The sequence below is a fragment of the Silene latifolia genome, chromosome 8, assembly GCF_048544455.1.
Source record: "Silene latifolia isolate original U9 population chromosome 8, ASM4854445v1, whole genome shotgun sequence".
NCBI lineage: Eukaryota > Viridiplantae > Streptophyta > Magnoliopsida > Caryophyllales > Caryophyllaceae > Silene > Silene latifolia.
In genome coordinates this window covers 6,930,649-7,052,544 of record NC_133533.1, presented here as the reverse complement: position 1 = coordinate 7,052,544, position 121,896 = coordinate 6,930,649, and the positions used below count along the sequence as shown (strand labels likewise).

Genomic DNA, 121,896 nt, shown 5'->3' with positions numbered 1-121,896 from the left:
GAAAGGTCCAGCAGATTCGAGAAATTAACCCCGAGCTGGCGGCCTTCGCACTGATGAAGGGCCTCCCAAGGGGAGCCTTAAAAAACGAGCTCATCAAAAGCGGAGGCCTGGGCCTGGACGCCGCCAGAAAGTTGGCCGACCAAGCCATCAAGGTAGAGGACTACCACAAGACCTGGGAAGATCCCCGCGAAGCCGAACAATCAGGAAAGAAGAGTCACAGGCAGGACAGTCAGGACGAAGGACGCCGCGACAACAACGGCTCGCGGTCCGACAGTCGACGCCGTGAGAATAACAGATCACGATCGGACAGATCCGACCGTAAGCAAGACTCGGCAGGCGCCGGGTGGAATTCAGGAACGTACCACCAGAGGCGGTATAGTGAAAAAACCCCTCTCGTCGTATCGGCCCGCCGAAGTCTTCGCCCGAGCAAAACGAGGGCCGGAGTGGGAAAGACCTCCCAAGCCAAAAAGCGACGGTGACACGAGCCAATACGTGAGTACCACGGCCACACCGGCCATTTAACCAACGACCGCGCGCCATCTAAAGAATGCCATAGAGGAGCGATCCGGAAGGAAGCCTCGGCAAGTACGTTGCAAAAGGCCAAAAGACGACGCCCGGCCGGTTCGATAGGAAGTCCGTCTTCGAGCGGATAGGCGTGATTCATGTTGTCATCGGGGGCAACGAGAACGGAGGGTCCGCTCATGGGCACAAGCGGCACCTAAACGAGCTATATCAGGCCATCAACTTTGTGCCCAACTCGAGGATCCCCTCTGCAAGCATCCCCGATATAACTATCGGAAGAAAGGACTACGAAGGGGTCATCGCCCCTCACAGCGACCCGCTTGTAGTCAATTTGGACATATCCAACCACCTGGTCAAGAGGTGCCGATTGACACAGTGCATACACGAACATAATGTTTAGAGAGTGCTTTCTCGGCCTCGGCCTGAGGATCAAGGACTTAAGCCCCTGCACCAACCCCCTATACAGCTTCTCTGGGGCCGGCCTGGTGCCTCTGGGATCAATTAAACTCCCGGTGACGTTTGGCGAGAAGAACGCGGCTAAGAACATCCTAGCTGAGTTCGTCGTCATCGACGGCTCGTCTGCCTACAACGTTCTCATAGGCCGAGTCACCCGAGCGAGGCCGACGCAGTGATGTCCGTCCGGGCCTAACACCGATGTATGTCTCGGACCGGGGGGGAAGCGCATAAGCTCGTCTCCAAAGACGAGAAGGATGAGGTGGTCAACGTCCGGATAGCTGCCCGAGGTTGCAACATGCAATCCCTCAAAGAGGCGAAGAAGTCCGAAAAAGGAAAAAGCCCGTCCTTACAAAGCAGGGGCGACCTCATGGATACGACTAGTGGCTGATTTGGGGGATGTACCTGTGATGGGCCGTTAGGGCATTGGTAGTCTTGTAAAATTTTATGTAGCTACGGAGGTGTCCAAGATGGCTGTGGACACCCCAACGCATGTTTTTACCTAGTGAAAAACCATCCACGCCTTCCATCAAAGCAAAGTTCTTCCCATCGCTTATTTATCAAGAAACAGACGCCACTCACACCGTCATACCGACAAGAGCGGCAGTCTCCATCAAGAGTCTAGCGCCGTCGCAGTCACCCCCAGTAGTAGACGCCACGGCGATCACCCCAAGAGGTTTGATGCCGTCGCAGTCCTCCCAAGTGGTAGACGCCACGTAACACGCTATCAAGAAACGACGCCGCTCACACTGTCATACCGACAAGAGCGGCAGTCTCCATCAAGAGCCTAGCGCCGTCGCAGTCACCCCAAGTAGTAGACGCCACGGCGGTCACCCCAAGAGGTTTGATGCCGTCGCAGCCACTCCAAGTGGTAGACGCCACGTAACACGCTATCAAGAAATGTACGCCGCTCACACCGTCATACCGACAAGAGCGGCGCTCCATCAAGAGCCTAGCGCCGTCGCAGTCACCCCAAGTAGTAGACGCCACGGCAGCCACCCCAAGAGGTTTGATGCCGTCGCAGCTCACTCCAAGTGGTAGACGCCACGTAACACGCTATCAAGAAATGTACGCCGCTCACACCGTCATACCGACAAGAGCGGCAGTCTCCATCAAGAGCCTAGCGCCGTCGCAGTCACCCCAAGTAGTAGACGCCACGGCAGTCACCCCAAGAGGTTTGATGCCGTCGCAGTCACTCCAAGTGGTAGACGCCACGTAACACGCTATCAAGAAATGACGCCGCTCACACCGTCATACCGACAAGAGCGGCGGTCTCCATCAAGAGCCTAGCGCCGTCGTTAGCACCCCCAAGTAGTAGACGCCACGGCGAGCCACCCCAAGAGGTTTGATGCCGTCGCAGCCTCCTCCAAGTGGTAGACGCCACGTAACACGCTATCAAGAAACAGACGCCGGCTCACACTGTCATACCGACAAGAGCGGCAGTCTCCATCAAGAGCTTAGCGCCGTCGCAGTCACCCCAAGTAGTAGACGCCACGGCAGATCACCCCAAGAGGTTTGATGCCGTCGCAGATCCTCCAAGTGGTAGACGCCACGTAACACGCTATCAAGAAACAGACGCCGGCTCACACTGTCATACCGACAAGAGCGGCATTCTCTGTCAAGAAACCAAAGTCTTGCTCACACCGTCAATCCGACAAGAGCGGCAATCACCCTCGTAAGGCGGATACCATGACAGTAACGGCCATCGCACACTACACTCGCAAAAACAGACGAAGTGTCTTGGAAGCGTTGAAACACAGTTGAGATACGCACTATAAAACGGCCACGGCCAAGCCAAGGCGGAAACAAAAGGGGCGCTCAATTAGGAATACAGAAGACAATTCGACAAAGATGAGATAAAGACCTCGGCCAAGCCGAAGGCGAAAGAAACGAACCATTATTAGAAGATAAGTTACAAATTACAAGTGAAAAGAATACGGACGACGGCCGTCCCCATAGGGACACGCCGAAACATAATCTACCAAGGTTGTACAAAAAGAAGACAAAAACTACTATTATGTTCACGTACAAGGAGATAACGGGAGGAAGGGGTGAGTAATCGCGGCCCCGGACAACCGCGGTCTGCTGTAAACTTGTTCTCATCAAGCCGCATCTTCTTCGGCGGGCAACCCAAAGACTATTCTAGCGGCCTCGGCCTCGGCTTCGGCGGCCTCGGCTGCCCTCATCCTCCTTCGGCTTCTTCCTTAGCCACCCGAGCCCTCTCGCAAGAAGAGTCGCTTTCTCGGCGGCCGCCTCCTCTCTCGTCTTTGCCTTCACCGCCTCCTTGGCCTCCTCCACCGCGGCTTTCTCCTTAGCCTCGAGCTTGTCATCAAGCAACGCGTCGAACCTGCCCCACGGGAAGGAACCATCAAGAGGAAAAGCTCCCCGATAACTTCCCTAGCAAAGATCTTCGGCCAAATCCGGAACTTGGCGCACGATTTGGGAAGCATGTCGGTTTGCGGCATCTCGATGTCCGCCTCCTTCGCTTGATGACGGCATCTCCGCCCCGAACCACCTCCGCCCGAGCCTTAAACAGTCCCGGGACTCGTCCCTCTCGCTTAAGATAGAGGTCGGCGCGCCCGAGCGAGCTCACATTTCCTCGCGACTCTCCGCGGCCTTCGGCAGCCGCGGTCTCGGCTTTAGCCCTCTCAGCAAGGACCTCCTTTTCAGCGTCCTCCCTAAGTTTTCTCTCGGCCAAGAGCGTTTTCTCAACTTCTACCCTGAGCCTCTGTTCATTAAGGAGACCCAACTTCGCCGCTGCAGCCACCTGCTTAGTGGCATTACGCTCATGAACAGCCCGAGCCACGGCCTTCTCTTGCTCCCTGAGACGAGCAGCGGTAGCCACGTTCCACCTCGCCAGCTCCCTAATAAGCTTCGTACCCTCCTCTATAAGCTCGGAGACGGAAGCCTTCTGGGATGAAGGGACGGTGGTGGCAATCCGCCACCAGCTAGCTGGGGCCGGGAGACGAAAGCCTTCTGGGATGAAGGGTTGACGGTGGTGCCTTGACCACCAACCTGTGCAGAGGACCCCACCGCCTGCTGCCCAACGAGAGCAATAGCCGACTGCGGCTGATCTGCAGAAGTTCAGTTAAAACATCAGTATCAGTATCGACCCATCAGAAATACCTAGTGGCACGGCTGAATTTAAGCCACGAGCTAGATAGGTACCATGTTTGGCCTTCTTGACCGGAGAAGGCACTTCCTTGCCAGTGGTAGAAGCTGTCCCTTTCCTCTTACGGATAAGAGGAGATCCCTCTGCGTCAGAATCCCCCTCATCGGGAATCTCAACAATCTCCATCTTCTTAAGGGAGGGGATGGGAGTTGAAGCCGGTGTCGACGCCGTTGCCACCAAGGGCCTTGTTTTCCGCGTCCGACGTACCACGCCGCTAACAACCCTCGCCTGCGCCTCCTCTTTGCTCAAGACCTTTAGCCGCTGTTCCATAAGATCATTCGGCGACACCCTGCGGTCATCGGCTGAAGCCTTGGGATGCAGGTTAGCGACGGTTTTATCTTTGTGCAGCCCCATTCTCCGAAGAAGATCCTCAGATAGGTCCGGTCCAAAGTGGTCTACAAAAGAAACAAAGCAAGAGTCAAGAAGAAGAAATGAATCGAGATTCGAAAATAAAGAAACATCAAGAGCGGCGGTGGGCCTCACACCGACCCCACTCACCCCGTGCTAGGGCCGGTATGAGGCCGACATAGCAAAGCGGCTCATCCTGAAGAATGATCTGCGTCGGGGGAATCCATCTTTTCGGCACCCCACCCTTGTCCACCTCAAAGAGCCTCATGGCCAGCTTCTCATCCTCCTTCAGAAGGACCCTGCTAGCATCCATTTTAAGACGCTTCCGAGTGACCCATCTGTCATGCTCCGCCCTAGTCTCACACCGCAAATTAACCCGATCTTTGGAAGGAACGGGCGTGGATAGTCATTCGGCACTTTAACATACACCCACCGACCCCGCCCCCTTGCAAGAAGAGAGTTTGTCAACGAGAGACGTAACCACCGCTCGGTTTGTACGCTATACCATCCAACGCGCCAGAAGTGACGGTTTGAGATGATGAAGACGGCGGAATAAATCCACCGTCGGAGCCTCTCCCTTAAAAAGACAAAGCCGGACGAAACCAATTATGGTCCTCATGGCCGGCGGGTGCGGTTGGGCAACAAAGAACGTTCATGGCTCTAATTATAGCCACAACGTACCCATTCGGCGAAAACCGGAGCCCGTACTCCAAATGCCGCAGTACACGCCAAGATGGGCCGGCGGAGGGCGCATCTGACTGACCCTCCCCAGGGATAACAATTTCGTATCCCCTACCAAAGAAAAAATGATCCTCGAAAAGTTTCCCGCCGGAACAACGGGCAAGCTTACGGGACCAAGCACGATCAAGGCGGATCTTACAGACATAGCCGTGATCCATGACGTACCGTCTCCCCTCACTAGGACGAGACCTTTCCATATCATCACCAAAATCATCACCAAGATCACCAAAAGAGTCGAAATCCTCCCATTCCTCCGAATTTGAGGATCAACTTGAGAGAAGGAGACCTAGGACCCCCGACGCAGTTTACTAGGCCCAGCATCAGCAGAAGACATGGTTCACAACAAATTATTAGCAAGGAAAATAAAGAGTTTGCTTGTTTACCTTAAAGAAAAACACTCGCCGGATCAAATACTCCGAAGATTAAGAAGAAGAAAACCCTTGAAAGTTTGGAGAGATGAAGATTTTAGAGAAAAATTTTCGAAAATAAAATGGAGGCCAAAATCACGGAATAACTACCCTATTTATAGAGAGAAGCCCATGAAGAAGGACCAATCGGGCACACGACCCATGAAGCGTCAACCAACCAAATGAACACACACGTGTCAAGCATGCAACCGCGGAATGTCAATCGTCGCAACAGTTGAATGTCAATCAATGCAACAGTGACCAAACGTCTTCAACACGCCTATTCACATCTCTTCGACTGTTCATCTCCCTCAAACGAATTCCTAGGTACCTAGTCTCCGCCGGCTACCAATCAACCAAGCCAGGAAGCACCGGCCGGGGGCAATCAAATTCAACCGGCGCTCTCAGCCCTGGTCTCGGCCATCGTCTTGTTCTTTTCCACATCGGATACCCTTCACGCATCCATGTGGAGGGGGGATATGGTATATGGTACGGAATAACAGGCGCCACGCCGATACACAAGAAGACGCCGTCTGAAAAAAATTTGCGAAATTTACTTAGTGCGAATATACGCTCGGATACATCGGAGCCCATACCACGGCATAGACTACGGCTGGGGCAAATTGATGGGGCATATTCGCACCGCCGACCAAGTCAACACACCGAGCAAGGTCAAAGATATCCACGAAGTCAACTACTTAGACCGCTGGCCGATGCGACCCATCGGCCCGCTAGCTGGTCTCGGCATGGCAACCCGCCAGCCGGGGCACATGTCCGCGTACTCACATCCAAGACCCTCTGCCGGCCTGCCGTAGGTCCATCGGCCGAGGGTATAACGGTCTTTCCACCTAATGAGCCACTTGGCCACTTGGCCACTACGCGACAAATGGTGAAAGCCTATAAATACTCCTCAACCTTCATTGAGGAAAGGATCTCACAACTTAACCTAAAATACACTATTCATCTGGTAATATCTCCCTTATCTCTCTACAATACATTCCTAGCCAATTAGTATACAACTTATACCTCTAAGTTCACTGACTTGGGCGTCGGAGTGAGTACGCTTGGCACAAAGCCAAGCCCTCAGTTCGTTCATTGTTGCAGGAAAGGCCGAGAGAGGCGATAGGAGCGAGAAGGGTTCAACCAAAGACATTATTCTACAAGCCACGGGTGGTAACGATACTTGCTCTGGAATTACACCCGGAACAAATATATTTGACCGTCTTGCATTTTGAGAAGCAAACTCATTAATCATATCTTTGTATTCAATTTGCTCCAAAATCTCATTCTCGATTGCTATCAACGCCAAATCATTGAGCCTTTCTTGTGACATTGTAGACCGCAAATAAGATTTCAACAATTTTAATTTCGAAACACAGTCAGTCAAATATGACAAATAACAGTCTTCAATCTTCAAAAAGTTTAACCTAAAATAAAAACATTCAACAAGTATTAACAACAACAATCAATTGAAATAGCAAATAGACAAACAAATTGAAAGGAAAAAAACTCAACAAAAACCCTAACTAATGAATACCAAAAAAAAGACACCGTAACAATTGAATACTAGAGATGATCGAAAATTTAATGATTGAAAACTATAGATGATCGATCATAATAAGATATTGTTTTAGCAGATCAAAATTTGAGTGATTGAAAAAATAGAGGTAGTCGATGAATTGATTTGTTTTAATGTGGAAGAGAAAAGAGTAAAATGTGGTTGTGTTTCCTGTGTTTGTCGTAGAAAAGTAGGGAGTTTTTTTTTTTTTTTTTTTTAAATTAGAAAATCAGGTAAGTTTGGGCCCTTTATTCAGTTGGGCCCCGGTGCAATGAGCTGAATTGCTCTATATTTGGGCCGCCCATGCCATCTATCATTTATGAAGATATATGCATCAATCATTTGAACAAGAAGAACAAATTACAAGAAGAAAATCACTAATTGTCGAAACGCTTGAGCAAGAGAAACAGACTAAAGTTTGCTGGTTACGGGAAGATACTTGGTATGGCGTCCTTGCGCAACGATCTTGCCATTAGCTTTTTTCCTTAACTCAACGCTAACAACACCAATTGATTTGCCAACACGTAAAACCTTGGCTTCTATTTCGATTTCCTCCTGTATCATCACAATATACGCAAGCAGCTCTATTGATTGAATGAATGAATGAATGAATTAATCGAAAAATTCACGTGTTATTCTCGAACTTTGTCATTTTGTACATGGTACCCAACTTTTTAAGTTTGTGTACATTATACCTCCATGTTTGATTTTGATGCACAACATATCCTTTTGGCGGTAAAAAAAACTCAATTGTGCATAACTACTAGATCGGAATTCAGAATTAACCAATTTTTTTTTCCGTTAACTGATTATCTCGTCATAATCTACAATTTGAGAAAAATAATTTGTCAACTGACATTTTATATGGTTTTTGTAACGAAAATATCAAATTAAGCCTATCTTCGATCTTAAATTTCCAAATGATCATTTCCTTTTATCAATTTATAGATTCGAAGAGTTAATCAATTTAAAAAAAAAAAAATTAGTCAATTCCGATTTCCGGTCTATAATTTATGCTCAATTGAAAATTTTAAAAATGTAAAAAGGAGACTTGTGCTTGAAAATCAAATTTCAAGGATATCATGTGCACAAACTTAAAAAGTTGGATACCACCTGAAAAATGGCAAAGTTCGAGAATACCACGTGAATTTTCCGTTAATTAATTAATGGTAATTAATTAAAGAGAAAAGGAGGAAAAAGTACATCAAGTATGACAGCATCAAGGTAGGAGACATTAATTTCAACAGAAACACCAGTAGTAGGAGCACCAACAGCAACAGTAAAAATAACAGCGGTTCCCATCAAATCAACGAGCGAAGCAATCGCACCTCCATGTAAAGTATTTGCGGTGTTCTGTAATTCAAAATGAATCAAATGAATAATAAAACCCTAATTAATTAACAAAGTGTCTTGCTTGTGACGGGCTAATCCCGTCACAAGCTGAAAACCTCTCACAAAATAGGAGAGGGAACAAGGTGGGGCACCCCCATGTGCTCTCCCACCTACCTCTTATGGGTATTTTGTGAGAGGAAATGGTATCCGTCACAAGCTTTTGTGATTTATTAATTAGATGAATTGAAATTGAAATGGAAGGTACCAACCACGAGACGAGGAGGAACTTTGAAGGTGCAAAGGATGCGACCAGGTTCAATGACAGTGGCCTGGAGACCATGGGCTATAAACGGGTCGAATAATTTGTAGGGAAGTTTGTCGATTTTTGTGGCTTCGTCTTCTTTGCCTTGTTTCTCTATGTACTTTTTAATACTTTCAAACTCCATTTTTCTTTAATTTCTACTACCTTTATTTGTCTGATATAGATGTTGCCACAGCGGTGGAATTCTTGTCTCTAATTATGAGGGGTGCGCGTTCGACTTTCACAAGTTACATTTTTTTCCACTTTGTTTGGCTTTCTGGTAGGCACCTCTTTTTTCTTAACTACTCGTAATTTGTTTGGGTGGACTATTAATCCCCTATTTACTAAATAAATAGGCATTCCTACAAAATTTTCCCTCCTAAAAGTATATTTCTAAATAAGGTAACTAATAACAATTATATATACATTAACTAAGTAAGGTAAATAATAATTATAATAATTTATTTCATTAACTTATTATCTTTTCATTAAAATTAATATTTTCATCAAATTATATTTTTTTTGACTAAACTCTAATCTATAATCTTTTAATTAAAATATTTTAATAAAAAAATTGTATCAAACTATGATTTACTAAATATTTTACTGGAGAGGATCTTTTCTCCCTTTTCTTCCCTTTGTTTGTGGGCACGAACGAGTATTAAGACAATGAATGCTAGTACTACTCTATTATTCTATAAATATCATACTCTCTTTTAGTTTCTATTTTCTTCCCTTTGTTGTGGACACGAGTATTATCATACTCCCTTTTAGTCTCTATTTTCTATTTTCTTTTCTTTGTTTGTGGGCATGGTATTAAGGCGAAGAATAAAATAGGAGTAAAAGAGTTGAGTGGGGGTTTGATGATAAAAGAGATGATGAATAATTATGAGTTAAATAAAAAATTGTGGGACCAAAATATTAAGAAAAATAATAAAATATGAGTAAAAGAGTTGTGTGGAGTTTGGTGATATGAGAGAGTGATGAATAAAGTAAGAGTAAAAGTTTCAAAAATAAGAAAAGAGAAGAAAACTTGAATAATTCGTTTAAGGAAATAGAGAAGAAAATAGTGAATAAGAGAAAATATTTCATTGTGTAATAAGAAAAACAATGATTGATTTTGCTTAATCTATCCATTATAAATAATAAATACTTCTTCTATTTTCATTTTTAGTATTCTTATTTTGCTCCATATATAAGTTTTTCCCAAATATATTACTCCGTATAAAATAAGTGGACATTCAAAATAGTCCTTAGTTAAGTAGCTAAGAAAAGCAGGACGATAAAAATGAGATGAAAAAATTATATTGACATTCAGTTTGGCAAAAACAAAGTTAAAATGGTTTTTCACAAGAATCATAAGAGAATTTTTGGGGCCTCAAAGTAAAATTCGGAACAGGGTCACCAAATTCTATCGGCCGTCCCTGGGTCCATACCTTGACGATTGCCAAACTGATCCAACATCACAAATTTAACTCCAATTGTTTCAACTTTCAAGAGTAATACTCCATCCTATTTTAAATAACCTTCCTTATTTTCCTTTTATCTATGCATAATAAATAGCTTCTCTATTTTCTGTTTTAGTAGAGTTTAATACTTATTTTAATCACCTCACCCCCACAACAATACCCCAAATACACATACATTATCTTATTTTAATCACCTCACTAGTTGGATATCTCGTGCATGCACGAGACTCCTATTAGGATGATCTTTAACAATTTGCGTGTTGGACATCTTAAAAATTTTTTGAACAACAAATTGTAATCAGGTCCAACCGGTCCGGTCCGGTTGTGGACCAGAATTTTTCAGGTCCGGTCCCCGTTCGGAGTTTTTATAATCCGGTCCGGTTTCGGTCCGAGATTTTTGACGATTCCGCTTCCGGTTCAAACCGGTTCCTGTTCGGTTTTCGACCGGTGCCCAGCACTAGAAGTGCCTAGATAAGAGTTGAGGAACATGAGAAGAAGCAAGGCATTTCGGGCCGCGGTTTAAAAGTTATGCTCGAGATCGATGCCACCCGGCCGGGAGTTGATTGTGCCCGAGCGGGCAGAAAGCCATCACGAAACAAGTTGGGTTGCCGAGACAGAATGCCCAGGTGGGCAGATCGCGATATCAGCTATACGAATTTGGAAAGAAGCCCAACTTGTTTTAGGGTTTGAAGAAAAACAACAAAAAGACGTTTATGGCTTCTTTTCGAGGGGTACATGGTTACTTTTTTTTATTATTATTATTATATTCATTTTTTATCTAGACTTCAAACAAAATAAAAAACTTATATTTATAATTTTCACTACCAATTGATTGCATCGGACTTCACGATTTCCCTTCGGAGGTTTATTATATCAAGTATTATTTCTTATTTTCTTCTTCCTTTTGTTGATTATGTCTATTGCTTATCTAGTTATGAATTGTTTAGTTTTCATTATTATGAGTGAGTAGATTTCATCTAGGGTTCGTACAATTATTAGCAAGGAAACAAGCATGTTTTAATCGTCAAACTTAATTGCCGTATTGTTATTTGAATTTAGGTTGAATGCTTATTGAATTAGGTTATAAAATTGAATTGGATAAAAATCTAAACCGAACAATACTATCAACGGGAGTTGGGTAGAATTTGTGATTCGTTTTATCTCTCATTTTTATTAGCCTATTATTGTTAAGCTAGATTTACATGCGTAAGCGGGGATTTAGCTAAGAACACATATTTGAACCGATATTTTATGTCTAGGCATGGGAATGCTAGATTGAATCATTGGGACCATACTGGACATGGTTGCTCGGAAGAGAGCGTTTGTATGCCAATTGAATAGTGTTTCATTTGAATAACGATTGAGTGAATAAGTAATTCTCTTAGTTGCTTGTTGATTTCTAATGAAAGTACGAACTCTAGTTTCTTAAAACCTCGATTACAAACCCATATTTTAGACTTAATTATAGATTCACCATCTCAATTCTTATTTACTAGCTAAAGTATAGTCTGGAATCGATTATTGTTTCTTTCGCATTATGTTGTGGTCGTGTTCAAAATAACAATCGTCTTAATTGAGTGATCTTGCGAGTTTTAATGTTCAATCACAGTTAATTACATACATAGTCGATACTTCCATGGAGATGAATGATGAGAAAAAGATTAAAGGCGAAGTTAGTAGACGGAAGTGCAATACGAGTGATGCATCATTTGCAGACATTCCTTTAGAAATTCAGATCGATATCCTGTCGAGGCTGCGGCCCAACTTATTGTCGACATGCGAGTGTGTTTCCAAATACTGGAATGATACATTAACCACTCGTGCATTCTTGCTTAAACACTCTCGTTCGTATGATAAACATTCAAAACTTGCGTTTGTGGTACGCTCGATTATTTGGGGAAAAGAGACTGTTATCTCATTCGAGCTCAACGATGACAACACCCCTAAAACGGAGGAAACTAAGACGGTACTAAAGCCAAACACAACCGCCTCTTATCTGATCACAGGGCGGGATGAATATTTCACTGATTTTTATCCTGTGAGTTGTTGCTTTTACATGTCCAATATATGCAACGAACTATTTTGTCTCTTTAATCCATCTTCAACGCGTGTCGGTCTTTTAAACATAAGAACCCGGGATTTTATTCGTCTTCCTTCAGTAACTATCAAGTCCGTGGATGGTTTCAGATTCTGGTATGCATTAGGGTTTGATCCTGTACATAAGGTATTAAAAGTTCTAAGTATCTACGGAAGCAGAACCAAAGACGGTACTACCAAGGCCGCTATATTGACTGTTGGATCGAAATATTGGAACCCGATAGACAATGAAACTTTACCAAGTTCATTGGTCGAGCAGCTGCCTTCGTGGAATACTACCAATAGCCACTATCTTGATGGAGTGATTTATTTCGTCCACAGGACTAGAATCAGTTACAAGGTTCTTGTGCTAACCGTTTTTGCTTTTGATTTGAATAGCGAGGTGTTCAGAGATAACGAGCTTGTCACGAGACACTTGGAAAATAAGAGATTCAGACACTATTTGACATCTTTGAAAGAGTGTCCAACTCTGTTCATTTGGAAGATAAACGATGATTGGACTGAAGAGGTAGAAGAATACTGGATATTGTTTGACCATAAAAATCCGAATTCGGCTTGGAAGAGGAGGAATTCTACTAATCATAATTGTTCCCTAAAGTTACCTTACGACTTTTATTGGCCAGCTAATACAGGAGGTACCACCTTGATGCGAGAATATTCTGAAAGGACTAATTCAAAGTTTTCCTCATATTTATTGTATGATCTTGAGAATTATTTCGCCATAGAATAACATGGTATGGCTTCCGTTCAGCTATGAGAAAATGTTAGGTTTCGAGATATTGATGCGTAGCTAGCTGGTGTTGTATTTATTCTTGATTACGATTCCTTAGCTTAATTGTTATGTATATGGTTTGAATAAACCTTATCAAAAATGTGTGTTTTAAATTTTTTTTTTTATAATTGGCATTACTATGGAGTGTCGGTCTTTTCAACGTAAAAAAACGACGAGGATTACAGTCGACTAGTGATTGAGCATTTTATTTCCATGGCTCAGTCCACTTTTTTCACATGAAATCTTCTTAAATCGCGAAGGAAAGAAATATAACACAAAATGTACTAAAATTTCAATAGAACCTATTTGTTTCCTAATTCTGTTGTGGAGTTATTAAGGAGAATTATTAGAATTCTAATAAGACTAGGAAAGGGAATTGCTAGTACAAATACTCGTTTTAGTCGCGGCTTAATTATTGTGTTGAACAACACAATAATTAATCTAATAACAAGTTTAGTATTTATTTTTTCACATTATTTTATAGTTTTGATCGAAATAACATCCGTCTTAGTTAGTTAAGTGATTTTGCGAGTGTTATTGTTCAATCACGGTTACTTGCATAGTCGATAGTTCCATGGAGATTAATACAAGTGATGCATCAAATGCAGACATTCCTGAAGAAATTCTGATTGATCAGATCTTGTCAAGGTTGTCATCCAAGTCATTCTCGAGATTCAAGTGTGTATCGAAACACTGGAATGATACATTAACCATAACAGCATTCTTGCTTAAACACTCTCGTTCCTATGATAAACATCCAAAACATGGGTTTGTGGCACGCACGAGTCTTTGGTCAAAAAACTCGGTTATTTCAATCGAGCTCAATGATGATAACACTCCTAAAACAACCGGCTCTCTGATTAGAGGGCAGGATGTATATTTCACTGATTTTTTTCCGAATAGTTTTTTTTTCATGTCGAATATATATGCAACGACCTTGTTTTTCTCTCTAGTCTATCATACAAATATGTATGTCTTCTAAACTTAAAGACCCGGGATTTTATCAATCTTCCTGCAATAACTATCGAGTTTGTGGATCGTTTCTGGTTTGCATTAGGGTTTGATCCTGTACATAAGGTATTCAAAGTTTTATGTTTAGCTTATGGAAGCACAAGCAAAGAGTGTACTACCACCAAGGCCGCGATATTGACTGTTGGATCGAAATATTGGAACCCGATAGAGAGTGAAAGTGAAAGTTTACCTTATTGGTTGAGTATCGATAGCATTTTCCTTGATGGAGTGATTTATTGCGTCCATATATATAGAATCGCTAATGGTGATGTGGTAACGATTACTGCTTTTGATTTTACTCGCGAGGTGTTCAGAGATTACGAGCTTGTCATGACACCCAGGAGAAGATCGGAATTCAGATACTATTTGACATCTTTGAAAGAGTGCCCAACTTTGTTCATTTGGAAGATCGGAAGTGATTACACCGAAGAGGTAGAACAATGGACATTATTCAACCATAAAGATCCGAATGCGACTTGGAATAGAAGGATTTTTACTAATCATAATTTTCCAAGAATGGTACCTTATGACTACTTTCATGGGACAACTACAGCAGGACGTTGCACCCTGCTACAGTATTCAGAAACGATTAATTCCGAGTGTTCTTGGTATTTATTGCATGATCTCGAGAATTTCGCCATAGAGTAACATGTTGTAATTTTGATTTGATTTAGCTATATGAATCAAAAAAAATTGTACTCTTAACCGAAGAATTTTTAATTTTTAGTGTCCTGAATTTAGAAAAACTTTCTGCTGACAAAATTTTATTATTTGTGTTGGAATGGTCTCAACTATTAAAATTTTATTATTTGCGTTTCCCACTTTGGTTTCTACTCGATTCAATTCAACAAGGAACGATAGTTATTTAATCGGGTCAATATCGGATCGAATTCTTATCAGGTCGGATTTGGACTCCGACCAGTGATTATTGGGTTGTACCTAGAGCTGGCAAGTCTGTCCCGACTTGAACCCGAGCAAACCAGACCCATTAGAACCCGAGAATTTTGCAATTCAACAAGGAACGATAGTTATTTAATCGGATCAATTTCGGATCGAATTCATATATCAGGTTGGATTCGGGTTCGGGCCACTAATTATTGGGTTGTACCGGGTTAAGGGTCATCATCGGATCGGTTTCAGTTTGCAATATTCTCGGGTTCTGACGGATCGGTCAGATTTGCCAGCTCTACACAAGGACTTACTCATCTTTTTTTAAGGGAATTATTAATTTCCGAGTTGTGTTAAACCTACTTGTGTTTTTTTGCCCGTAGTTATTATTACTGATTACAAATACCTTTTGTAGCCGCCTTTATATAATAGTTAGTTAGTTCCATGGAGATGAACGTTGAGCAGAAGATTGAAGGCGAAGTTAAAAGACGGAACTGCAATAAGAGTGATGCATCGAATGCAGACATCCCGGAAGAAATTCAGATTGAAATCCTGTCAAGGCTGCCACCCAAGTCATTCTCGAGATTCAAGTGTGTATCGAAACACTGGAATGATACATTAACCATGCAAGCATTCTTGCTTAAACACTCTCGTTCGTATGATGAACATTCAAAACTTGCCTTCGTGGCACGCTTTGATAGTTGGAGAAAAGGCTCGCTTATCTCATTCGAGCAAAGCGATGACAACGTCAACACCCCCGAAAAGCCAAAAACAACTGCCTCTCTTGTCAAAGGTAAAGACGTATATTTCTCTGATCTTCCGATAATTTATATTTACATGTCCAATATATGCAACGACCTAACTTGTCTCTTTCATCCATATTCAACGTGTCCCGGTCTTTTAAACATAAAAACCCATGATTTTATCCGTCTTCCTGCAATACCTATCAAGCCTATGGATCCAATCAGTCTTCCTGCAATACCTATCAAACCTATGGATTCATTAAAAATTTGGTATGCATTAGGGTTTGATCCTGTACATAAGGTATTCAAAGTTCTGAGTATTATTTACGACAGCAGAGAGTGTACTACAACCAAGGCCGCGATATTGACTGTTGGATCGAAATATTGGAACCTAATTGACTACAAATGTTTACCTATGTGGATTACCACCAATAGCATTTGTCTTGATGGGGTGATTTATTGGGTCCATAAAAATAAAATTGATAATGGTAGGGTAGTACTAACCGTTGGTTCTTTTGATTTGAATCGCGAGGCATTCAGAGATAACGAGCTTGTCACGACAACACTTAGAAGAGAGTGGGAATTCAAATACTATTTGACATGTTTAAAAGAGTGTCCAACTCTGTTCATTTGGAAGAGGGTAAATGATTACGCTCATAAAGAGGTAGTAGTTGAACAATGGACGTTATTTAACCATAAAAATCCGAATGCGTCTTGGAAGAGGAGGATTTTTACTACTTCTGATTTTCCCATAATCTTTCCTTACTGCTCTGATGGGATAAATGTTGCAGGAGGTAGCACCCTGCTAGAATATTCCAAAATGATTAATTCCGAGTATTCATGGTATTTGTCGTATGATCTCGAGAATTTCGCAACTTCGATTTGATTTTGCTAATATGAACGGAAAAAATTTGATAGTATCCAAGTCTTTTTTATGTCCTGAATTTAATTAGTTGAACTTTCTGCTAACAAAATAATTTTATTATTATTTGTGTTGGAATGTTCTCAACTCTCAAGTATGTTTCGAGGTAAAAATTATTTTGTTCTTGGGTTCGAAATTTTGACGTAATTAAACAATTGCGCCTCTTTCTATCGTGAAAAAAGCCGTCATTCTTCAATGTTATAGGAGTAGTTTATATACGCATGCAGACATGCAGTACACAACTCTGTTCTAGATACGTACACAACACCGTAGTTCGTCATTGTTATATTTATGTCAGTCATACTAAAGTTGGCTGGTGTAATTTAAGTGGTAAGCGCTTTATCTCTTAAACAAGTGGTACCCGAAGGAGATTAGGGTTCCGTTTTACCCTTGTCCTATGTACTATATATACCCCATTAGTAATGAATAATGGGGTATATGTATACGTAACTCTATTCCCCCTCTCAATCTATTTTCCTTGTTTTCTCTCTAATCTCTCTCTACCCTTTCTCTTCAATTCTTATTCAATAACACGTCATCTGGAAACTAATAATTGTTATGACAAAAGTAATTGTGTTGAAAACACATTCATCTTTATGGAACTACCGACCATGCAACTATTCCTAATCATAATAGAATTCTAACAATTTTCCTAAACACAATTTGGAAACTAATAATTCGGATACTAATAATCTTTCCTTAAACAAGATAGAGAATTAGCTAGAGAGCTAAATATTACACTTATTTTTTTGATAAGTAGTAATTTAGCGTAATTTTACCCATGTTTTTATCTTATATTTGACTCGATTTGGTGTGCTTTAAATGTTAAAAAACTCATTTCAAATTAATCGTTACATAATGAGTTTGTTGCATGATTCTCGTGTTTAAGTCTTAATCGTGATCACCATGTTCATTAAGTGAACCCTTGAGATTCAAACTCTTGAAGCGGAGTACCTTTAAGTTTGAGCGCAATCGAGGTGTATTGTCGAGTTATTTTCATTGTAAGGGTTTAGTTATTTGAGTAAATTTCTCACACCCTCCGAGGGTCCGACCTATACGACCAATACTTGACTAACACCGCCGTGCCTCTGATACTTTGCCTATAATTGGTTGATATAAAGCCTCCATTGAAAAGAGGCGCAACCATTTTATTTCATCAAAACTTGGAAACCAAGAACAAAATAATACCGTAATAAATTGTCTTCATTCATATAGCTAAATCAAATCAAAATTATAACATGTACTCCGTATATATGTTACTCTATTGCGAATTTTTCGAGATCATACAACGAATACCAACCCTCGTCGGAATTAATTTTTTCCGAATATTGTAGCAGGGTGCTACCTCCTCCAACATATATAATATAAGGGTCATAAGGTAACATTGTCTGAATATTATGATTATTAAAATTCCTCCTATTCCAAGTCGCATTCGGACTTTTATGGTTAAATAATGTCCATTGTTCAACCTCTTCAGTCTCATAACTTTTCCTCTCCCAAATGAGCAGAGTCGGGTACTCTTTCAACGATGTAAAACCGTATCTGAATGAACAATGTCTCATGGGTGTGACAAGCTCGTTATCTCTAAACGCCTCGCGATTCAAATCAAAAGCAGTAATGGTTAGCACAGTAGGATTGTTGATTCTATTTTTATAGACCGAATAAATCACTCCATCAATACAAACACTACCGGTATTACATTTACGTGAACCCTTGATCACTGAACTAGGTAAGCTTTCAAAGTGAATCGGGTTCCAATAATTCGATCCAACAGTCAATATCGCGACCATGATAACAGAGTGGGAATTCAAATACTATTTGACATGTTTAAAAGAGTGTCCAACTCTCTTCATTTGGAAGAGGGTAAATGTTTACGCTCATAAAGAGGTAGTAGTTGAACAATGGACGTTATTTAACCATAAAAATCCGAATGCGGCTTGGAAGAGGAGGATTTTTACTACTTCTGATTTTCCCATAATCTTTCCTTACTGCTCTGATAGGATAAATGTTGCAGGAGGTAGCACCCTGCTAGAATATTCCAAAATGATTAATTCCGAGTATTCATGGTATTTGTCGTATGATCTCGAGAATTTCGCAACTTCGATTTGATTTTGCTAATATGAACGGAAAAAATTTGATAGTATCCAAGTCTTTTTTATGTCCTGAATTTAATTAGTTGAACTTTCTGCTAACAAAATAATTTTATTATTATTTGTGTTGGAATGTTCTCAACTCTCAAGTATGTTTCGAGGTAAATATTATTTTGTTCTTGGGTTCGAAATTTTGACGAAATTAAACAAGAGTAAATTATCAATTACACCCACGCTTAATACACATTTTTACATTTACTCCCACGTCAAATTTTTTTATTAAATTACACCCAAATTAATAGCTCAGGTTAGAATTTGCACCCAATATCGGATTCAGGTCAATTTTCCGTCAAAATTCAATTTTTTTGTTTAAAACATTAAATTTATGACGATTTTGCCCTTATTCTTTTATTAAGTACATTGTTTGACTTGTTCCCCCTCTTTCCCATCTCTTTCGTTCCATCTCTTCTCTGTATATACTCCGTCTGAAATCCCTCAACCGGGGTCAACAAACCCGGCCATGTCCCACTACTCCCAGCCACAACCCCAACCGCAACAACTTAATCCATGAACAAAGATTTTTATCCCTATCTGCTAACTGCGTACTCATGAAGCAACATCTAAGTGTTTTTTCATTTACGAAACTGTTACCTGAATAGAATAGGCCATGTTGAAAAATCGTCACCTGAAAAGAGTGTTTAAGCTTGACAATAAAGGGATGATCAACTTTCATTAGAATCTCCCTCTCAGATTTGAGATATTCAGAATTATTCTTCTCAATGATTGTGCTTCCCGGACAATTAGATGATTGTTCTTTAGTGAATGGTTCAATTAGGTTTTCGATTGGTTCTTCATCTTCTTCAATTGCTTGATTATGACGGATATTTGAGGGAAATATTTGGGAAAAATTGAGGGAAATTTGGGAAAAATTAGGTTGAGAAGATGAAATAAGGAAAGTAACTCAAAAGTCACCCAAAATCAAACTAATAGACTCAGGGGCAAAATTGTCATTTCATAATTTTTTTCGCCGGAAAATGGGGTTGGGTGCAATTTATAACTTGAGGTATTAATTTGGGTGTAATTTTAAAAAAAAATTTGACGTGGGAGTAAATGTAAAAAAGTGGATTAAGCGTGAGTGTAATTGATAATTTACTCATTAAACAATTGCGACTCTTTCTATTGTGAAAAAAGCCGTCATTCTTCAATGTTATAGGAGTAGTTTATATACGCATGCAGACATGCAGTACACAACTCTGTTCTAAATACGTACATGATTTAAACGATTGCGCTTCTCTCTAACAGATGTTGCGTACTAGACGTCGCAACACCGTAGTTCGTCATTGTTATATTTATGTCAGTAATACTAAAGTTGGCTGGTGTGAGTGGTAAGCGCTCTCATCTCTTAAACAAGTGGTACCCGAAGGAGATTCGGGTTCCGTTCTACCCTTGTCCTATGTAATATATACCCCATTAGTAATGAATAATGGGGTATATGTATACGTAACTCTATTCCCTTTCTCAATCTATTTTGCTTGTTTTCTCTCTAACCTCTCTCTACCCTTTCTCTTCAATTCTTATTCAATAACACGTCATCTGGAAACTAATACTCCCTCTGTCCCGGTCATTTGTTGTCCTTTTCCATTTTGGGTGTCTCAATCATTTGTTGTCCTTTCTATTTTAAGAATGAACTTGATGAGTAATTTGATCATTCTCATTCAATTTGTTCCACTTGTCATTTAGTTATTGGCCTTCTCCCCTTTCCTTGGTCTTTGTGCCAAAACGAAAGGACAACAATTGACCGGGACGGAGGGAGTAATTGTTATGACAAAAGTAATTGTGTTGAAAACATAACATTCATCTTTATGGAACTACCGACTATGCAACTATTCCTAATTCCCTTTCCTAATCATAATAGAATTCTAACAATTTTCCTAAACACAATTCGGAAACTAATAATTCGGATACTAATAATCTTTCCTTAAACAAGATAGAGAATTAGAGAGCTAAATATTACACGTATTTTTTGATAAGTAGTAATTTAGCGTAATTTTACCCATGTTTTTATCTTATATTTGACTCGATTTGGTGTGCTTTGAATGTTAAAAAACTCATTTCAAATTAATCGTTACATAATGAGTTTGTTGCATGATTCTCGTGTTAAGTCTTAATCGTGATCACCATGTTCATTAAGTGAACCCTTGAGATTCAAACTCTTGAAGCGGAGTACCTTTAAGTTTGAGTGCAATCGGGGTGTATTGTCGAGTTATTTTCATTGTAAGGGTTTAGTTATTTGAGTAAATTTCTAACACCCTCCGAGGGTCCGACCTATACGACCAATACTTGACCAACACCGCCGTGCCTCTGATACTTTGCCTATAATTGGTTGATATAAAGCCTCCATTGAAAAGAGGCGCAACCATTTTATTTCATCAAAACTTGGAAACCAAGAACAAAATAATACCGTAATAAATTGTCTTCATTCATATAGATAGCTAAATCAAATCAAAATTATAACATGTATGTTACTCTATTGCGAATTTTCGAGATCATACAACGAATACCAACCCTCGTCGGAATTAATTTTTTCCGAATATTGTAGCAGGGTGCTACCTCCTCCAACATATATAATATAAGGGTCATAAGGTAACATTGTCTGAATATTATGATTATTAAAATTCCTCCTTTTCCAAGTCGCATTCGGACTTTTATGGTTAAATAATGTCCATTGTTCAACCTCTTCAGTCTCATAACTTTTCCTCTCCCAAATGAGCAGAGTCGGGTACTCTTTCAACGATGTAAAACCGTATCTGAATGAACAATGTCTCATGGGTGTGACAAGCTCGTTATCTCTGAACGCCTCGCGATTCAAATCAAAAGCAGTAATGGTTAGCACGGTAGGATTGTTGATTCTATTTTTATAGACCGAATAAATCACTCCATCAATACAAACGCTACCGGTATTATATTTACGTGAACCCTTGATCACTGAACTAGGTAAGCTTTTAAAGTGAATCGGGTTCCAATAATTCGATCCAACAGTCAATATCGCGACCATGATAATAGAGCTTATGAAGTTATAACTAATACTCAGAACTTTGAATACTTGATGTACTGGATCAAACCCTAATGAATACCAAGATGAGTAGAAATCACCCGTCTTAGTTATTGGAGGAAGAGGGATAAAATCCTGGGTTTTTATGTTTAAGAGACCGACACTCGTTGAATATGGGTAAAAGACACAAATTAGATCGTTGCATATATTGGACATGAAAGCATAATTACGTATAAGAAAATCAGTGAAATGTACTTCCTTCCCTCTGATATGAAGCTTTCCTTCGAGCCAAATCGTCGTTTTGGGAGTGTTGTCATCATTAAGCTCAAATGAGATAAGCCATCCTGATCCCCAAGTGATCGAAATCATCCCAAACCAAAGTTTTGGATGTTTACCATATGACCGAAAGTGGCTAACCAAGAAAGCTTGTATGGTTAATGTATCATTCCAGTGTTTCGATACACACTTGCATCTCGACAATGACTTGGGTGGCAGCCTTGACAGGATATCAATCTGAATTTCTTCAGGAATGTATGCAAATGATGCATCACTCGTATTGGAATTCCGTCTACTAACTTCGCCTTTAATCTTTTGCTCCACATTAATCTCCATGGAACTATCGACAATGAAAGCAACCGTGACCACAAAATAACGTAAAAGAAACAATACCCTAAATAAACTTATTATGATCAAAGTTATTGTGTTGAAAACATATTATAAAGGATATTTGTATTTGTATTAGCTATGGGAAAGAAAACACGGCATAACTAGGTTTAAGGAGAAAGTCTTGTGTAATCGTTTACACTAATATCAATAAACGGATCCAAATACATCCCTATTAATATGGTAAAAAAGCGGTTATTGAAAGATTACGTTTTACGATAAATTTGTGTAAAACTGCCTTATATAAATATCTTTGATATAATTTACAGAGCTAAATATTGGATGTAGATGTGTCAAAAACCGACCCGGTCATAGAAACCGACCATTACTTGACTCGAACACAACTCAAAATAATGGTATTGTTCAACCCAAGCCCAAAATGACCCTTACCCTTAAGCACAGGTCAAAATCAGACCCGTTGACCTACGTGTAACTACTAACATGATTTTATTATTATAGGAATTTTTTTTCCCAGAATTTCGAGAAAAAAATCACGGTAATATATTAATCGTTTTGGACTAATAAGACTCGAAGAGACTCGAAGAGAAAGGGTAGAGAGAAATTAGAGAGAAAACGAGTAAAATAGATTGAGAAGTTTTGATGTAAAATTGAGGTCAACATGGTTTTTACTATACCCATTTTTCTATAAGCCTTAATTCTACACAAACAGTAATGTGTTGAAACTCTTTTGAGTTTAGCATTCACATTTAATTACACGCAAGTATGTACACTAAAATTGTGTGTGATTGATACTTGGAAGATCCAAGTTTATGGGAGTCTATCAGTTGGAGAAAAAAACTACTGTAATTCTGTAAAAACACGCCAATGCTACTGGCGTATTTCCTTCATAAAACACGTCATTAGTAAAGGCATGTTTGCTCCATATTTTAGGTTTTGAAACTCGAGTCTACGTGGACAACATTTTAACAAATATTTTCAAAATCGACCCAAAACGACGACAAATACTTTATTTTTGAGCATTATTTTAAAAACGGATTCGAATTTAGTTTCAAGGAAAATTATTTTGTTCTTAGGTTCGAAGTTTTGATGAAATTAAACGATTTCGCCTCTTTCTAATGTGAAGTAGCCGTCACTCAATGAGAATGAAGGTTTGCACCAAAAAAAATCAATGAGAATGAAGTTCATGACGTTTAGAAAAATATTTTTCTGTATGACATATTCGACGCAAAAACTATTATACAACATGTTGTACAAGAGCATTTTGTACAACCATAACAAATACTATTATACAACCAGTTGTACAAGAGCATTTCGATTGGGTGTCTATATATGAAGAATCAATTAGTAGTAACACGTATATGTCAATAGGTCCGATTTTGCTTACAGGTCATTTTGGGTTTGGGTTGAAAAATACCGTTTATTTTGGGTTGTGTTGTGTTCGATTCAAGTCATGGTCGGTTTCTATGATCGGATCGGTTTTTGTCACGTCTACGTCCAATAATTAGTTATGTATCTTATTTCAAAGATACCTGGCCTGTATAAGGCAGATTTACACAAATTTATCGAAAAACGAGATCTTCCATAACCGCTTTTTTCCCTATTATATGGATGTATTTGGATCCAATTTACAATGATACTACGTTTGGTGTCTGGCTCCGCCCGCCTACCTGGCCTCTACTTATCATCAAATTTTATTTTTGCTACCTTTATGGCTTTATTTATAGTCAAATTTATGTTTGACTTGTCTAACTCATATGTTTACCATTTATACTAAAATGCAAAATTTATCAACAAATTATGAGACATATTCACTACTTCCGCAGTCAATATTATTATTTTCACGACATCTCATGTTAATACTATTATATTCACTACTCCTCTAGTTACTATTGTGTTTCTTTGACTACTTACGTTATTTTTACAGTTATATCCATTTTACTAAGGAGTCGTTTGATTGCATGTAGGAAGTTGCATTGCCTAGGAAGTGATACTGATACATCACATAATTTTAGAATTCATGTGAATTACAAAATGTTGTTTGGTTGCATTAAGGAAATGCAATTCATGTGAGCATTCCCACTTACCTAGGGGACCTAGGTAAGCAACTTCCTCCATTATGGAAAAATTGGAGTTCCAAGGTAGTTCTATTTCATGTGAATTGGGGTAACCAAACAAGTTACCCATTTTGCAATTCACATGAATTGTAATTCCCGTGTTATTTAATGGTGTAAACCATAAAAATTGAACCTGCAATAATAAATATAGAGGAACAAAATATATTAAAAAGATTTAAGGTTACAATTTCCATAACTCTCTTGATTCCATCTCTAAGGGATTTAGGGTTTTGATAGTGACTATGGTGACTTATCGACTTAATTCCGATGGGGTCTTTTTGTGACTTATTCCATCCTACCTATAATTTGGTAGTAGGAAGACGGGGTCATTTATTTGACTGAATCCATCTGCTCCACTCTAAACCCTAAAGATGGAGTTGTATTTATAGTAGAGTCGCATGGAGGGCAAGACGGCATATTCTAGAATATTTTAAGATATTATCACATTATTTTCTGATAATTATCTCTAAAATACTAAAGATATTATAGAATAAATAGATACCAAAAATATAAAATTTCGGTGTCTACAAATGGGTAACCAAACAACCCTATAATTACTTTAGTTTAAGGTAATTTCCATAAATTTTCTTCACTAATGCATCTTTAATATTATACTTTAGTCTTTAACCAAAAGTCCAAAACCTACTTGGGCTGTGTTTTCTTGCCCATAGCTAATACAATACAAATACCCTTTGTAGCCGCCTTATAATAATGTTTTCAACATAATTACTTTGATCATAATAATTTTAATTAGTATTGTTTCTTTCACGAAATAACAACCGGTCTTAGTTAAGCGATCTTGCGAGTTTTAACGTTCAATCACGGTTGCTTTCATAGTCGATAATTCCATGGAGATTAATGTAGAGCAAAAGATTCCTGAAGAAATTCAGCTTGATATCATTTGTATACATTCCATGGTGAAGTTAGTAGACGGATGTCCAATACAAGTAATGCATCATTTGTATACATTCCTGAAGAAATTCAGCTTGATATCCTGTCATGGCTGCCATCGAAATCACTGTCAAGATGCAAGTGTGTTTCGAAACACTGGAATGATACATTAACCATACAAGCATTCTTGGTTAGCCACTCTCGGTCATATGGTAAACCTCCAAAACATTGGTTCGTCCCAACCTCGATCACTTGGAAAAAGAGATCGGTTATCTCATTCGAGCTTAATGATGACAACACTCCCAAAACGACGACTTGGCCTGTATCAAAGCTTCTGATCAGAAGGAAGTATGTATATTTCACTGATTTTCCTATACGTGATTATCGTTTCGTGTCCAATATATGCAACGACCTAATTTGTGTCTTTAAGACATCTCCAACGCGTGTCGCTCTCTTAAACATAAAAAACCGGGATTTTATCCCTCTTCCGCCAATAACTAAGGAGTCGATGAGTGCTTTCCAATCTCGGTATTCATTAGGGTTTGATCCAGTACATCAAGTATTCAAAGTTCTAAGTATTGGTTATAGAATCACAAGCAAAGAGTGCCCTATTATCATGGTCGCGATATTGACTGTTGGATCGAATTATTGGAACCCGATTGACTTTGAAAGTTTACCTAGTTCAGTGATCAAGGATTCACCTTTATGGAATACCGGTAGCGTTTGTATTGATGGAGTGATTTATTTGATCTATATATAAGAATAAACTTAACCGTCCTACTGTGCTAACCATTGTTTCTTTTGATTTGAATCGCGAGGCGTTCAGAGATAACGAGCTTGTCACACCCATGAGAAATTGCGATTTCAGATACTGTTTTACATCGTTGAAAGAGTGCCCGACTCTCCTCATTTGGAAGAGGATAAGTTATGAGACTGAAGAGGTTGAACAATGGACATTATTTAACCATAAAAATCCGAATGCGTCTTGGAAAAGGAGAAATTTTACTAATCATAATGTTCAGACAATGTTACCGTACGACTCTTATAGTGTATATGTTGCAGGAGATAGCACCCTGATACAATATACGGAAACGATTAATTCCGAGGCTTGGTATTCGTTGTAGAGGAATGAGTTTGGAAAAGGTTGATTAGTATTAACATTAATGTACGGTATATATACAAAGCATGAGAAGGAGTCCTAACCCTAAGTTGCCTAAGATACAGGAACTAAAGATTACATGAATATCTTTCTTAACAATAATACAAGATAGTATCACAACAATATATCAAAGATATTATACTATCCTATTTCATGAATATGCTTATCACGCCCCAAGACGGACGAGAGCTCTGTGAGTCCGATCTTGAAAGTAACATACTGTGATCGCGGCGCGAAGTGGCTTTGTTAAGGCATCCGCGAGCTGATCATCGTTGTGAATCGGCGTAACACGAAGAGTCCCACCTTGAACTTTTTCCCGAATGAAATGGTAGTCAATGGCGAGGTGCTTCATACGGGAGTGAAAAACCGGGTTAGCACTAAGGTGAGTAGCACCAATATTATCGCAGAAGATAGTGGGGGCATGAGGAAGCTTGTAATTGAGCTCGAGCGGAGATGTTCAAGCCATGAGAGCTCGAAGCGGCGGCTGGGCAACGGACCGATATTCGGCCTCTGTGGAGGAACGAGCCACTGAGCGTTGTTTCTTGGAGCTCCAGGATAGGGCATTTCGACCCAAGTAGACTATGTAGGCTCCGGTGGATATTAGATCATCGTGGTCACCACCCCAGTTGGAATCAGAGTAGGCATGAAGGTTGAACGGAGAGTGACGATGGACAGTAAGACCAACACCAAGAGAGCCATTGAGATAGCGGAGTACGCGTTTGAGAGCCTGCAAGTGAACATCAGTAGGTTTGTGCATGAACTGAGATAACCTGTTAACCGCAAATGCAACATCGGGGCGGGTTAATGAGAGATATTGCAGACCCCCAACAAGTGTGCGGAATTCCGTGGGGTCTGACAGAGGAGAACCATCTTGAAGGCGTAAATTGGAGTTGGGATCCATGGGAGTGTGCATAGGGGCAGTAGTGGAGGACGGAGGGGGAATAGGAGGGGGGACCGGAGGTGGGGAGAGGACAGTGAGGGGGATATCGCACCATTCATTTGCGGATGGTAAAGGTGTCGAGGAGGTGGAGGACTGACGGAAGGGGTAAACGTTTTCGACAAAGCGAACATGGCGAGACGAGTATACCCGGTCAGTGTTGGGATCTAGGCAGAGGTAGGCGTGCTGACTTGGAGAGTAGCCCACAAAGACACAAGCAGTGGATCGGGATTCGAGTTTGTGACGGGAGTAGGGTCGCAACCACGGGTAGCAGAGACTACCAAAGTTGCGGAGATTGTGGTATTTGGGCGTGTGGCCGAAGAGAGCTGAGTATGGAGATTGGTGAGATAGAGTGGGGGTAGGAAGACGATTAACAAGATAGACCGCGGTTTGGAAGGCATGGGGCCAATATGTGATTGGCATGGCAGCGTGAGACAAGAGGGCAAGGCCGGTGTCGACGATTTGACGATGGCGACGCTCGGCATAACCATTGTGCTCCGGGGTATGAGGGGGAGATGTGAGATGAGAGACACCGTGTTTGCGAAGAAAGGGCGACATTTTTTGGAACTCGCCACCATTATCCGAGTAAAACACACGAATGGGGCGATTAAATTGTTTTTCCACAAGAGCTTTAAATTCAATGAATATAGTGTAAGTGTCAGACTTAGCTTTTAGTGGATAAAACCATATGAATTTGGTGAAGTGATCAACAAAAATTGCATAATATTTAAAGTTGTTGACGGAATGAATCGGTGAGGTCCACAAATCACTAAACACAATTTCTAAAGGAACAGTGGATGTTAATGAAGAAGTGGAAAAAGGCAGTTTGGTGCTTTTATTTGTGAGGCACGAGTTACAATGCAAATTATTAAACTGAGAAACATTAATATTAAGAAGCGAAGCTAATTGGCGTAGGACTTTGACGGAGGGATGACCCAGGCGATGGTGAATATCGAGGGATTGAGTGGAGATGGTGGACACGGTTGGAGAAGAGGACGGAGGTGGCCAGTGATAGACTCCATCTTTAGCGAGACCGCGGAGAAGCAAGGCCCCCGTTGGACGATCCTTAACAAGAAAACAATCAGGGAGGAATTCAATTAGAACGTTATTATCAAAACAAAATTGAGAAACGGAAATTATATTTTTGCGCATGGTTGGAACACAGAGAACATTATTAAGAGTAAAATCACGAGTGGAAGAACGGAGAAGAGATGAACCAGAATGAGTTATTGGAAGACCCGAGCCATCGCCAATGACGATTTCATCAGTACCGTCATACGGGCAGTGGAGGGAGAGGGTGGAGAGGTCGGAAGTGACGTGGTGGGACGCGCCACTGTCGAGAAGGAACTGGCGGAGGAGGGTGGTTGTTGCGGGGGCTGTCGTGTGGGCCTGAGGGGTAGTACGAGGGGGTGGTTTGGGAACACGGATATCGGGGTAGAGTTCTTTGAAGACAGACAAAGGCAAGGGAGTGTCCCCGTGTATTGCACCGATGACACCGTCCCTTGTAGGGAGTGCGAGGGGTGGTTGAGGTGTTGGGTGAAGGAGTGAAGGCGAGTTGGAGGTGGAGTTGGTTGTGGCAGACACGGTGGATGTGGGACGTGGAGTATAGTTGTTGCGGTTGTTGTAGGGGCGGGTATAGGTTGCATTAACAGTGGCAGGGAAAGGGTGAGTGGAGGCTTGTTCAAGGGCTTGAATAGAAAGCTCTTTGTTGAGGAGTTTTTCGTGCAACTCAACAAAGGAGATAGGTGAGTCTCGGGCATGGACGGCATCTATGACAGATTGGTACCGTGGGTCATCAAGGTTTTCGAGAACACGGTCAGTGATGTCCTCGACACTAAGAGGGTTACCGAGAAGAGCAAGCTCATCGGTGGTGGTTTTGATTTTGGTAAGGTAGTCGGAGATGGATAGAGAGCCTTTGGTGAGGTGGCGGAGTTTGAGTTTGAGTTGTTTGATGTGGCCACGGGAGGGTAGGGCGTAGGTGGAACCGAGAGTGTCCCAAAGTTCTTTGGCAGTGGTGGTGCGGGTGGTAAGGGCGGCTACAGGACTCGTGAGTGTGCCCGCTAAGGCACTGTGTATTAACTTGTCTTGCCGAAACCAATATGTATAAGCAGGGTTGGGAATAGGAGAAGAGGACTTATCGCTTGTGATAGTTTTCGATGGAGCGGCGGTGGAACCATCAACAAAGCCGAAAAGACCATAGCCGACAAGGAGAGATTGGAGTTGAGTCCTCCATTGTCGATAATTGGTGGAGCCATCAAGTTTTTCAACGGAGTGAACGTTGATGACAAGGAAGGGGTTGGACGGATCGTCCTTGTTGGGGATGGTTGAGGCGGCCATTCAGGAACGAGCGGCTGATACCATGTAGAGGAATGAGTTTGGAAAAGGTTGATTAGTATTAACATTAATGTACGGTATATATACAAAGCATGAGAAGGAGTCCTAACCCTAAGTTGCCTAAGATACAGGAACTAAAGATTACATGAATATCTTTCTTAACAATAATACAAGATAGTATCACAACAATATATCAAAGATATTATACTATCCTATTTCATGAATATGCTTATCATTCGTTGTATGATCTCGAAAAATTCGCAATAGAGTAACACACATGTTATAATTTTGATTTGATTTAGCTATATGAATGAACAAAATTAATTACGGTATTATTTTGTTCTTCGTTTCCAAGTTTTGATGAAATAAAATGGTTGCGCCTTGTTTTAATGTCTACCATGATATTAAATCGTACTATTCACGAACAGATGTTAATCAAATTTTTGTCGTATAGGTCGGAGGTTTGTCTATTTTCGCCCGGAACCTTCTATAGTTCTATGGCTCTATGTAGAGCTGGCTATCAGTACGGGCTGACCCGACCTTTGCCAGGGTCCTAAAATTCCATCCTGCCCCGCCCTTGGGCCACCATTTTAGCAAAAATTACAAAGGCCCTTGCCTAGGTCAAGCATATCCCAGCCCTGCCCTGCCAAGCCCGCCCTTCAGGCCTTCACCCTGGCCTGGCCCGGCCCGAGTACAGGTCTAGCTCTATGTATCGGAAAACATTGTTGCCGAAAGATGAGAATACTTTTATTTAATGGCCGATTCGACACGTAATGGCTTCTAATTAGACATGTGAAACGAGGTGGACGAGCGGGTTACGAACCAAGTACTTTTTGGTTCGGGTATTATACGGATTGGGTGTCTTGTAAAATATGGGTCAAATTTATATGGTTTCTGGTCGGGTTAGAATAAAAATGAGTCAACCAAGGACTTTTTCTCAAATTTTTAACTTCTTCTAGTTACATAATTTTAATATTTTAAATAATTAAATTAACATTTCTTCTTCGCGAAAATCTCGAGAAAAAAAAGGTAATATAATGAAACCATGTTACTTCGAGTCTTTGACTCAACTGCACCATGTGTTGGTACACAATACACGATCACAGTGAAATGTCTAAGTAACATATACATGAAAACCAATTTTCAAATATTTTGAAGATATATATATAATCAATAAAATATACTTCGTAACTTTTATCAATGAAAATGAAATTTATGACGTTTAGGAAAATATGTGTTATGTAACATATTCAATTACGCGTCCATATACAAAATATCGATACGTAATGACACGTACATTCTGTATATGAGTATATGACTAGTAAGTAGTGACTAAATTTGTTCTTCTACCATTTAAATATAACTAGTGTAGACCCGTGCATTACATGCACGGTATTTATAGAGTTCTAGTTTTTACTATATTAGGTATAGATTATAAATTGACAATTCATTACTTTTGTAACGTTTTTCATTATTTTATTTGATTGAGAAAATAAATTAAAACAACAAAATTAATCAACAGATTTATGTAGTAACATGAAATGTGTATTTTAATGAAAATATTTTTTTACGCGAAATTAGTGATATTATTTTATATACTCCAATTTTTTTTGTATCTTCCTATTATCAAAATCTCTTTTGTTTCACAAAATATCATTTTCAAGTAAAAAAAAAAAAGTTATATATTGTGTCGAAAAGAACGGTCAAAATATTGTCTAGGAGATCAAGTGAAAAATAAATGGAAAGACTAAAGTTTTTTTTTTTTTAATAACATATATTTTAGCTATGACTTATCATACAAAGTGAACGAAATTTTTATCACAAAAACCTAGAAACAAATCCTCTATACAAAAAATCTTTGTAGATAGGGAATTATATTAAAATGGGAAAGTAAATAAGAGTTAAATATCAAAATAGGAAAGGTGTTTTAGGCGGGAAAATGTAAAGTTTTTTCTATTCATTTATGATTGTTTTGAGTGGGACTTTGCCCCGCATCTGTAGTCGAACTTTGTATAATTGACTTTGTTTTGGCAAGTATACCATTATCCACTGACCCACCCCCTTGATGTAACAAATTATTTGAATCCTTTGTTTATCTAAGGTCTTCATTTCCAAAAAAAAAAAAAAAAAACATTTAAATATAAACATATCTAATCTCAACATTTTAAAATTGAGTGTCTATTAGGTATTGTGAATTTTGAGTAATATAAGTTGTCTTGACCCAACGGGTTGACCCGTTGTTTACAGGTCATTCCGGGTTTTGGTTTCGATCGGGCTTAGGTTGAAAAATAGTTAGTTCTTTATCTTACTTAAGGAAAGATTGGTTTGCATTAAGATACTATCAAACTTATAGCTTCCGAATTGTGTTTGGTTATTATTAAGGAAAATTGTTAGAATTCTAATAGGAAAAGGAATTCGGATACAATTGAAATATTATAAAGTCTTCAATACAATTACTTTGATCATAATAAGTTTAGTATTTTTTCTTTCTAGTTATTTTGTTGGCATGATCGAAATAACAACGGTCTTAGATAAGTAATCTTGCGAGTTTTAACGTTCAATTAGGGTTACTTGCATAGTTGATTTTTCCATGGAGATGAATTTAGGGCAAAAGATTAAAGGCGGAGATAAAGGACGGAATTCCAATACGAGTGATGCATCAAATGCAGACATTCCTGAAGAAATTCAGATTGAAATCCTGTCGAGGCTGCCTCCCGAGTCATTGTCGAGATGCAAGTGTGTTTCGAAACACTGGAATGATACATTAACCATACAAGCATTCTGGTTTAGACACTCTCGTTCATATGATAAACATCCTAAACTTGCTTTTGCGGCAACCTCGACTGATTGCGTTATCTCATTCGAGCTCAACGATGACAACACCCCCAAAACAACTGAATCTCGGATCAGAGGGAAGCATATATATTTCAATGATTTTCTTATGAATAATTATCCATACATGTCCAATATATGCAACGACCTAATTTGTCTCTTCGATAGAAATTCAAGTCGTGTAGGTCTTTTAAGCGTAAGAAGCCGGGATTTCATCCAACTTCCTGCAGTAAATATGAACGTGAATCCTTCCAAATATTGGTATGCATTAGGGCTTGATCCTGTACATAACGTTTTCAAAGTTTTGAGTATTACATATGAATGGACAGGCGAACGTCATACTGCCAAGGCCGCGATATTGACTATTGGATCGAAATATTGGAAACAAATAGACTTCAATTGTTTACCTAGTTCAGTCACTAAGTGGCCGCCTATTTGTCTTGATGGAGTGATTTATTGGGTCTATTATAATATAAATGTATTTGATCGCATCACGGTGTTAACCGTTATTGCTTTTGATCTGAATCACGAGACGTTCAAAGATTACAAGCTTGTCACGACACCCATCAACGATGGGATAATGTTCGAATACTATATGACACCCGTGAAAGGGTGCCTAACAATGTTAATTTGGAAGGTGGAAAGTGATGAGATACAACAGTGGACATTGTTTAACCATAAAAATCCGAATGCGGCTTGGAATTGCAAGAATTTTACTTCACATAATTTTCTCAAAGGGTGTCCTTACGACTATAGTAATTGGACAAGTGTTACAGGAGGTAACTTCCTGCTACGAAGGGAGTCGCTTGCTGAATATTTATTTCTTTTGAATCGAGATTTAGTGAAACCCCAAGAGGATTCCGATTGTTCATATTTATTATTGTATGATCTTGATAAATTCGCCATAGAAATGGAGTAAAATATTATTACATGTAGGAAAATGAAAGGGCGCTACCGCTTTCCATATGTTCTTTTTATTATAAATATATTTAGTTGTAATTGTAATTTAAGAATTAAGATTTATGGTGTTTTCATGCTAATGTTCATATATATATTCGATTTAAAGGGAAAAAATAAAGTGAGGCACAAAAAACGGTAGAAATTAAACTAGCGATATTGTGGTATTTCCTTTGCTACCGTTATATAAAAAAGTTCTTACAACGTCTAGTTCATGATACTCCAAAACAGGATTCTTTTTCACACAGGCACACAACGTTGTATTAGGACGAACACTTATAGCCGAGTCAGGGTAACATAGACGCACTAGGCGGTAGGTGTCATATATACTCTTCAAACTTATGCAACCAGTTTCAGCAAATGTTGACAATTTAGACATGTAGAATTGATACACTTCTAAAGCAACCGAATAAATAAAATAAATTAATTATTTTGAGTTAATACCAAATTTTAACTCCATTTCATAAGAAATAATAAACATTTTTAATCTCAAAGATTTAAAATTGAATATATATTACTCTGTATTACGAATTTTGAGTAATATAAGTTGTCTCGCCCGACGAGTCGACTAGCTACAGGTCGGGTTTTGACCCGCTATTTCTTCGGGTTTTGGTGTCTATTGGGTTTGGATTGAAAAATACGGTTTACTTTGGCTTGTTTTCGAGTCAAATAACGATGGATTTTCATGATTGGGTCAGTTTTGACAGGTCTATTATTTAGTTCCCTGTCTTAAGCAAAGGATTTTTTTTTCATGGTCGGGTCTATTTTTGACAGGTCTATTATTTAGTTTCCGAATTGCGTTTGGGTGTTATTAAGGAAAATTTTAAGAATTTTAGTAGGACTAGGAAAAGGAATTTTTGGATACAATTGAAATATTTGTTTCTTAAACCTATTTGTTTGTGTTTATTTCATGCCTATATATATCTAATAGAAAAACCCTTTATAGCCGCCTTAATTATAAAATTTTCAACACAATTACTTTGATCATAATAAGTTTAGTATTTATTGTTTCTTTCACGTTCTTTTATGGTTTTGATCGAAATAACAACCGTCCTAGTTAAGTGATCTTGCGAGTTTTGACGTTCAATCACGGTTACTTTCATAGTCGATAATTCCATGGAGATGAACGTTGAGCAAAAGATTAAAGGCGAAGTTAGTACACGGAACTGCAATACAGGGAATACATCATTTAAAGACTTACCTCAAAAAGTTCAGATTAAAATCCTGTCAAAGCTGCCAGCCAAGTCATTGTCAAGATGCAAGTGTGTATCGAAACACTGGAACGATTCGTTAACCATTATAGCATTCTGGTTTAGACACTCTCATTCAGATGATTGGTGTCTATTGTGTTCAAGTCAAATAACGATCGGTTTTCATAATTGGGTCAGTTTTGACAAGCCTGTTATTTAGTTCTCTGTCTTGTTTTAGGAAAGAATTTTTTTCATGGTCGGGTCTATTTTTAACAGGTCTATTATTTAGTTTCCGAATTGTGTTATTAAGGAAAATTTTTAACCATCAGTAGCATTTGTCTTGATGGAGTGATTTACTGGGTCCATTTTAATATAAATGTCTTAGTCTAGTGGTTAAGACGGAGGTATTGTGGATAATATGTCTCAGGTTCGAATTCCCCCTCCCCTTTATTGTAATGCGACTATGTGCACGCTTCGTGAGACAAAAAAAAAATTAGGGTGCTAACCGTTGTTGCTTTTGATCTGAATCGCGAAACGTTCAGAGATTACAAGTTTGTCACGATACCCATCAAAGATGGGATGTTCGAATACTATATGACATCCGTGAAAGGGTGCCTAACAATGTTAATTGGGAAGCTGGAAAGTGATGAGATACAACAGTAGACATTGTTTAACCATAAAAATCCGAATGCAGCTTGGAATTACCGGAGTTTACCTCACATAATTTTCTCACAATGTTTCCATACGACTATAGTAATTGGTCACAATGGCGTCTTAAAGCAAATTGAGGCCCGGTGCATCGTAAGAAAATGAGGCCCTAAATATGAATGCACAAGTGTATTGCAATTCGATGTTTGTATTAAATTTCAACAATAAAGCTTATAAATTCGGTGTCTAAAATCGGAAGCCCAGTTCCCTCGCCCGTGATTGCACGGGGCCTTAGACGCCCATGTGGACAAGTGTCACAGGAGGTAACTTCCTGCTACGAAAGGTGTCGATTGCTCAATATTTATTTCTTTTGAATCGAGATTTAGTGAAACCCCAAGAGCATTATGATTCCGAGTGTTCGTATGTATTGTACTCTCTCCTATTCCGAATAACTGTCCCATTTGTCATTTTTGTCTATTCACATAACTGTCCCATTTGCCATATTTGGATATGTTTTTTGACTTTCCTACCCTTGAGTCTTTTATTTATTTACCACCCCAACCACCCCTAAACCATCATATTCAATATTTTTCATTATTTAACTCTTATATTCTTACCCCTATACAATACTTTTCATTATTTTAACTTCATTCCTTAATTTTTGTGCCATTGTCCAAATGGGGCAGTTATTCGGAATAGGAGGGAGTATTATCTTGATAAATTCGCCATAGAAATGGAGTAAGGGGTATTGGGAAATATAGCAAATCAACCTCATAAGTTTGATATTATGTGCAATTAAACCCTTTAGCTTATAAATATAGCAAAATAGGCCCCATAAGTTTTACTAATTAATAAAAGTCAAAATTATTGATCAAATATTAATCCTAAAATTCCTAATTATTAGAAACATGTTCAATTTTTTTTTTTTTTTTGTATTTTGGTGAAAAAATATTCATAATATGAGAATTTTTATTTTTTAGTAAGTTACAATGAAAAGTTACCTGCCCAAATTTTTTTACAAATATTATCCTACAACCAGTTGTATAATAGCATTGTACAACCGCCTCAAAGTTGTTGAGTTATTACATAAATTTGTTGAGCTATTTTACAAGTTAATGAGCTATTTTACGAAGTTATTGAGTTTAATAATTATTCTGTTAAGCTCAATAACTTTGTACCATAACTCGATAATTTTGTTAATAAAGTTCGACAACTTTGTAACAAAACTCAACTACATTAAATATTTGTATATACAACCAGTTGTATAATATATTAACTGAACTTTTTTTTTATTTTAAATTAATTTCACATTTTTTGTTGAATATGTAAATATTGTATTTAATTTTTAGTAGATATATTTAAAATTATTTTTATAATAGAAAATAATGGGTTTTAGTTTTAAAAAAAATGGTATAAAAATTAATTTGGGCTTAATTGCTCGTTTTTTAAAACACTTATACCCGGGTCATGGTAACATAGACGCACTAGGCGGTAGGTGTCATATATACTCTTCAAACTTATGCAACCAGTTTAGACATGTAGAATTCATACACTTCTAAAGCAACATATAGACACGGAAAATTTATTAATGTGCCGAATAAATAAAACAAATGATTTTTTTCATGATTGGATAAGTTTTAACAGGTCTATAATATTTAGTTCTCTGTCTTATTTAAGGAAAGGATTTTTTTTCATGGTCGGGTCTTTTTTGACAGGTCTATTATTTAGTATCTGAATTGTGTTTGGTGTTATTAAGGATTTAAGAATTCAAATAGGAATAGGAACAGTTAATATATCATACAACCAGTTGTACCCAGTTGTATGCTCTAGAACCCGAGCTATATAATAAAGTTTTCGAGTTTTGTTTTAAAGAAGTCGAGCTATACCATAAAAATTTTGAACTCACTCACTTAAATATTAAAAAAAAAAAAATTAAAAAGCTCAAAAAAATTTACACAGAAACTCGATAAGATATAACTTGGTTGTATGATGCTATTGTACCACTGAAAGTATAATGTTATTTGTGGAATAGGAAGGGAATTTGGATACAATTGAAGTAATATTTGGTTTCTTAAACCTATTTGTTTGTGTTTCTTTCCGTTCTTTTATGGTTACTTTCACAATCGATAATTCCACGGAGATGAATGTTGAGCAAAAGAATAAAGGCGACGTTAGTACACGGAACTGCAATACAAGGAAATTATTAAATATGACTACATAGACAAAGTGTAGTACGGTCAAAGCCGCGATATTGACTATTGGATCGAAATATTGGAAACAAATAGACTGCAAATGTTTACTTAGTTCACTCATTAAGTACTTGCCTATGCCGAGTACCATCAATAGCATTTGTCTTGATGGAGTGATTAATTGGATCCATATAAATATATGTGATCTCAGCGAGTTAACCGTTTTTGCTTTTGATCTGAGTTGCGAGACGTTCAGATATTACAAGCTTGTCATGACACCCATCAAAGATGGGACGACATTCTATTACTATTTGACATCCGTGAAAGGGTGTCTAACTCTGTTAATTTTTAAGAAGAATAGTGATGAGGTACAACCGTGGACATTGTTTAAACATAAAAATCCAAATGCGGTTTAGAGTCGGAGGAGTTATATTTCAGATGATTTCCCCATAATGTTCCCTTACGAATATAGTAATTGGACAAGTGTTACCGGAGGTAACTGCTTCCTGCTACGAAAGCTGTCGATTGCTCAGTATAGAGTGAAACCGCAAGAGCATGGTGATTCTGAGTGTTCGTTTGTATTGTATGATCTTGAGAAATTCGTTATAGAAACGGAGTAACACGTTACTATAATTATACAACCAGTGATGGAGCCAGGATTTTAAGGTAGCGGGGGCAAAAAATTTCAGCGGAGCGAAAGGGTAATATTATAAGGGGGCCTCGAAAAAATTCGAAAATTTCAACTAAAAATTTCGAAATTTCGAAAGCAAATTTGACTAGCATAATGATTTAACGGGTTTGACTAGCAGATTTATTTAGTAGAATTGTTTTAGAGGTGTTTGGTAATTAACAGTTTTAGATTAGCAGATTGTTTAGATTCTTTGTAAAATGACAAATAAGGATATAAATAAAATATTTATTAAATATATAAAAGAAAGGTTAGTATTTTTTTAAGAGGGTAAATAAGAAAAAAAAAATTCTTTCTAATCCGCTAACCCAATATGCTGGTAGGAGCAGGCGAGCAGCATATTGGACCCCGATATGCTATTTCAATATGTCATTAACCAAACGCTCTAAATAGCATATTCATAAGTCAAATATGTTAAACTTCTCCAATATGATGAAATTTGGCCAATATGCCATTTACCAAACAAAGCATGTAAATGACAGATTTTATCAGAAGGTTTGGCTAGCATATTATAATTAGCGGAATTAGTTTGGGTGTTTGGTAATTGGCGAATTACGATCAGTAGATTGTTAGTTTTCTTTGTAAAATAGAGTAAACTTTCCTATTTTAGAATATATTAATCAATATGTTGGGGTAAGCAGCCCTGTTTGGTACTCAACAGATTAATAATAGCAGAAGCAGATTGGTCAAGCAGATTATAAATGACATATTGGATTGACAGGTTTGACTAGTATGTTTCAATTAGCAGATTTAATAATAGTGTTTGGTAAATAGATTGTTGTATCTATATGTAAATAGTTGACATATTCAATTTTCCCAATCTACTAATCTGAATATTTTGGGTGGAGCAGCATATTGAAAAACAGTAGATTGAAGCTCATTCTACTATTTCAATATGCCATTTACCAAACACGTAAATTAGTAGATTGGTGAGTCAAACATGCTAAAAGGCTTGAATATGCTGAAAATTCATCAATCTACTGTTTACCAAACACGGCCTCATTGTAAAACAGCATATTGACCCCAAATATATTGTTTCAATATGTTTGCCAAACACTAAAATTCGCTTATTGATTGGTCAATCATGCTAAAGTCATTGAATATATAAAAATCGGTCAACATGCCGTTTACCAAACACCCTCATTGTAAATTTTGAGCAATATAAGTTGTCTTGACCCAATGGGTCGATCCGAACAGGTCAATTCGGGTTTCGGTGTTGATCGAGCTTAGGGTGAAATATACAGTTTACTTTGGGTTATTGTTTCGAGTCAAGTAACTATTGATCCGAACAGGCCAATATATGCAACGACCTAATTTGTCTCTTCAATCAATCTTCAATTCGTGCACTTCTTTTAAGCATAAGAACCCGAGATTTTATCCAACTTCCTGCAATAACTATCAAGTCTGTGAATCCTTTCGGAATTTGGTATGCATTAGGGTTTGATCCTGTACGTAAGGTTTTTACAGTTTTGAGTATTATATATGGAAACACAAGCAAAGATTTTACTACCAAGGCCGCGATATTGACTATTGGATCTGATTCTGAATATTGGAAACGTATCGACTGCAAATCTTTACCTTGGTCGCTGACTATGTGCTTGCGTTTGCGGTGTATTACCAACAGCCTTTGTCTTGATGGGGTGATATATTGGGTCATTCAAAATATAAATTACGCGTATAATAATCTTCGCGTGATAAACGTTGTTGCTTTTGATTTGAATCGCGAGACGTTCAGAGATTACAAGCTTGTCACGACACCCATCAAAGATAAGACCGTCATATACCCTTTGACTTCCTTGAAAGGGTGCCCAACTTTGTTTATTTCGAAAAAGGGAAATGATGAGATACATCAGTTGACATTGTTTAACCATAAAAATCCGAATGCGACTTGGAATTGCCGGAATTTTACTTCACATGATTTTCCCGCGATGTTCCCTTGCGACGATCATTGGACAAGTGCTACAGGAGGTAGCATCCTGGTGTCGAAAATTCAAGATTTTGAGGAACCTCGAGAGCGGGATGATTCAGAGCGTTCGTATTTATTGTATGATCTTGAGAAATTCGCCATAGAAACAGAGTAAACACATTATTATAAGCAAGACGAAAAAGCTTTCATAAGAAAAATATTGTTATTTTTATTACTTATATATGTGAAATGTGATTTGAATTAATCACACACATTATCTGAACGGAACGTCCATGTGTTTTTTTAATTACAATTTAGTTGTAATTGCAGTTTAAGGATTTTATGATGCTTTCATGATTAATAAAATGTTCATATATTCGAGTAAAATGGATAAAATAAAGTGAGACACGAGAAAAGGTAGAAAAAGAAATTGACGATATTGTGGTATTTTAATTTCAAGGCATTACTTCAAAAATGTATGCGACAGTACGACCTTCCAACGCGACTCAACTCACCGACAGTTCACGATACAAAACAGGGTTTTTTGTTCACAGATTAGTACATGACCAACAATCACCATTGTATTGGACCAACACTTAGAGTCGAGTCAGGGTAATCTACTAGACGCACTAGGCGGAAGATGCCATATAAAAAGTCTTCACTCTTCAGTCGTCTTCTGCAACCAGTTTCAGCAGAATGTTGACACTTTAGACATGTAGAATTGATACACTTCTAAAGCACACATAAACAAAATACATGGTATTGTACCTTATTGTCACATTTCATCTACAATTCTGACACAATTTTCACCTTTTGTTTATAGTCCATGAAACAAAAACAAAAGAGCAAAAGCAAAGAGCATGCAAAAAGTTTAACAGCTAGTCTTACTATAGACGGATATATCCGTCTATAGCTAAAGACGGATCAAATAGCTTGAAAGTGATGACATTTTTAGCCCCATCACCCCACTTGTTGCTTGTCCTATTAGGAATGTGGTATTGTATTTGGCCCGTCTTTAGTTATAGACGGATATATGCCGTCTATAATGAGATTTTGTGAAAGTTTAAAGAAGATTCATAACATGACACAAATTCTTGTTTAAGACGGAACTATCTATTTTAAACTTAAAACAGGTCAAATATGATGGATAGGATAAAAGCCGAATTCCTAGGGACTAACAAAACAACTGTCTTATTTATACAAGTGGGTTGTTAGTGTTACTTGACCCGTTTTAGTATTAAGATAGGTATGTTCATCTTAATTCTTAAGAGAGATCAACTGATAACAATTTTTTTTTTTTTGGTGCGATTTTAAATGTTGATGGTGATTGAACCCACGACCACTTGGTTGAAATGCACTTACTTTTACCACTGTGACATATGCATCTTGTTTTTGCATATGAAAACCACCAAAAGAAACCTTAAAAGATATTCAAATTCGTTCCGTCTTAAACTTAAAATGGGTCAAATAAGATGGATAGGAGCCATAGGACAAAAGCAGAGTTCCAAGGGACAAACAAAAGAATTGTCTTATTTATACAAGTGGGTTGTTATTGTTACTTGCCCGTTTTAGTATTAAGACGGATCTACCCGTTTTAACTCTTAAGAGAGATCAAGTAATAACATGAAGATCAAGCTTTTGCATAGGAAAACCCAACAAAAGAAACCTTAAAAAAGATTCAAATCCCAAGGGATCAATCTTTTCTTTAGCCTTAACTTTGTAAATTTCCAACAAATGAAATCATTAGACTCCTCTTTCAAGTTTGCTTATATTCCTTACCTCTTCTCCTTTGTCTCTCTTTTCAGCTAGGAAAGGCATAGATTCTTCTTATATTCCTTAGGCCTATACCTTATATTAAAATGAGGCCTAAGCATGGATGATTGGATTCTACTATATTTCTCAAGGTTTGGCTGCTGCTACTACTCGAAACAATGAATGAAAAACAGCGACATTGCATTTCATTTCTTCTTTTGCTAGGAATCATTTCAGGTGAATCCAATGTTCTTACATTAAATTAAGTATATGATTTTAAGTTCGCTTTCGTTTCTGTTTATATGAAATGGTTAGTTTGATCATATTTAGCAAATTTCGCTTTAGAAAACAGAACATTGGCATATCTTTGATTATATCTTCCCAGGGTACTAGTAGTAAAATATAACGAAGAGATTTTAGCCTAGATTTTTAATACGGAGGTTATGTGGATAATAGGTCGTAGGGTTGAATCCCCATTCTCGAACTTGTGGTCTTGATGCCATAATCGGTCTTTGAGGCAGTGTCATAGACAACTAATGATACTGCCTAAAAACTCGGTTATAATGACCTTCAAAACCTATACGCGAACTGAGAAAATAAATGACAAAAAAAATAGATTATGCAAGAACAGGAAGTTAAAGAGAACTTACAGTTACATGGAAATATTTCAGGGTCAAGTGCTGAAGTGATCAGACCAACACAGAGATACTACAACCCACAAGGCCAGATGTTCTATGTATCCTCTGAAGACAGCCCAATGCATGACACTTATCCAACAATAATTGGCAGTCCCACGGACGGTGACCCGACTCTTAACCCGAGTCCAATGACTCCAACCCCGACCACAACACCCATGACAGGCTCGCCAACTACACCAATGACGGGCCCTCCAACGATGCCAACCATAGTGCCACCCCCGACACCAACCATTACTCCTATGCCACCGTCTGGAGGTGGATTTGGAGGAGGGGCGGGAGGGGGAGGTACAGGAGGTGGTGGTGGAGGTGTTGGTGGAGGCAGCGGTAATGATGGTGGTGGTGGAGGTGTTGGTGCTGGCGGAGGTAATGGTGGTGGAGGTGGTGGTGCTGGCGGAGGTAATGGTGATGGTGGTGGTGGTGGAGGTGTTGGTGCTGGCGGAGGTACTGGTGGTGGTGGTGGAGGTGTTGGTGGTGGCGGAGGTAATGGTGGCGGTGGTGGCAGTGGCGGTGGAGGGGGGTCTTGGTGTGTTGCAAACCCAAGTGCTTCAGAAAAGGCATTACAAGTAGGTCTAGACTATGCTTGTGGATATGGAGGAGCTGACTGCTCTCAAATTCAGCCAGGAGCAAGCTGTTTTAACCCGGATAATATCCGCAACCATGCGTCATTCGCTTACAATTCCTATTATCAGAAGAATCCAGCTCCAACTAGCTGTGATTTCGGTGGAACTGCTCAACTTGTCAGCACTGATCCAAGTAAGTCATGCTTCTTCTGTCAATAGTCTGGTAACATTCTGTTTTCAACACTTTTTTTCAACAGAAAGGTTAGAAATTATACTGAGAATGATGCATGTTAATCAGTATAATGACTGAAATTCAGAAAAACACTCGAAACTATTTTGTGGAATAGTAGTACATTGACTGACGGAAACATAACATTGGACACACCTGTTTCTTTCAATTGCAGGCTCTGGAAGTTGTCACTTTCCATCAAAAGGATCAGCAAGTCCAACACCTCCATCTCCAACGCCGCCGACCATGCAAACACCACCAACCATGTCGAGTCCACCAAGTCCGCCAAGTACATTGATGCCAGCAACCCCTTTCGGAGGAGCATCAGGTTTTGGTCCTGAACCAACAGCAAGCCCTAACTTGGCAACCACTTATTCTCAGCAATTGTTGCTCTTCATCAGTTCAGCAAGCATGTTAATGTACATTCTGCTAGCTAATCCTGTATAAACAGACGAGAAATAGGAGACAGGCTTTTTTTCTGCAGACAGAAAAAAGTACTTGTGTTCGATGAACACCATCATTCCACTTTTTCAACGACAAGGAAGAAGTCAAATTCATGGAAGTAGAGGGAGCACGGGAACATACCCAACTTCAACTGATGAAATTTGGAGGAGTTACAGATTACGCAGAGATAATTGCGGCTTACAAGAACTTGTATCATTAGAAGATTCATTTGTCAGTCTCTCATAATTCATAGCTCCGGGTAGGCTGGGATACTGCCATTAGAGGCATATAGCAGTACATCAGATAGAGACAGAGATCCTATATACCTGTATAAATTGTTACTCTTAATTCTGTTTCACCTATGAATAAACAAACAGTAGAAAGTACTTTCACTGTTTTTTCCCTTTTACCAGATGGAAAACAACTCAGAATTCGTTGCGCAATCTGAGGAGTCTTTACCCTTTATTTCAGAAAAATAGGGTTGAGAACTGAATCAGATGATTGCTACACCAAATAAAAAGAAATGCATCAAATTTAGCGAGTCATTTTGCTTTATCATATCCTAATTCAACCAAAAAAAAATAGGAAATCTTTGACTGCATTGGTAAAGAAAACTGCCGGAGCAAACTCGTACAAAGTAGCAATTCCTTACAATCAAAATGTTACAACAGTTTTGGAACAAAAAAAAAATGTTACAACAGTTTGATTTTTTTCGAGTTGTGAATGTTACAAAGTTGAACAATTAGAAATGCAGTTTATAAAGAATGTGTAAAAATTACATCGAGATGGCATATCTCATGACCGTAAGTAGTGTCAGTAAACATGTGTAGAAACATTCGTGTCCAGTACATTATATACATTATGGTTACCAGAGTCGAGCAGTATAGCATCCTCGCCTCCAGTATCACTCTCTGATAGTTGAATATGCGTTTTAGCACTCATTTTATTCCACTCATTTTCAACACGGAAGAAAACCCATTGAAATCTGCGAAAAATTTCCAGCGCAGTGATTGCAAATACAGTTATATAGTTATGTCGAAGATGAGCAGAAAGCTTGTATGTCCATGTGCATCGTAAAATCAAGTTGCTTCCAATCACCCAGCAATAGACCTGGAAATCCACAGCATGTTAGATTGATTTATTTTCGCAAAATTGAAATCTAAATCCCTAAGAGTATCTAAACTTCAGAAACCTGCAATAACTTAAAAGAGCAAGAAAAACAGCAATAGAGAATAAATATGGTACCCATTTTCTTCCGTGAAGAAGATGTGAGCAAATATGAGGCTTCCCAAATTTGAATATCCGAGTGAAACAACTGCATTATTCAGCATATGAAGAGTAAATATGAGCGTGTAATCATAAGAATCAGTGTCATAAAACTATACTCCTATAACATCCATGTCCTGCCTAATTAATTTATGATGACTAGATGCCTAGATATCTACAGGACGAAGGAGACCGGCATCCGTGCTAGGCAAAGGGTGGTAGAATAAGTAGCGTCACGATCCCCAAATCAAAATTATACTCCTATGTCATCCATATTACCTCAAGTCCCAATCTCGTGCGACGTCCCAATAAAAGGAGTACGTTGAGTTCAAAACACATGAGAGCAGCCAGAGTGGTCGGTATATGTTTGTCCACATGTCAGGGAATACGTGATATTTGAGTGCTGAAAGGAAGATAACAGGCACAGCTGTCGAGTACTTTAGAGCTGCAAAAGACACGAGGGAAACAAAATTATCATGCTAAGGGTTTGTAGTTAAAACATAACAAGCACAACATGAAAAGGCCACAGTACAGCACATTGAAAAAATTAGAGAGACCCGTAAAAAGATACCATAGCCAAGTCATCTAACCATTCAGGAGGCTTGACTTCTCTCTAGTGTCCTTGTAAAGCCGGAGGCATTGAAAAAGTCGAAAAAAATATGGTAGAACAAGAACCAGAGGAATCGCTAGAGAGTGGCTTCCACACACGGAATCAGCTTCAAACCAAGCAATAGTAGCGACCTGTGCAGACAAGGATAAACCCGCAGTTCAAATTCGGTGAAATCTTGTTACACAGCTAAGCTAAATGATTTTAACTGGTAAAAGACCACCATAAGTTAGAACGGAAAAGGGTTTCTTTCTTCTTTTAGGGTTTGTTTCAAGTTTCTAGAGGAAGGTGGGAGACCCTTTCTCTAGTTTGCTCTATATATTCCAAGTTTCCACAATTGTTAACTGGATAATGTTCGTGTCAATTATTCGAAGTACATAACAGCAGTCCATAATATATTTTTTTTTTAAAATGGTGTTCTAATCATATTTTACGTATTTCAACAAATGATCCTGAAAGCACATCTACTACATCCCATAAATTTGTAAGTCAAAATCCTTGACCTGGTAATCTCCTACAAGAAGCACCAAAAAAGAACTATTCTACCCCCACAAAGCAGAATGACCATATAACTGATTTCAGGATCATTCTGCAAGTATCTAAAGTGAGGAAAGTCATGTTCCAAAGTTAGACACTTGTACTGCAAGAAATTAACAGATCAAAATCTCAGTTGTGTAATTCATCATCAGACAAATATTTGCAAGATGACCGACTGACCGAGAAACACCATAAAGAGACAGAAATGTGGGAATAAAGTCGTGATACAAAAAGTTTTGCATATATCATTGTGCATTTGTCAAATTGCCAACGTCGTGATATCAATTTTTTTTATCGCTTCTCAAATTTCATTCTTCATTTCTTATGGCACGGATGTCATAATGAGACATGGAAGAGTGAGAGAGACAAAAATCAACCTGTCGATGGACCATGCGGCAGACTGAGCGCTCCAAATCAGACAATACCTGCAGAAATAAGTCAAAATGCACTTAATAAGTATGTCTAAGCAGAATAGCAGATGACCATAAAAAGTAAAATCAATAAGGCCCACCGTCCTTGTTTAACATGAGAAATCTAAAAGCGAAAATTTACAAATTCTATATTAGAATCAGCTCAGATATTACAAATTACTACTCGTATCCACAGCAAAAGAACTATAGTATTGACCATTCAAGTAGATATGCCCAACTTCCCAAGAGTCCATGACCCTAAACTCTAGCATCTTTAATATAACTAGATAAGGAAACCAAAAGGGTCAAAAGAGAAAGCCACAGAAAGAAACATCTGGAGAGTGTGAACGTTCTTTTCAGAAATCCAGGGGCAGAATTCATCTACAAAATATACAGCGTAATGGAATGTCAATGTTCAAATAGCCTATAAGAGCATAAGATAAAAATACCTTGGACATGGATGTCAAAATATCTGCCAAAAAGAAGTCAGAAAAAGTTATAGCCTGCATAAACAAGAAGCTACATCATTCACAAAAACAAAGATAAATCATACCATTTGTAAGCATAAATAAATAAATAAATAAGTTTAGCTCTTGTTAAAAGCAGCCAAAAGAGAACTAGATTACCAGCTATCAGTGGAACTCGGCCTCTAGTAAACTTTCCTAGAACCTAACAGCTAATCCACAGGGAATCCTCTCTTACACTAAACAGTATAATGTAGGTTCTGGGTTGGTGAGACAACAATCACCGGGTGAGTCTTCCACCAAACGTGGTAAGAGAAGGGTGAGATATATTGATTGCAAAGCCATATAACTCTAGAAGAGAAGAAAGTTATTTTGAAATATTAAAACAAGAAATGTGAAGCATAAGCACAAAATCTACACAAATATGCTAATTGGTTCAAGGTGTTAAAACAACAAACATTACACCATTGCCTCAAGGCCTCAAAGTGGGGGGGGGGGGGGGGGGGGGGGGGGGGGGGGGGGGGGGGGTAAGGGGGATCAAATGTACGCCGGTCGTGTCGTTGACATATATAGGTTGTTTCAAGATGACCCATAATGAAAATTGCTTCGATAATTGCATGGAATGACGACTATTTTACAATAAAAAGAAGCGTAGCCAGGTTGGTTAGTCTAGTAATTTTGCTTTATTTAGTCATAATCCAGAAACAAAGAAAATTGAATTTCCGATTCTATTTGAAATCGAAACAGATTCCTGGTGTTCAACCGAGGAGGGGGGAACTAACTATTCCCGCACAAATATTTACCCAATGATTTTAAAGAAATCTGTAAGAAACTAGAAGCAGGAATTTGATGACTGGCTAATAATCGAAAACGGAAGCGCGCGTTTTCTTGTTCCTTTTAAATTTACACAAAAGCAATAAATGTTATGATACAAAATTACAAACAGATTTTCAGCCACCAGAAAACAAGTATAATTGGCAAAACTCCTCAGTTTTAGCTTAAAATTTATGAGGGGGGTGATAAAACAGTGTTAGTGTGTTGCTAGAGTTTAACAGCCATTCTACAATCTACATACCCCCAAAAAACAGGACCACCTTAACCATTAAAACTAATAGTCCGTATTTAGACTTCCCATTTCGCACCCTAAGAAACCCTTCTCACTTGATTTGTGAACATAATCTTCTCATATATGTGTTGAGAGAGAGCAAGAGACCAACTAGACCATACTCCTTACATATAACCATTACTTTATGAATCAAGCAAAAGCTTACTTGCCTGTAGAGGAAGAACTATCCTCCAAAGAGTTCTCAACAAATAGTACCGCGATGATAGGTAGAAAATATCAAATGGGAATATCAAGAGCGTGATCACAGCTACATAAAGAAAAACCTGCAAAGCCATGCACACTCAACTATCAGTATTGTGTTGCCAATAAACTGTTTCAAAATTAAAATGCAGCCAATATACGAAAGATGTGATCAATTATCACTAAACAAGCAACGTGCCCAGTATGGAAACTGTGAAGGATTACTCAGAGAAAGGATAATAGGGAATACTTTTTAGGCTGAAACAAAGGACAAATACACATTAACAGAAATGTCAAACACCAGATCTCAACAAGGTAACTAAATTTTGTTCTGCTGTTCTTATACCTTCAAGGAGAACTCAATTATGGAGATATAGAAACCGATAGCTGTTGCTTGGGGCCTGGTGTTCCAGGACCTTAGTAATCATGTTTATTTATCTTTGTTCAGCTTTAGCTGCCTCGGTTTTAACGACATGCAGACAAACTATACTATTCCCTTCCCTCCCTCCCTCCTTCCTTCCCTCCAAAATAGAAACTGAGTGAATAATTGCATCAAATACTGCTACTTTGCAATCATAAGGGTAAGGGTAAGATTATTGGTAGTCTTGAGATAAGATTTTGGCAAGTCTTGAGACAAGACTCACTCAAGACTACCAATAATCTACCTTAATCTTGACAAAGTCTTAACAAAGTCTTAAGTTGAGTCTTAGAAATCCAAGACTCAACTTAAGACTTTGGATGAGTCTTGACCCCACCTTAAAGAAAAATTATCTAAGGGTAAGATTATTGGTAGTCTTGAGACAAGACTTTGGTAAATTTTAAGACAAGACTCACCCAAGACTACCAATAATCTACAAAAGTCTTAACAAAGTCTTAAGTTGAGTCTTGGAAATCCAAGACTCAACTTAAGACTTTGGGTGAGTCTTGACCCCACCTTGAAAGAAAATTATCCAATGAGTGGCTCCCATGTGTCATTTTCTATTTTGTAAAAAAAGAAGTAAAGTGAAAAAGTAGAGTGTGAGGTGAGTCTGACGGATAATGTATAAAGTCTGAAGTGAGTCTGAGGCGAGTCTGAACAATAAAGAAATAATAAAAGTTAGTGGAAAGCTGATGTGGCAGAGTCTTAAGACTTGGGAGGGTCTTACTGATAATCTCACCCTAATGGGTGGGCAACATGTGTCCTTTCTTTTTGTTAAAAAAAATAAAGTAGAGTGGAAAAGTAGAGTCTGAGGTGAGTCTGACGGATAATGTATAAAGTCTGAGGTGAGTCTGAGATGGGTCTGAACAATAAAGAAATAATAAAAAGTTAGTGAGAAGCTAATGAGGCAGAGTCTTAAGACTTGGGATAGTCTGACTGATAATCTCACCCTAAGAAGTGCAACTAATTTAGTGAGTTGTTTTACTATATTCCATATTAACCCAAAAACTAAAGAATAATGAGTCTTTGATTCATCGGAAATGGAAAACAAAGGTTTACAAATAAAGGGATGCAAATTGATAATGGAGATAATTAGCACAAATATAAAGTAAAGGAGGATCTATTACACTGGTTGAGATGCAGCCAGTCCTACTTCTCCGTCCGAATACAGATAGAGATAGGCTGTCATGCTGGTCGGAACTACAATGGTCATCCAGGTGGCACACTGCATCAATGACACTACGGTGAACAACTCAAAAAACCAAAATAATAAATAATAAGGAAACATGGTATGCAGAAACCCACAGAATATCAGAACTAACAAGAAGCACTAAATAACTGGAGGAAACCAGCATTTATCGAGAAAGTCCTTAAAATTAAAACCACATTCATTACCTTCCATATCTCTCCATGAGTTAAATGATTTTGATCAAGATCAAAAATTTTAGTGTAAGGGACATTAGCCTGCGAAAATACCCATAAATTTATTCCCCAAAGCCATACCATCAAAGTCTGCAGGAAACATTACAAAAACTATCAGCTGGCACATAACATATTTCATGTAAAATTGAATGTAAGAATAAACATTGTGACAAATAAACACAACTTGGTCCCACTAACCATAAGGAGCAGCGGATTGTAGTACAAAAATGCCTCGTACAAAAAAAGATCTCTCAGATCTGAACTCATTCGCATAACAGAATCCCATCCAATCTGTCAGCCAAATAAATTTTAACCATAAGTCAATCTCTCATACAATCACTGGGGTTTTCTTCAATCAAATGCGGGGTCTATCCACTAAAAAGCCACGAAAATAAACTAAACTTAAAGATAGAAGAGATCACAAGAGGAAAGATGAGGAAGAGGAATTGACCTTGCAACAGCACAAGCCCCAAATAATGAACAGCACCACCTATACATAAACCAGTCAGTAGCAAATAATGAATAGACATAAATGTAAGCAATTGAGTGATATCCTCAAAACACATCAACATAACTGACGGCAGCAGATACGAACAATATGATGTGAAAACAACATAAACATCATGCAATCATGCATTTATCCTTCACAGTAAACGAAAGAGACGAAACAACAAATAAGCAACTTAAACATGTTAAATGAAGTAATCACCTTAAATCTCATCAAGAATGTTGGTGATGGCATCATTATTGTGCTGCCTAGTGGAGTCCTAACACCCCTCATTTCATTGCTCTCGGGTGAATAAAGAAGAGCCTCTTCTCTACTGTTTGCACCTAATCATGCACATAATACAAGTAGCATTAGCCATGGGTGTACCAGACATAATCTATTGTAGATGGGTAAGATTTTATGTTTCTGATTTCTCCTATAAAATTTCTGTCGTATCAATGTGATTATCCTAATTATTTGTAACAAAACTTACTCTACAATGAATTAATACTATTTCCATTGGGGGAGGGGGGGATATTTGGTGTACATAGTTAGTTATACTAAACATTGAAATGGAGAAAGGGGGAGTGGTAACACCATATGGTGAGACAATCACTATTCTATCTGCAATTGTTACGAAAAAAATCATCTTTATCGATTTAACTTTACATACTATATCTCATTCGCCCAATTCTTCCAAGTTACCAAATGCTAGTAATGAACTTTCCAAAACTATAGTTCCCTCAAGCTCCACTTTGTAAATAAGGCATCAGAAAATAATAACACTCCCTCCTTTCCGTCCACTCGCACACCCTCTCTACTAGTAAAAACTTGTGCCAAACTAAAGTCTAAATAATCTTTTAGACCAGACTGAGTACTATATTACACGTGAAGACGCGTCCCAACTCTTTCATCCATATCCATTTTCTAAAACTACCCTTCATACAATACACCACAATCACACAGTCCTACCACTACATCGTGAAAGATACATACGCCGATAGTCTATACAGGGCGTAAACTAAAATTTACTACCTTTTAAATGAAGTTTTTCGAATATCACTACTCTCCTTACCTTTCAAAATTTTTTTTTCAAAATTATTACTCTACCTTTTCTGGCATTTTTTTCTGGCATTTTGATCAAAATATACGAGAAAACGGAACTATTACTATCCCCAAACATAGACACGAGTAGCTTATGCAGAGTAGTATTCGCTAATACACCCGAAAACGGAAATAGATCACTTCTCCACAATATAATTGCACTACATCAACCCTAATTTCACCAAGAAATGCAAAAAAAAAATGCAGCAAAAACAATCAAATTAAACCTACATTATCAACATTGATTCATAGAAATGATTGAATTTAAGTACAATTTATGTAGTGAAAATTGAGAAAAATTATACCTGGATTCATTCAAAGATGATCGATGACGAATTAAATCAAAGTGAAAGCTCATCGGCGACGAAAGTAAGCTGTGATCGTCGGTGAAATTAGCAAAATTGAAAAATTGAATTGGGGATTAATAAATTAGGGTTAGAGATGACTAATTATTGGAGGGAAAAGTCGAGGTCCGAAAAGGTAACGTACGCACGAAGCACGAATACAAATTCTCTATGACACGGTCTAACCGACCAAGCTTGTAATAACAGTTTATTATAATAACTCATTTTTCATCGAAACGCGTCAGTATATTTTTATTAATTAATCCGTTTTGTATTATGTTTATATATGACGGTCTTATATGAGATTAAGGGGGTGTTTGGTCAAGCTTTCTAAATGCTTTTTTAATTGTAAAAGTAGAAGCAGGGTCAAACACTATAATTTAGGGATATAAAAAACTACTTTTGAAAAGTCAGAAGTTAATAAAAAGCTACTAGAAATAGAAGCACAAATTGATGCTTCTGCTTCTACTTCTCCGAAAAACTCGTAGGATTATTGAAACTAAAAAAAAAAAACTAAAAAATAGTAGTAGGTCAAACACATCAATTTGTTAAGACACTACTTTTACAAAAGTTTGGCCAAACAACCACAACTTTTTTAAAAAGTAGTTTACGAAAAAACTCATTCTACAAAGTAAAAGCTATTTCAAATAAACTAAGCCAAACAACACCTTAGTGAGGCTAGAGATGAAAAACATTGAAAACCAATGCACAAATTTTGAAAAGAAAATTTAACGAAGAGTGAATGTTCCGATTATAAAACCGAATTTACCCAATCCGTAAACTGCATGCCCGATCAGTTTGTTGCACTTTTTGAATATGACCTAACTACGGAATATTCTTTCGTCCCAATTATTTGTTTAGCTTTAAGTGAAATACACTCCCGCCCCACGAAACAGCAAAATTTTGATTGAATCTTGTACTCATTTGTCATCTTTTAAGGCGATCAGAACGGAGGGAGTAATGTGACCTGGGCTGGGCTGGCCTGGCCTAAGCACTCGACCAAACGGAGAAATGCTTAACATGATTCTCCAAGACAACAGGCTGAATAAACCAGTGCCCGTTTAACCATTTAACTATAAAACCTTGAAGCCTGAAAGACGGGTAGAGCGCTTTTAGACTAAGAGCCAAGCGACTGCTAAAAAGCAACACCGATGTTACAGGGTAATGTGCTACACAAATATCCGGAAAAAAAAAAGCATTAAATTACATCAATACAGACGACAAAGTCACCGCAGAGTACCATTGTTAGTGTTAGATCCATCAGAAAAGAAAATGAACGAGAAGCGGAAATGTTTCAAACATGAATATATGATATATTAGTAGTTTTAACAGTTCCATGACAATGGTTCTTGTCCACTGTACAAGACTTGTATCAAGAGTACCCAACACCTTAACCTCCAAATTATACACTTGAACCATATGTCGTTCGAGCCATGACTACCATATGTGCACATCTTTATCCAACACAAAATGAAGAAAATTAGCGAACGACATGAAAATGAAAAGAAAAAACAAGGGGCAGAAAGTCGCTGCCCGTTGGCTCCAGAGCTTTCAAGCAAAAAGATGAGTCCGGATCCAAAACACAGTACAATTTTCGCCAAAGTTAGTAAAGATTTGGTAGCCTCATTACAGTTGGGCTCAGTTATTTACTCGAACAGAACCTGGCCGAGTTTTTCCTCAAGACCATCTTTTCCGTTGTTTCCGGATGATTCGCCGGAATCAGACCCATTATTTTGACATATCTGATTGTTCGAACCCAAAGAAGGAAGATGCTCTTGAACGATCTGCACGTGGAAATGACAGATTCTTCACTTTACAAAACCTATTAACTACGGAAAAGGAAATTACGAGGATTGTGGCCAAGTTTCCGAGGATTGTGGACTCATCGAAATTTTCAGAAACTAAATGTATATATTTTTGTTCTAATGAAATGAAGTGTCCAAATGAGACAGAGTGTAGAGAACCGGCCGGACATGGGTACCCGAGGTGATATATAGTAAAGTCAATAACATAGCCAAGAAGTTGCGAGTAAAGGTCGAGATGTGAAGCTTAACACTTTGACAAGAGTGTGCCACGTCATGTAAGAAGATTTCAGCTTGAAAGGCAGACAAAAAAAACGCACCTGCTCACCATCTTCAGTACTCTCAGAGTGGAACAATATAGGCCGACATCGCTTATCTTCATTCATTAAACTAGAGTTTTGGAAGTGCGCGATGAGGGCTGACCTTCCCTGAATACGAGCATAAGCCAGGGAAGCAACTTTTTCACTATTGAACTTTTCCCACTTCTTTCCGTTAAATGCCTTTTATCACAAGAAAACAGTTTAGGTCAGTAAGATACTGAAACAAAAAAAACCAGAATCCTTGGGATTGAGCATAATGTAGAAAACTAGCTACAAAACAATCTCAGTTGGAAGTCCGAACCTCGTAAAATGGGATGATATGTGCAGGAGACAGCATATTTATAAACGCGTAACCCACGTTACACTTATTCTGCATAATAGATACAATCTCACGTAATTAGTTAGCTATAGATGAAACTGAGAAAACTTGATTCCATCTTGTCAACAAGTTACCTTGAAATCTATAGGTAAATAAAGGAAATCATAAGTTCCCTTGTGGTTTTCGTCAATAGCAGATAGCAACATCTTTGAAGTATACCTGAATGTACAGGAAAGAAACTGATTAGTTGAATTGGTTATTGGGAGACGGCAAATATGATAGCTCATCCTTTCGTATGAGGGAAGTGAAAGTCATTGACTATCACCCGACGTCAACCTCGAAGAGTAGGACGTGAATGTCCCACATTGGTCATAAAGGCGGCCACTTGCATCGAAAAAGCAATGAGAGAAATTCACTATGAAAAAGAGAGATCATTTTTAATGTCTGCAATTACAGTAGAAATTTCCCAAGGGTTTTTCGAATCCCGTTATCCTTACTTGTTGGGTATATTCTTGATCATTAATGTAGTCCTGTTATCTTCACCAGCAGCAATCTTGTCCAAATCCAGCAGAAATTGTTTCTTGGCATCAACCTGATTTGAATTACTTTCCATCCGTCGACTGCGGCTACGATCAGATTCAAGTAGCCCGGGATATGGACCGTTTCCAAGAAATACGGGACTATGCCTTGGTGATGACATCATTCTGAAACTAGGAGAGCTGCTATCGGGCATGTTTCCTGGAATTCCAGCATGTAATAAAGCTCGAGGACCAACATTCATCATGTAATTGCCACCAGGCCCACCACCACTGCTTGGACCTAAACTAACACCTCCATAACCACCGCGATTCATATATGACGTCTCGGGTGATTCTGGGAAGAAACCAAAGTGCCTTTCCAGATGGTGAATACCAGATGGAGCAGATCCAACATGGTGCTGATGATGTTGGGATGGGTTTAGATAGGGCCCATGTCGATTTGCAAATGGAAAGCCATGGCGGGGCCCGTTTGACATCTGGGGATTCCCCACTGAGTGTGTTTGCCAAGCAGCGGACTTTATCTTCTCTGAATTTGTGGTTGGGCTTCCCCAAAGGAACTGGGGCCCAGACAATGTCTCAACGGTGGACCCATTAGATGATGATGCGCCAAAAGATGAAATGGTGCCAGATAACTGGCCAGCTAAATTCAGCTCGGGAAACGAATGAGGATGCTGTAAACTAGATCTTTTCTCAGGGTTTGAACCGCCAAACATATGTTCAATATGGCCACCTCTTCCAAGATCTTTGCCAATAGGTGCAAGCCTCGGTGAGCTAGATGGTTGAGAATGCAGAATTGATGCCAATCCTGAAAGATGGTTATTGGTTGTAGGGCTCATTGTCCTAAACCCAGGAGATCTGCTCAGAGAGTGCATTGGGCTATTATGCTCAACGGGGCTACCAAATTGCATCCAATTGCCTGTAATGGACAGCCAATATTTAATCCCCGTCATCACAGCAATTGCATTAATAAAAGCTCGAGAGAATAATCAATTAACTAAAAGAACATGGTACTCTCTAGTCTCTCCATTAGTCTATTCAGTTTTGGATACCCTTTTCACATGTCTTTTTCTTAAAAACTGGTGCGATTTAAAAATGTAGCGAATCTAGATAAGTAAAAGAGGACGATCAAAGTATGAAAGGCCAGTTAAACTAGACGTTACCAGGAGGGGAGCTGGCTATGGGGGAACCAACGTGATGCTGGAAACGAGATTCCTCATGATCAACATCTTGATTAAGTTGCAGCAATAAGCTGGCACCATTAACTAAAATCAGAATCTTTATTCAAGAATATAAATAAAAGACTTCAGCTAACACCCAAATTAAACACAGTAACAAATTACAGATTTTCAGCTCCTAGAAATAAATTTTCAGGAGTAATAACACACTAATAACTAAAAGGCGATAGAACGGGAAACCGTCCAGACAAACGGAAACAAATTTAAGGAGACGGGCAAAGGGTCTGAACATAGCAGCTCATAAAGAAAGAACCATAAAGTCAATATTTTCACTATGTTAATAGCCTAATACAAGGACCTCTTAGAGTTTCCAACAGATAAACATAAAAGGCGTAGCTGTAGAAAAAGATTGAAACTATAAATCAGACCACCAGACACTTGTGTTAAAGTAGGCAGAAAGATATAGATTGAACTGAGGCATCTCTCGGCAATGCATTAGTTGCCGTACTGAACTACTAAGTACTAATCAACAATTGGCCAACTACCAACAGAATCGGTCACAGTTATTTTCACAAGATCCTTTACATATAGATTATATCCGCTCAGTAGGCAGAAAAAAAAAATAAAAAAAAAAAAACTTTCATGCATTGACTGAAATTTAAACCATTTTAAGGGCTAAAACACTGCGAAAACAAAAACAAGTCAACAAAACAACTCTCCAAAGCATAAAAGAGATGGGGGGGAAGAGCGGTGTTGAGAAGTGCTCACTTTCTGCGCGTTCCACCAGGGCGGCTAGGTTCCAGCTTTATACGTTTGCCTGCTATGTCGCTTCTGTTCAATGCCCTGAGTGCGGCTTCTGCCGCTCTGACATCATAAAACTCAATAAACTTGTGGTGCTTCTTATGCGGGGTCTCCCTAATCTGTATTGCAGGAAAAAAATAATAATAACATTGTAAGCAACCCATAGAATCCAAGCGCACAAAAAACAAAGAACACAAAATAAAAGTACCTCTTTAACCTCCCCATAAGCCCCAAATATTTGACGCAGATCCTCGTTTGTAACAGATGGATCCAAATTAAAGACCACCAATGTTCCCTGATTAATGTCCTTCTCTGATGGATTGTCCTGAACATGTCAATGAAGAGGGCGTGAATAATGGTACCAGCAATAGACTTATCGGATGAAAGAGACCCAGAAAAGTTGGTCATAGAACCTTAGGAATAGAAAAGTGTATGTCAAGTTTTCTTCGCCGAAGCGGCTTGTTTTGTAGTGCTCGCATGGCTGATCTGGCATCACGGATATCATAATAGGATATCATCACAAAGCCTCTATGCTTGCACGCTGTATACAGAGTTCGGATGTCACCATATTGCTGCAACAACACAGAGGCGGGTAGTGATTAAATAATGCAAATGGTTGTGCTCGATGAAAGTGAAGAAAACACTTTATAAGATAAAAGAGCTGGAATAACTCAAGTGTTTTGTTGCAGAAAATATTTTGAAAATACAAATTTGCGTGCTAAAATGGTGTGCCTCATGTCTATCAGGCACACGCCTTTCCCTCGTGCCATGCCCTTGTCACCATGGGTCCTCGTTTCCTCACTGCAGCTATCGCCTTAATAAACTAAGCTTAAACCTCCTGGAAAAGAACATTCAGCTTTCCCAACTTGATTTCCACCTCCCAAGATATAATGGAAGAAATAAAGAAAAGGCATCCCACACTACCATTATACGATTATGCAGAAATAACATGACAAGGACACGACCATTCTATCCACGGCAATAGTAACAGGATTAAGACTTGCTCGTACTTAATATGAAGCATTAAAACTCAAGGTGCATCTTAAATACCTCAAAAAGACTCTTCAGCTCAGAGTCCTCAACATTACTGTTAATATTACGAACAAACAGAGTTCGGGATGGGTGCTCCCCATATGGATGTTCTCCTGCAACTGTTCCTACACCATTCGGAGCACCAAAAGCAATCATCCCATTGCCAGTCATGCCATCAGAGAGGCTGACCTTTGCCATACCTAAGCTCAAGTTGTCTTGAAAATCATTTTCCATCTCCATACCTCCCAGGTTACCAAAAAAATCATTCTCCTCCATATCATCAACTTGGCTAGTTAGCGCGGCAAATTCATAATCATTAGCTATATCAGCAAAAAGCTCATCTTCATCACCAGGTAGAACAAATCCAAATGTGCGATTTAAAATGTCATCATCGAGGATATCATTTCCCTCAATATCTGGGTCACCCTTATCCAAGCTTGCTGCACCATCATCAACAGTTTGGCGTCCATTCCCAGAATCATTCATGATCACTGCATGTCAGTGTAAAACTTTATACCAGGGGAAAAAATAAGACCTCCATACAACATAAGAGAAAAGTTAATATCGTAGTTTACGCTTTTCATGAGGCAGAACAGGCAACGAGCTAGAAAATAAGGAAGCATCGGTCGAGGTATGATATACAGACGACCGTTGAATATTCCATGGACTAGTTCCTGTTTCTCTTGATTTACCCAACAAATTCCAAGGTCCTGGCAAAATTATCCACAAATTGAAAGAGTTAAATAGGTGTCGCTATTTCGTTTAAGACTTCAAGGCAGACTCAGATTACCAGAATATTACCTAAGATGGAATCTTCAGCACGCTGACCCATCTCAGTAGTAGTCTCTGCCAAGCAAGAACCGTAATTAGAAAGGAAACAAATAGCCTACACATAGATAAGTGCACCAAATATAGTAATCAGAATTTAGAGTTCAATCAACACATTATCATTACAGAAATTACACATAATTATAGTAAGCTCCCACAATGATCAAGGGTTTCTTGTGTAGAGATCATACCGACAAAGAAAACTAAATCATGGTTCAGTTACTCAACCAACCAACCCAAATTTGTTCAGTTTATCATACATCAGTTACAACTTTGACAAAATAAAGAAAGAACTCGAAATTCAAGTGCAATCCGCAATTCACCATCCATATTTCTCAATCATAGGTGAGTTGTGAGTATATCAAGGTTGGCCGCTACAAACAGGTGATCAAAAGATCAATTACAACACCAACTACCACACATGCAAAAGCATATTCCAATCATGGGTAACTTGCATATCAAATGTAGGGTGATAACATTAACACAATTGAGTAAAAAGCAAGGAAAACTTATAATTTAATACAAGTCACATACCCATAAAACTTAAAATAATGCACAACACAAGAATCAGGATGAACAATATATGTTATGTTATCGCAACGAAGTTATAGTTTATTTCCTGATCATATGAGCAAACTCCTCTAATATGACACAAATAAAAACCAATTAACAAAAGACTAAAACTTGAAGCAATAGACACCATGTGAGGGAAGTAAACCATGCTGCAAAAGTCAAACAAGTTAACTTAACCTAAAAACCTTCCAGCTAAAACAAGTTTCTCACTTCAAAGGAAGGACAACTGGCCCTCAACTCTTCTCAACTAACACTCCTTAGACCTTAAACACAACACAAAATCTTACTTGTGACGGTCACAAGCTTCTGACACGACTCACACCCGATTCAAATGATGTTAAAAACGAAAGGGGGTTGTGAGAATCACACAAAGTTCATAACTTTATAATTCTTGATCACATTTTACATAATTTTACATAATCCAATCATCAACCCACCAAGGATCATACCTTATAACCATCAATTTTCATCAAAAGAACCAATTTTTCACCCTAATTTACAAAAATAACAAATACCCACATAACTAATTCAACTTTACTAACTAAAAATCAAATTGAAAAACTAAAATTTAACCTAAATTCAAGCAAAACCCAAAAAAGGGTGTCTAATTATGCATTTGTGTGAACACTTATTAAATTAAAACTTATAATTAACATTAATAAAATCAATAATTAAGAAAAACCCAGAAAAATGCAAGCATAAATGAAGGTAATTAAAACTAAAAAGAGAGAATTAATACCCAAAACGAGTCAACGGACTCGGAAGCTGATGAACTCAGTAAAACACCAAGACAAAAAAAGTTGGAAAGAGCATTAAACATGCAAACAAAACAACATTAACATTAACAACACGAAACTCTATGAAATAAACTGCTGATCTTTTAATTTTATTTTGTTATATATACAAATATATAAGAGAGAGAAGATGAGAACGAGAAAAATTATAAAAATAATTATAATTAAAATAATAATTAAAAATGATAAGAGAGAGATAGAGAGAGACGTGAAGAAACAGAATAAGTTTTTGGAAGAGAGTGAATTAAATTAAAAATTAAATTGTGTGTTTTTGGGTGGTACTCTAATTTGGATTGCTTCTCTTGCTAGAATTTGATTTGATTTGTGTTGTTTATATAAAAATTTTGGGATTTAATGATTGAACCCGTAGTCGATAATTGTAATGGAAAAATTATATCGGAAAGTGAAAGGTAGCGGTTGCGAGTTCTCCTCATCCAAAAATAAATGATTAAGCCCATAAATGTCGATTACCTGTTTTGAAAAATTAGTAAAATCGATTTAACTTAAGCATAAAAACTAGTGAAAGCATGTATTTCTTAACCCAAGCATACCTCGCAAACTTTGACGTGATATTGGAAACCCGAGTATTAACAGTTCTGGATAATCGGAGTATTCAGCAAACTCTGACTCGATAAGAGATCATCTTAAGTGAACTGTTAACCAAATTACTTTAAGAAACCGTTCATAACAATAATTAATTTTATTAATTTTTATCTCTTTTTAGTTTATAACATCATCTATTTTTTAGTGTAACACAAATTCTTGTTTGACTCGATAATATTCGTCTTAAATTTTAAATGGGATAAGTATGGTAGATGAGATAAAAGAACGATGCATATGATTAATCAAAAGTTTTTTATACATATATTCATCTAAGTTAGATATTGTCGTTTTAAGAGAGACTTACGATTTGCGTAATATTTAATGTAATCTATTTAAATGGGAAAAAAGTCTCGTGAAGTATGATTGGCACAAATTCTTGTTTGTGACGGCACATATCCGTCACTCTTGAGTGACGGATACCATTTTACCTCACAAAGTACCCACTTTTTCTCTCTCTGCAACACTATTCATGTGGTCCCCTCTCTCCACTAACCCATTTTGTTACCATTTTAACTCACAAAATATCCGCCACAAATGGTAACCCGTCACAAGGGAGACCAATTGTATGATTGGAGGAGGACAAGTGGAGTCAAGAGAAGGAAAAATGATTGATGCAGAAAGAGGGAGTTGAGAAGAGGTAGTAGTGGGGATATTAACTCCATTTAAATAGGGTTTGGTGTCCGGATTGGACTTTTTTTTCATGAAAAAAAAAACAATAATTTGTTTATTTCTTAGTGCTGTTACTTTCATAAATAAAATATGTTTTTAAATTAATTATATTAATTAATATTATTTTATTTTTTTTCTCACATGAACGTCACAAGCATAGTCGCATTCTGATAAGGGGAGGGGATTGAACCCTGGGGCCTATCATTCACAATACCTCCGTCTTAACCACTACACTAAGACATCCTTGGTATATTAATTAATATTATGTCATCAAGTACGGAATTATAATTATCCAACTTTGTGTCGATCATGATTTGTGAAATTGTTAGGTTAAAAATCTTTGTATTTGGAAATGGATATGCATATGGACATGGATATAGACACGATCACATAAACATGAAATTAGATATTCAATTAGTCTTACTATAGACAGATATATCCGTCTAAAGTGAAAGACGTGTCAAATATATTTAAAGTGGTGATATTTTTGGGCATCATCATGCAAGTGTTGCTTGTCTTATGCTTAAAGTGGGTGGATATTTGACTCATCTATAACTATATCTTCCGTCTATAAGGAGAATCCCCTATCTACTAAATGAATAGGCATTCTCACAAATTTCCCCTCCAAAAAGCATCATTCTAAATAAGGCAGTTAATAGCAATTATGTATGGCCCTGTTTGGTACTCAACAGGTTAATAATAGCAAAAACAAATTGGTCAAGCAGATTATAAATGACAGATTGGATTAACAGGTTTGACTAGTATGTTTCAATTAGCGGGTTTAGGTTAATAGATTGTTGTATCTATATGAAGATGGTTGACAGAATCAATTTTCCCAATCTACTAATGTGAATATGCTGGATGGAGCAGCATATTGGAAAACAGTAGATTGAAGTTCAATCTACTGTTTCAAAATGCCATTTACCAAACACGTAAATTAGTAAATTGATGAGTCAAACATGCTAAAAGGCTTGAATATGTTGAAAATTCACCAATCTACTGTTTAGCAAACACCCCCTATATATTAACTAAGTAAGGAAGCTAATAATTATAATAATTTATTTCATTAAATTATTATTAAAATTAATATTTCCATCAAATTATATTTTTTTTACTAACACTAATCTATAATCTTTTAATTTAAATATCAAAAAAAATTTGTATGAAACTATGAATTACTAAATATTTGACTGATGTTATTATTTGAGAATAATTTGACTCATACTAGGTATAATACAGAATTATAAATCATTTTAATTACTTTCGAGACAACAAATTGAGAAAATTTATAAATTGGAATCATTAGCATTGCGGTGTAAAAATATGTTCTTTTTCAAAAAAAACATTTCAACATGCTACTCAATTCTCTTAATTAATTTTCAGTTTCAACTTTTTATTTCTCAAAGCAAAATACGTTGACGGGAAAAATGAACAACTAATGCATTGACGTGCATTTAATGCACGGGTCTAACCTAGTTTGTGTTAAATATTTAGGGAATTGAATCAGAGTTTCGGTTTTACACCGTGATGACTGTCTCAAAATCGGCTCGTTGGAATCTCGGACCAAGTTCGATGAAACCAATTTGGGCTTGAGTCGAGCTTGACCTGAGCCGATCTCGGGCTCAACAAAGTTATGGATCGAAACCTTATTTAGATATGTTGTACTCCCTCCTATTCAGCCTGTTGTCCTCCTTTCTTCTTGCACAAAAATTAATAAAATGAATTTAAACCACACAAAACATACTAACCCACATGAAATTGAATTTGGGTCACATATAAGGAAAGAGATAACAAAACCCAACTAGTATGAAAAAAGGAAAAGAGGAACTACAGGCTGAATAGGAGGGAGTAGTTTTTTTTTTTTTTTTTTTAGTAATATTTGATTTTTTTTTTTTTTTTGAATTAAACCCGAAGGTTTAAGTAGTACTATTAATAGAATCAATACCAACTACATCAGCAATCTCCAACGGAAAGGAATCCAACCACCTACGAGAACCTAATGTCCATGGCCTCAAATGAGCCAGCTCATGAGCGACCTTATTAATATCCCTACGCACCCAATTAAACGAAATAGAATCGAAAAAATCACACAAAGCGTAAATGTCATTATAAATTAAATAAATACTACTACGACCCTTCCGTTGCTTCTGAAGATCGCGGATAACTGTCAAACAATCGCCCTCCAAGATAACTTTTGAAATATTCCTTCGTCTCGCCTCCTTCAGACCATATAGAATAGCAGCTGCTTCAGCTTCAGTCGGATCCATTTCTACCATCTATTGCTCGACCGCACACCATGCTACCTCCCCCCTCTCATCCCGACACACAGCACCAAACCCGACACCCACACCAGCCCTCACAGCGGCATCAATATTCACCTTCATCACCTCACCCAACGGCCTCTTCCAACCTCCTACGGCCTCCACCACACCACGAGCCCTCCCCTCCCCCAAATCTCCACTATTCGCCATCTCACAAATTAAATCCCGCACCCTTCTTACAACCAAATCAGCTCTCCACTCTCCATCTTCGAAAATAGCCTTATTCCTCCTCTCCCAAATAGCCCAGCAACCAGTCATAAATTCCGTCTGCTCTTCCACCTCCAACTCCCTCATAGCAACCTCCACCCAATCCCTTACCCTTGCATAACCCGAGCTTGATGGCAAATCGAGATCCAGGGCATCCCAGACACCCCCAACCCACCCACACTCACGAACTACATGTAAACAAGATTCCACACAATCCCCACACCGCACACACTCCCCTGCAACCGACCCCATTCTCAATGAAATATTGCCTCTAGTAGCAATGGCCTCATTACACAGCTGCCAAAAAAATACTTTGATCCTAGGTAAGACTGGAGCCTTCCAAATTTTATTCCAAAGCCACCCATCAGAAGAGTAACTCGACGCTCCTTCCGACTCCCCCTCTTGCTTGACCAGAAGCCTATACGCCGAGCGAACAGAGTAAGACCCATCACGCTCTCCAACCCAACACCACACATCTGGAGACAATTGCTCACACACCCTCATTTTAAGAATACGCTCAGCCTCAAACGGAAGAAACAACTCCCTTACCAATGCCGCATTCCATTCCCTACTCCCCTCCACCAGAAGATCCACCACTTGTAACCCCGGATCAGCCCCTCCCCGCGGCGAAATAATCTTTCCCGAATGCGTTCCTGCCACCCACGGATCCCGCCAGACCAAAGTAGACACCCCATCCCCAACCCTACGCCGCAGCCCCACACCTAACACCGACCGAGCTTCATAAATACTTCTCCAGGAGTAACTCGGGTTATTGCCCAACGTTGCTTCGAGAAAAGAAGTAGAAGGAAAATACTTACTTTTAAGCAACCGCGTCATCAAGCTCCTCTCATCCGTGAGTAACCGCCAAGCTTGCTTCCCTAACATTGCATCATTAAACTTCACATAATCACGAAAACCCAATCCCCCTCTACCCTTAGGCAAACAAAGCTTCTTCCAAGCCACCCAAGGAATCTTCCTCCTACCGTTATCAGTCCCCCACCAGAAACGCGAAACAAGCGACCTCATCTCATCACAGAAATTAGCCGGAATTCGAAAAACACTCATCGCATAAGTAGGTATAGCTTGGGCTACAGCCTTAATAAGCACCTCCTTACCCGCTTTACTGAGTAACGACCTGTGAACCCCCGCGATAAAGCGGAAAATATAAGTTATAAATTCAAGCGAAAATTAGGAAATTTTCAAAACTTTTAAAATTTAGAGCGCGGGTTCATAAAACACAAATAAAGAATGCGGAAAAAAAGATTAAATTATACAAACGTGATAGTCAAGGTGAGGGAAAATATATCCCTCGAATGACAATACAATAAAAGGTGAGTCTAACCAATCCTAATAAACCAACTACTAGTCCAAGGTGCTCGCTAGCTCACACGTCTAAACCCCAGAAATGCATCTTCACAAACCTGTCATTCATGTAAACATGAAAGCCACGATCGATGGGGAGTAACTCAAGGTTCTCCCAACCACAAAATGTCAAAACGAACATAACAAAGAACTAAAACAGGTAAGTCATAAGAAGACTCTTACAAAAATATGGATATCAAGTTTAAGTTTAAGCATGGTGATTAAATGAGATGGAATAAGATAAATCAACATTAACATGATAACGGTTAGACTATTCATGTGAGACAATTAAATAATATAAAAGACAAGAAAACAGACACGGCCACTTAGCCACGAGCACGTATTTCAAGGAGATATGACCAAAGTAACCATCCAAATAATGCAAGACATTTATCACTCTTAGACTATAATTTCCCCGGGTAGGACTACGATAATAATACGGTCCTAGTCTAAATCTGCAGATTCTCGGGTGTACATCCCGATTCGACGTGCGCCAGCACAACACGCACCCAAGACTCGACTACTAAGAAGACCGAGTACCCCAATCGCCAGAACAGCACGAAAGTGGCGGAAAGACTAAGATAAGACTCACTTGCCAAAGACAAAGACAAGTGGCCCAAAAGCCGTACTTGCGAACAAAGACAAGTAGGCCAAATCCGTACTTGCCAGAACACAAGTAGGTCAAACCCGTACTTGCCAGAACAGCACAAGCAGGGCGAAAAGTATGTCAAGCACACACGATGGTAATATGGCATTTCTACAAGAATACGACTCAACCAAATCAATACACAAAATGACATGAATGAACTTGGGATGAGAAAAATAGGAGAAATGAGCAATTAATGAACCAAGTAAATTATTCCATGCCAATTTATACTAATAAGCGTGAATTAGGAACTTATTTCTTAATTACTTGTCACTTGAATAAAAAATGCAAGTAAACGGAAATGAACCATTTATAATAAGCAAAACAATAACTTAATTCTAAATGACTCAACTGTAAGATAAACCATTTATTACTTGTAAAGTATAAGTAATTAAATTGGACTCATTTTAAGATGAAAACATGGCGTTCCACATAGAAATGAGAGGATTAATGAACGAAGTACACACTTATAAAACATGTGAGGAATATATAATAAAGGATGATATTCAACGAATTACGCTTTATAACTCACGAGGCGGGATTTAAATAAATCGAACACGAATATAAACCGACTCAACAAAGCACGCAACATGAGGCTAGGCCACGGCTCAACCATGGTCATACCTCTACACGTGACTAGGGCCACAACCGCCCAGCCTTAGCCACTTTGCTCGGGCCGGCTTAGGCTAGGGCCAGGGAGGCCATGGCCGAACCATCGCGACCATCGCCAGCACGCTAAATACGCTCAGTGCGCCCCCCATTGCCTAGACCAGCCGTGTGCCACTACTCAGGCCGTGGCCAACTTGCAAAACGGGCAAAGTGGACAACCCCTGCTTCTACTCAAAATCCGTGCCAAAAGGCCAAAGAGCAGGCCGCTAAAACAGTCCATAACAAGCCCAAAAAAACTGACCACGCAACCCGCCACAACCAGACCCAAGCAAGCTGCAAACAGCTACCAAAACAAGCTGCAAACACTATCAAGATGGGGTGTTAAAGCAGTTGTGTACAGCACCTATAAACGCCTCATCTTCCGTCTCAAAACAGCCCGCATTTATACCTAAAACCCGTGCATAACAGTCCGAGTCCCAACCAGAAAAATCGTGTCATAACAGTCCATTTCTATCCAAGAACAAAGTCGAAATAACCTGAGCTTGGTCCTCACACACTCGTCCCAAAACAGCCCAAAGTACCCGCAAAACTGACTCAAAACCAGTCCCAATTTCCGTCCTAAAAATGCATACAACCCATCCCCAAAAATTCAACATGTATCCGTCTTAATTTCAGCTTTTAATCCCTCTATTTCGACTGCCCAAAACACTACTCAACCCGGACTAAGGATGGTACTCCAAAACAGTCCTTGAATCACCATTTTTATGACTAAAAACAGTCCCGAAAACGCAATACGAAACCATCCATTTCCGACCATTTTACCACAACAACAACCATCTTATACAATTAAATAACCATGGAGCTAAAGACTCGATTTTTCCTCAGGTAAACATAATCAGGGAGCAAGATAAACAACATACAAACATACATATGAAATAGACGATTCACATAAACACGAAATCTTGACATAATGTCGAGTAACCTATCACCGTTACCTTTTTGCGTTTCAAAACTCCGAGGAAAACGTCTAAAAAGTACGAGCCTCCCACCAGGTCTTCAGTTTCTTCAACTTGAGGAAAGAAAACGAGATAGAAGAGCTAAAAATCAAAACTTTCATGAGACGGGTCAAACTGAAATCACCACAAAAATAAGACTTTCTTACCTTGAAAGGAGGAGGAAGGAAAGGGGAAGAGAATGGTACAAAAATTGAGAAGAATGGTGCAGAAATGAAGGCGAAATCGTGGTTTGTAGCTCGGCCAAAAATGGTGTTTTGGAGATCTGGTTTTTCGCTTATTTCGTGATGCAGGGACTTTTGTTGTTTTTCAGGTGAGAGCTAAAAGGAAGGGGTGATTAGAGGAAACGGGTTGTGATTGGTCAGCATAAGGTGAGAGTGTGAGTGGGTCCAAAATTAATATTTTAGTTGGATGTTAAATTTGAGAAATGTGTTGTCGATACGGGATAGGTCGGGAAAGGTTAATCTCACAAGTAGAAATGTGACGGTCTATAACTAGACGGAAATTAAGACGCGAATTATTATTATTACTGTCACTATTATTATCCGACCAAAAATATGTATGCATTTATTCTTACATAAATTATGCCTCACGAATATAATTTAATAATACGTATTTCTATATAAATGAGCTTTAAAATATTACTTTTATACAAATTGTATTTGAAATAAAATTATTTAAACTGAATAATTCAAAAATATAAAATAAAGAAATCAAACGGTTTAATAAATTTTAAGTGTCAAAATGGGAAATTCGCGGGTGTTACAATCACCTCATCTTTTAAAAAGTTTCGTCCTCGAAACTTGAAAGTAGAAATGAAAGGTTGTAAAAAAAAAAAAAACTGGAATTGTAATCGGTAACCAAAACATTTTAAAGGTTACTTATCGTAAGAATTAAAATTTTTTTCAAAAGCTTCAACTAAAATTTTCCGACAGAACCAAGTCGAAAGGCAAATCATTTGTATAAATCAAAATCGAAGTGCTTTCAAAAATATAAATGAAGAGTTTTCAAAAGTATAAGTCTCATTCATGGAACGAAATTGCTCTTGTCGTGCACACAAGAACGCTTACTTTCCAAGTCAAAGACAAATTTAAAACAAAAATCATTCGCCGACAAGCGTAGAACAAGTTATTAAACGTCTCAAATAACGAGTTCTAACATCCGGTCAACGTTAAAATCAAAAGAAAAAGGCGGTCCACTCTAATTTTCTTTTGCAAAAGCCAAAATAGAAATAGAGGTTTCACTTTTAAAGTCAATAAGGAGTCAAGTTCCTGAAAATATGATATTAAACTTTGTCAAAGAAATCATAAATAGATCCAAGTTAACAGAAATCGGATAAAATTTAAAGAAATCTCGGGTTTAGCAATTAAAATCATGATAAATGAGTTTATACCCGAAGAACAAATAGGGAACTAGATCAATTTTTTTTTTTCCAGTTTCAAACCTTTTTAAAATAGGTAAAGTTTTGTAAGAGTAATAGAAATTTTTAACAATGAACCCAAAATGATAGCTTGAAACGTTTAGAAATTGAACGAAAAGAGAAGAACTTAGGTATCATAAATACAAGTATGTCAAGAGGATTCAAACCTAACTAATCAAAAGAGCTATGATGAATTTCACAGGGCAAGGTTCAAAGTCAAATCAACAAGGATGTAAAAGATAGGGTTTTATAGGTTATCAACATCAAAATTAAAGGAGGAGTATGATGAAGCAAGGAAAGCGAGGTACGAACAGTAACACTTATGGTCAAGGGAGAAGGGAATTAGACAAGAAGGAAACGCCAAGTACTCGAATCCCAAATAACAACATCAGCCTAAACGGTTTCGAAAACTTCCCAACGACAAAACTTATGACCAAAACACTTCTAAGGATTTCCTCAAATCACTTATGTTACTTCATCCTAATTTACCCCCTGAAACATGGTACTCCATTATAAGTGTGATTTCATCACTCCAAATCCTCAAACATCCACGAACAACTTCCACAAGATCAAGGTCAACTGGTCAAGGTTTCCAACAAAGCTATACTCATATCCAACTAGTGTCAACTATGGGTTTCTCAAAAAGTAAAACCCTCAATCCAAAGCAACTACCAAAGTTAATCACAAACTTGACTCACTTAGTCAATCCTATATCCTCAATTTCACCATTCAATTTCATCCACCTTAGGTCAAGTACTCAGCACTAGTATCCCAAACATAAACAACAAAGCCAGGTTCTATAACCTTAGTAACCAACGCAACTCACACTTGACACACAAAATCCATCAATCAAATATACTCACTTTATCAAGGATCTAGGTATAAGAACCATCAAGTATGTCTCATCACACTACCTATGTCTTTCCAACATCAAAACCTCTCAAAACCAGGTTTAAGGGTCAAAACACGAACAATCTCCTCAAAAGTCAAAATTTCCAACTAAGGTCAACATTCCTCAAAATAAAGAGTACTATAAAAAGGCGTTAAGAGAGATTAGCAAGGATCAAAGGACAAGTTAGGAGTACCAGAGTAGCTTTTAAGCAAAATAGAAGAAAGTTTAGAAGAGGGATAAGCACCAAGAGATAAAGATTGAGACAAGATACACAAAGAATAAGAAACATCTTCGAGGAAGTAGAAGCATTCTTCAAAGGTGGAACAAATCTTCAATTTCCGGCAATAGGCACCAAATCTTGATCTTCACGTAGGTAAGCTCACGGTCATTGATCCAAGGGCACAACAAATATTAAATGACAATCAACAAACATGTTAGAACCTAACAAAGAGCAAACCCAATACAGACTACCACCTTAGGTCCTTAAGTCTACCCATCTCTCATTCATTATTCAAGGTCAAGTTCAAATTAAATTTGGGGTACACGTGTGTGCGTCGGGAGCAACATAGGCTCTGATACCAACTGTGAACCCCCGCGATAAAGCGGAAAATATAAGTTATAAATTCAAGCGAAAATTAGGAAATTTTCAAAACTTTTAAAATTTAGAGCGCGGGTTCATAAAACACAAATAAAGAATGCGGAAAAAAAGATTAAATTATACAAACGTGATAGTCAAGGTGAGGGAAAATATATCCCTCGAATGACAATACAATAAAAGGTGAGTCTAACCAATCCTAATAAACCAACTACTAGTCCAAGGTGCTCGCTAGCTCACACGTCTAAACCCCAGAAATGCATCTTCACAAACCTGTCATTCATGTAAACATGAAAGCCACAGTCAGTGGGGAGTAACTCAAGGTTCTCCCAGCCACAAAATGTCAAAACGAACATAACAAAGAACTAAAACAGGTAAGTCATGTAAGACTCTTACAAAAATATGGATATCAAGTTTAAGTTTAAGCATGGTGATTAAATGAGATGGAATAAGATAAATCAACATTAACATGATAACGGTTAGACTATTCATGTGAGACAATTAAATAATATGAAAGACAAGAAAACAGACACGACCACTTAGCCACGAGCACGTATTTCAAGGAGATATGACCAAAGTAACCATCCAAATAATGCAAGACATTTATCACTCTTAGACTATAATTTCCCCGGGTAGGACTACGATAATAATACGGTCCTAGTCTAAATCTGCAGATTCTCGGGTGTACATCCCGATTCGACGTGCGCCAGCAAAGCACGCACCCAAGACTCGACTACTAAGAAGACCGAGTACCCCAATCGCCAGAACAGCACGAAAGTGGCGGAAAGACTAAGATAAGACTCACTTGCCAGCACAGCACAAGTGGCCCAAAAGCCGTACTTGCCAGAACAACACAAGTAGGCCAAATCCGTACTTGCCAGAACAGCACAAGTAGGTCAAACCCGTACTTGCCAGAACAGCACAAGCAGGGCGAAAAGTATGTCAAGCACACACGATGGTAATATGGCATTTCTACAAGAATACGACTCAACCAAATCAATACACAAAATGACATGAATGAACTTGGGATGAGAAAAATAGGAGAAATGAGCAATTAATGAACCAAGTAAATTATTCCATGCCAATTTATACTAATAAGCGTGAATTAGGAACTTATTTCTTAATTACTTGTCACTTGAATAAAAAATGCAAGTAAACGGAAATGAACCATTTATAATAAGCAAAACAATAACTTAATTCTAAATGACTCAACTGTAAGATAAACCATTTATTACTTGTAAAGTATAAGTAATTAAATTGGACTCATTTTAAGATGAAAACATGGCGTTCCACATAGAAATGAGAGGATTAATGAACGAAGTACACACTTATAAAACATGTGAGGAATATATAATAAAGGATGATATTCAACGAATTACGCTTTATAACTCACGAGGCGGGATTTAAATAAATCGAACACGAATATAAACCGACTCAACAAAGCACGCAACATGAGGCTAGGCCACGGCTCAACCATGGTCATACCTCTACACGTGACTAGGGCCACAACCGCCCAGCCTTAGCCACTGCTCAGGCCGCTGCCTAGGCCAGGCAGGCCATGGCCAGGCCACTGGCAGCCACTGCCCAGGCTACTGCCAGCCGCTGCTCAGGCTGCTGCCCAGCCATTGCCTAGACCAGCCGTGTGCCACTACTCAGGCCGTGGCCAACCTGCAAAACGGGCAGTGGACAACCCCTGCTTCTACTCAAAATCCGTGCCAAAAGGCCAAAGAGCAGGCCGCTAAAACAGTCCATAACAAGCCCAAAAAAACTGACCACGCAACCCGCCACAACCAGACCCAAGCAAGCTGCAAACAGCTACCAAAACAAGCTGCAAACACTATCAAGATGGGGTGTTAAAGCAGTTGTGTACAGCACCTATAAACGCCTCATCTTCCGTCTCAAAACAGCCCGCATTTATACCTAAAACCCGTGCATAACAGTCCGAGTCCCAACCAGAAAAATCGTGTCATAACAGTCCATTTCTATCCAAGAACAAAGTCGAAATAACCTGAGCTTGGTCCTCACACACTCGTCCCAAAACAGCCCAAAGTACCCGCAAAACTGACTCAAAACCAGTCCCAATTTCCGTCCTAAAAATGCATACAACCCATCCCCAAAAATTCAACATGTATCCGTCTTAATTTCAGCTTTTAATCCCTCTATTTCGACTGCCCAAAACACTACTCAACCCGGACTAAGGATGGTACTCCAAAACAGTCCTTGAATCACCATTTTTATGACTAAAAACAGTCCAAAAACGCAATACGAAACCATCCATTTCCGACCATTTTACCACAACAACAACCATCTTATACAATTAAATAACCATGGAGCTAAAGACTCGATTTTTCCTCAGGTAAACATAATCAGGGAGCAAGATAAACAACATACAAACATACATATGAAATAGACGATTCACATAAACACGAAATCTTGACATAATGTCGAGTAACCTATCACCGTTACCTTTTTGCGTTTCAAAACTCCGAGGAAAACGTCTAAAAAGTACGAGCCTCCCACCAGGTCTTCAGTTTCTTCAACTTGAGGAAAGAAAACGAGATAGAAGAGCTAAAAATCAAAACTTTCATGAGACGGGTCAAACTGAAATCACCACAAAAATAAGACTTTCTTACCTTGAAAGGAGGAGGAAGGAAAGGGGAAGAGAATGGTACAAAAATTGAGAAGAATGGTGCAGAAATGAAGGCGAAATCGTGGTTTGTAGCTCGGCCAAAAATGGTGTTTTGGAGATCTGGTTTTTCGCTTATTTCGTGATGCAGGGACTTTTGTTGTTTTTCAGGTGAGAGCTAAAAGGAAGGGGTGATTAGAGGAAACGGGTTGTGATTGGTCAGCATAAGGTGAGAGTGTGAGTGGGTCCAAAATTAATATTTTAGTTGGATGTTAAATTTGAGAAATGTGTTGTCGATACGGGATAGGTCGGGAAAGGTTAATCTCACAAGTAGAAATGTGACGGTCTATAACTAGACGGAAATTAAGACGCGAATTATTATTATTACTGTCACTATTATTATCCGACCAAAAATATGTATGCATTTATTCTTACATAAATTATGCCTCACGAATATAATTTAATAATACGTATTTCTATATAAATGAGCTTTAAAATATTACTTTTATACAAATTGTATTTGAAATAAAATTATTTAAACTGAATAATTCAAAAATATAAAATAAAGAAATCAAACGGTTTAATAAATTTTAAGTGTCAAAATGGGAAATTCGCGGGTGTTACACGACCCCTTCCAACCCTGTAACTTCTTACTTAACTTATCGCGAATCAGGTCCGTAAGACCTTTCTTCGACCTCCCTAGAACCGTAGGCAACCCCAGATACCGCTCTTGCCACACCACCTGCCGCACCCCTAGCACTCCACCAACCAATTGCCTTCTCGCCGCACTAGTCCCACGACTGAAAGAGACGGTAGTCTTAGGCAGACTCACCAATTGCCCCGAAGCCTTTTGATAGCTATCAAGAATTCTCATAACCTCCCTTGCCTCAGTCTCCTTAGCTTTGACAAATATAATACTGTCGTCTGCAAAAAATAAATGCGACACACTCGGAGCCTCTGGAGCGATCTTAATTCCATGTATCGAACCCACCTCAGCCGCCCTTCTCAACATACCAGACAACACCTCAGCACATAGTATAAACAAATATGGTGACAGCGGATCTCCTTGCCGGAGACCCCTTGAAGGCGAAAAAGGATCGGTCCTCCTCCCATTAACCAGAACTGAGTATCTAACCGACCTAACACACCGCATTACCGTGCCTACCCAACCTTCATTAAAACCCATTCGAAGCAACACGGCCTCCAAAAAATCCCACTCCACCCGATCATATGCCTTCGCCATATCAAGTTTCAAAGCCAAGTGTCCCCCACTACTCCTTGTATTCTTCATATGATGAAAAAGTTCAAAAGCGACCAGAATATTATCACTAATAAGCCTCCCAGGGGTAAAAGCACTTTGATTTTCAGACACAATATCACCGAGGAACTGCTTCACTCTATTGGCTAGGACTTTCGATACCAACTTATAAAGCACATTGCATAGACTAATTGGCCTAAAATCCGACATTTTATCAGGAGCCTTCTTTTTCGGAATAAGGACAATAGTAGTATCATTCAGTCCAGGCGGAAAGGGGGCACCATTAAGAATATTTAAGACTAACCTGATCACCGCATGACCCACAATGTGCCAGTATGTCTGATAAAAAAGACCGTTCATACCATCTGGACCTGGCGCCTTCAACGGATGCATCTGATTCAGCGCAAAAAGCACCTCCTCCCCTGTATAAGCCGCGGCCAAACCCGCATTCATCTCCTCCGTAACCCGCCCTCCAACTACACCTAGTATATCATCATATCCCACTGGAGCCTCGGACTCAAACAGACTTCGAAAGTAGGCAACAGCACAGCGCGAGACAGCTTCCGTCCCCTCAAACACCCTCCCTTGCTCATCACACACCTTAGAAATAAAATTCTTCTGCTTACGTCCATTAGCAATTTTATGAAAGAAGCTAGAATTTCTATCCCCATCTCGCAACCAAATCGCTCGAGACCTCTGCCTCCAAAACAACTCTTCTTGCCTCAACAAATTCGCAATTTCCGCAACCACCTGCTTCCTTTCACGAACCCTTCCCACACTTCTATCTCCCTCATTAAGCACCTTCAACCTCTCCCTCTTTTTTACTAGGGTTTTAAGGATCTTGCCAATACTAACCCCCTTCCAAGTAACTAGCTCCCTAGTACACCTCGCAATATTCTCCAACAGGTCACCATCCCCATTCCCCCACCCACGCCGAATAGCATCCTCACACCCCTCTTCACCCACCCAAATATGCTCAAATCGGAAAATCTTCTCCCTCCTTCCATCTGTGGACAGCGGGCCGCCCATGGGGGCGCTTGGTGAGAAGCGAAAACAAGCGTTTGCATTTTGTATGGAGTCGCCACCAATTTTTATGGGAAATTGGAACCGTTCGAATACCTCATGTCATGTCAAGACATAAAGTAGTGACATGAACACTAAGCAATCGTTACCCTTAGCATTCTATGTCTAGAATGACTCTCGTGGATGCCAATGAACACGGGTGCTCACGGAGATCTGGAGTAAGGGGTGAGGGTACGTATTAGGAAGCTCTTTTGATCGAACACCTAATCCCGCCCGCCTCGATAGCGGCCTCTACTAATGATTAGGGAAGTTATTCGTACTCGATATATCGTCGATTATATGCATGCAATGCAACATCCATAGATTAATCCTAACATGTGAAGAATTAACTAAGTCGGTTGACAATTAATTTAACAAACAATTGATGTCGAAGTAGGAATTAATATTGATTTACATGTGAAAAACATACAAACAATATGAAATACAATAACGATAAATTACAATAAAGGAAATTACAATAATTACATCGGATTGGTGATTTATGTCGAAAATACCTTTTAAAATGGATAATTTGAGAAAAAGGGATAAAGAATAAAAGAATTAAATTAAAAGAAATACGAACAAATCAGAAAGTGATAATACGGATATTAGTTAGTAAATACATATTAATTAAACTAGGTCAAGGCGAAGAGGAGTTCGGGGACGAACTCATCCTGAACAAAGCAACAGATCGCGCCCCTGGGAAGAGGCGCAGCAGTTGTTGCGTCTGTTCCAAGGGTGAGTTCTGGCTGTGAAGCCGGAACCGCAAATCGTTAATGTCGATTGGTAAATTTAATGATTGATTAGATTATTTGACTCGGATAAAAGTGATTAATATGTTATTTACATGTGATTAAAGTCATAAAAACAGTAAAACACGGATGAGACAGATTTGAGACGGATTAATTACGTAAACAAACGATTAATTAGTGACATGGTGAATGAGTCCTCTATTGAAATAATTAACTAGACTAAACATGATGAATATACAACGAATATGTGAAAGCTATATCAATGATCGAATTCCAGAGACCCAATATGAACGAATTGAATCTCTAAAATCCGGGTTTGAAATTAATAACGAAAACCCGCAAATATTGATTATAAGGGATTTAAGTCGGATTTTAATGATGAATGAAACATGTTAATGAATGATGAATTATAATACATGTGAATTATTAGGACATTAAGACGAAGAAATAACAGACGAGACAAACGAAGGGAAGAATTTGGAATACGAATTACAGAGGATAAACGAAGAAGAAAAGAAGCAGGAACTGCGGCAGCCTCACGAAGAGGCGCAGCAGGAACTGCGCTCCTTCGAAGAGGCGCAGCAGTTGCTGCGTCTTTTCTCGACGGTTACTTACTGGAAATCCGCAAAACAGAGTTTTAAAGCACGGGTTTTAGAAATCGATTTTAAACGGTATTTTCGACGTAAACCTTACAATTGATTATACAATAAATAAAATACAATAAATAAATAAGGATTATACACCCTCAGACTTACATGTTGACGAAACGAGAAGGACTAAGATATCGATTAGTGATGCTCGACGCGAATGCAAAGAAAGTGCCCTCGTAAGAGGAAAACGATTAAGTTGATTGATTAGATTGATTATTGTGTAGTTGGTTAAATTGGTCGGTCATGCAACGGAGAGGCTGGTACCCGGAAGGATCCGAGCTTACGTGGTCGAATGTTCAAGCACGTAGGCGCCAATTAGTAAGAACAAAGTCTAGAATGCAAAGGGAGAAGAGAAGGGCGGACACTCGCGTGAGAAATATGAGGAGCGAAGGCTCCTATTTATACTAATCACACGGAGGAATTATGGTAAGAGTTGGATACGGAAGGAAAGATCCGGAAACAACCGACTTAGGTTTAACGCGGAAACTTGGACAAAAAGAAAAGCCCTGGGAAAAGGCGCAGCAGGCACTGCGTCCCTTGGAAGAGGCGCAGCACCTGCTGCGTCTATTCCCGGGTAGGTTCCTCTGCGCGTAGAAAACGCGTTTGACAGCCTGTCGTATTTTAGGCATAACTTTATCTACAAGACTCGTATTAAGGTGATTTCGGTGGCGTTGGAAAGCTAGAAGAAATATCTAGAATTTTCTGTGAAATAGGCCTGACCCACAAAAGACGTTATCACCTCGTAAAACGGGCCTAAAGGTCGGGTTGTCATTTTAGCTAAATGAAATGCACATTTTGTAATGTAAACTTTTAGTTTAGCCTAAAGAAGTGACATGAGACTCGAAATGAGATATAATCTCAACATTTTATGACATCCTAACCTTAGGTAGACAAGCACATTGCTTTGACTCGGGTTTTGACGGTTTTAGGAAATGAAGACGGTTTTTGACCCGGACTCCAAATGTACTCTAATTACTGCCAAAACGACCGTATCGGCGCGTAGATGATGACCATGAGGTAGACATTAATATTTGAGCAATCACTTGACGATAATCTTACGAACTGTCACAAATCGTTCCGCGAATCAAACATGCGGCCCAATCATCACCGGGTGGTTTGCGGGAGGTGCAGATACGAGGTATCTACAGAGCCCCCACTTTGACTGAGGCTTGGACAAGGCAAAAGTCAAAGTATAGCCATCAGGTCAATCGAAGATTACAACCTGACGACTATGGCGACGCGAGGCGGCTCAAGGGGTCTGAACCAAGGACCTATCGTCGGGGACATTTTAGAGTCTGTCGACTATCGGGGAGGGTCGTTTAAAGTCCATTAGACTACGTAAGGAAGCTCGCCAGCCATAAGAAGAGACCATACCTGAGATACCCCTGGGTGAAACAGGACTGAAGACGCTTCGGCAAAACTCTTTGGTCTGAAGATAACTTGGTGTCTGAAGGCATTAGGGGTCACAGGGATACTGAAGAAACTTCTTAACACTTCTGAAGGCTAACTCTGAAGGCTACCTCTCACTAAAGGGAAGGCTGAAGGACAATTCTCTCCAAAGGGAAGGCTGAAGGATACTTCTCTCCAAAGGGAAGGCTGAAGGATACTTCTCTCTAAAGGACTGAAAGGGGACTTAACTAAAAGGATGAATGATCGCCAGGGAGTATCTGCCTGTCTCTGTCCTCAAGCAAACTCTCACTGGGGAACAAAACGATGATTTTGGGGAATCTGCCTGTCTCTGTCCTCAAGCAAACTCTCACTGGGGAATAAAGCGATGACTTTGGGGAATCTGCCTGTCTCTGTCCTCAAGCAAACTCTCACTGGGTGATTATATTGACGACTAGGAACATCTTGATCGTCATGGGAGAAACCTTGAGTGAGCAATACTGCAAAATACTACTGCGCTGGATATAAGGATTTGAGCAATACTTTGCAAAATATTTGCTGCTGATATGAGGATTTGAGCAATCTTTGCAAAATATCGTCTTTTTGGATATAAGGATTTGAGCAATCTTCGAAATACTACTCTGCTATTGGATAAAAGGATTTAAGCAATCTTGCAAAATATCTTTGCTACTGGAGAAAAGGATTTGAGCAATACTTTGCAAAATATCTTTGCTTGCTACTGGATATAAGGATTTGAGCAATCTTTGCAAAATCTTTGCTACTGGAGAAAATGAATAGGGGTGTGTCGAAACATTGTCAGATAAAATCCGCTCGTTGTTGCAAGCGAAGTCTTGATAAACTACTGCTTCTGATACTTACCTGCATGGTTAGTATCCACACAACAATGCAATCTAATATATGCACGTAAGCAATTATCACATGGACCTCGAATGAGGAAACACATAGGCTTTGCAAAAGTTGTTTCTTTATAAAAGTTCTTTAAAACTTGTTCAAAGAAGCTTGTCGTTTGTAATGCGTTATGCATATTCAATGGGCTTTAGACACAGGACTTGACATGACACAGACCTACTAGGACGCGACGCGAAATGTAGACTTAGATTTGACGCGACACAGGGGATGACCTTGACAGACTTTGCTTAAGCATGCGAAACCCCTAGCCAAGTATGGGTGACAACGCGTATCAATTCCAAAGGTAGAAGAATTGCAAGAAAGATGGGGACATATAAAAGCAAGGCATGAGCCATGGATTAGCTGTTCACTTGGACTTCTTTTGACACCGTTTGCTGTAAAAGAGGTCCCTCTTGAGGCACGATAACTTTGAGAATCGATCTAAGACCTTTGTCATTGTCCGGACCGAGTACTAGCTAGACTTAGAGGAATAAAGGAGGGGCGGCATCTTGGAAGAGAAACCCCCAGGATGAGAAGATGACTCTGGACTTTGGTAAAAAAGAGGTTGGGCGACAATAAGGAGCCCCCAGTATAGAGGTGAATTTGGTTGTGGAAGGGATGTTAATTGAGGTTGGAAGTTTGAAAATTGAGGTTGGTTGTGTCCTTGGGGACTGCCTACGTATTCACGTGAAGTGAAATCAAACCAGATCGTAGTTCTAAGGTTTGGTTAATTTTGTTTGGGTGTTGTGGTTGTATCCTTCTTGTGTAAGAAAGGACTGCCTACGTATCCACCTGAGTAGGTGAAATCAAACCATGCTCGTAGTTCAAGTGTGTGCCTAAGCTATGTTGTTAGGACCTTAAAGTGCAGGGGTCAAAAGGGTAATATTCCTTTGGTGACTCGAAGAATCGATTTGAGATAACTCCCTCTGATCATAGACCAAAGAGGTACAATCAAGTTTGTAAAAGTTTCTTTGTCATGTGAGCACACTAGAAGTGGACCCTAAGGATGATATGGGCATGTCCCGTCCTAGGTAGCAAAGTATTTGAAGACTCCGTGTTTGGGTCAAGGTGAAACTGGATTGGATATTTGGAATGTGGAGCTTGGACATAAGAGGCTTTGATGAACAAATCTCTGGAGCTTGATTTTGTGGAGTTGAGGCTTGATGAGGTTATGGCTTGTAATGTGGCTTGGAAATGGAGTCTCTTGGCTTGATGTAGCCTGAGCACATAAGGGTAGGTTAAAATGATGTGGGTTCAAGTTTCCATGTCTTGGCCCTAAAGGATGGGTATATTCGACGAGCTTGAGAGGATTCTCAAAATTCCTAACTATCTCCCCATAACGGTCTCGAGAAGGACTTAGGGTGTGTGATGTATGAAAGGCTAAGTAAGGGTGCTAGCTGACCATCTTCATTGATGTCTTGATTCTATATAGAGTTCAGTAGTATTCCGCTCAATATTGTTCTTGATTCAGACTCAGATTCTTGGTCTAGAATATATCTCGGATTTCTGCTCAGATTTTTGATTCAGTTTTCGAAGATAACTTGACTTGGGATATCGACACTGACTCGCTTGATTGAGCCTTGTTCTTTTGACTCTTTTGTGTCGGATTATGGGCATAATTGTGGCCTTGGATATTGACCTCAGTTTCTCTTGATGAGCCTTTGTCTTTAATCATGGCTCGTATCATCTTGGATTTGCTTGCTACCATGTAATTGGGTCAGACTAGCACATTTAGTGCGAAATGGGGTGGTCTTTAGTAACATGGGTTGTTTATTGTGGGGAATGGGCTTGCCTTCCGTCATGGATTGTTAATAAGGGAGATGGTCTGGATTCGTCCTAGAATCTCTTGAGATAGGCTCGTCCTAAACTGGGGTTATATTGTGGTTTCTATTGCCAGACATGGAATAGGTAAGAAAAGAACACGGAGTTTCAGGTCCTCTACAACTTGGAATGGAACATCATCTAAGTGTACTCACATCGATTGTCATGTGTTGTTGTTGTCATTTAAAGAAAGTCTCAAACCAATTCTTGTTGTCACAGGAAAAGGGTAGAGGAAGAGATATGATAGAATATATGGAGTGAAAATTGTATTTTTATTGAAATGAATAATAAAATGTATTTAACATAGACTCGAGAAGATATGTGACTCGTGGGACAGCCCCCAGTTTGCCACTAGAAATGGAAGTGGAGAAAGATACTAGAACAAATATGAGATAGAAAGCCTAAGACTCGGACTCGGACTCGGACTTCGACTCGATCTTAGTTCTAGACTCGTAATCATCGGCCCATGCTTGAACATTTTCTCTTCCAGCAACTGGCTTCGACATCCATTTGAACACCCCGTCCTCATCATTGGGAATACTAGAAGGGTAAAGACCCAAGAGACATTCCTGTCTTTGAAGAGTAGGACACCCATGAGGGTCATTCTGTTCTCTTAACGGATCGAGGGTTGATAAAGATATCTTGCCGTGATCGAGCATATAGTGGATGGTATATTTGAGTTTGGAGCATTCTTCAGTGTCGTGCCCATTACCCCTATGGAATAAGCAATATTGAGAACCGTCCCAGAAGCGACCTCTCCTCTCGTACCTAGGGTCTGGGGTTGGACCGATTGGTTGGATCAGTCCTTTGGCAAAGAGTCTTTTAAAGGCTTCCGTATAAGGCATGCCTAAATTGGAGAATGACCTTGAATGCCGAGTTCCTCTTTCTGGTGAAGGTTCTATAACCTTTACGTCGGTAATGCGGATTGTTTGATTGTTGGGTTTAGATGTGGACGGTGAACCTTTTTGAATGACTTCATTGATACGAACAATCTCTCCCGATAGGTTTTCAATGGTTTTGATGCCACCTTTCAAATGAGAGGCGTAAACTGGGTGTAGACAGTCAATAACGCCCTCAACCAATGTCGCCTCCTTCGACTGATTGGGCATTTGTGAATCTATTTTTCTTCTTTTCACCAAATGATTGGTGGATCTTTCATCTTTTTGATCATCTGTGATATTGAACTCCCTATAAGATCGCTTAACTTCTGTACCCAAACATTTCAGGAGTGAGATAGAAATCCTACCATCCTCAATCCCGTCTTGTATAACATGCTTGAGTTTATAACAATTTTCGGTACCATGCCCCCTACCCCTATGGTATTGACAATATGAATTGCCATCCCACAATTTAGATTTCTTTTCTTGATCTGGTGTAGGTCCTATTGGTTGAAGAAGACCTAGAGAGGATAATTGGTTCAAGGCTAGGGCATAAGGTATTCCTAGATTTGTAAATGACCTGGGAGAGTTTTTTAATTCCTTTGAGGAAGGCTCCATGAGGTTGTCTTTGATTTTGGCTCCTGGATGAGAGAAACTAGGAATAGATTGCTCACTTTTTGCTTTCTCCTCGAGACCATGAGGTTGAGGGTTTATCTGGGTCTTAAGCTTCTTATCCATCTCAGCAAATTGATTCCCCATGTGGGAAAGCCGAGAGTTTAGAGCATCAATGGCTCCCTCTATCTTGGAAAGCATGAGCATTCCACTTTGGACATCGTCCTCCTTCGGCGCTTTGATTTCTTTGTCATCACGAGGATCGAGAAGATGAGAAAAGTCTAGGAACGATCCTTCATCGTATTTAGTGTTGTTAGACCCAGGAGGGTCGGTCCCATCGAATTGCTCCACAAATGGTGGCATTGGAAGCTTGCCATCCTCGATCATATCTTGAATAATATGCTTCAAACAAAAGCATTCCTCTGTATCGTGTCCCTTACCTCGATGGTACTGACAATATGAATTGCCCTTCCATCTAGGCAGTATCTTTTCAGGGTCCGGGGTTGGACCAATTGGATGAAGTTTCCCTTGGGAAACTAGTCTTTGTAGAGCTACTTCATATGTGATTCCGAGGTCAAGGAATTCCCTATGAGCTCGTCCCGGCCTTCTGGGTGGAGTTTCCAAGAGGTTAACCCCCTTGTCTTCATTGCCCTTCTTAGATGGGTGAGTTGTGTTGAAGCTATGCCCTAGCCTTGGGGTATGAGAAGACGGTAAAGGTTTCATCATATCTATCTTCTTTTCCATATTGATGACACGAGCGCTCAAGTCTTTGATGGTGGCATGGAGTTTAATGATTACAGCACTTAGTCCCTTGACGTCGACAGATAAATGTTCTTGAACACTTTCATTGGAAGTTGCAGAATTCCTACCGAGAAGAAAATGATGCGCATTACAACTTGATTTGACATGGGATCACGCATACTAAGGCAACAAACAAAGGAAGGGATGAGATGACACATCTAGACTTGACTTGTGAATTCGTGAAATGTCGTGAGCGACTTCTCGTGTTTGAATTCACGGTGCTCGGCTTTAATTTAGACTCGAGTGTTGACTTTGACAGAGTGACCCTTATATGATTGACCTTATTGACGGGATTGATGACACAAGTTGATTCTGGACTCGAGGTTTGCTTATAGGTGTTAAGAAGACTCTTGTAGTTTAGACTCAAATATGAGGCCCATTGAGACTCGTGTGTTGAGCCTCGGAACGTGTGACTCGAGTGTTTAGATCCTAACTGAATTGGGGTAGGGGGTCCAAAATGACGGCGTGACGCCTTAGGACTTGACTTGAAGACCCATAAATGTAAAGGAAAACGAGTTTATAACTTGACAGAGTTCGGACTAGGACATAGTCGGTTTGAACTTTGACTCTAACTTAGCCCAATTGAATTTACATACTTACATTTACATGGTTTGAAAATATTTTTTTTTTTGTTTTTTTTTTTTCGGACCTTTTTTGTTTTTTTTTTTTATTTGGACTTTTTTTTTGCTTTTTTTTTTGACTTTTTTTTTTACGTTTTTTTTGTTGTTTTGTTTTTTTGTTGTTGTTTTGTTTTTAGTTTTGAAATGGGTTTGTGGCCCGAATTTTAACTTGACATTTGGACAGAGTTTCGGCTTATTTTGCGCTATTTTGAAAATGTTTATATTTTGAAAAGGATTTTTATTTTACAAAATTTTGTCATAGTTTTGTTTAGAAAATGGTGATCACATATGATACAAGCATTCATACAGGCATTATAACGGGATGCTGAGTGCATTTAAATGGGTTTTGGTTTAAAGGGTGGGTTGCCATACCGAACAATCAAACCCGAATTCTGTGGAGAGGCTCGTGCCAAACAAGAGTAAGGCCGATTCCTAGTCCATTTCCTCAAGTAGTGAAGGCCCTTGATACAAACAAGAGTAAGCATCATGGTATGGATGACGTCAATCGTTATCCATCCTTAGGCCCAAATAAGAATTAGGACCGTTTAGACGGGACGATTGGTCGAATGGGTTGGGTTGGGCCTAGGAAGGCCGAATAAAACGGTCTAGGAAGACCGAGTTATGAAAACCGACAATTGTCTTGTACAAATTATTCCCTAACCTTGTTCAAGTTTCACCCTAGCTACACGTAAGTGTATTTTCCCCAATGAGTCGCCAAACGTGGACAGCGGGCCGCCCACGGGGGCGCTTGGTGAGAAGCGAAAACAAGCGTTTGCATTTTGTATGGAGTCGCCACCAATTTTTATGGGAAATTGGAACCGTTCGAATACCTCATGTCATGTCAAGACATAAAGTAGTGACATGAACACTAAGCAATCGTTACCCTTAGCATTCTATGTCTAGAATGACTCTCGTGGATGCCAATGAACACGGGTGCTCACGGAGATCTGGAGTAAGGGGTGAGGGTACGTATTAGGAAGCTCTTTTGATCGAACACCTAATCCCGCCCGCCTCGATAGCGGCCTCTACTAATGATTAGGGAAGTTATTCGTACTCGATATATCGTCGATTATATGCATGCAATGCAACATCCATAGATTAATCCTAACATGTGAAGAATTAACTAAGTCGGTTGACAATTAATTTAACAAACAATTGATGTCGAAGTAGGAATTAATATTGATTTACATGTGAAAAACATACAAACAATATGAAATACAATAACGATAAATTACAATAAAGGAAATTACAATAATTACATCGGATTGGTGATTTATGTCGAAAATACCTTTTAAAATGGATAATTTGAGAAAAAGGGATAAAGAATAAAAGAATTAAATTAAAAGAAATACGAACAAATCAGAAAGTGATAATACGGATATTAGTTAGTAAATGCATATTAATTAAACTAGGTCAAGGCAGAAGAGGAGTTCAGGGACAAAACTCATCCTGGAACAGGCGCAGCAGGACTGCGCCCTCTGGAAGAGGCGCAGCAGTTGCTGCGTCTGTTCCAAGGGTGAGTTCTGGCTGTGAAGCCGGAACCGCAAATCGTTAATGTCGATTAGTAAATTTAATGATTGATTAGATTATTTGACTCGGATAAAAGTGATTAATATGTTATTTACATGTGATTAAAGTCATAAAAACAGTAAAACACGGATGAGACAGATTTGAGACGGATTAATTACGTAAACAAACGATTAATTAGTGACATGGTGAATGAGTCCTCTATTGAAATAATTAACTAGACTAAACATGATGAATATACAACGAATATGTGAAAGCTATATCAATGATCGAATTCCAGAGACCCAATATGAACGAATTGAATCTCTAAAATCCGGGTTTGAAATTAATAACGAAAACCCGCAAATATTGATTATAAGGGATTTAAGTCGGATTTTAATGATGAATGAAACATGTTAATGAATGATGAATTATAATACATGTGAATTATTAGGACATTAAGACGAAGAAATAACAGACGAGACAAACGAAGGGAAGAATTTGGAATACGAATTACAGAGGATAAACGAAGAAGAAAAGAAGCGAGAATCTGCGCGGCCTCACGAAGAGGCGCAGCAGGAACTGCGCTCCTTCGAAGAGGCGCAGCAGTTGCTGCGTCTTTTCTCGACGGTTACTTACTGGAAATCCGCAAAACAGAGTTTTAAAGCACGGGTTTTAGAAATCGATTTTAAACGGTATTTTCGACGTAAACCTTACAATTGATTATACAATAAATAAAATACAATAAATAAATAAGGATTATACACCCTCAGACTTACATGTTGACGAAACGAGAAGGACTAAGATATCGATTAGTGATGCTCGACGCGAATGCAAAGAAAGTGCCCTCGTAAGAGGAAAACGATTAAGTTGATTGATTAGATTGATTATTGTGTAGTTGGTTAAATTGGTCGGTCATGCAACGGAGAGGCTGGTACCCGGAAGGATCCGAGCTTACGTGGTCGAATGTTCAAGCACGTAGGCGCCAATTAGTAAGAACAAAGTCTAGAATGCAAAGGGAGAAGAGAAGGGCGGACACTCGCGTGAGAAATATGAGGAGCGAAGGCTCCTATTTATACTAATCACACGGAGGAATTATGGTAAGAGTTGGATACGGAAGGAAAGATCCGGAAACAACCGACTTAGGTTTAACGCGGAAACTTGGACAAAAAGAAAAGCCCTGGGAAAAGGCGCAGCAGGCACTGCGTCCCTTGGAAGAGGCGCAGCACCTGCTGCGTCTATTCCCGGGTAGGTTCCTCTGCGCGTAGAAAACGCGTTTGACAGCCTGTCGTATTTTAGGCATAACTTTCTCTACAAGACTCGTATTAAGGTGATTTCGGTGGCGTTGGAAAGCTAGAAGAAAGATCTAGAACTTTCTGTGAAATAGGCCTGGCCCAAAAAAGTAGTTGGCATCCCCAGCGGAGTCGCCAAACTGTGGACAGCGGGCCGCCCACGGGGGCGCTTGGTGAGAAGCGAAAACAAGCGTTTGCATTTTGTATGGAGTCGCCACCAATTTTTATGGGAAATTGGAACCGTTCGAATACCTCATGTCATGTCAAGACATAAAGTAGTGACATGAACACTAAGCAATCGTTACCCTTAGCATTCTATGTCTAGAATGACTCTCGTGGATGCCAATGAACACGGGTGCTCACGGAGATCTGGAGTAAGGGGTGAGGGTACGTATTAGGAAGCTCTTTTGATCGAACACCTAATCCCGCCCGCCTCGATAGCGGCCTCTACTAATGATTAGGGAAGTTATTCGTACTCGATATATCGTCGATTATATGCATGCAATGCAACATCCATAGATTAATCCTAACATGTGAAGAATTAACTAAGTCGGTTGACAATTAATTTAACAAACAATTGATTTCGAAGTAGGAATTAATATTGATTTACATGTGAAAAACATACAAACAATATGAAATACAATAACGATAAATTACAATAAAGGAAATTACAATAATTACATCGGATTGGTGATTTATGTCGAAAATACCTTTTAAAATGGATAATTTGAGAAAAAGGGATAAAGAATAAAAGAATTAAATTAAAAGAAATACGAACAAATCGAAAAGTGATAATACGGATATTAGTTAGTAAATGCATATTAATTAAACTAGGTCAAGGCGGAAGAGGAGTTCGGGGACAAAACTCATCCTGGAACAAAGTAGAAGAGATCGCGCCCTACGGAAGAGGCGCAGGCGATTCTTTGCGTCGTCATTCCCAAGTGAGTTCTCGCGTGTGAAGCGGAACCGCAAATCGTTAATGTCGATTAGTAAATTTAATGATTGATTAGATTATTTGACTCGGATAAAAGTGATTAATATGTTATTTACATGTGATTAAAGTCATAAAAACAAAAAACACGGATGAGACAGATTTGAGACGGATTAATTACGTAAACAAACGATTAATTAGTGACATGGTGAATGAGTCCTCTATTGAAATAATTAACTAGACTAAACATGATGAATATACAACGAATATGTGAAAGCTATATCAATGATCGAATTCCAGAGACCCAATATGAACGAATTGAATCTCTAAAATCCGGGTTTGAAATTAATAACGAAAACCCGCAAATATTGATTATAAGGGATTTAAGTCGGATTTTAATGATGAATGAAACATGTTAATGAATGATGAATTATAATACATGTGAATTATTAGGACATTAAGACGAAGAAATAACAGACGAGACAAACGAAGGGAAGAATTTGGAATACGAATTACAGAGGATAAACGAAGAAGAAAAGAAGCGAAATCTGCGGCCTCACGAAGAGGCGCAGCGGAATCTGCGCTCCTTCAAGAGGCGCAGCGATTCTTTGCGTCTTTTCTCGACGTTTTACTGGAAATCCGCAAAACAGAGTTTTAAAGCACGGGTTTTAGAAATCGATTTTAAACGGTATTTTCGACGTAAACCTTACAATTGATTATACAATAAATAAAATACAATAAATAAATAAGGATTATACACCCTCAGACTTACATGTTGACGAAACGAGAAGGACTAAGATATCGATTAGTGATGCTCGACGCGAATGCAAAGAAAGTGCCCTCGTAAGAGGAAAACGATTAAGTTGATTGATTAGATTGATTATTGTGTAGTTGGTTAAATTGGTCGGTCATGCAACGGAGAGGCTGGTACCCGGAAGGATCCGAGCTTACGTGGTCGAATGTTCAAGCACGTAGGCGCCAATTAGTAAGAACAAAGTCTAGAATGCAAAGGGAGAAGAGAAGGGCGGACACTCGCGTGAGAAATATGAGGAGCGAAGGCTCCTATTTATACTAATCACACGGAGGAATTATGGTAAGAGTTGGATACGGAAGGAAAGATCCTAAACAACCGACTTAGGTTTAACGCGAAACTTGGACAAAAAGAAAAGCCCAGGGAAAAGGCGCAGCGAGGCAAGGCGTCCCTTGGAAGAGGCGCAGACTGCTGCGTCTATTCCCGGTAGGTTCCTCTCGCGTAGAAAACGCGTTTGACAGCCTGTCGTATTTTAGGCATAACTTTCTCTACAAGACTCGTATTAAGGTGATTTCGGTGGCGTTGGAAAGCTAGAAGAAAGATCTAGAACTTTCTGTGAAATAGGCCTGGCCCAAAAAAGTAGTTGGCATCCCCAGCGGAGTCGCCAAACTGTGGACAGCGGGCCGCCCACGGGGGCGCTTGGTGAGAAGCGAAAACAAGCGTTTGCATTTTGTATGGAGTCGCCACCAATTTTTATGGGAAATTGGAACCGTTCGAATACCTCATGTCATGTCAAGACATAAAGTAGTGACATGAACACTAAGCAATCGTTACCCTTAGCATTCTATGTCTAGAATGACTCTCGTGGATGCCAATGAACACGGGTGCTCACGGAGATCTGGAGTAAGGGGTGAGGGTACGTATTAGGAAGCTCTTTTGATCGAACACCTAATCCCGCCCGCCTCGATAGCGGCCTCTACTAATGATTAGGGAAGTTATTCGTACTCGATATATCGTCGATTATATGCATGCAATGCAACATCCATAGATTAATCCTAACATGTGAAGAATTAACTAAGTCGGTTGACAATTAATTTAACAAACAATTGATGTCGAAGTAGGAATTAATATTGATTTACATGTGAAAAACATACAAACAATATGAAATACAATAACGATAAATTACAATAAAGGAAATTACAATAATTACATCGGATTGGTGATTTATGTCGAAAATACCTTTTAAAATGCAAAGGGAGAAGAGAAGGGCGGACACTCGCGTGAGAAATATGAGGAGCGAAGGCTCCTATTTATACTAATCACACGGAGGAATTATGGTAAGAGTTGGATACGGAAGGAAAGATCCGGAAAAAACCGACTTAGGTTTAACGCGGAAACTTGGACAAAAAGAAAAGCCCTGGGAAAAGGCGCAGCAGGCACTGCGTCCCTTGGAAGAGGCGCAGCACCTGCTGCGTCTATTCCCGGGTAGGTTCCTCTGCGCGTAGAAAACGCGTTTGACAGCCTGTCGTATTTTAGGCATAACTTTCTCTACAAGACTCTTATTAAGGTGATTTCGGTGGCGTTGGAAAGCTAGAAGAAAGATCTAGAACTTTCTGTGAAATAGGCCTGACCCACAAAAGACGTTATCACCTCGTAAAACGGGCCTAAAGGTCGGGTTGTCATTTTAGCTAAATGAAATGCACATTTTGTAATGTAAACTTTTAGTTTAGCCTAAAGAAGTGACATGAGACTCGAAATGAGATATAATCTCAACATTTTATGACATCCTAACCTTAGGTAGACAAGCACATTGCTTTGACTCGGGTTTTGACGGTTTTAGGAAATGAAGACGGTTTTTGACCCGGACTCCAAATGTACTCTAATTACTGCCAAAACGACCGTATCGGCGCGTAGATGATGACCATGAGGTAGACATTAATATTTGAGCAATAACTTGACGATAATCTTACGAACTGTCACAAATCGTTCCGCGAATCAAACATGCGGCCCAATCATCACCGGGTGGTTTGCGGGAGGTGCAGATACGAGGTATCTACACCATCCCGCCCCATACGGCCATCCCCTACAACCTTAATCGGAGAATGATCCGACCATTCTCTATTAAGATGATACAGTCTAGCATACGGGAACTGATCAAACCATGCCTCATTGGCCATGGCTCTATCAATACGAGACTGTCTATTATCCTCACCGACCTGTCCATTGTCAAAAGTAAACTCATAACCTTCCAACGGAATATCACGAATACCAGCCTCATCCACAGCATCTCGAAAATTATTCATCTGCCACTGCGCCCTCGACCCCCCTTTCATCTCAGTAGAATACAAAACTTCATTAAAATCCCCTAAACATAACCAAGGACCATCCCCCTCCCTCGCCAAGACTCTCAACAGCTGCCACGAAAGATGCCTGTCTTGCACAGCCGGCCAACCATAAAAACCAGTCACACGGCAGGCCACCCCATTAAACTCGACGTCAAAATCCATAAAATGGACCGAAACCGACCGCATTACACACGACACCCCACTTCTCCATAAAAAAGCAAGCCCGCCAGAACGACCCACACTATCTACAGCCACTCCATCATACCCCTCAACTCTACTAATGATCCTACACATTTCACGACTACTCAATTTTGTCTCACACAGAAACATCATAGCCGGGGCCTCCCGTCGGATAAGGTTCCGAAGCCCGCCTACTGCATCGGGGTTGCCCAGCCCCCTGCAGTTAAGGCTCAACCAATTCATTGGGCCCGGCGGGGTTGATGGCCATCAACCTCCGCCTCAGATATCAACACATCCCTGTGTACAGCTGCCCTCTTCATACCGCCATCCGTATTATCCTCATCCCGCCCTCGCTTATTAAACTCATTGACCAGACTTTGCTCACACAATAAGGAAGGAGCACTACTCCCAGCATTCACCTCCCGTTCAATTCTTGTCCAACCCCGACCCCCACTCTTCGGCCTCTCCACATTACACGGAACCCCGACTGCCTTCTCCCTAAACACACATCCTCCATCGCGTTTCCCTAAACCCTTCACCCCCTCCTCCCTGACAACTCCAACAGCCTCACACCTCACATCTCCACTCAACAGACCCGCCACACTCCCCTCCCCCGTCCCTTGATCACCATCAGGAAGCCCACCGTCATCCTGTCCAGCATTCCTCGCCCCAAACCCGTTATCCTCCACACCCTCCAAGACACTACGAACCACCGTGTCTCCTGACCCATCCTTCTTCTTGCCACTCCCCGACAACGTAAACTTCTGTAATTTTGCAATCATCGCCTGTTCATCCCGCCTGTACTCTTCCTCAAAATCAGGACGTAAATCACGCGCAGTTTTCCTCCCCTCTACGACTCCCACCGAGCCACCTTTTCTTAATGGTGCTCTCAAACCATCCCCATACTGCAACTCATCCTCGTCATACGGACCATGCACACAATCCTTAACCCCATGTCCCAACACCCCGATTTTAATTATATGTTATTGTTGTATTTGTAATTATATTGTAATATATTATGAAAAGAATATAACGACAAGCTAAACTAGATTCATGCCCGGGCTTCAAAATTTAGGCTCAATGAGCTGCGAGCCAAATCCAAACTCAGACTCAAACATTCTGAGCGAATTTCGAGGCTATTCGAGCTTGAGCTCAAATTGTGTCGGTTATACTCGTAGATAAGCTTGTTGGATACCAACCTTATATGCATAGCAATGTTGTGTTGAAAAATACAATACTTAGAGCATATTCTACCTAATCGACATCTGATAATAAAATTTTTATGGAATCTCAAAGAGAAAATGTAGCTACTTTTAACTTCATTGTCAAATGTCAAGAGTGAGAGGAATAAAAGTTCCAACGTTCTATACCCTTGAAAACCATGGTATTACCTTTTCGCATCTAAAATAGTTGTAATGTAGTGTAGTAGCAATAATAAATAACATCGAATTTCAGAGTTTTGATTTTAAAATTTGGGGACGTTTTTACGAATGTTGTAGACAAGTAAAATAATGAAAAAAATAGTCGAAATATAAGTAAGATTAATCAAGTCTACCTCAAAAAATAATATAAAATAAAATAAAAATGAAATATAACCTCATATGAATGCGGAGCTTAATCTGACAAGTGACAAGCAAGCAAAAACAGTTGTTATTTCCAAGCATATTGATTCTGTTTTATCAATTCTATGTCTCAAAAGTGTTGCCTTTTGTAGGTTGTTCACTTACATCAAAATGTACATTTGTTGCTTGCGATAGACTACTATAAACTATAGTGTATATAGTCAAGGGTTGTTTGATTGCATTTAAAAAAAAAAAAAAAAAAGTTTTTATACAAGTAAAATGATTAAGTAAAGAACATGAGTTCGACGATAAGAACTCTCTTGTTTTCAACTAGTGTAGATTCCCGTGTTACAGCACGGTATTTTTTAGTTTTGTTTTATAAAGAGACATTCTAATTAAATTAGTTGCATATATAAATTAACTCTACCTTTACTATTATAATGTACAAATATAATCTTAGTAAAAGGTAGAAAATGAAACTTTATTACCATCAAAAGACACTTTAATTTAAGTTATTTTTGTCTTAACCATTTTTACTTTACTATAAAAATTAACTCTATAATGCTATATCATTGCATGAAACAAATTTATGACATTAAATTACGATTAAGTGATGTAAAACTGTAAAATCTAATTAAAATGTGTATAAACCTTATAACAAAAGCAGGTAAAAACAGTATATCACGCACTTAAAAAGACGATTTACGAATAATTAGACTAATTAGGCTAATTTTTAATTAAAAAACTACATAATAATAGTTCCCGTCCTTTAAAATATATACACCATATTTAGAGTATAACTGATGAAGGATAATGTAAGAAACAGATTTACGTAATTTTAGGGTGTAAGTGATGACAATAATTATGTTAAAAACTGCATAAGAAGCAGGTTTGCGTAATTTTAGAGTGTAACTGATAAAATATAATATCTATGAAAATGGAAATAATTGCATAATAAATTATGGATTTTAATGAAAAAGTCATAAATATGAATTTTAATTAAAAGATTAGAGTTTAATTATAAGAATATATTAATTGAAAAGATAATAATATAATGATTCTTTTTTTACTTGTTACCTTATTTAGTTAGATTCCTTTTGGAGGGAAAACTAAGAGAAATTTTATTCTCTTAGTAGTAGGGGGGAAGTAGTAGGGGGGATTATAAGGAGAAAGTTGGGGTTTGGAGTTTAATACTTACCCATAATTTAATACGCTTATTTGAACCAAACAATAAAAATGTAAATTACATAGTTTTACATTTTATGTGAATTAAAAAGTTTGCTTAGTTACATTTTTATTACATGGAAATTTCCACTTATCAGAGGATAAGTAAACAAATTCAGCCATTATAGACGAATTGAAATATATGAGAAGTGTTTAATTAGACTCATCTCCAATGTTGGCAAACAACCACAATATAGAGCTTAATTTGCCACTCGGTTTTTTAAGCTAATTTGCTTTTCGATTACGTATCGGCCCAATGGTTGGCTACAATGCTTTCTAACTTTTGTATTCCACAATCAAGTTTCTCTTCGATGAAAAACTTTACTTCTTATTTTTTTAAACCAAGTTAGATGCTTGGAAGTTACTTGCTTGCTATTTTATAAATATTGCAAGTAAATTCCTAAAGCAAACCATTGGAGATGCCCATGTACCCGGACTTAGGGGCTAGGGCCTTAAACATTCAAAAGTACAAAAAAAAAAAATTGTAAAGGGACTAATGAATCAGACCAACGAGCTTTTCAGGACATAAGGAACAACCAAAAAAACTCCATCACTTTTTCGGGATTAATCTCACCTTCTTCTCGCTGCATATATGAGAGACCAAACAGAACTCGAATTGTGGTCAAACAACATACAATTTTTACAATTTACATATATACTTCTTACATTTTGTTTTTTGTAGAGGGCAACCAAGCATCTCAATCATTTATGAACAATTTAATTATATAGTCTATATAATCTATAGTTGGTTTGGTATCTAAATCCGTCTAATTACGTTTTGTCATTTTTCTAAGTGTTTGACATTAGCCGGCAGGGAATCTCTTCTTCATTTTACGCAAACTAATACGTAGTATCTTTAGTTTTTAATGATGCAATTACTGTAATAAAATATTACAATCATATCTTATCCGTAAATCTTCTTGCTATAAGTTTGAAATTGTAAGCAAGACTTTGTTCTCATTAAGATTGGAATATTACCAAGAAATAATTTCGAAGATCTTTTACTTGTAATTTTTTTAATTCTAGTGCTTCTATTAAGGATTATACAAATTGACTTCAAATCTATGACTTACATAAAGCGAAATAATTATTTATTATTTGTAGACACTTAAATTTCATCCAAAAAAATAGATAAGAATGATGATGATGATGATCAAGATTGTAGCAATGTTGTTATTTGACGACGATATGTTAGACCAAGATAGTCATAATGACCCAATCTCCCTTGTTTACCTTTTGCACTTGGTCATTTGTATCGAGTTGTAGGCCCTGTTTGGTAAACAGTATATTCGGTGAAATTAATAGATTTCGACTTAAATAGTAGTTTGACCAATCAATCTACTAATTTTACATGTTTGGTTAATAGCATATTCAGATAGCATATTGACCGTAATCTACTGTTTTTGAATATGCTGCTAATAGCAGCATATTGAGTTTATACATGGAAATGGCAGATTTGTCTTATAATCTACTAATTACCAAACACGCTTTCTTAATTCTGCTAATTTCATATGATGGTCAAACCTGCTACTAAAATCTGCCAATCGTATTCTGCTAACGTTATCTGCTATCATTACTCTGCTTCTGCTGTTTGCCAAACATGGCCGTAAACAAGTTAGCATCTATTCTTTCTGTTTCGGTAAATAGTTTACATTTGCTTTATTTTGTGAGGAGAAAATAAAGTAAGTGTAAACTTTTGACTGGAACGGAGGAAAATAGTAAAGTTATTTGTGACGGAATTGGTAGATTTCATTATAAATGTTTTAATATATAACATGTGAGATCTCTATGAGTAGTATGAGTATAATATAAAAAGAAATTGATAATTTACATATGTTTATGTGTAAACTCCGTCATGTAGAGTTATTTTTCAATTTTTTTGATCACATCCTCTTTATAAACACTTTAGAAATTTAAAACGACGCATGAATACACTTCATGAGCACATATGAAATACTCTATGTTAAGAAGTTATTTAGTAGGGATACCTCATTGAGGAAGTTTGCTGATAAGTTTAAATGACTAATGCTTAAAAGAATTGAAAGTATTACTTAGTACTCATATTAATAAAGTGTACTTTTTTTCCGGAAAATTATGATAAAATCTTCACAGTTAAGCGTTTTTATTGAGAAGTAATCTTAAAATGTGTAATCTCGTTGGAAGATTTTCAAGATGCCCAGAGAGAATTATGGATTTTGTGTATTGCTTACTCATTAGTCACCTCATTTTATTAACCAACCGGGGTTAGGGGTGTTCATTTGTCCGGACGACCAAACCGGATTAAACTCTCTAAAATCATGACTGAAGACCAAATAAGGGTTAAGAGATGGACCGGACCGGAGACCGGACCATATTAATATTGGTCCGGTCCGATCTGGACCAGAAGAACGCGTGGACCAGACCGGACAGGACCAAATGGATCGAATATGATTGTCATGGAGATGTAGGGGTATATAAAATGAGAACTCAAGAAGTTCGTAACATTCAAAATAAACAACAATACCTTTTTACAGTATTTAACTACATAATTACACATTTTTATAATACTTGTAAATAAAATGAAAAATAAAATCAACAATATTACAATTTAAAAGATATTTTTGTTAAATAAGTTCGGTCCATGGTCAAACCGAATGGACCGCAGACCCGACCAAAGACCAAATTAGAGTAAATAGGTAGACTATGGACCAGACCAAATATAATTCAGTTCGGTCTAATCCGGACCAAATGGTCTCGATCCAGTCTAGTCTTTAGTCCGGACCACTGAGCGAACACCATGTTGGTTTTAGACATTGACACAAATGAACCAAAACCAATAGTCCACAATCAATCCACACACCAATCTAACCCAAACTAACAAATTAAGCCCACAACATTATGTAAGTATAACCCACAAAATCCAACCCCAAAATCTCCCAATCTTCAAAACCCTAATTTCACAGCAACCTCAAAACATTTCATCATCTATAAAACCTCACACTCACAAAACATCCCAAATCCTCAGCTTCCAGCCGACGTAGAACAATTTCAAGGTATACCCTTTTCAATTCAGTCTAAACCCATGTTAATTCCATTGTTATAATCTCAGATCTTTGCTTATTTAATCGATTTTTTGCTAGAATAATCGATTTTGTGTTGTGAAAATGTATTAGGAAGCCATGGCAGTCCCTTCATTGACTAAGAAGATTGTTAAGAAGAGGGTTAAGCATTTCAAGAGGCATCATTGTGATCGATATATCTCAATTAAGGTAGTTTTTTTTATTCCTTTTTTGATTTATTTGTTGTAGATTTGTTGCTATGTAATTTGGGTTGTGTAATAGTTGTAATCTTTTATTGTGGTTTGGTAAATTTGAGTGATTTTTTGTTTTGGGTAGGTATCATATCTTGTTTACAAGTATTACTCCCTCCGTCTCAATCATTTATTTATCTATTATGAGTATTTCGATGGTATTATTTGTAGATAGGTTTTCAATGGTATTTCGATTTTGTTATCCATGGGGATTGACTCGCTAAATATTGTGTAAAACGGATCCATATACGAGAAATAAGCCGTAAAGTGTTCTTTGCAACCTGTCAATACCATAATACGGAGTGCAGAGATTCACTTTGTAGGGTTGTTTTTGTTAGGCCATTTCATTCTACAAGTAGTTGATAAGAATATTATGGGCTATCCTTTATTTGACCAAATTTTCGAGCTCGCTTTTTTTTTTCCCTTTAAATTGCGTCCGTATGGATGCACGGTGGAAATGATGAATAAAATTGACGCCCAGTCTTTAGTGCATCTTATGTTGCACGATGAAGATTGTCTAATGCGTTCCTGATTCTACCATGCTTAGATTTTATTTGTTATTGATGGTGCTTGACTTGCTAAATATTCTTTAAACATATCCATCCACGAGAACGTAGCAAACCATAAAGTGTTCTTAGTGATCTGTTCATACCTTGATACGGAGTGCATAGATTTACTTTGTAGGGCGGTTTTTGTTACTCCATTGCAATCGATAAGTAGTTAATAATAATGTGATGGACTATTCTGTATTTAACTAGGATTTGAGTTCGCTTTTTTTCTTTATTTTGTATCCATATAGATGCATGGTAGAAATGATGAATAAAATTGACGCCCAGTCTTTAGTGCTTCTTCTGTTGCACGATGAAGATTGTCTAATGCGTTCCTGATTCTACCGTGCTTAGATTTTTTTCTTTGTTTAACAAATGTTTTACAATTTTTATCGCCTGAGCTAGTTTACAGTTTTTACGATTGATATGAAGATATGCTCTTGACGCCCAGTCTTTAGTGCATCTTTGGTGCCCAATGAAGATTGTCAAATGCGTTCCTGATCAAAACATATTAGTTTAAATGGACTGTCCGTGTCATTGAATTTATAGTTTCTGTCTGTGTCAAAATATTTTTCATTTTTGCCTTTTCGGTGACCTGCTTTAAAAGTTCATGTTTTTGTACCCTTAAAGTTGACTGATATGATGAGAAGCTCTTGACGCCCAGTCTTTAGTGCACCTTTGCTGCGCAATGCAGATTGTCAAATGCGTTCCTGATCAGACCATTTCAGTTTAAAATGGCTGTCCATGTATTAAATTTCTAGTTTCTTTTCTGTGATATAAAATAATTTTCATTTTTGGTTTTTTGGTTAACCACTTCAAAATTGTTCATGTTTTGTACCGTGGACTAATGATATGAAGATAAGCTCTTGACGCCCAGTCTTTAGTGCATCTTTGGTGCACAATGCAGATTGTCAAATGCGTTCCTGATCAGACCACCATACTTTAAAATGGATTGTCTATGTTATTGAATACTTCGTTTCTTACTTGGCTTTCATGTTTTTTTTTCAAAAACAAATTTCCATTAGATATGCCGATGTTAAGAAACTTATCGTCATCCTTTTCTTAAAGGCATCTCTTTCCCTGTATGTAACTCATGGTGATATAGTGTCTTTGTCTTTAATATGAAATGTTGAAAGAGAAATGAGGATATCCATCCACCTTTTCTGCTGTATAGTGATGAACCTTTACATGCACTACCATCTGATCTCTGATACATTCATTTGAACGACTAAGAGTGCAGTTGGACAATTTTAATGAATTAGGAGACGGAGGTATCTATTCCTTATTAGTGGTCCGATGTCTATGGTGGATGTTACCTAACACTCGTAGTTTAATCTTTGCAAGTAATGGATGATAGGTGTTAGAGTTATAAACATTCTGAAGTTATCTATCCATTATTTAGAAGGCTAAACTAAGATTGTAAATTACATCCACGATAAAATTCCGACCATTTAAGAATTGCCCTTCATCTTTTTTAGGAGATTAATAAAATGCTGACTCAGTTTTAATTGATTCTTGCATTACTGCTTTATTTTTTTAAAATCCTTGGCTCCTTGCAGTTTCTTTGAAAGACTACAGTTCATGATTTTTTTCCAGTCTGATTTCTTACTTATTAATGTAGTGATTTTCCTACGATGTTTATTACCTGGTTATTTTTGAGGTTGTCATTTGAAAATCCCCACTTAATAATAGAATGCTCGTGCCTGTGGTATCTGATGTCCTGCCTTATTTGTGGTTGGACGTCTCGTTTTTATGGCACATATTATCATTGAGCAGATCTTGCGACACAATTGGCTATGTTTCTTATTAGCCTTTTGTTACTATAACTCGGCTCACATTTTGTTTTGTGAATTTTAACTCAATATACCTTTCATAACATGGAAACTTAATCAGCCTGTTTTTTTAGCACATATATTGTATATGCAAGTTGGTTTTCTTGATTCAGTATTTTCATTTATTTATTTTAAAAATACAACCTAATGGAAATCAAAGTAACTTATCGGTAATTTCAACCGTCTGTGACAACCAAAGTCAAATGGAAATAATATGAAGTTGTAAATAAACTAATCTCTGGTTTTTTTTTTTGTTTCTCGTAATGACAGCCAAGCTGGAGAAGGCCAAAGGGTATTGATTCTCGTGTTAGGAGAAAGTTCAAAGGAGTTGTGTTGATGCCCAACATTGGTTACGGCTCTGACAAGAAGACCCGACACTATCTCCCAAATGGCTTCAAGAAGTTCGTTGTCCACAATGTCTCAGAGCTCGAGCTTCTCATGATGCACAACCGGTAATTGTCTTCAGTTGATAGTTTGAATTTTGTACCAGAGTCTTGTGATCTTTCTCGTATTTTAAACCTATTGTCAATTTGGCATGATTCTTGTAGGACTTACTGTGCCGAGATTGCCCACAACGTGTCAACCAAGAAACGAAAGGAAATTGTCGAACGAGCTGCCCAACTCGATGTAGTTGTGACCAACAAGCTTGCTAGGCTCCGTAGCCAAGAAGATGAATGAGCTTAGTTTTCCTTGCATCTTCATGTTTAGTGAACATTTGCAGTTCTTCTACTCGAGTTTTGTTCGAACATGGTATATTTTTGTTTTGATCGAGATTTTGATCCCTTGGTATGTACTAAAAGTTTTATGCAAATTAAGTTATATACATTAGATTTTATTTTGGTTTCAAGAATCTGTTATTTGCAAGTATCCAGTCTCTAACTTACGTGACCGAACATGTTCATATCCTGTTGCACCTTGGCAAAGAGGCCGATTTAGCTTTGCGGAGTTCGGCAATTGTGTCGAAGGGTTTTTGCATTGGTAAATCTGTGTAAGGTTAATAGCATCGGAATTAGACTTGGAAAAATAAGATCGAACCCGAAAAATTGATTGAAAAAATTAAATAGTATCCGAAACCTGACTCCATCTGAATGGAACCAAAACTGAATAGAACTCCATAATAACCTAATGAAATCCGAACCTGAATAGAACTCCATAATAACCCATAAGAATCGAACTGATTGATCTGAATGAAAAATGTTTATTTTTCTCATAAATACACTCAAATTTAGGCGTTTTTTCATTAATTATTTATTTATTAATAGTATTATAAATTACTACATTCAAATTGCAAAGTATAAGGTCCATCTAAGCCATTTTTAACTATGACCCGAAACTCAACTGGACTGGAATAACCCCGACCCGGATCGTACCGGACTTGAAATAGCACAAACTCAACTGAACTAGAATAAACTCAACTGATTTCGTCAGGTCTAAGCTTAACTTTTCTAATTTCGAGTCTTTGAATCCATCCCCTGATCGGAGGCATCACTCCTCAACGACTTTACTTGCTATCGGATATTTTTCGATACCTAGACTTATAAGTTATAACTTTTGCTTGATAAGTACTCCGTATATCCTTTGCCTGACTTGAGGCATCATCACCAGTCGATCAATCATCGATCTGCCAAAGAATATTTACTTCTCCCCAGCAAAAGATACAAACACAGGCTAACATCTTAGAATATGCAACTAAAAAACTAATTTTCGACGATACATTTTCGCTGTTTCCTTTTTGTTTACTAAGAATCTTGTCTTCTGCTTTGCCTGTAGTTTAAGTCATGTCCTTTACAACCCCACATAGAAGCCTCCTTCATGCAAGTAAAGAACAACCAACCTATAACACCATTCATATATAATTCCTCATAACCGCTACAACACCCTACAACATCAACCGCCTTTTCTAGCTCATCATTCTTACTCGACTTTTTTCTTCCTTATCGAAAGAGATGGTTAATGATCAGATGAGACCCGTGGCCTCGTTGCTTCTGTTTCTTAATTTCTGTATGTATGTTGTGTTATTAGGCATCGGTGGTTGGGCTATGAACGAAGCAATTGAACACGGTTTTATCATCGGTAATCTCTCTACTCGTTTCTAAGAAATTTGAAAACTGTTTAATTTTATTCAAAATTGTCGAAAAATTTAAGAAACTTATCAGTTTCATAGTTCGATTTTTAAAATTGTATTTTCTGCCTTTGACAGGTCCGGGATTGGTGCTGCCAGCACATTTTTCACCCATCTACTTTCCGATGGGGAATGCTGCAACTGGGTTCTTTGTGATGTTTGCTTTGTTAGCCGGAGTCGTTGGTTCTGCCTCGTGTATCTCAGGCTTCAACAATCTCCGTACATGGAGTCGTGAGAGCAACCCGGCAACAGCCACTATGGCAACCGTTGCTTGGACTGTAACTGTTTTAGCTATGGGGTACGCCCTTTCTTTCCTTAAAAAAAAAAAAAAAAAATTGACGCAACTTGAATGATCTCTGACCTATATTAACCCGACTTGAAATGACTAGAAAACAACTATCTCGACCAGGTAAATGACCAACTAGAAAACAATGTGAACCGAAAAAAAAAGGCCGACTATAATGCACTCTAAAAATGATCTGAACCGGTAATGACCTAACTCGGATTACTCCTTTTAGGTTTGGATGCAAGGAGATCGATCTACAGTTCAGAAACGCGAGCCTGATGGCTTTGGAGGCATTCACTATCATTCTATCCGCAACACAACTCTTATACGTTGCTCTTCTTTCAGCACCCGTTCTTTAAGCAACCCACCCGAATATTTGTTCCAATGTTATTCTTTCACGAGGCCGAGTTCAATGGGGAAAGAGAGGATTTGCATTGCTCCATTTTGCTTCATGTTTCTCCATTTTAAGTGTGGTTTTATTTTCTCAATGACTTGTAATACCTCCAAATTGAAATTTGTATAAAAAAACGAAACTATATTGCTCTTAGATCTATTTTACTTCCCGATACGCTTCCAACAAATTTTCGAATTTTCATGGAGATCAATCAAATTGCAGAAGTTAGTTGAATGTGCTTCGATGCAAAACCCTTGGAACTTAAGGTGTACTTCGGCCATAAATATCGACTATAGTTAGCCACCCTTTTAAGGCTAAACACGCCTAAGGGTTCACTTGGGATAAGGGTAACTGGTACAGGCCGAGAATGTTTTAATGGGGAAGTGTTGCGTCTGTATGTGACTATGTGCATGGTGCCGGAGTTATTTCTATTGTTTACTTGGGCTCGATTCTTTATTTACTTACGATCTACTCATCGTTCGTGTAGCTTGGCCTTCTGCCTTGCCATTATCCGAGGGTAACGCGTTATCTCCATCCGCAACCATAAAATCCTACTTTTCTTTATTTTTCCACAAATTCTCACTTTAGACGGACACTATCTGTCTAAAGTTGTAGACGGATAGTGTCACTCTCACAAAATGAGAGTAGATAGTGCAAGTGGGTGGGAAATGGATACAATAATTGCCCTCCCACTTGCATTTTGTGAGAGGGCCACTAGAAGGCCACTTCACTCGCTACCTTAATCTATTAGGGCAACTCTGCAACATCAAACTATCCGTCTACAGCTTTAGACGGAATTATTTTTCCATGTAGTATCTCAACATCAAAAGGCATGTACTCGAGACTGAAACTGAAGATGATTACACACGATCACCACTTGTACATAATAAACAACACAAACTTGGCCACAAGATGTTGGTCTCACATCTTTTAGATGGCTTCCTCAATGCACATCATTCATCCATGCTGAAAACGACTTCGTTTGGCCGATTCCTTTGAGCCGAAGAACAGGCCAACCAGAGCAATTCAATAATGTGATAGTAGGAGACCACAACATAAACTCCAACTCATACCCATTAAAAAACATTGACATTTGCTAATTCAAATGACAAAGCATCATGAATTCGTGAGAACGACATACTCCCGGTGACTTAGAGCTCCCGTCAATATTAAGTCACCCTTACGGGTCTTACTCGGCAATATATTGCATCGAGGATGCATTGATCAACCGTGACTTCATACAGTCCACGGTATTAGCGAGTTCAACATTTTCCGAATCCACTGAAAACGGGAATTTTGCGAGAGATTGTGAAAAGATCATGAAATTTGTTTTGGAGAAGATACCGTGCTTGTAACAAAACCGGGAATAAGAGAGAATCTTCAAAAAGTAGTTTGGTCTATGTATTGTAACTCGTCCTCAAAACGATACAGATAAAGTACACGACCAATAAATGAAATTCAGTTCTTAGCACACGATGAACAAAGAAAAACACGAAACTGGGCAAACCCACGAAAAATCGACCAGACAAACTATCAACAAAAACCGCTATGCAAGTGCAGGATAAAAGCAGTTCATGTAGTATGCTCACTTGCAGATTGTTCTTTCTGGGATTGCTTGATACGGAGTATGTCCTTACCAGCTGTATACAATAATCCCCACGAGACTGTCTTCTAGTTTCCGAAGCCGCTTCAAGTGTGACATTTCACTGACACTGCCAGAAGCATTGCTTCTGCAACACAGAAATGCAGACGATATCAGTATGATAGGGCATGAAGCTATATAACAGTAAGCTTTTGACTGCGTCTGTCTAGACGTTTTCCGATTAAGTTCTCTAACTTCCGATTCTCCTCTGTAGAGATTTTATCCAGACCAGTACTAAAACCCAAAACACACTTGACATATATGAAGGCACGCAATTGCGACCAAGGTTCAAAATCTCGGCCGAGTTGTATCGGATTTTCACTCTACCAATACGAGATATCACCGCGATCAGTCCGCGACGGCCGATTAAGGAGCGGTTATACCGCGACTACGACTAAAACCGAGATTTAAAACCATGATTACGACTCAACAACAAGAAAACTAACTGACAGGAAACTATCAGACCTTGATACGTAAAACCTCGTTTATAATATACAAAGTTTCTCAAACACAAAAGTGACGAGGCAACAGATGAGCATAAGAAAATTCCAACTGAAATTAACGGAAGGTTACCAAACAAGAACATTAGTAGCAGCAGTACAGCTCCGAAGAACAACATCATAACAATCAAAGATCACATACATGCCAGATAACTAGTTCAGAGAAATAGCCAAGAGTTCCGACAGTCTTACAAGTCAAACACTCACCTTAAGTTTATCTACCGTGATCCACCAGAGAAAACCTCCAATAGTCCACAGCAACTGAACACGGATGTTCGTTGCACCGGCAATGGAGCAGCAGATAACAACGGCTGCAAGTTAAAGGATGAAAACACATATCAGTAAACAGAAAATGAATACAAAAATTGTTCCATGACGAAGAAAAGAGTAAGTCTTGTATAAGATTGTCTCATATGTGAGACCAACCAAATTCCTCGTGCAATTTTCTTTTCATTATAGGATTTAATGGGTTGGTTTCCCATATAAGTACGGCTCATGCAAGTTTTTGTGATTAAAAAACGAGAGGAAACATCTCAGATATACCTCCTCTTCTGCGTACTTATGCGTCTCTGGCATTTTGCCATTGTCTACAGCCTTAACACCAGAAGACTGAGGCAACGACCCTTCAGTATCTCTAACCAAGACACCTACAGATTCAGATGTATTCTCAGAGCCTCCATCCCCAGCTGGACTTACTTTTTCCTCGACTTTCGCCTGAACCAAATCGACAACTGCTGAAACAACCTCAGATTTCTCATCAGATGGCCGTAAGACTTCATCCACAAATTCCTTCTGCCCCGACTCAATCACATCAGAAGTCAATGATTGGTCAACTGGTACACTCTCACTAACAATAGAGGACTCTTCTGGCAAAGAAACCACTTCCTTAACCGACTCTTCCACAGGGATACTCTCCTCAACATAATCATCCACCAAGTTTTCCATGGACGCGAGCACAGAATCATCAGGCGTCACCGCTTCTTCAGGCTCCTCCTTCTCGACTGTCACCTCGTCATCATCCGAACTAGAACTGGTACTGCTGCTACTGCTAGAGATTTTACTAGCCACGCTAGTAAACTTCCTAGAATTGTCATCAGCACGAACATCATCATCAAAATTCTCCTTTTGTTGCTTCACTTCTCCTGCAATATTTCCCTCACCCTGATCATTCACCTCACTTCCCTCGAACTTCCCCTCTCTTTCGACATCAACAACATCTCTATCCCTCTCACTATGAGACCTTGGATCATCACTCCCTACCATAATTTCATCCATTTCACAAAAATCAATCAAATAAAATATCAATATCAAATCAATCAATCAACCAAATCAAAAATCAAACAATTTTAACTAATACCCACCAACCCAATTCACACAATCAACCAAAAAACCCAATCAAAACCCAATTAAAACCCCACTCTTAAACCCTGATCATATGAATACACAATCTACAACAACAATAACATCAGAGCCTTAATCTCAAAATGATTTGGAGTCGGCTGACATGAATATTCCTTTATAACCGTCACTGAGTGATCGCACACCTCAAAATGCATGTACCAATATACAACATAAATTAGCAAAATTCCACCAAACAAAGCACCAAATAGACAAACAAACACACACCCAAGGACCCAAATACCCAATTTCCAACTAGATTACCAATTTATACACACAAAAAGCAAAGATCAATAATTGAAACACCCAAAATAAGCAAAATTCCACCAAAAAAGCACCAAAAAAGTACCAAAAACATAAACAAACACACACCCAAGTACCAAATTCCAACTAGATAACCAATTTATACACAAAAACAGATAAAAGATCAATAATTGAAAGACAGATAAGAGCCCATGTGAAAGGTATATAAAGATTAAACCTTGAGAACTATGAGACCCATTGTTTATAGTAGTATGGGCCTCTTTTTCCAACTTTTTTCTGGCAGCTTTTCTCTTCTTAGCACCAGAAGGCATGATTGTTTTGCTAAATTATGTGTTATATCAATCAAAGAATTCAACTTTATTGAGATTTATGGGGTACCCAGATCATGTAATGTTCCTCTTTTTCTTCTTTGATTGATGTAATTAAGAAATAACTATTAAAAATTACTGAATCTAAAGTTTCCCTGCAGAAATTATACTGTAATTCTGCAAATTGATGAATATTAAATGTTTGTATATAGTAGTAGTGAGTTTATTTGAATATGATAAAGAGGGTAGTTCCAAAAGTTTACACCTCAACTGTGTTGTTTTTTGCAGATTTTAATTGGTTTATATATGTGGTAGAGAGAGGGTAGGTATGTAATCTGGGAAGATGGTAGAGTTACACCAGGTGTATGAGGCCCTCATACACCACCAATAAAAATGCTCCACTTGTCCATTTTGAAGAATCTAAATTTATCCATTAATTAGCTTGATTCCTTCATTAATTACTCTCATATTAATTGTATCTCGGTAATCACATATATTTTATTAATTAAAAAAACTTCTCTCCTAATTTTTATTTAACTCTTATTTATTACTAATACCTTTTATTATTTTTAGTATTTATGTATACCTTTAATATTTCGTATATTTATGTATACCTTTAATATACGTACACACTCCTGTATACGCTACGATTTATTATACGTACTGTATTAATTTCTTTATACGGTATGATTATTCCTTATATGTATCATGTATGTTTATGTATTTACGGAAATACATTATTTGCGTTAATTTTTTTTAATATTTTTTTTTCAATTAATATTTTTTCATATAATACCTTTTCTTTTGTCTTATATTTAATTTTTGTTTAAAATTTAATTTTTTTTGTTAAAATTTTTTATTTTAAATTATATCTAAATTTCGTTGTAATTTCTTTTTTTTTGCATAAGGTTTTGTTTTATACACACTGGTTTAAAATTTTAATTAAATTGATTAATATTTTATTTGTTTAATTTATATTTGCTAATATCCATGACGGGAAATGAAAAGGGCCATATATATATATATATATAGAGAGAGAGAGAGAGAGGAAGGATCAAGTGAGTCCACCCTTCTTCATTGAGTCCCTAAGTCCTCTTTAGGGCCATTGAAAAGATGAGATGAGGGGTTGAGATTGGAAGGGAAAAGGGAGGGATTAGTGCTAAAATTAGGGGATCAATCCTAATTAATCACTTTCCCTCACTATCTTCACTAATCAAACCCTAATTTCACTATAAAACCCTTCTTTTTCCACCCACTTCTCTCTCATCTCACAATTATCCTCCCCCTCATCTCTCTAAAAACCAAAAAAATCTCAAATCCTCTCAAAAATCCAACAAAATTCAAAAATCAAATAATTCAAAAAAAAAATTCCCCCCTCTTCCTCACCTACCCGACCCCACGTCCACCTCCACCGCCACCAACCGCACCACCAACCGCACCCACCACCCTCCTCTCATCCTCACCCACCACCCTCCTCTCATCCTCACCACCACCGACTACCCGCCACCACCGACAACAACATCAAGACCACCCAACTACCCTTCCCACCACCACAAACCACCCCAAAACACCACACATTCTCGACACCTTCAACATCCCAGCCGACACATTCTCACCACCCAAAAACACCACCATCGACACCTTCACTACCACCACCACCACCTTCAACATCCCAGCCGACCCGCCATTCTCGACAACTACCCCAGATCTGCAACCCCGACAACCCGACAACAACCACCACTCCGATAACCCGACTTGTTTTTGTTTTGTTTGCTTTGTTTTATTATTTTTTTTGTTTGCTTTGCTTTTCACGGTTTTAGATCTGTGGAATTTCTGTTTTGTTTTATAATTTTTTTGTTTGCTTTGCTTTTCATGGTTCAATGTTCTATGCTTTGTGTTTGCTTTGGTTTTCACACTTTTCACGGTTCTTTGCTTTTTGTTTGCTTTGCTTTGCTTTTCACTGTTTTCACGATTTGTGCTTTTCACCTTTTTTTTTTTTTTTTTTTTTGTGTGTGTCAGATTTCTAAAGAAGTAAATATCGTATTGTTATAAATTTCAAATTTTGTATTTCAAATCTCGTCTTGTTATTATATTGTTTTGTTTCAGATCTGGTTTTAAAAAAATACACTCGTATTTCTTTAAATTTCCACTCGCATTTCTTTACATTTACACTCACATTTCTTTACATTTACACTTGTATTTGTTTACATTTACACTTACATTTCTTTACATTTACACTTGTATTTGTTTACATTTACACTCACATTTCTTTACATTTACACTCACATTTCTTTACATTTACACTTGTATTTGTTTACATTTACATTCACATTTCTTTACATTTACACTCACATTTCTTTACATTTACACTTATATTTGTTTACATCTACACTCACATTTCTTTACATTTACACTCATATTTCTTTACATTTACACGCATTTTTCAGATTCACACCCTTATTTCTTTACATTTACACTCGTATTTCTTTACATTTACACTCATATTTTTTACATTTACACTCGTATATCTGTACATTTACACTCGTTAAATTTATATAGATTTGCACTCATATATTTTTGTGGATATGAGTTGGTGGTGGAGGACGACGGTGGTGGTGTTTTTTGGTAGTCGGACTAAAGTTTTACTCGTAAAAGACAAAGTTGACGGTGGCGTTTTTTGGTAGTTGGACTAATGTTTTACTCGTAAAGGACAAATTTACACTTATAAAGGACCAAATTCACACTCAAAGGACAAAATTTACACTCTAAAACCTTCAAATTGACTAAAAAATCAAATTTACACTCTTAAAATGTTACATTTACACTCGTAAAACCTCACATTTACACTTGTAAAATGTTAAAATTATATAAATTCAAAATTTCCGTCACAAAAAAAATCAAATTTACACTCTTAAAATGTTACATTTACACTCGTAAAACCTCACATTTACACTTGTAAAATGTTAAAATTATATAAATTCAAAATTTCCGTCACAAAAAAATCAAATTTACACTCTTAAAATGTTACATTTACACTCGTAAAACATCACATTTACACTTGTAAAATGTTAAAATTATATAAATTCAAAATTTCCGTCACAAAAAAAATCAAATTTACACTCTTAAAATGTTACATTTACACTCGTAAAACCTCACATTTACACTTGTAAAATGTTAAAATTATATAAATTCAAAATTTCCGTCACAAAAAATCAAATTTACACTCTTAAAAATGTTACATTTACACTCGTAAAACTTCACATTTACACTTGTAAAATGTTAAAATTCTATAAATTCAAAATTTCCGTCACAAAAAATCAAATTTACACTCTTAAAAATGTTACATTTACACTCGTAAAACTTCACATTTACACTTGTAAAATGTTAAAATTCTATAAATTCAAACTTTCCGTCACAAAAAATCAAATTTACACTCTTAAAATGTTACATTTACACTCGTAAAACCTCACATTTACACTTGTAAAATGTTAAAATTATATAAATTCAAAATTTCCGTCACAAAAATCAAATTTACACTTTTAAAATGTTACATTTACACTCGTAAAACCTCACATTTACACTTGTAAAATGTTAAAATTATATTTCCGTCACATTTACACTTGTAAAACTCATACAACATTACATTTACACTTCTTAAATCTAAAACTCAAAACTGATTAATTAGGGGCTAGAGAGAGAAAGAAAAATTAATTAGTGTGTAGAAATTTGATTAGTGGTAATTTTTTTTGGTAATTTTCAATCTCAACCATCCATCTCAATCCAACCATCCACATTTTTTTCCTTTTCTTTTTAATGGCCTTTAATCAAATTCATCTCAACCTTCCATTTAGTCCATCCAATGGCCCTTAGAGGGACTTATGGACTCAATGGAAGTGGTGGACTCATTAGATCTTACCTCTATATATATATATATATATATATATATATATATATATATATATATATATATATATATATATATATATATATATATATATATATATATATATATATATATATATATATACAGGATTGGATATATGATGAAATAAGTTAGTGGTGTAGTGGTTTAGTTGATACTTTCCTTACTAAGTGTCTCGTGTTCGAATCCTCTTGTGGGTTTTTTTTTTTTTTTTTTGGGCATAAATTTGCACAAGTTAACCAAATGCTATTCTAATACTTGAAAACATAGACTCAATCTTTGTGAAAATGAATTAAGAAAAATAGTCATTGATTTTGATTGATCATAAATTATTTGTTTAAAGAAGTCAAGTGATATACAAAAAAAATTCATACTTCCTATTTACAACCTTCTATTTGTTTTGAGATAAAGTGAATGAGTAATAAGGATGAGTAAGAAAAGGTTAGGTAGAAATGAGATTCTTCTTTTAACTCACCCGTATTTATAATAAGGATTGCGACCTTCGGTGAACCATGACATGAATAAATTTAATTAAATTAAATAAATTTGGTGGTTCATGAATAAATTCAATTAAACTATTAAATTAAATAAGACGCCTCGGAATACTAAAAGACAGAATTTTCTAAGATTACAATATTAAGGAAAATAACAATATTAAGGAAAATTAAAGATTACAATATTAAGGAAAATAAAGATTACAATATTAAGGAAAACTAAATTAATAAAAACTAAAACTAAATTAAAGATTACAATATTAAGGAAAAAAAGATTACACATGTGTCGTTTCCTATGCCAAAAGTTCTTTTTTAGTTAATAGATTTAAATTAATATATTTTTGTATAGGAAATTGTTTTTAATTTAATATGTTTAGGAAATGACAATGTGTCCTTTAATCTTCCAATACAATGAATTGTATTTTAATAAATATTAATTAACATAATACTGAGTATATTTTTATTTAGGAAGTTATTTTTTAATTATTGTATTTCAACAATTAATGAAATAATATTAAGATAAACTTAAAAAACAAAAGTGTACTTGCATTTTGGTTCAAGAACATGTATGGCAATTTATGCAAATCGCATTTCATGTCACAATCACAACTTGTTCAAATCAGTTTTTTTTTTTTTTTTTTTTTTTTTTTTTTTTTTGCAGATCTCAATTTATTTCACAATACCCAGAAAATTACAACTTATAGATGAAAACTACTACAAATAACATTAACATAAAACCAACCAACTTAACATAAAACTTGACAACATTTGCTAATCCAACAATTTCTTTCTTCAACTTAAGAATGTCTTCATTTCCCCCTTCAACACCACTTGACCCATCTCCCTCTTCATAACAATTCTTCAATTCTTGCTTTCGAGTATGAATAATATGATTCTCCGTCAACCAACTAACAAATATATTACATTCTTGACATTTAAAGTAAGCTTTTCGTGGGTTGTTTGCGGATCCGGAAATTTTTATTACTGCATTCCGTCCACAACGATAGCAAGGTTGATTGAAAAACTCCATCCCCATTATTGGGTAGTTTTTGGAAGTATTTAAAGAAAAAGACATGACTATAAGGGGACTGTTTAAAGAAAAAGTAAGCAAATTGTTAAAAAAAAAATCTGGGAAATAAGGAAAAATAGGAAAAGGAAGAAGATTAAAGGATATAATACTTAACAAGAGAAATTAAATAATAAACTAGAAAAGAAGTAATAGAGAGAGATAAGTTGAATAAAATAGAGATGAAGAAAGTATTACTGAGAGAAGTTAGAGAGAGAGAGACTGATTATGTTTTAGTTAATATGATACACACCGAAAAATGCTTATAAAGGTTGTAATATTCACTAATCCGTGGTTTTCTTTGTGATTGGTCAGTCATAGGATGAACGACCACGATTTAATGTTAAATATTATCTAATAATCTATTTACAACTGAACGACCACGATTCACTCTTAAGTATCATCCACTTTTTATGTTGTTCTAATCCTCAATTGATGTTTTCCCGCCAAATGCAACATTTTCAACCGTTGAATATAAAAATAATCGTACAATCCTATTGATCGTACGTTGTAACGATTAGTCAATAGCAATGTACGATCGATAACATCTTAAAACATAAGTGACGTGCATGACATTTTAAACGTAAGTCTTACGTTCCGATCATACAAACGTTTCTACGATTAGTCACACACTGTTGATCGGGACAATTAACTAATTATATCAACATACGATCGATAACATCTTAAACCATAAGTGGAATAACATCTTAACCTTAGGTCTTAAATTTATGTCTTACGTTCCGATAACATATAAACCCGTATTGATCATACATTGGTATGATTACTCGTACATTGTTGATCGGGACAATTAACTATTTATAGCAACGTACAATCAATAACATCTTAACTTTAAGTCTTTGAGCCTTACGTTCCGATCTTATATAAACCCGTATTGATCATATATTGCTACGATTAGTCAATAACAACGTATGATCGATAGCACCTTAACCACAAGTGGCATGACATCTTAATATTAAGTCTTACTTTTCGATCATATATAAACTCATATTGATCAAACATTGCTATAATTAGTTGTACAGCTAAACCCTAAAATCCCAAATAAAACCTACAAACCCTAAACCCCTAAGAAACCCTAAACCCTAAAACCACAAATAAACCCTACAAACCCTAAACCCCTAAGAAACCCTAAACCCTAAACCCCAAACCCCAAATAAACCCTAAACCCCTAAAAAACCCTACAAACCCTAAAATTATATTTTAATTAATCGAAGATGGGCTAAAACTTGGATGAACATACGATCAACGCAATGAGCTATGTAGTACATTTGTTTTATGTTTCAAACATATAATTTATGTTTTAATATTTTCATTTAATAAACAAAATAAATTAATTAAATGTAATTATTAATTTCTTAACAAATCAAAACTTATATTTTACTATCTAATTTAACCGTAATTTTTCATATTTACTAATAGATTTTCGAAAAGTGACAAAAGTAATTTTTTTGGATAATTTCTTAACAAAGTAATTATTCATTTGTTAAATGTAATTTTCCATTTGTTAACAAAATAAAACTTATATTTTACCATCTAATTTAACTAACATAGTTTGCGTTTGGATAAAAATATGCTTTGACAATAATATGTTACTTTATTCTACGAAGTTACGTAAATTATTTACTTTCAATAATATAAGAACATGTAAATAAATTAAGAAAATGTCATTTCTATTATTTTTAATAATTATATTAGTCATCAATACTTTTTATCTATTTACCTTCTCGAATAATGTAAAATAAATTAAGTTTGCATAGGGAACTCAAACGTTTATATAATTTAATTTTATGAAGAATGGTAAGAGTTACCCTTTTTTTTTAATTCTATTTTATTTGAGAATGATAAGGGTCTTTTTTTTGTTTTTTATTTATTGATTTTAATTTATAAAGATATTTAAAAAAAAAAGGTAAGATAAGAAGGAAATAATTTTTCATTTTAAAAAGGACGATACAAATAACATGTAAAAAAAATAAACCAAATTTCGTTGAGTCCCTAAATTCTCATCTCTACCATTAGATCTTACATGATGAATGGTTGAGATTAAAACAAAAAACAAACACTCACCAACATGTAATTAATGCTTTGTCTCCCATAATTTCAATTTCCCATTTATCTAATTAATTACTTTCTTCTTCTTATGAGATAATTTATTAAATTAATGCTATCATTTATATTTCAAATATCAAAATATAGGATTTAAAAATCGAAATTTTTTACCCGCATAAAATATAAGCGGGTTCGTAAAAGACTCAAATAAATCGTCATTCGGACTCCGATTAAGGCGAAACAAAAGCCTAAATTTATTATTTTTTCGAGCCCAACGCAATGGAAATATTTTCGTAGACGATTGAGTTTTTGAAATTTTTAGTACCGCTCCGTGAATTGGGAGTTACACAATATGCGATCCAAATTACACTTTATTCGCTTGAAATTACACGTAATTTATTTGAAATTATATCATATCTACAAAAATTTAACAATGAAAATCTCAAATAATTATTTTTTAAGTCAATAAAAAGTAAAGTTAAAAAAAAAGAATTATGTCAAAGAAATTACAAAGATAAAATAATCACCGTAAATAATAATACAACAAAAAAAATTACAAAGAAAAATACATAACGGGCTAATTAATATTGAATAATAATACAGCACAAGAAAAAGTACAAAGAAAAATACATAAAGAGCTAATTAATATCGTATAAGTTAAAGTACAAATATACAAAAAAAGAAATGTATACGCCTCTCAGTATAAATATACGAAAACAAATTTATACATAAATACATGTATTAATTATAAAATAGAGTTAAAATAAAAAAAATTAGGAGAAAAGTAATTTTAATTAATAGGGTAGATTGTCAATACCGAGAACAATTATTAAGGCTAATTAATGAAGGAATCAAGGGAATTAAGGATAAAAATTAGATTCTTCAACTTTGACAAATGGCGCATTTTAATTGGTGGTGTATGAGAGCCCTCATACACCTGGTGTAACTCTACCCTTTTCGTGTAATCTGTAGGAGTTTTGTGTTCTTGGAAATTTCAAGAAAGCAGTTAATAAAGAGATAGTGTTCTTGTGTTATGTAATCGTCGGCATTCTGAAGCACCCGGCAGCTGGGCTTTTATTAGTGTCGACTGGTCGACGGATTCCTGTTTAAGACGGACATATATCCGTATATTGTACTCTGTATTTGACAAGAATCGGAACAAGTAAATAGATGGGACGAAATAAAATGTTTAAAAATTTATAAAAACTAGCTGATGTTGTAGTTGGTAAAGTCACGAGTGATGGTATACATAACCTGAATTCAAACGCTTGTATCAAAATCGCACTTAAAATTCACTTTACACCAAAAAAAAAAAAATACACAAATATTGTCTTATCTATTAAATACGGGTGAAATTTAAGCCATTTTAACCTTAAAACGAATAAGACTACTTGAATGAATACTAACTTCTTAGTCTCTTACACATCATGCTACTTTCATTATTTTAATAAAAGAAAAAGGTATTTTAGTGAAAATGCAGTTTTTAGTCAAACAATTTTGAATCATTTTCTTTTGACAATTTGGGATGGTTGGTTTTTGAATTATTTTGAAATAAAGTTTAAAATAAGAATGGGTCATTTTAATTTATTTGTCTAAATATGATGCACATCAAGTTGTTAATTGATGGGCGATTTAAAAGTATTTTCAGTCCAATAATAAAATTCATTATATGATTTATAAAGTGTGTTTTATACGTAGTATGAAAAATACAAACGTGAGAAGTTTCAGACACACAATCTAAAACTATTTATTTTACATTTGTATTTGCCATAACAACCTAAGTTACGTATCCCATTATGATGTTAGTATAGAATTATATAATTTTTTTCCCAAAGAGACCCAACTAGACGAGGCGCAATATTCATTCTCCCAAGTTTAGATGTTTTTTTTCCTACAAAGACCCGATTTGGCAATTAATCACATAATTAATGATAGACCCAGAATTTGCAGTTAAAGGGTGCGAAAAATTTAAGCATGATGGAAACTTAAAAATTTTCAAAAAATTAATTGATTTTTTTTGTAAAATCATTTTTCAAGAGGCTAAGCGTCCCCTGTTAGCCCTTAAACTAAGGGTAGAAAGAAAATAAATTATGAACCCACTTAATAATAAACTGCTATGATTAAAAAAAATTGTTAAAAATTAAGAGCATATACATAAATTAGATTATCTTTTGCTTAATGCATGGTTTGTCAAAAGACAAATGTAAGATTTTAGAGATCTAAAATTAGGCAATTGACAATTGATCCCCCTCACATGATCTTTGAAGGGGAAAGTATAGTTTATGAGGCTTATGAAGGAAGACTAATTTGTCAAATAAAAAAGGCTTATGATTTATGAAGACAAATTAAAAGGGTGACACAAGTTGGTGACCAAAGGAATTAGTGAGTGGTCTATACATGCCCATGTTCTCACTATATTTAATTTTATGTACTTCTCTAGTTTTGTTTGGTCTTCATTTATATTTTAGGATTTTGGTTAAACATATTTAATGACTTTATTTATTGACTATATCAATAAGTAGTGTTAGGGTGCAAATCTTTGTCCCTCATCGGTAGAATAAAGATGAAAGATCATCTTTATAAGTGTCTACAAAATATAATAGTACGAGGCCTTTTGGGAAGGAGCCAAAGAGTAAATTCGTGAGGGCTTGGACTAAAGCGGACAATATCGTACTATTATGGACAGTGGACACCGTTACAACAGAGGCCCAACACGAGGTATTCACGCTTCCGCACAACATCTGGTATTAGAGCCCAATGTTTGACTTGGGCTAGACACGATGATGCATCAGCAGACCCAAGATTGAAGTTGTACATTGTAAGGCATGAAACTCCTAGCTCAGGGTGACTCATTGAGCAAGACCGGTCCAGGGTTAAATGGATTAAAGGCGTCATAGGTCTTCTGGGACAAAGACCATTTGTGTACTAGAATTGTTGATCAGGTGGACCCTTATCAGATTGGATGCCACAGGTCTGGTGGGTCCTTTCCAGGTTCCGCACAACATCTGGTATTAGAGCCCAAGGTTTGACTTGAGCTAGACACGATGATGCATCAGCAGACCCAAGATTGAAGTTGTACATTGTAAGGCATGAAACTCCTAGCTCAGGGTGACTCATTGAGCAAGCCCGGTCCAGGGTTAAATGGATTAAAGGCGTCATAGGTCTTCTGGGACAAAGACCATTTGTGTACTAGAATTGTTGATCAGGTGGACCCTTATCAGATTGGGTGCCACAGGTCTGGTGGGTCCTTTCCAGGTTGGATGCCAGAGACCGTTTGTTGAATAAAGATGGAAGATCATTTTTATAAGTGTCTACAAAATATAATAGTACAGCTCCTTTTGGGAAGGAGCCCAAGAGTAAATCCGTGAGGGCTTGGCCCAAAGCGAACAATATCGTACTATTATGGACAGTGGACACCGGTACAGCAGAGGCCCAACACAAGGTATTCACGCTTCCGCACAACAAGTAGTGTGAGTAGCTACGGTCTCACCGTATTGTTTATTCGGATAAAATTATAATCCTTTTAATTTGAAACGGATATAGATAATAATTTGGTTATCTATGAGATAGGTATTCAGCTATTTATTCATTCACTGAATTAATAGCACTAAATCTATATATATATATAAAAGAGAGTTTTTTCGAGCGATCTGAGAGCGTCCACATCATCAAAAATAAATTTAGGAAAGTATAATTTTTTATGTAAAAAATAAAGTGGAAAATCTTTTAATTATTATAATATGTATATATTTCCTAAATTATATTCAAGTGATATTTCCAATTTTATATCAAACTTTTACATTTCATTTGTCGAAAAAAATATCGTTAAAAAAATTATGAAAATAATATAATTAGCTTTGTGGTAAAAAATGCTATCATTAGAGTATAAATTTCATATTATTTGCACATATTAAAGATGGTGTACTTCTTAGTATGTAAAATTGTGTACTTTTTAGTATGTTTTCTCCCACATTGGAAAATAAGTAGGTGTGGTGAACATACTACATATAAATAGTAGAATTGTCCCACATTGAAAGATTAGTATAAGGTGGGTGATTCTATAATTATAAATAGGAGGCATACTTAGAACTTATGCATCAACCCAAAATCTTTTGAGTCTCTTAAGTATTGTCTTGGAGAGTTCTTAAAAGTTTATATCATTATATTTATTTTCTACCTATAGATTTTATATGTCTCACATTGAAAAATATAGGTGTGGTAAATATACTACGTTTAAATAATATAATTAAAATTGTGTTAAAAAAAATTCTATCATTAGAGTATAAGTTCATATCATTTGCACATATTAAAAAAAAACGTATGAATATTAATAGATGTATTTGCTTATTATTAAATCGGGTTGGATGTCGAATTAGGTTCAAAAAATATGGTGTACTTTTAAATATGTTATTCATCTCACATTGAAAAATAATGTAGGTGTGATAAATATATACTACGTATAAATAGTTGAATTGTCCCACACCATAAGATTATCATAGGTGGGGTGATCCCATGATTATAAATAGGATTTATCCTTGGAACTTAAGTATCACCCCAAATATATTAAATCTCTTAAAGTATACTTATTATATAAGAGACTTTAAACATAATCTTGAATTAAATGTTTATTTTTTAAAGTTGCAACATTTTTTTAGGTGGGAGAAAGATCGATAAAATGGTTAATATTATAGCGGAAATTTTTCATGTTTACACATAATACCCCTAATTTTAAGTTTGTACATATAATACCCTTGTGTTTACTTTTTTTCATAATGTCGTTACTCCTATGAGTAACTAGATGAGTAACTGAGCATGCCCTGCTATTTGTGTTTTGTTATTTAGTTATTAAATGTTAGTTTATTAAATAAATATGGATTTAAGAATTAGATGACGAAGTGTTTGTGTAATAGACGATAACAAAAGCAAAAGGCGTCAAAAGTCATAGGAGTAATGACATTATGACAGAAGTTGTCAAATGGTATTCTAGGAAAGAAAAAGGTGAACACAGGGGGTACCATTTGTAGAAACTTAAAATTAGGGGTACCATGTGTAATCTATCAAAGTTCAAGTTTACCATGAGAAATTTCCAATATTATAATGATATAGTTAACTAAATTTTCATTTAAAAGAGAGAGATATCCGTACCAATAAAATAATAAAGGGGGTATTATTTTTTAATTGTTATTTTATTGTCGCGCCATCAAACTTAACGTCCATTTAACAGCCTTTATATGGGGGTACCATGAGCAAAAAAATGGAACCTCAAGGATACTATAGGCAGATTCTTAAAAGTAGGGGCAACATGGAAAATCTAACAAAATTAAGGGGTACCACGGGAAATTTCCGTATCTCAATTACGATAAAAAAAATGAAGAAAAACAACGACAAATATTAATGGAGAGTACTTGATCATATTATTAAATTTAAATATAACTATTAGATATAATGAGTAACAATTAACCGTATTCGGTATTCGGGATCTGGTGAATGTCGAACCAAGTGCAAAGAAGATGGTGTAATTCTGAGTACGTTATTTGTCCCACATTGAAAAACAATGCAAGTTTGATGATATATTACGTATAAATGGTAGAATTGTCCCACATCAGAAAAATAATCCAAGTTTGGTGAATATATTACTTATAAATAGTAGAATTGTCCCTCATCGAAAGATTAGTATAAGATGGGGTGATTATATGATTACAAATAAGAGTTAACCCATGTATATATTAATCTTTTTTTTTTTTGAAAGAGATATTTTAATAATATGTAAACAAATCATTAGACATAGAACGTAAACATTAAACCTTTTTTTTTGCATTATAAATAAGTTAATTAACCCGTTGCAACGCACGGGCATTCAAACTAGTAAAATACTAACACTCACATATATTCAACAAATATGGTGAATTAAGTTAATGAGATAGAGTATGTATAAGCCTTCATGCTTAGGATGGGAATGGAGTTGGAGCTATGCGAAATTCAACCATTTCATCGACATTTTTAGCAAAGTAAAAAGATTAAATATGATAAGTTTCGTTATCGGGCCTGAGCCGCACCCGCATGGAGGAGAGAGAGTCCGGCTTGACACTCCCCCTCACATGTGAGGTCCCTGTTCCGACAGATTGGATCTTTTTTTTTAAGTCTTTTGTCCAACTGCAATTTTTCTGGCCCAGTTTTTCTTTTTTTCTATTTTTCATGCCCAGGTCTTTGTTTTAGTTTTTTTTCGACCATGGGCTCTGATACCATGATAAGTTCCGTTATCGGGCCCGGGCCGCACCCGCATGGAGGAGAGAGGGTCCGGCTTATAAGTCCAAGGAGGTTCCATCCCAAAACCAATTGGCAATGGGTGGAGTAACTCCTTGGTTTATATAATAGACAACTCTCTCCTCTTTTTCCAATGTGCGATACTCACATGTGCCTTTTTATCATGGGTGAGCTGTATCTTGACAAAATATGTTGCTTTTAGAGTTTTAGGTTGTAAGTTTTAATAAAGTATATCGTAGCCTAATTACCTAAGTATAAAAAATTTAAAACCATGTGAATTTGTATGATGATTATTCACCTCGCCTTTTAATATGAGGTTAGGCTCCGATCTCTGCTAAATTTCTGACCGTTTACCATTTTACTTGAAAATTTCTTTAATAAGAATTTGTATATCCAAAAAGGTTACTATGATTCTATGAGTAAGAGAATTAATTGACCAAGTGCTTTTAGTGTGGATCCGAGACCACATAAATGGAGGAGTAGTAGTTATTATTAATTGGATTCTGTTGTGTTAAATATGACATGGTGTTGCTAGACTGCTAGAGGCTGAAAGCAAGTTAAAAGTCAGTCGATTAGGTAAACAGGCATGAATTCTACACTGTACAAATCAAGGCATTGCATTTTGCGACCAGGTGACGTCAAATAAAGGGTATCTACACATCACCTTTCTTGTGATGTCAAAATGTACTGTAATGATAAACAAAGCGTCTTGCTTGTCACGAGTTAATCCCGTCATAAGCTGAAGACCTCTCACAAAGAGAGAGAGAGAACAAGGTGGGGCACCTCCCATGTGCTTCCCCACTCATCTCTCATGAGTATTTTGTGAGAGGAAATGATATCCTTCACAAGCTTGTGACGGATATCGCCGTATTCAATAAGATTTTGTGAATGATAAATGGAAAAAGATTTAGGTAAAATTTATATTGTATTTCTTTTATTCCACTTTGTAATTTATTTTCGCAATACATATTTTTTTTACACAAAATCTCATTTGTGACGGTGATATCCGTCACCAGCTTATGACGGATACCTTTATCATTTGTTATTTAATAATCGACTCTCTTTTCTTTCTTTGATCTTTCTACCAAAATAAAAAATAAACAAATAACTGAATAAGAATCTTTAATCTTTCTACCAAAATAAAAAATAAACAAATAACTGAATAAGAAAAAATACATAAGTAACCTCACTAACAATCAGTCAATCACTATCTTACCGTTAAAAAAAGTATACTCAGTTGCTCACTAGTCAATAGTCTCACTATCGACTATCGTAAGTGGCTTAGTGATGAGATTTGGCCGACATACTTAATCTTGTTGAACTTCTACGGAGTACTATACGAATGGGCCGGTAAATCCAATCAGTAATTGGGTTGGTTAGCTTAACTTTGAGGCCCAAATACATTTACTTAAATAAATTTGT

The 121,896-nt window shown here is 37.6% G+C and overlaps 12 protein-coding genes, 1 long non-coding RNA gene and 2 other non-coding genes across 15 annotated transcripts; 9 read left to right on the top strand and 6 right to left on the bottom strand.

Moving 5' to 3' along the window:
• Window positions 1-7,482: 7,482 nt before the first annotated feature.
• LOC141594048 (uncharacterized) lies at window positions 7,483-9,028 on the bottom strand. Its single transcript, XM_074414259.1, has 3 exons — window positions 8,803-9,028; window positions 8,405-8,554; window positions 7,483-7,756 (listed from the first exon to the last, which is right to left on the bottom strand). Exons 1-3 carry the CDS (start codon window positions 8,977-8,979, stop codon window positions 7,613-7,615), a joined length of 471 nt encoding a protein of 156 aa, XP_074270360.1. The 5' UTR covers window positions 8,980-9,028; the 3' UTR covers window positions 7,483-7,612.
• A 2,911-nt stretch (window positions 9,029-11,939) lies between these two features.
• Window positions 11,940-13,130, top strand: LOC141594536 (putative F-box protein At3g52320). Its single transcript, XM_074414546.1, has one exon. The coding sequence runs from the start codon at window positions 11,940-11,942 to the stop codon at window positions 13,128-13,130; it is 1,191 nt and encodes a 396-aa protein (XP_074270647.1).
• A 616-nt stretch (window positions 13,131-13,746) lies between these two features.
• Window positions 13,747-14,831, top strand: LOC141594535 (putative F-box protein At3g10240). The gene is made up of 2 exons (XM_074414545.1): window positions 13,747-14,046; window positions 14,163-14,831. The coding sequence occupies exons 1-2, from the start codon at window positions 13,747-13,749 to the stop codon at window positions 14,829-14,831; spliced, it is 969 nt and encodes a 322-aa protein (XP_074270646.1).
• Window positions 14,832-15,495: 664 nt separating this feature from the next.
• On the top strand, window positions 15,496-16,700 carry LOC141594533 (putative F-box protein At3g52320). Its single transcript, XM_074414544.1, has one exon. The coding sequence runs from the start codon at window positions 15,516-15,518 to the stop codon at window positions 16,698-16,700; it is 1,185 nt and encodes a 394-aa protein (XP_074270645.1). The 5' UTR covers window positions 15,496-15,515.
• Window positions 16,701-21,313: 4,613 nt separating this feature from the next.
• On the bottom strand, window positions 21,314-22,671 carry LOC141594047 (putative F-box protein At5g52610). The gene has a single exon (XM_074414258.1). The coding sequence runs from the start codon at window positions 22,488-22,490 to the stop codon at window positions 21,354-21,356; it is 1,137 nt and encodes a 378-aa protein (XP_074270359.1). The 5' UTR covers window positions 22,491-22,671; the 3' UTR covers window positions 21,314-21,353.
• Window positions 22,672-25,550: 2,879 nt separating this feature from the next.
• On the top strand, window positions 25,551-26,267 carry LOC141594532 (F-box protein At1g53790-like). The gene has a single exon (XM_074414543.1). It carries the CDS (start codon window positions 25,551-25,553, stop codon window positions 26,265-26,267), a length of 717 nt encoding a protein of 238 aa, XP_074270644.1.
• Window positions 26,268-42,163: 15,896 nt separating this feature from the next.
• Window positions 42,164-44,439, top strand: LOC141594044 (uncharacterized). Its single transcript, XM_074414257.1, has 3 exons — window positions 42,164-42,336; window positions 42,771-43,550; window positions 43,762-44,439. The coding sequence occupies exons 1-3, from the start codon at window positions 42,279-42,281 to the stop codon at window positions 44,031-44,033; spliced, it is 1,110 nt and encodes a 369-aa protein (XP_074270358.1). The 5' UTR covers window positions 42,164-42,278; the 3' UTR covers window positions 44,034-44,439.
• Window positions 43,416-43,832, bottom strand: LOC141594045 (uncharacterized). The gene is made up of 2 exons (XR_012521987.1): window positions 43,743-43,832; window positions 43,416-43,600 (listed from the first exon to the last, which is right to left on the bottom strand). It is a non-coding gene; the product is annotated as an uncharacterized LOC141594045 (long non-coding RNA).
• A 222-nt stretch (window positions 44,440-44,661) lies between the features above and the next one.
• On the bottom strand, window positions 44,662-52,551 carry LOC141596212 (uncharacterized). Its single transcript, XM_074416314.1, has 13 exons — window positions 52,357-52,551; window positions 51,170-51,291; window positions 50,912-50,950; window positions 50,659-50,751; window positions 50,434-50,550; window positions 50,168-50,263; window positions 48,590-48,703; window positions 47,300-47,353; window positions 46,818-46,865; window positions 45,887-46,037; window positions 45,576-45,741; window positions 45,276-45,345; window positions 44,662-45,140 (listed from the first exon to the last, which is right to left on the bottom strand). Exons 1-13 carry the CDS (start codon window positions 52,364-52,366, stop codon window positions 44,844-44,846), a joined length of 1,377 nt encoding a protein of 458 aa, XP_074272415.1. The 5' UTR covers window positions 52,367-52,551; the 3' UTR covers window positions 44,662-44,843.
• A 1,134-nt stretch (window positions 52,552-53,685) lies between these two features.
• On the bottom strand, window positions 53,686-61,037 carry LOC141596211 (protein MEI2-like 5). Its single transcript, XM_074416313.1, has 13 exons — window positions 60,524-61,037; window positions 59,185-59,229; window positions 58,959-59,093; window positions 58,402-58,874; window positions 57,765-57,923; window positions 57,560-57,676; window positions 57,319-57,470; window positions 56,536-56,624; window positions 55,334-56,291; window positions 54,971-55,055; window positions 54,819-54,887; window positions 54,518-54,697; window positions 53,686-54,179 (listed from the first exon to the last, which is right to left on the bottom strand). The coding sequence occupies exons 2-13, from the start codon at window positions 59,213-59,215 to the stop codon at window positions 54,042-54,044; spliced, it is 2,586 nt and encodes an 861-aa protein (XP_074272414.1). The 5' UTR covers window positions 59,216-59,229; window positions 60,524-61,037; the 3' UTR covers window positions 53,686-54,041.
• Window positions 61,038-96,998: 35,961 nt separating this feature from the next.
• LOC141596208 (large ribosomal subunit protein eL32z) lies at window positions 96,999-100,585 on the top strand. Its single transcript, XM_074416311.1, has 4 exons — window positions 96,999-97,113; window positions 97,234-97,329; window positions 100,021-100,202; window positions 100,299-100,585. The coding sequence occupies exons 2-4, from the start codon at window positions 97,240-97,242 to the stop codon at window positions 100,426-100,428; spliced, it is 402 nt and encodes a 133-aa protein (XP_074272412.1). The 5' UTR covers window positions 96,999-97,113; window positions 97,234-97,239; the 3' UTR covers window positions 100,429-100,585.
• On the top strand, window positions 99,052-99,128 carry LOC141598047 (small nucleolar RNA Z195/SNORD33/SNORD32 family). The gene has a single exon (XR_012523250.1). It is a non-coding gene; the product is annotated as a small nucleolar RNA Z195/SNORD33/SNORD32 family (small nucleolar RNA).
• Window positions 99,616-99,758, top strand: LOC141598051 (small nucleolar RNA F1/F2/snoR5a). The gene has a single exon (XR_012523254.1). It is a non-coding gene; the product is annotated as a small nucleolar RNA F1/F2/snoR5a (small nucleolar RNA).
• Window positions 100,586-101,628: 1,043 nt separating the features above from the next.
• On the top strand, window positions 101,629-102,812 carry LOC141594043 (membrane protein PM19L-like). The gene is made up of 3 exons (XM_074414256.1): window positions 101,629-101,823; window positions 101,951-102,170; window positions 102,391-102,812. The coding sequence occupies exons 1-3, from the start codon at window positions 101,697-101,699 to the stop codon at window positions 102,515-102,517; spliced, it is 474 nt and encodes a 157-aa protein (XP_074270357.1). The 5' UTR covers window positions 101,629-101,696; the 3' UTR covers window positions 102,518-102,812.
• Window positions 102,813-103,931: 1,119 nt separating this feature from the next.
• Window positions 103,932-106,998, bottom strand: LOC141596209 (uncharacterized). The gene is made up of 4 exons (XM_074416312.1): window positions 106,574-106,998; window positions 105,238-105,950; window positions 104,902-105,005; window positions 103,932-104,282 (listed from the first exon to the last, which is right to left on the bottom strand). Exons 1-3 carry the CDS (start codon window positions 106,665-106,667, stop codon window positions 104,913-104,915), a joined length of 900 nt encoding a protein of 299 aa, XP_074272413.1. The 5' UTR covers window positions 106,668-106,998; the 3' UTR covers window positions 103,932-104,282; window positions 104,902-104,912.
• Between the last annotated feature and the right edge of the window lie 14,898 nt (window positions 106,999-121,896).

Coding starts and splice junctions, on each gene's coding strand:
- LOC141596209 (XM_074416312.1), bottom strand. CDS start 106,667: ATGCCTTCTGGTGCTAAGAAGAGAAAAGCTGCCAGAAAAAAGTTGGAA. Junction 105,951..106,573: donor TGGGTCTCATAGTTCTCAAG/GTTTAATCTTTA, acceptor AAATTATGGTAG/GGAGTGATGATCCAAGGTCT. Junction 105,006..105,237: donor ATAAGTACGCAGAAGAGGAG/GTATATCTGAGA, acceptor TTTAACTTGCAG/CCGTTGTTATCTGCTGCTCC.
- LOC141596212 (XM_074416314.1), bottom strand. Junction 50,752..50,911: donor GGGGCTTGTGCTGTTGCAAG/GTCAATTCCTCT, acceptor TTTGGCTGACAG/ATTGGATGGGATTCTGTTAT. Junction 48,704..50,167: donor GACTGGCTGCATCTCAACCA/GTGTAATAGATC, acceptor ATGGCTTTGCAG/GTTTTTCTTTATGTAGCTGT.
- LOC141594536 (XM_074414546.1), top strand. CDS start 11,940: ATGGAGATGAATGATGAGAAAAAGATTAAAGGCGAAGTTAGTAGACGG.
- LOC141594044 (XM_074414257.1), top strand. CDS start 42,279: ATGAATGAAAAACAGCGACATTGCATTTCATTTCTTCTTTTGCTAGGA. Junction 42,337..42,770: donor TTTGCTAGGAATCATTTCAG/GTGAATCCAATG, acceptor GAAATATTTCAG/GGTCAAGTGCTGAAGTGATC. Junction 43,551..43,761: donor ACTTGTCAGCACTGATCCAA/GTAAGTCATGCT, acceptor TTTCAATTGCAG/GCTCTGGAAGTTGTCACTTT.
- LOC141596208 (XM_074416311.1), top strand. CDS start 97,240: ATGGCAGTCCCTTCATTGACTAAGAAGATTGTTAAGAAGAGGGTTAAG. Junction 97,330..100,020: donor ATCGATATATCTCAATTAAG/GTAGTTTTTTTT, acceptor TCGTAATGACAG/CCAAGCTGGAGAAGGCCAAA. Junction 100,203..100,298: donor CTTCTCATGATGCACAACCG/GTAATTGTCTTC, acceptor TGATTCTTGTAG/GACTTACTGTGCCGAGATTG.
- LOC141594535 (XM_074414545.1), top strand. CDS start 13,747: ATGGAGATTAATACAAGTGATGCATCAAATGCAGACATTCCTGAAGAA. Junction 14,047..14,162: donor CTCTGATTAGAGGGCAGGAT/GTATATTTCACT, acceptor CTAAACTTAAAG/ACCCGGGATTTTATCAATCT.
- LOC141594048 (XM_074414259.1), bottom strand. CDS start 8,979: ATGGAGTTTGAAAGTATTAAAAAGTACATAGAGAAACAAGGCAAAGAA. Junction 8,555..8,802: donor AAGTTCCTCCTCGTCTCGTG/GTTGGTACCTTC, acceptor TTTGAATTACAG/AACACCGCAAATACTTTACA. Junction 7,757..8,404: donor TTGATGCTGTCATACTTGAT/GTACTTTTTCCT, acceptor GTGATGATACAG/GAGGAAATCGAAATAGAAGC.
- LOC141594047 (XM_074414258.1), bottom strand. CDS start 22,490: ATGGAGATTAATGTGGAGCAAAAGATTAAAGGCGAAGTTAGTAGACGG.
- LOC141596211 (XM_074416313.1), bottom strand. CDS start 59,215: ATGGGTCAGCGTGCTGAAGATTCCATCTTAG. Junction 56,292..56,535: donor CATAGCCAGCTCCCCTCCTG/GTAACGTCTAGT, acceptor TGTCCATTACAG/GCAATTGGATGCAATTTGGT. Junction 55,056..55,333: donor ATCAAGAATATACCCAACAA/GTAAGGATAACG, acceptor CTGTACATTCAG/GTATACTTCAAAGATGTTGC.
- LOC141594532 (XM_074414543.1), top strand. CDS start 25,551: ATGTCCAATACAAGTAATGCATCATTTGTATACATTCCTGAAGAAATT.
- LOC141594043 (XM_074414256.1), top strand. CDS start 101,697: ATGGTTAATGATCAGATGAGACCCGTGGCCTCGTTGCTTCTGTTTCTT. Junction 101,824..101,950: donor TGAACACGGTTTTATCATCG/GTAATCTCTCTA, acceptor TGCCTTTGACAG/GTCCGGGATTGGTGCTGCCA. Junction 102,171..102,390: donor GTAACTGTTTTAGCTATGGG/GTACGCCCTTTC, acceptor TACTCCTTTTAG/GTTTGGATGCAAGGAGATCG.
- LOC141594533 (XM_074414544.1), top strand. CDS start 15,516: ATGGAGATGAACGTTGAGCAGAAGATTGAAGGCGAAGTTAAAAGACGG.